At 40.5% G+C, this 103,389-nt stretch overlaps 5 protein-coding genes across 9 annotated transcripts; 3 read left to right on the top strand and 2 right to left on the bottom strand.

Moving 5' to 3' along the window:
* Positions 1 to 22,134: 22,134 nt before the first annotated feature.
* Positions 22,135 to 62,870, top strand: ESPL1 (extra spindle pole bodies like 1, separase). Of its 2 annotated transcripts, XM_051962028.1 has the most exons (30): positions 22,204 to 22,324; positions 22,650 to 23,708; positions 23,952 to 24,056; positions 24,221 to 24,341; positions 26,164 to 26,300; positions 41,183 to 41,376; positions 41,573 to 41,812; positions 42,061 to 42,205; positions 42,299 to 42,437; positions 42,849 to 42,988; positions 43,471 to 43,605; positions 43,982 to 44,101; positions 44,445 to 44,616; positions 44,876 to 45,004; positions 45,165 to 45,321; positions 45,697 to 45,806; positions 46,143 to 47,131; positions 47,715 to 48,060; positions 48,274 to 48,441; positions 48,708 to 48,921; positions 49,134 to 49,321; positions 51,518 to 51,645; positions 51,769 to 51,891; positions 57,787 to 57,942; positions 58,040 to 58,210; positions 58,335 to 58,439; positions 61,490 to 61,605; positions 61,759 to 61,842; positions 62,054 to 62,218; positions 62,556 to 62,870. In XM_051962028.1, exons 1-30 carry the CDS (start codon positions 22,244 to 22,246, stop codon positions 62,755 to 62,757), a joined length of 6,339 nt encoding a protein of 2,112 aa, XP_051817988.1. In that variant the 5' UTR covers positions 22,204 to 22,243; the 3' UTR covers positions 62,758 to 62,870. The 2 variants fall into 2 exon arrangements, with proteins under 2 accessions (XP_051817990.1, XP_051817988.1); XM_051962030.1 differs by lacking the exons at positions 51,769 to 51,891; positions 57,787 to 57,942; positions 58,040 to 58,210; ... (3 more) ...; positions 62,054 to 62,218; positions 62,556 to 62,870 and adding an exon at positions 50,476 to 50,594 and having other exon boundaries at positions 22,135 to 22,324; positions 51,518 to 51,605.
* Positions 62,871 to 63,936: 1,066 nt separating this feature from the next.
* Positions 63,937 to 73,480, top strand: PFDN5 (prefoldin subunit 5). Of its 2 annotated transcripts, XM_051962035.1 has the most exons (6): positions 63,937 to 64,052; positions 64,142 to 64,244; positions 64,588 to 64,619; positions 65,781 to 65,855; positions 65,945 to 66,050; positions 73,330 to 73,480. In XM_051962035.1, exons 1-6 carry the CDS (start codon positions 63,981 to 63,983, stop codon positions 73,407 to 73,409), a joined length of 468 nt encoding a protein of 155 aa, XP_051817995.1. In that variant the 5' UTR covers positions 63,937 to 63,980; the 3' UTR covers positions 73,410 to 73,480. The 2 variants fall into 2 exon arrangements, with proteins under 2 accessions (XP_051817995.1, XP_051817996.1); XM_051962036.1 differs by lacking the exons at positions 64,142 to 64,244; positions 64,588 to 64,619 and having other exon boundaries at positions 63,966 to 64,052.
* Positions 73,481 to 73,577: 97 nt separating this feature from the next.
* MYG1 (MYG1 exonuclease) lies at positions 73,578 to 77,553 on the top strand. Its single transcript, XM_051962034.1, has 7 exons — positions 73,578 to 74,024; positions 74,165 to 74,277; positions 74,376 to 74,535; positions 75,915 to 76,067; positions 76,168 to 76,290; positions 76,489 to 76,670; positions 77,344 to 77,553. The coding sequence occupies exons 1-7, from the start codon at positions 73,806 to 73,808 to the stop codon at positions 77,534 to 77,536; spliced, it is 1,143 nt and encodes a 380-aa protein (XP_051817994.1). The 5' UTR covers positions 73,578 to 73,805; the 3' UTR covers positions 77,537 to 77,553.
* A 78-nt stretch (positions 77,554 to 77,631) lies between these two features.
* On the bottom strand, positions 77,632 to 85,702 carry AAAS (aladin WD repeat nucleoporin). Of its 3 annotated transcripts, none has more exons than XM_051962031.1 (16): positions 85,449 to 85,702; positions 84,883 to 85,010; positions 84,153 to 84,208; positions 83,706 to 83,797; positions 83,445 to 83,491; positions 83,175 to 83,273; positions 82,658 to 82,801; positions 80,241 to 80,361; positions 79,217 to 79,341; positions 79,005 to 79,065; positions 78,771 to 78,861; positions 78,484 to 78,622; positions 78,340 to 78,407; positions 78,161 to 78,242; positions 77,981 to 78,065; positions 77,632 to 77,876 (listed from the first exon to the last, which is right to left on the bottom strand). In XM_051962031.1, the coding sequence occupies exons 1-16, from the start codon at positions 85,569 to 85,571 to the stop codon at positions 77,658 to 77,660; spliced, it is 1,680 nt and encodes a 559-aa protein (XP_051817991.1). In that variant the 5' UTR covers positions 85,572 to 85,702; the 3' UTR covers positions 77,632 to 77,657. The 3 variants fall into 3 exon arrangements, with proteins under 3 accessions (XP_051817991.1, XP_051817992.1, XP_051817993.1); XM_051962032.1 differs by having other exon boundaries at positions 78,484 to 78,577; XM_051962033.1 differs by lacking the exon at positions 85,449 to 85,702 and adding an exon at positions 85,245 to 85,378.
* An 8,204-nt stretch (positions 85,703 to 93,906) lies between these two features.
* On the bottom strand, positions 93,907 to 97,145 carry SP7 (Sp7 transcription factor). Its single transcript, XM_052001560.1, has one exon. It carries the CDS (start codon positions 96,444 to 96,446, stop codon positions 95,208 to 95,210), a length of 1,239 nt encoding a protein of 412 aa, XP_051857520.1. The 5' UTR covers positions 96,447 to 97,145; the 3' UTR covers positions 93,907 to 95,207.
* Between the last annotated feature and the right edge of the window lie 6,244 nt (positions 97,146 to 103,389).

The raw sequence follows: 103,389 nt of genomic DNA, 5'->3' as shown, positions 1-103,389 counted from the left end.
ATCAAATTGAGACTGGGCTATATCCAATTAAATTAATAATATCACTAGAATTGATACTATAATTTCTTTTTGAGTACATGATGGGCCCTCAAATCACCAAGTCTTTGAGGGGGACTAGAGGTGGAATTCTGAGTTGCCTACTTTGCTCTCCAAAGTCTTAGCAATAGAACTGGCCACCAGATCCCTGGGGTAGAGGAAGGGCCCCGCTATCTCTGTCAATAGCACTAATAAGCATCTGTGGGTATAGAAGAACTAAAAAAGAGTTTTCCATGTCAGAAATCCTTGGTATCATCAAAGCTTCAACATTAGAAATTGATGTTGCTTTATTAATGAAAACAACAACAAAGAAGATGCATTGCTGTCTGCTTTGCTTCATCACCCTAACAGCCCTAGCACAGGTCTCTGTCTTGCAGCTAAAAGGAGCAAGTTGGACTGGTTGGCATCAATCTTCTGATCCTATTATGTGTAAGTCATTGTGCTAGGTGATTATGATACAAAGATAAAAGTGGAAAAAGTTCCTACTCTTGATGAATTTATATTTTAATGGAGACAATATAAATATATAGACATAAACAAAATTTAAAAGTATATCTCATGACTGGAATATATTTCTCTGTCTCTTGGTATCTGTTTTCCTAAAAGACATCACAAATGTCACCTTTTACTTGAAAATTTCCTGTCTCACTAGCCTTCTCCCCATCTTGTATGTCCACAGGAAACAATTAAGTATCTATTTCAATTATCTCAGTGAGAAACAATGAGGACTTAGACCAGGGATGGGGCTATGTGAGTGGAAAGGAGACAGGTTTACAATAGATGTTGTATAGATAGAAATGACAAGATTTAGCAATTGATTTGGTAAGTGCTTTGAGGGAAACTCAAGCATTGATGACTCATGTATTTTGAACCTGAACAACTACAAGATGATAGTGCCCTCAACAGTAATGGAGAAGTTCAAAATGTAGAGTAATGGGGCACTGAGTTTGAGGTGTCATCAGGATATGTGGTTGAAAATGCTCAATAGGCATTTGGTAATTTAAAAAAGCAAAAACAAAACAGTTCATACTTTTCTTCTCTTTCCTATTTTTTTCTTTTTTAACATTTCTGTCACTTCCCAAAGACTTCTATCCAATAAGACTCTCTCTTGTAAAGTCTGATCAAGCAAAACAAATCAACATAGTGGCTGGAATTGCTTCCATTTTTCTGCTGAATACAGCTTGGAGACAAATCAATATGCTTGTATATTGATATTCCTAATTTTGAGTCTCTTGGTTTTTAGGTTTTTTAACTGGACAGAAAACTGTCTGACTTGGAACTTTTAGCTATCCTCGCAGAAACACCATTTGAACCAGAAAGAAAACTATAGGGAAGATGAACTGGGATCTCAGGAAATTTGGGTTTCCTATTTATACTCCAGTCTTTACAGTTTGAGCAGTTTTCAAGTTTTTCCTCCACTTCCTTCTCCCCATTTTCAAAATGGAGGTTTCTTTACAATATCTGTCACTTCATACCATTCATTTTGGTAATTTGGGGGCCCTTCATTTCCTCCTCTCTCACATATTGAACTCACATTGTGAACACATTAGAATAGTCAAACAAAATCAAGTAATATTTACAGCTGACAGTAAGGGTGACTTTCTGTACTTGTAGCTCTCAACTTCTCAAGAGAGAGGAAGTGCCTCCACCACCCCATTCTTCATTACAATTAATCTGAATTTATTTGCCTTCTAGTGTTTTTATTACATCATTTTTCACCATATGTATCATTCTGTTTTAATTTCTTTACTGTGAATCATTTATGATGGGGGTACCCCAATACTGTCCTGATTTGGGGAGGAATCATGAGGTGAAGCGCTTGAGAAACTTCTTGAAGGGGAGGAATTCTCCTTACACTCTGTGAAAGACCCACCCGAGAGAATCAAGATAAAGTGGTTTCATTCTGTTATATTGGTGGGACTAGTTGAGTCTAGAACCATTCCTACTAAGCTTGAACTTCAATGGTCTCATTTAGCTGGAGATCTAGATTTTTATGGATCTCTACTGAGCTGAAAATTGGCACAGTACAGCTCACAGTAAGCTGTCCCATTCTACTGGAACTCTAGACTTGGGGGCAATAATCTCCTTCAATTGAACCTTCTTGGCTTAACTGCCTGGGAGGACCCCTAGCCCACTGAGAAGATATTCTCTTTTTAGCTTTAATCCCTCTTTATCTCTCTCACCTACTTCTCTGTCAGGACCTGACAGAAGGTCCAAAGCAGCTTCCTCTAGTACAAGGACCCTGCCGGCTAAGAAGGCATTGTCTCTTCTCAGTGTCAGCCTCCATTTCCCTAATAGGACTTGGCAGAGCCACAGTAGGAACATACCAGGCTAAGGGACCTCTCCTTGACATAGCTGTCCGCGAGAACCCTCTGCCCGTTGAGAAGACACCCTTTTCTCAGCGTTAACTCCTCTTTATCTTCCTGCCAGGATTTTTCTACATCCCTTGTTTATCTTTCTGCCAGGACTTTTCTGCTAGACTTTTACTTTTCTGTCAGGACCTTGCCACTGAAGAAATTAGCCTCCTAGCAAAGACTGACTTCTCAGTGCCAATAAGCTTCTTTTTGCCAGTCTAACTTTTCAGGTTCATAAATTCTTTTACCAAGAACCTGCGCCAACCAGAAGGGGTTCCCACAACTCTGCCCTGCGCTGAACCTCATCAATTTCATATAAGGCTGTTTCCTACTAATCTTAATGGAGTTTTGTTTAATCTACAACCCATATGCCATACCTAGGACTCTTGATTTTTGATCTCCTAATTAGTGAGCATTCAAAATGTCTTGTGCCCACACTGGAAAATCTGCCTTCTAGAACATCTTCCTGTCATATGCTGCATGTTTCCTCTCCCTGCTGCCTCCAACTCTATACCTCTGGTTCTAAACTAGCAATTTATCAGTTATTTCAGACTCCTGATGACTCCGTTTGGGTTTTTTTTGGCAAAGATACTGGAATGGTTTGCCATTTTCTTAAATGAGAACATGGGGCAAACAAGATTAAATGACTTACAAAGCTAGTAAATGACCAAAACCAGATTTCAACTCAGAAAGAGGCAGGCCTGGCACTTTATCCACTGTGCCATCTAGTTGCCCCCAAATTAACAATACAATTCTTAGAAAGTATCTGTCAATCAATTGCCCTATGATTTCAGTCTCTATCCTTGTGGTTTTCCTAACCAAAGCCTCCCTTCTTGAACAATACTTCACTATATATATTTTCTTCTCCTTTTAGATTGGGATAAGAACTCATTATTTGGCAAAAACTTCCGGGAAAACTGAAAAGCAATAGGTCATAAATTAGGCATAGACTAACATCTCACACCATATAACAAGATAAATTCAAAATGGGTGGATGATTTAAACAAAAAGGGTGACACTAAGCAAATTAAAAGAGCAAGGAATAATTTAGTTGTCAGACCTATGGGAAGGAGAAAAATTCAATATCAAATGAGAGCATTGCAAAATGCAAAATAGATAATTCTGATTATATTACATGTAAGCTGGGAAACAATACATATAGCAAGAATTTTTAATAAAGCCCTTGTTTCTCAAATACATAGAGAATTGAGTCAAATTTATAAGAATATAAGCTGTTTCCCAGATCAAAGGATATGAGTAGGCAGTTTTCAGATGAAGAAATCAAAGCTATTTACAGGCATGAAGAAGTGCTTTGTATCACTGTTAGTGGTGTTGTGAAGTCATCCAACCATTTTGGAGGGCAATTTGGAACTATGCCCAAAGGCAACCAAATCTTTTGATCCATCCCAAAGAGATCATAAAAAAAGGAAAAGGATCTACATGTACAAAAATATTCATAGCGTTTGTGATGGCTATCAATTGAAGAATGAACAAGCTATGGTTTATGAATACAACTGTGCAATAAGAAATGATGAATAGGCAGATTTCAGAAAAAACTGAAAAGACTTGTATGAAATGATGGAAAATGAAATGAGCAGAATCAGGAAAATATTGTATACCAGTTTTAGCAACTCTGTGTGATACTCAATTGTGATTGACTCAAGTTTTCTCAGCAACACAATGATCTAAGACATGTACAAAAAACTCAGGAAAGAAAATGATATCCATACCCAGATAAAGAACTGATGGATTCAGAATACAGATTGAAGCATATTTTCCCACTTACTTTAATCTTTCTCATGTTTTTTTTCCCCTCTTGATTTGTTTTTTTTTTTTTTTTCACAACTGTGACTAATATGGACATATGTTTTACATGATAACATGTGTATGGTTGCTTGTTTGTTGTACTTTGTTCTCAAGGAGGACCAAAATAGCATCACTATGTTAGAATGGATTTACAGTGTGTCCAACTGTGGCTGGTCAGACCAATATGAGCTTGGAATGCTCTGCCATAGGTCAGACACAAATGGTCCCTATGAACATTTGGGGTGACTTCTCTAACTTTGCCCATCTCCTGTTTCCCTAAGCTAATTCAAGTTCACTTTGCTCATACAACTCAGTACTTTCTCTGATGGGGGCACGCCCTGCTGGGAGGTGCTGTGCCAGTGTCTCTCCTATCATACAATCAATTCTAAAGTTGAGAGATCTTGAGAGTGTCCTTGTATCATTTTTTCTGACCACCTTGTAAGCACTTGCCCTGTGTGAGTTCTCCATAAAATAATCTTTTTGGCAAGTCATTCATTTTTCTCCATTCTATTTTTCCCCATTTACTTTTGAGTTGAGCGACCTTGGCATTTGGCATTTGAACGTGGCCAGCCCAACAGACTTGTGCTCTCTGCAGTAGAGTTGGAATGCTTGGCAGTTTAGTTGGAGAAAGGACTTCAGTGTCTGGTATCTTATCCTGTCAGGAGTAGGGTGTATTCAGGGAAGGCTAGTATCTCTGGGGTAAGTGCTGTTCAGCCCTTTACAAGGCTGCTTTCCACTTTTGATATTCCCCTGATCCACCTAAATCTCATATGTGGCTCCGAGAAGCTGTAGTATGCACTATAATCACATCCCAGTAAACTGTTTCCGCAAGATGGGCCAAACCAGGTTGAGGGTAACCAAGAGGTCTCAAATTGTACAGTTAGTTATGCTACCCCAAACATGTAAAGACTTCTGGAGGAATGGGCAGATGAGAACAATTTGTTCTCTAATGGCTCAGGCCACAGAGTTTTCTCACTTGAAGCAGCAGTGGAATTCAGCAGCTCCTTGGGTAGCCTTTTAAGTTTCACACTGCTCACCTCCAGGTGTGAGGAAGGGAGGGAAGGAATAAAGTAAATAAAGTGAACAGCAGAGAACAAAAGAAAAATTTACAAGGAAGTAAAAATGAACACGCATAATTATAATTTCTTCTAAAAATATATATACTTTCTTGATTTAATAATTTGCTGTTATATATTTTGAATCCTCCTTGATTGGGCACATGACAATGTTCTCTTTTGTTTTGTATTCCTTTTTTTTTCTTTTTTCTTATTCTGTTTTTTTTAAATAAAATTAAATCTTAAGAAATCAAAGGGAAAAAAATCCTTGAATCTCCCTAAACTGGGTGGAAGTAAGAAAACATGGAAAGGTCTTGAAAATGTTTTTATAAAGGTGTTGATTTAAAAAGAGGGCAGATTGATGAGGTGAGGCAAAACATTAATGAGGAGGGAAAGGGTGAAAGGAGAAAGAAAAGTATAAATGGGGAAAAGTAGAATGGAGAAAAATGAAGTATTAGTTATCATAATTGGGATGAATTCTCACATAAAATGGAAGTAGATAATAGAGTGAATTCAAAGCTAGAAACCGACAATATGTTATTTACAAGAAACACATTTGAAATATAGAGCTACATACAGAGTAAAGGTAAAAGTCTGGAGAAGAATCTATTATGCTTCAACTGAAAAAAAAAAATTAGGGATAAGGATCCTGATCTCAGACCAAGCAAAAGAAAAAAACAGATCTAATTAAAAGAGATAAGGAAGGAAACTACATTTTGTTAAAGGGTACCATACAGAATGAAGTAACATCAATATTAAACATATAAGCATCCAAATTCTTAGGGAAGTTACGTGAGTTATAGGAAGAAACAGACAGCAAAACTATACCAGTAGGGGATCCCAACCTCCCTCTCTCAGAATTAGATGAATCTAACCACAGAATAAATAAGAAAGAAGTTAAGGAGGTGAATACAATTTTAGAAAAGTTAGTATGATAGACCACGAAAAAACTGAATGGGGAGAGAAAGGAATGAATTTTAGAGTCCATTTAGCCCAGACCCATATCTGAATTGGAATCCATATCTCCAATTGATTATCCAGCTTCTGTTTGAACATTTTCACTAAAGATAGCAAAAATTAACCTTGCAAAATTTTGTGTTCCAAATTTTTCTTCCTCCTTTCCCCTCACCTCCTTCCTTAGACAGCAAGTAATTCAATATATTCAACCACTTTATAAAGCTAACCCCAAACTGTATTTTAACATATCTTTTCCTTGTCCAATATTCCTATAAGTATTATCTCAAATCATCTTCAAGAGAGTATTGAGGAATTCTGCCATTTTGAATCTCTATCTTCTGAGTCTGTCTGTCTCTTTCCCCTTTCTATTACCCCCTCTAAATCAGAAATTTCTTGGATATATATTTTTCCAACAGGAGAAATTTAATGTTGTATAATTGTAAATCATCATTTTTAGTTGCTCATCCAAAATGGTTGGACTAATTCATAGCTTCATTAGAGTATACTCTGTTATTTAACTGTCTTTTCACTAAATCTCCAACAATCAGTACTTCCATCTCTCGTTATCCTTGTCAAATAGCTGAGGTGAAACCTCAGAATGGTTTTCATTTGCACTTCTCTTATTATTTGTGATTTGGAATTGACTTCTATGTGGTTGCCAATAGTTTGCAATTCTTCTGATTCAGTAGAATATTAGGTAGGCAACATGGATAGGAAGACTTGGGTTCAAATGCCTAACACAATGACTACCTATGTGACCCTGAACATGTCACTTAAACTGTATGGTTAAGTGGTTTCCTCAGCTGAAGATATTCCTTGTGAGACTGCGCAGAATGAGTCTAATTGAATCCTGCCTTAGACACTTAGTAATCGTGATACTGGGCAAGTCACTTAACCTGTCATGGCCTGATCTGTAAGATGAGGAGATTAGACTTGATCTCTAACATGCTTTCCATCTTTCATTGTATAAACCTGTAATCCTAATGCCCCTTGCCTATCATCCTGAATCATTTTACCTGTCTCACATGTACAAACACATACACGCATACCCTTCATACACATACACACACATATACACACACAAAAGAGGCATTTGATGCATGATTTTTCCTACCTGCTTCTCTTATCTTACTTGCATTAATTTTGTTTCTACAAAAAACTTTCAATTTCATATAATCAAATTTATTTTTCGTAATTGCTTCTAATTCTTCTTTGTCCATTTCTGTGAAAGGTGCCTCATCTGATTCTTTTGTAATTTTGTTATATGATTATTAATATTCACATCAAGTAAAATTTATTTTGGAATATCATGAAAGAGACTGTTCTGACCTTAATTTTCTTCAAAGTACTTTTTAAAATTCTTATGAAATAGGGAATTATATCTGAAAGTAATTTGGGGGGAAATTTGTCAAACATTGAGTTGTTTAGTTAAAATATTTCTGATTCTTGCTTTTCTTATTTGCTTTATTAATTTATTTTTTATTTTACAATCAGTACCAAATGGTTTGGGTGATAGTTACTTTATAACATATCTTAAAATCTGGAAGTACTATATTCTCCTTCACTTTTATCTGTTTTCTTCATTACCCTTGATAGTCTAAATTTTTTATTCCTTTTAAAAATTTTAATAATTTTTATTTTTCTAAATACATGCAAAGATAGTTTTCAGCATTAACCTTTGCAAAATCTTGTGTTCCAAAATTTTCTCCCTCTCCTTTCCTCTCCCCATTCCCCAAGACAACAAGCAATTCTATATAGGTTAAGCATGTGCAATTCTTCTAAACTTACTTCCATATTTATCATGCTGCACACACACAAAAAAATCAGATTAAAAGGGAAAAAACATGAGAAAGGGAAAAAAATCACAAGCAAACAAATAACAACAACAACAAAAAGGTGAAAATACTCTGCTTTGATTCACATTCAGTCTCCATAATTATCTAGATATGGGTGGTACTTTCCATCACAAATCTATTGGAATTGCCTTTTATCATCTAATTGTTCAAAAGAACCAAGTCCATCACAGTTGTAGATATTTTATTCCTAAAAATGGATTTTGTTCTTACTTGGTCTAGCCTGGAAAATATCCTTTTGGTAGTTTGAGTTATAAAACACTAAATCTATACATTAAGTTTAGTAGTATTGTCATTTTTCTTATATTAGCATAGCCTATGCCTGAGCACTAAATATTTCTCCAATTATTTGAGTTATACACTATTTCTTTTTATTTTTCCAAATACATGCAAAGATAGTTTTCAATATTTACCCTTACAAAACCTTCTGTTCCATATTTTTCTCTTTCCCTCCTTACCTCCATCCTCTCCTAGACAGCAAGTAATCCAATATAGGTTAGATTCTTCTGAACATATTTACACATTTATCATGCTGCACAAGACGTCAGATCAAAAAGAAAAAAAAATAGAAAAAACAAGCAAGCAAACAACAAAGGCAAAAATATTATGGTGTGATCCATATTCAGTCCCCACAGTCCTCTCTTTGGGTACAGATGGCTTTCTCCATTGCAAATTTATTGGAATTGGCCTGAATCACCTAATTGTTGAAAAGAGTCAGCTCCATCACAGTTGATCAAAACATAATCTTGTTGCTATGTATTATGTTCTTTTGCTTCTACTCTGCTCCCTCCAGGCTTTTTTGAAATTATCCTCCTGATCATTTCTTATAGAACAACAATATTCCATTATATTCATATGCCATAACTTATTCAGCCATTCCCCAACTGATGGACATCCACTCAGTTTCTAGTTCTTTGCCACTACAAAAAGGGTTGCCACAAACATTTTTTGCACTTGTGGTATGCTTTATTTCTTTAAGGAATCTCTTGTAAATTTATCTATGTAGAACACCCCAGCTTTTGGGCTAAGAACTCACTAACTGACAAAAACTGTTGGGAAAATTGGAAACTAGTGTGGCAGAAATTAGGCATTGACTCACACTTAACATCATATACCAATATAAGGTTAAAATGGGTTCATGCAAATGATGGACAGAAGCAGCTACACCCAAAGAAAGAACACTGGGAAACAAATGTGAACTATTTGCATTTTTGTTTTTCTTCCCGGGTTATTTTTACCTTTTGAATCCAATTCTCCCTGTGCAACAAGAGAACTGTTCGGTTCTGCAAACATATACTATATCTAGGATATATTGCAACATAGCTAACATATATAGGACTGCTTGCCATCTGAGGGAGGGGATGGAGGGAAGGAGGGGAAAAATCGGAACAGAAGCGAGTGCAAGGGATAATGTTGTAAAAAATTACCCTGGCATGGATTCTGTTAATATAAAGTTATTATAAAATAAAATAAAATATTTTTTAAAAAATGGGTTCATGATTTAAACATAAAGAGTGATATTATAAGCAAATTAGAAGAACAAAGTTTACGTCTCAGTTCTATGGAGAAGGAAGGAATTTGTGGCCAAAGAAGAACTGGCGTTCATTATTGAACACCAAATAGATAATTTTCATTATATTACACTAAAAAGCTTTTTGTACAAACAAAACTAATGCAGATAAGATTAGAAGGGAAGCAATAAATTGGGAAAACATTTTTACATTTAAAGATTCTGATAAAGGCCTCATTTTAAAAATACATAGAGAACTGATTCAAATTTATAAGAATTCAAGCCATTCTCCAATTGATAAATGGTTAAAGGATATGAACAGACAATTTTCAAACAAAGAAATTAAAATCATTTCTAGTCATATGAAAAGATGGCCTAAATCACCAGTGATCAGAGAAATGCAAATTAAAACAACTTTAAGATACACAACACATCTCTCAGATTGGCTAAGATGACAGGAAAAGATAATGACAAATGTTGGAGGGGACTTGGGAAAACTAGGAAACTAATACATTGTTGGTAGAACTGTGTGAATGGATCCAACCATTCTGGAGAGCAGTTTGGAACTATGCCCAAAGAGCTTTCAAACTGTACATGCCCTTTGACCTAGCAGTGTTACTACTGAGCTTATTTCCCAAAGAGATCTTAAAGGAGGGAAAGGGACCCATACGTGCAAAAATGTTTGTGGCAGCCTTTTTTGTAGTGGCTAGAAACTGAATAGATGCCATAATTGGAAAATGGTTGGGTAAATTGTGGTATATGAATGTTATGGAATATTATTGTTCTGTAAGAAATGACCAGCAGGATGAATACAGAGAGGCTTGGAGAGACTTACATGAACTGATGCTAAGTGAAATGAGCAGAACCAGGAGATCATTGTACATGGCAAATCAATATTATACAACGATCTGATGGATGTGACTCTTTTCAACAATGAGATGACTGAGGACAGTTCCAATGATCTTGTGATGAAGAGAGCCATCTACACCCAAAGACTGTGGGAACTGAATGTGGATCACAACATAACATTCTCATTCTTTTTGTTGTTGTTTGTTTGCATTTTGTTTTCTTATTCATTTTCTTTTCTTTTTGATCTGATCTTTCTTGTGCAGTAAGAGAATTGTACAAATATGTTTACATATATTGGAGTTAACATATTTTAACGTGTATAACATATACTGGATTACTTGCAATCTAGGTGAGGGAGTGGGGAAAAAGAGAGGAAAATTTGGAACACAAAGCTATGCCAGGATCAATGTTGAAAAATTATCTGTGTATATGGTTTGAAAATAAAAAGCTTTAATAATTAAAAAAATTATTTAAGTAGGTATTCAGTGCACTTTGCTATTTTATACGACTAATATTATTTTGAATAGGACTGACATCTGTCTTATTGCTTCTTAGATTTTGTTAATACTTTTAAAAACACAATTGATTTTTGTGAATTTTTTTTTAGGCTGTAACTTTACTGAAGTTATCGCCTCAAGTAGTTTCCTTAATAAAACCTTAGAAAGGAAAGAGAGTAAGCTCTTTATCTCATTTGAGCCTCATAGCAACTCTCTGAGGTAGATTCTGGGATCCTCATTTTACATTTGAGGAAACAGGTGAGGAGGAAAGAACATTAAAGAAAGACTGAAGTGGCAAGCCTGGAAGAAGGGTAATGCTACAAAGAATATGGAGAAACTGGGAACATAGGTAATTTGGAGAGGATGGTAATAATGGGATGATGTAGAGGTTAGAATCACACAACTAGTAAGTGTCTAAAAACTGATTTGAATCCAAGTCTTCCTGACTCCAAGACTATTATCTGATCTACTTCTCCACCTAGCTGTTTTTTAAGATATACTAAGTAAATTAAAAGATCACCAGCAAATAGAAATAGGTTTGTTTATATTTTTGCTTTATGTCTAATTTTCTTTCTCATCTTATTTCAATTGCTAGCATTTCTAGAACTACATCTAATAATATGGTGGAGGAAGGGGGCATGCTTGCTTTACTCTTGTATTTATAGGAAAGCTTCTACCCACACTTAACACCGTACACCAAGATAAGGTCATAATGGGTTCATGACCTAGGCATAAAGAATGAGATTATAAATAAATTGGAAGAGCATAGGATAGTTTACCTCTCAGACCTGTGGAAGAGGGAGGAATTTATGACCAAAGAAGAACTAGAGATCACTAGTGACCACAAAATAGAAAATTTTGATTATATCAAATTGAAAAGTTTTTGTACAAACAAAACAAATGCAGACAAGATTAGAAGGGAAACAATAAACTGGGAAAACATTTTTACAATCAAAGATTCTGATAAAGATTTCATTTCCAAAATATATAGAGAATTATATAAGAATTATATAAGATATATAAGAAATCAAACCATTCTCCAATTGATAAATGGTCAAAGGATATGAACAGACAATTCTCAGACGAAGAAATTGAAACTATTTATAGACACATGAAAATATGCTCCAAATCATTATTAATCAGAGAAATGCAAATGAAGACAACTCTGAGATACCACTACACACCTGTCAGATTGGCTAGAGTGACAGGGAAAGATAATGGGGAATGTTGGAGGGGATGTGGGAAAACAGGGACACTGATACATTGTTGGTGGAGTTGTGAACGAATCCAACCATTCTGGAGAGCAATTTGGAACTATGCTCAAAAAGTTATCAAACTGTGCATACCCTTTGATCCAGCAGTGTTTCTACTGGGCTTATACCCCAAAGAGATACTAAAGAAGGGAAAGGGACCTGTATGTGCCAAAATGTTTGTGGCAGCCCTGTTTGTAGTGGCTAGAAGCTGGAAAATGAATGGATGCCATCAATTGGAGAATGGTTGAGTAAATTGTGGTATATGAACGTTATGGAATATTATTGTTCTGTTAGGAATGACCAGCAGGATGAATACAGAGAGGCCTGGAGAGACTTACATGAACTGATGCTAAGTGAAATGAGCAGAACCAGGAGATCATTATATACTTCAACAACTATACCGTTTGAGGATGTATTCTGATGGAAGTGGATCTCTTCGATAAAGAGAGCTAATTCAGTTTTAATTGATCAAAGATGGGCAGAAGCAGCTACAGCCAAAGAAAGAACACTGGGAGATGAATATAAACTGCTTGTATTTGTGTTTTTCTTCCCGGATTAATTATACCTTCTGAATTCAATTCTCCCTGTGCAACAAGAAAACTGTTCGGTTCTGCACATGTATATTGTATCCAGGATACACTATAACCTATTCAACATGTAAAGGACTGCTTGCCATCTGGGGGAGGGAGTGGAGGGAGGGAGGGGAAAAATCGGAACAGAAGTGAATGCAAGGGATAATGTTGTAAAAAATTACCCTGGCATGAGTTCTATCAATAAAAAGTTATCAAAAAAAAAAAAAAAAAAAAAGGAAAGCTTCTAGTATTCCTTATTAGCTATAATGCTAATTTGGTTTTAGATAAATATTTCTCATATTTTTAAAAGATGTTTCTATGACAAGGCTTCTTAAATCTAGGGTCTATGACCAAAAAATTTGCTAACTATTTCAGAATAATTGTTCCTCACTGGGAAATGAATATAAACTGCTTGCATTTTTGTTTTTCTTCCCAGGTTATTTCTGCCTTCTGAATTCAATTCTCCCTGTGCAACAAGAAAACTGTTCGGTTCTGCACACATATATTGTATCTAGGATATACTGTAACCTATTCAACATGTAAAGGACTGCTTGCCATCTGGAGTAGGGGGTGGAGGGAGGGGGGGAAAAAATCGGAACAGAAGTGAATTCAAGGGATAATGCTATAAAAAATTACCCTGGCATGTGTTCTATCAATAAAAAGTTATTAAAAAAAAAAGAATAATTGTTCCTTTGTAGAATTTTGTAGAACAAAGGAACAAAATTCCTTTTAATTTTATATATTTTATGCATTTAGGAACATTATTCTGAAAAGTCCATAGGTGCCACTATACTGTAAAAGCAATTCATGATAAAAAAAAGTTAACAATCCCTATTCTGTGCTTATATTTTGTAGGATTTTGCAGAAGCATGAATTGATATTGTAATTTGTTAAAGGCTTTTTTTCACATCTACTGATATATTCATACAGGGGTCAATATTTTTGTTTTATTGTGATTAATTATATTGTTTTTAATAATGTTGAGCTGTCCTTACATCCCTAGTATAAATCCAACTCATTCATTTTGAGTTATGGTTTTTGAAAAATCTTTTTGTCAGAGTTTTATTTAAATTTTTGTGTTATTGATCATATTTTTCTACAATTCTCTTTATTTGCTTTACTTTTCCTTAGCTGAGGTATTACGCCGTATATATATTTTTAAAGAGTTTGGTATTTGTATAAGACTTTAAAACTAAATAGAGGTGTTCATATTTTATTCTAGAAGCAACAGAAAGCCATTAGAATTGATTGAATAGAGGAGTGATATGGTTAGATCTGCAGTTAAGGAAAATTACTTTGGCAGCAATGTATTAGAGTCTCTGAAGGCTCTGGAATCCCTAATCTAGTAACTGCCAGACTACATACTTCCCTCTTCACTATGTGGGTAATAGACAGTATATATGTCATCTTGTGGAAAAGTGGAGGAAGAAAGAAGTCAGCTAAAGTATGCCAGAAAAATCTTTGCAGCAGGAATAGATGGCTCCAGAATTAAGGGTGGTCTTTGTTGGAGTGTGCTTCTCTGTAGTGATTATTTAAGGGCCTAAAGTTTTCCATTGTGATTCATAGGGATGTTTGCTACCTTTGTCAGGGGGACGGTGGGGGGGAGTTAAAGAGATGGGATTCTTTTTTTGTTGTTCTGTGAATTCAGCTATAATTTCTCTATATGTAGCAAATAGTTCCTCTTTTGGGGGAGGGATTTTTAAAAGATTCTTGACCTCTTGTTCATCCAGATGAATAATATTATAATTTTTCTAGTTCTACAAAGTAACATTTTTCTAATTTGATTGACATTTCATTTAATCCAGAAATTAATTTAGGTAGTATTTTTCTTTGGATCATTTGGACAGTCTGCTCATAAACAATGCTCTCCAATTGCTTATCTGTCTTTATTTGCGTTGATTATTTTGTAATTTTATTTACATAATTCCTATGTGTGTCTTGTTTTATAATCTTTCAGATTTTTATATATTCTGTATTTATTTTTAGAACAATTTTTTCCTTCTCTTTCTAATAATGAGAGATTAGAGTAGCAAGTAGTAATGAGAATTGAGTAAATTACTCTGACTCATAGTTGTGACTCAACTCTGAAGCTAGTTCAGTTCCCTTTCTATGGATCTAGTTCAATTTCTGTCTTGGTAAAAAGCCTTATTGCATTGTTTGAACCTAGTTCTGACTGGCTGGAAAATGGACCTATTTAACTGCTGCTTTAAAGATCTTTAACTAAGGCCCTAAGTTACACTGACCAGAAATCCAGTCGAGTCTGAAGACTGATAGAGTTTCTCATAATTGTATATTTCAAGCAACCCTTGTGTCTTATGTAAAAACTGGCCCTAAAGTGGTCAATCAGTTATTGTTTCTATGTTCTTTTGATTGAATACAGACATCTGAGGAGAGTGGGACATCTGTTTTTCTGATTTCAGGGAATTGTATCTGTTTCACTCTTCCCTTTCCAACTTGGAAAATCCCTAATCTTTCTTCCTTTAAAAATCACATTACTTAATTTTGTATACTGGTTAATTGTTTTATTTTAATTAATAGATCTTATTTGATTGTTTTTATTACATAAAAACCTATCTCCCTCTGAATTCAGAGTCTAGTGCCAAAGCTGACAGGGTCTGGCCCTGATTGGTTAGACAATTGGTATACATTGTTTAATCAATTGATATGCTTGGAAGCTCCAATCTTTGATTTCTTTATTATTTCAGTCAATTCATCTGTCACAAAAGGTTTTGCTGCTGATATATAGAAAAAATGATATTTTAAGCTAGAAAGAAAGTGTTGTATCTAAGGCTAAATTTGATGCCTATGTTTATTGCATGAATTTTATTTGTTACATAATCTGGGCACTTTTGCCATGAACTCTCTGAAGCTTCTGAATGGCCATCAACATTCAGAGACCTGTTAATCTGCAGTTCCAATTCTCAAATTGTATATGGTTCAGGCTGTCTATTACAGTCTTCTATGGGGACTATCTCTTTCCTAGGAGCTGCTCCAACAGGAGTACAGAAAGGAGCTGCTTCCCCTTCAGACCTTCAATGGCAGGAGGCACTTTTTTGAGTTCTCTAATTCTCTGGTAGTTACAAATAGTTAATAGATTCATCATCTTCTGCATTTTGTAACAGGAAAGCAGATTCTTTTCAAGGTCTACTTAACTGAAGGTCTATCCTTGTATTCCAATGACTTTTTAAGAAATCTGACCAATTCCCCCAATGGTAATATATGGTTTTGTTGTATTGATAGACCATTCCCTGGACCTTTTTTTTTTTTTTTTAATTAAATTTTATGTTGGTGAGGATGCAGGAAAACTGGAACACTAATGAAATTGTTGGTGGAGTTGTAGAATGATACACTTTTTTTTTTTTAAATAACTTTTTATTGATAGAACCCATGCCAGGGTAATTTTTTACTCCCTTGCATTCACTTCTATTCCGATTTTTCCCCTCCCTCCCTCCACCCCCTCCCCCAGATGGCATGCAGTCCTTTACATGTTGAATAGGATACACTTCTGAAGAACAATTTGGAACTATGCCCAAAGGGCTGGGCTATTAAGCTGTGCATACTCTTTGATCCAGCAGTGTGCCTACTGGGTTTGTATCAGAGATTGTAAAAGTGGGAAAAGGACCCATTTGTGGGAAAATTTTGATAACAGCCTTTTTTGTAGTGGAAAGGAACTGGAAATTAAGTGGATGCCCATTGGTTGGGGAATGGCTGAATAAACTATAGTATATGAATGTAATGTAATATTATTATTCCATAAAAAATGATGAGCAGATTGAATTCAGAAAAGCCTGGAAAGACTTACATGAACTGATTAGTGAAGTGAGCAGAACCAAGAGATTAATTATTGTACATAGTAACAAGATTATGTGATGATCAACTGTGATGGACTTGACTCTTCAACAATGAGGTGAGGCAATTTCAATAGACTTGGGATGTAAAGAGCCATATGCATCCAGAGAGAGAACTATAGAGACAGAATGTGGGATCATAAATAGCATTTTCATCTTTTTTTTAGTTGTTTTTATTTCCTTGTTTTTTTTCTTTCTTGTGTTCTTTTCCTTTTTGATCTGATTTTGTGTGTGTGTGCAGCATGACATATATGGAAATAAATTCATTAAAATTTTTTTTCATTTCATAGCTTAAAATGTTTTCTATTTTTAAATTAAAGCTTTTAGTTTCAAAATATATACATGGATCATTTATAACATTCACCCCTACAAAGCTCTGCTTTCTAATTTTTTGGAAATAAATTCAGAAGAAAAATTATATTGGATTTAAATTATTTTGGATTGCTTGCTATCTTAGGAAGGGAGGTTTTGTGGGAAGGAAGAGAGAGAGAAAAATTTGGGTTTTACAGACGTGGATGTTGAAAACTATTGTTGCATGTATTTGAAAAATAAAATATTATTAAAAAAATTAAATTTCATTTTTTCAATGAACAAAAATCCTTATTATTATTTTTTAAACTCTCCCTCCCTCCATTGAAAAAGCAAAGAAAATCCCTTGTAATAATATGTTTAGTAAAACAAAGCAAATTTCCAGGCTGGTCATGCTCTCCACTCACAAAATTTTTTTTTACATATGTGTATGTATATATATATATACACTCCTCTACATATTTATGGATGTGAATAAGTAAGTGTGTGTGTGTGTGTGTGTGTGTGTGTGTGTGTGTGTACAAATGGCTAGATCAATTCACAGTTCCATTAGTACCAAGGTAATGTATCTCTTTTTCCGCAGCCATTTTCCTTCTGTGATCTTTCCTATCTGGTTTGGTCATGAACTCTGTCCCTTATCCATAGATCTGACAGGTAATTGCTTTTCCCTCTTAATTTGTTTACGATGTTGGGCCAGCCTGTTTTCCAGTTTTCCTGACAGTTTTTGGCAAACACTAAGTTCCTCCCTATGAATTTTGTTATTTTTTCCAGCACAATAAGGTAATTTTATGGTAGTCTGATAGCTGTGGCACTTTGTGGACTTTTCTGTAAAGAGGCAAATGTAAGTGTGATGGTTGGCTTTGCTTGGACTGCCCTAGTCTCAGCACTGTATGTAGCACCAGGATGGCCAACATCTCCAAGGTCTGGCATCTGCTGCTCTCTGGGGCGTTCCAAATACTGGGGGTGCCTTTTTTAAGGGAACCCTTCCATTATGCTGCTCCACCCCTTGCAGGCTATACCGTTATTTCTCTGATATTCCTGGGCAGTGAATTGTTGGCTTTGCTAGTACAGATGGGTGGGCAAGCCCCTTTTTGTCTATAGGCTGCTGACTTACTTTTTGTGCAGTTTCAGGGTAGATGATGTCACTTACAGCCTCTCATTGGATTTTTTGATCATTATTAAGTCCGGTGTGAAGTTCAGGGTTCTGTTGGATTAAATATATGGGAGCTAGACACTTTGTCTCCTGTTCAGGGGTCCATCTTGGCTAAAATTCTAATGAATTGCTTCTTGCAGGATTATCATAAGAATTAAATGAGATAACATAAATAATAATAAATAATAATAACATAAATAATTCCTTTTGATGAAGTTAAGATAGCAATACCTTGTTCAAAATAAACGTGACAAATTCACAATGGCCATTTTTTTTTCCCCAAAAGGAAGGTTTATTTAGGAGAAGAGTTTACAGACACAAAGAAGAGATAAAATAGACACCAGGAATGGCAAATATGAAAGAGTTGGGAGATTTCCGGGAAAGAAATCGGGAAATAATATTCAGTCCAAAACTTAAAATCGCTTAAAAAAATTGTTGTGACCCTTGTGTCATTAAGACTAAAAGGCAGAGAGAAAGGAAAAGAGAAGGGGAAGGGCGAAAGGAAGGAAGAAAGGAAGATAATTCTCGAAGTCCAGGAAATAATAAATCTAGAACTTAGAAGCAGCATTAATTCCAACGAAAAAGTTATTTAAAAAAAAAAAAAAAAAAAAAAAAAACTTCCTTCCCTTCTGTTGCCACTCAAGCCTCTTTTGCATTTTCCTACTCTGAGAAGAGACAGGGTTTGCAGAAGGGGAAGCAATAACCTGCCCCAAGAGTAGTGAAAGAGTTCCACGTCCCAAACTGCCTAAAGCATGCCCCACCCCGAAGCCCCCCAATCTTCTTGGGGCACGGAGGGCAAGACTTGTGATCACGTGCTCCGAATAGCGCTAGACGTGACAAGCTACGACTCACGGCACTCCTTGTCGGTCGCCTCTGAGTGACGATCCGCCCGCTGATTGGCCAGACTCTGATATTTGAATGAAGGGTTGGCGCGCGAAGAGAATGGTACAGTCTGGTAGTGTGAGCCTTTGCTTTCTCGTGGCTCCCTGACCGCGACCGAAGGCAAGTGGTGGGTGCTTTCCACCTCCCGGATCGTTGTCTTACCGTTGGGGGACGGGGTTGGTTGTCGGGGAGAGGCCTCGTTTGTTTTGCATGAGGCGGTGGCGAGCGGAGGGAGAGGCCGAGGTTTTGGCTTAAAGTGAAGGAGACCCAGGCCGGGTTGACTGATCCCGGGGGTGGATGGAGTAGCTGCTGGGTGGGGGAGGGGCGGCGGTGGTTGCTATGGGTTGGGGAAGGGGGCTCGGAAGTGGAATCTGCTGGTGTAGACAAGGCAGCTTCCAAGAGTCCTTTCCGATTTCATTCAGAAGTCGTTAAGGGGAAGATCCGCGGTCTATAATGACAGGAGTTTTTTTTGTTTTGTTTTATAGTAGTTTTTTTCCCCCAAACACATGCAAAGATAATTTTTAATATTCAGCTTTGCAAAACCTTGTGTTCCAAATTTTTCTTCCTTTCCCAGCCTCCTCCGATATAGGTTAAACATGTACAATTCTTCTAACCAGATTTCCATATCCATGACACCTTATTCTAATGAATAATTCCGTCAATAAAACATTGACATTAAGCCGGTGCCAGACCCTGGTAGACGGGAGGAAAGTTAAAATCCACAGCCTTGAAGGCAGCAGATTGGATATGTGAGAGGGTGGGAGGTGAGGAGTCAAGGATGACACCCAGATTCTAAGCTGGAGTCACTGGGGGGGGGGGTCCCCGAGCCTCATGTGAATAGGGAAGCTAGGAAGAAGGAAGGAATTTTAGAAAAAGATGTCTACGAGACCTCTCTTTGGAAATGTCTCCTTGGAGATGAGACTGAAGTCAGCAGAGAATTTGGAACTTGATAAGTAGAAATGAGAATTGAAACCATGGGAAGTGATGAGATCACCAAGGGAAATAGTATAGAATCAGGGAACAGCATACCTTTTTTGATAAAAAGACCAAATGGTTAATATGTATTTATGAGCCAAGAGGCAAAATTGAGGATACTATTTAAGTGCCTATATAACAAGAAAAAAATTTCCATGACTTTTTTACTAATGACATTAAACATATAATTAAAGTGGCTTACAGTTTTTTCCTATTGATGAGCAGAATGTTGCTTAATTGGAGTCCAAAGTGTTCCCTCATTAAAATTAATTGCAAATGTTCATCAGTTAAATGCTTATCTATAACGTGTTTCATCATTGAAAATATCTTTTCACATAGATAAGTATGCGGAATACTGATATCCATCTATTAGCATATGATTGTAATTGAGCCAAAAAACTGAAAGTCTTAAAACTAGTTTTTTCTGGACACATTTCTGCTATTGTAACACATTTAAGATTTAATAAATTTTCTTGACTAACAGATGAGCCACTTGGAAACTTACTTTGTGGCTTCCTTTTGGGTTTTAATATTTGTCAAGAAATTCTGCTTTCATTTGAAGTTTTCTTGTTTTTCTGACCATTGTTTTCTTATGAGTTGGGAATATTGTGTGATGAATGATTAGTCTGGTAATGTCAAAATATATATTCTTTTAGCACAGCTGTAGTGTTATTGGCAGCTAAATAAATGGTTTAGTGGATAGAATGCTGAGCCTAGAGTCAGGATTCCAAATGTAGCTTCAGACAATTAGTATATGTGTGATCCTGGGCAAGTCAATTAACTACTATATTTGCTTTAATCCACCAGAGAAATTAGTGGCAGATCACTCCATCTTTGCTAAGAAAACACCATGGATAGGCTATCTTTGGGGTCATGAAAAGTCATATATGACTGAATGATAACAAATGTTATGACATCATAAACATAATGCCTTGCCATCTAATTCAATATCAAAATAATCCACACTCCATTGTTCCTTAAAAGAGTGACATTTGAAGTCATAATTCTTAGCTCATAGCTCTTGCCTATTTTTTACTGTAAAAATTGAGAAAAGTTTTCTTCATGGGTAGAAAAAGGTAAAAGGAACTCTTGAGAACTATATTTCTGTTGTGAATATACATAAAAACTATATGTATAATTTGATTTTACCGATATAACATAAAAAAGGGAAGTAGAAATGGAAAGGGGATAGTGTCAGAAAAAGGGAAGAAGGGAGATAAAAAGAGGGAAACTACATGTGACAATGAGGCAAAGGAAACCTATCATATATGAGGGAACTTAGAGAGGGGGAGGAACATTGTGTGAATCTTACTCTCATCAGAGTTGGCTCAAAGAGGAAACAATTGACATATTTGTTTTACACAGATTCTTCTCTCACTTCATTAAAAAGTGGGAGAGGAAAAGGGAGAAGGAAAAAGAGTAATAAGGGAAGGGTACAAGAAAGGGGAAGGGATTCCAAGGGAGGAGGGAGGGATACTAAAGAGGGAGAGCTGCGCGACGTTAGTGGGACCAATAGGGAAGAAGGGAAGGAGGGCAAGAAAACAGAATACAGGACCTGGAGATACAAATTCTGTCTCATATACTTAGACAAATCGCTTAATCTTTACATTCCTTGTTTGTAAAATTGGGGGTATTAGCACATATCTGCTGCTGTTACAAATATTGAGATAATATTTGTAAACTTTATTGCACTTTATATTATTATACCTCTGTAAAGTAAATTTCCAAGTATTGTTGTCAAGTCCGTATGAGGAAACAAATTCTGAAGCATATGGACCATATGAGTCATATGGCCCTCTCGCTTAGCTTCTAGTTTGGAAGAAGAAAACAGCATAATTTACAGTGTAAGCAATTCACAAATAAGCTTAAATAAACATTGTTACTTTAGAGACAGATTTGTGATCCCCACGAGGACTTTGTCTACAACCCTTATCTGAATAAATAACTGAATTTTTGTGGTTGAGTCCAAATGAATTGATAACCAAATGAATGAAATTGATAACTCTCTGTGATTAACTTTTTTGTTGAATTTATTTAGGCCAGTCCCTGAAAGACTTGTCAGCAGGGCAGTATCTGCTAGAACTAGTGTCTGATTTGCGTATTCTTCAAAGTGAGTGAAGGTCGTACTTAATAGAAAAATGGATACTAGCAAAAAAAAAAAAATTAGTAAAATGATTTTATGTGCACTTTAAGTGGGGAAAGGCCATTGTCAATGAGAGAGTGATAAATAGGATGATGTGACTCTTTTTATATGCTTACTTAATATTGAGCTTATCCTTCCAACTAGTTGGACCTAGTTGAATTCTTTTTCTATTTTTGCAGTTCATATGGACCATGAGGAACTTTAAAGGAGCAGACTTCGGAAAATGGATGAGCAACCAAGAAGAGACGAAAGTTTTAATGGCTGAACTGAAGGTTAGGGAGCTGGCAGGCCAGGGTACTTTCTACCTTTTAAGAGACTGAACGGTTTCCAACCAACATTGAGCAGTGTTATCAAGTTAGAGAGGACCTGAGTAATAAATGAAATAGCAAGCTAAGGTCTTTTGGGAGTTAGTACAGAGTCCCAAGGGCTGTAGCCCACTTGATTAGCCCACTTGATTTTTAAAACCTTTTCCCTCCTTTTTGTTATGATTATAAAACAAAAGATAGACATTATTATGGAATAATCTTTATTTTTGGCCTCTTTTCTCTACCTCCTTCCTTCCTTTGGTAACCTGATTTACAAATTCTTTCTTTTCAGGAGTTCCTGTCCAGACCACTGGAAAGCCCCACAGGCCGTTCACTTGCAACAGAGCAGCGGCTGGCATGTGATGGCATTCTGAGGGCCTGCAACCAGCAAGTGGTGGCTGGGCTGACTTGTCCCGAGCATCTGAGCAGCTTGTTGGAGCTGGTGGAGATGGCCTGTGATGGCTACTTGACAGCAACCCCTCATCGCTCACCCCTCTACTTGGAACGGATCCTCTTTGTTCTATTGAGGAATATTAGTGCCCAGGTGGCCCCAAAAGCTGTTCATCGCCTGATCCAGTCATTGCATGCTTGTCTCGTGCAGCATGTGCCTGTGGCTACAAACCAGGACTATGAGGCAATCGCCCGAGGGGCCTTTTCTTTGCTTTGGAAGAGGGCAGACGGAGTTGAGGATCAATATTCGGCATTCTCTGTTCGCCTGTGGGCTCTTAGCTTCTTGGTTCTCCTAGAGGATGAAAGTACACCCTGTAAATTCCCCCATTTTTCTTCCCCAACGGCTTGTCAAGCTGAAGCTGCCTGCCGGCTCTTTGAAGCTAATGGTCATCCTTTGAGTGAGGCAGATGCCTGCTTCTTCAGTGAACAGCTCTCTACTCGTGTGATCAAAGTGCTGGTTGGTGAGGAAGCTGGCCCTTTGTGTGCTCTCTCCCCCCGCAGGGCCCTCTGCCTCCTAGAGCTCACCTTAGAACGTTGCCGGCGGCTCTGCCTGGGCCGCTGCTGTGATGAGGCCACCAGGGCTGTGCAGGAAGCCCAGGGTTACCTAGGAAACACAGACTTGGCCCCTAGCCTCCAGCTGTGCCTCCTTGGGGTAGAACTGCAGAGACTGCTGCCGGGAGCCCTCGGGGTGGTGGGTGAGCTGTTGCGCAAAGCTGCTGCTACCCTCGATTTTGGTGTGCAAGGCCCGTCATCTTCACTTAGGGCCCTTTCTGAGACTTCCCAGTTCATCTTCTCAGTCCTAGAGAATGATACCCTGAAAAAGTATGACTTGGACACCATCTTGGGCTTTTCTGCCTTCCTGGGCAAATACTGTCATCTCCTACGCCAGCTTCGGGACAGTGTAAGTGATGGATCAGGGGAGGGGTTGGTGAGGACCTATCTCAAGCTCCCTGCCAGCTGAGGCCTCCATCAGTCTGGAAACCTGCTCTCACCTTGACAGGCTTGCTGCCACCTCGAGAGATTCAGTGTTGGCAGTAGTCATGCTTTACCCCCAGCTGCCTCTCTTCTGGCTTTTTCTCCAGCTCAGGCCCTCACATACTTGCTTTCCTATTGACTAATTTTCTGCTCCTCCTTATCTTTGTAGCCTCCTGTAGATTGTCCCAAGCAGCAGCAAGTCTTGGCTCAGATGCATTTTCATGGATTCCAACTTTATACCAAGATGGTTTATGATTTCTTCAATGGTTCTAAGGTACTCTTGGTTGGTACAGCCGGGTTGTAGATATTTTCCTAAAAGTATTGCTTTGGTCTTGCTTAAAGGATCCAAATCCAATTTGATATTGTTGTTACAGTTATTTCTTTTAAGTGGTGGCAGGGGTTCCTGCCTTCTCTAATCTCATATCTCTTTTTCTTCAGATAACCGAGTTGACTGACCTAACACAGCTAGGAGAGAGTTGTCACTATGCTGTTGTCTGGATGCTCGAAGCTTTAGAGGGCCTAAAAGACCAAGAGCAGACAGAGTACCTTGGAATCACTGGTCAGTGCCTGGGTATTCTCTACTAGGGTGGTCATAAAAACTCTTAAGGGTATGTCCACATAGAAGCTTTCCTAGAAGGCTGGCCAAGCAATTGACACAATGGGCCACTGGCTTTGTCACTATGGAAGTTAAAGAAGTAACCATTTGCATTCCTGAATCTTACTGGCCAAGGAATAGAGAAAAAATGTTCATAATGTACAGCCATCTTTTCAGTTTTCCATGGTAATGGAAAAATATAATAAAGTTTAATAAAATATATTACATATAATTGAGAGTTCATATATTAGAAAATCCTACAGATGCAGGGAATAAAAATAGGATAAATATAGTGTTAATCTAGGAAAACTTTATGAAGGAAAGCCAATCTTATTTTTATAATAGCTTTTAATTTTTCAAAATACATGCAAAGATAGTTTTCAACATTTACTGTTGCAGAACCTTGTGTTCCATATTTTTCTCCCTACCTCCTCCCCTTTCCCTCCCCTATACAGCAAGTAATCCAATATAGATTAAACATGTGCAGTTCTTCTAATTTTCACATTTATCATACTGCACAAGATAAATCAAATCAAAAAGAAAAAAAAAAGAGAAAAAAAGGCCAAGCCAGCAAACAACAACAAAAATGGTGAAAATATTTTGTTGTGATCAATATTTAGTCTTCACAGTCCTCTCTCTGGATACAAAGGGCTCTCTCCCTCACAAGTCTATTGGAATTGGTCTGAAGCCCACCTCATTGTTGAAAAGAGCCAAGGCCATCAGAATTGCTCATCACATAATCTTGTTGCCATATACAATGTTCTCTGGGTTCTGCTCACTTCACTCAGCATAATGAAAGTCTCTCCAGACCTTTCTGAAATCATCCTGCTGATCTTTTCTTATAAAACAATGATATTCCATTACATTCATATATCATAATTCAGCCATTCTTCAACTGATGAGCATCTACTCGATTTTCAATTTCTAGCCACTACAAAGAGGGCTGCCACAAACATTTCCGCACATGTGGGTTCTTTTCCCTTCTTTAAGATCTCTTTGGGATATAGACCCAAGAAAAATATTGCTAGATCCGAAGATATGCAGTTTGATAGCCCTTTGGGCATAGTTCCAAATTACTCTCCAAGAATGGTTGGCTCCTTTCACAGTTCCACCAAAAATGTATTAGTGTCTCGCTTCCTTTTCAAAATTCATCATTATCTTTTCCTGTCATCTTAGCTAACCTGAGAGATATGTAATGGTATCTCAGAGTTGTCTTAATTTGTATTTCTTTAATCAATAGTGATTTAGAGCATTTTTTCATATGACTAGAAATGGCTTTAATTTCTTCTGAAAATTGTCTGTTCATATCATTTCATCATTTATCAATTAGAGAATTAAGTCAAATCTTTTTTTAAGGAAAATGATAGAAAGAGTTGTTAGCATGTGAAATAAATTGATGCTAGCTTGGCTAGCCTGTGCAATGGTCTGGAAAAAAGTTGTTTGTTTGCTCTTTAATGAGATCTGTGATTTTATTGGGGAAGATATTTCCCTATGAGAAATACTTTTCATCAGTGCAGTTTAGGCACCTGCAATTTAGTGTTAGGGTTTCCCACAATCTCTATGGGTGGGACTTGAGTCAAAAACTTTCTGATTTAGAGGTCAGTTTTTTCTCCATGTATCACACTGCTAATTTTATTTAGGGAAAAGCAAATTTGTGTTATTGGAATGGCCTGCCCAGGCCTAGATGTTGGAATTGTAATTTTATTTCCCCCATCATGGTTAGCAGTTGAGATAGTAGTGGGGAATGGGAATTGGACTTCTGATGTTCCTTTCTCTTGCTTGGCAGCCTGCTGTACCAGTCACTTGGCATATAGATTCTACAGCCAGAAGCTTTATGCGGAGGCCAGCTCTGTCACTGAGCCTTTCTGTCAGAAGATGGGATTGGCAAAGCCTGGAACATACTCTGGACTACCTCCAGAAAAGGTGAGGGACAATTGAACTTAGTAAATGATTGGGATTTTCTAGGCATCTAGCTAGTCTTCTCTCTTAAATGAGGCTGTATCATAGATGTGCCTAGTCTGTGCCTATTGGCTTAGGAGGACAGAGGCTTTCTCTACCTAGCCCAAGGCCTTTACATGATTATGGACCTGGACTCCTGGTTAATTTAATCACACCAGTCTTAAGTTTTGTTTTTCCTTTTATGTTTACCTGGTAATGTTGAACATGAAAACAGGAACTATGCCTTCCTCCTTTCCCCCCATTTTAATACATGATTTTTTTAAAAAAATTTTTTTATTATAGCTTTTTATTTACAAGTTATATGCATGGATAATTTTACAGCATTGACAATTGCCAAACCTTTTGTCCCAATTTTTCCCCTCCTTCCTCCCATCCCTTCCCCGCAATGGCAGGTTGACTAACACATGTTAAGTATGTTAAAAGTATAAATTAAATACAATATAATCATACATGTCCTAACACTTATTTTGCTGTACAAAAAGAATCAGACTTTGAAATAGTGTACTATTAGCCTATAAAGGAAATCAAAAATGCAGGTGGACAAAAATATAGGGATTGGGAATTCTATGTAATGGTTCATAGTCATCTCCCAGAGTTCTTTTGCTGGGTGTAGCTGGTTCAATTCATTACTGCTCTATTGGAGCTGATTTGGTTCATCTCATTGTTGAAGAGAGCCACATCCATCAGAATTGATCATCATATAGTATTATTGTTGAAGTATATAATGATCTCCTGGTCCTGCTCCTTTCATCAGCATCAGTTCATGTAAGTCTCTCCAGGCCTTTCTGAAATTCTCCTTTCTTACATTTCTGGTCATTTTTTACAGAACAATAATATTCCATAATATTCATATATCACAATTTATTCAGTCATTCTCCAATTGATGGGCATCCACTCAGTTTCCAGTTTCTGGCCATTACAAAAAGGGCTGCTACAAACATTCTTGCACATACAGGTCCCTTTCCCTTCTTTAGTATCTCTTTGGGATATAAGCCCAGTAGAAACACTGCTGGATCAAAGGGTATGCACAGTTTGATAACTTTTTGAGCATAGTTCCAAATTGCTTTTCAGAATGGCTGGGTGTAATACATGATTTTTTTAAACACATAATTTCTTATATATATCACCTAAGCCTTACTCCCCTATAAAAAAGAAGTTACACTAACTTGACCTGTTATTAGCAACCACTTCTGATAGAGCAAGCAACATTCTTCACCCATTCTTCTGACCACTCTGAGAAAATGGATGCCATCAAAAAATGGTCTTTGAAGTTGGTATACGTTTAATTTTCTTTGCTCAGCTTTCATCATTATATTACTTAATTTGATTCTTTTCATATTTCATTCTCCCCTTTTGTTTTTAGTTTTTGTTCTTTGTTTTTGTTTTTGTTTTTTTTTTTTGGTGAGGCATTTGTGTTAAGTGACTTGCCCAGATTCACACAGCTAATAAGTGTTCTCCATTTAATTGCCTCTTATTTTTAGTTTTCTAAGAAATAAGTATTTAACATGATCTTCCTATGACTTTAAATTAAATTAAATTAAAAACAAAAACAAAGACCTAAATGCATATCTATATAGTCCAGCAAAACAGATTTTCACATTAGTCATGTCCAAAGGTGTATTGTCTCTTTTTGCATATCACCTCTTATCAGGAGGAGACTGTTTCATCTCCATTCTTCTGGATTCATGGCTTATCATTATATTGGTCAGAGTTCTAAATTCTTTCAAACTTGTTTTTTGCCATAAATATATTTTTCTTGTAGTCCTAATCACTTCACTTTGTTTCAGTTCATAAAAATCTCCCCAGTTTTCTCTAAAATTGTCCCATTTCATTATTTTTTATGTCACTATTATATTCTATTATATCCTACTACATTCATATACCATAATATGTTTAGCCATTCCTTACAAGAGGAGACTCCCTTATTTTCCAGTTTTTGGCTACAAAAAAACTATTACATAAGTATTTTTGTACATCTAGATCCTTTTCCTCTTTCTATGATTTCTTTGGGATATAGGCTAGTACTGATATTTCTGGATCAAAGACTATGCACAATTAGGTAATTTTCTGGTATAGTTATCTGATAGTTGGGAGGTGATTTAGAGCATTTTTCACATGATTGTTGATAGCTTGGATTTTTTTCCTTTTAAGACTTAAGTGCTTCTGTCTTTTGATCAATTATTGAGGTGTGAATTACAAATTTGAATCAGTTCTTTTGCTTTTGTTTTTGTTTTTTGTTTGTTTTGGAGGCAGTCAGGATTAATTGACTTTCTCCCAGGATGACACATTTTGTAAGTATCTGAGGCTAGATTTGAGCTCATGAACTCCTCCTGACTCTTGGAAATGAGACGTTTAGTAGAGAAACTTTTTATAAAGTTTGTTTCCTAGTTAACAATTTTCCTCCTAATTTTTACTACATTAAATTTATTTATGCAAAAAATTTTTAATTTGTTATAATCAAAATTACCTTTTTTACCTTGTGTAATACTTTCCATCTTTTATTTGGTCATAAATTCTTCCCTATCCATAAATCTAAAAGGTAATTTCTTCCTTGCTTCTTTAATTTGTTTATGATGTGATCTTTTTTGATGAAGCTTATCTTGGTATGTTTTATGAGGTGCTGGTCTTAATTTAATTTCTGCCAGACTCTTTGTCTAGTTTTTCCAGAGTTTTTCTTAGAGAGTCCTACAGTAACTAGATTCTTTGGATTTGCTAAATACTATCCTACTGTTTGCTTCTGTATATGCCTAATGTGTTCCATTGATTAACTTTTTAAAACTAGTATTAAATTGTTTTAATGATTAGTACTTTGTAGGAGAGTTTGAGATTTGGTACTGACAGATTTCCTACCTTACCATGTTTTTTTCATTATTATCTTTGAGATTCCTTTTGTTCTTCCCTATGAATGTTATTGGAATTTTTTTTTTTTAAGCTCTGTAAAATCCTTTTGGTCTTTAAATTGTTACAGCACTAAATAAGTAAATTAATTTAGTTAGCCTTGGCATTTTATTATATTGGTTTCAACAATCATTGTTTCTCCACTTATTTAGGTCTGTCTCTATTTTTATAAAAAGTATTTTATACTTTTATTCATATAGTTCTTTGGTGAATCTTGGATGATACACTCTCAAGTTATTTATAGCTTCTTGCTATTTTGTTATATAGCTATAGCTATTTTGAATGGGATATCTCTTTTTCTCTCTTGAATGGGTATTGTTTGTTGTATAAAAGGAACACAAATTATTGTTGGAAACAAATTCCTGAACCCCAAACAAGGGCGCAGTAAATGAACGATTTTAAGATGAGTGAAGCGGTTTAAAGTTTTAATACACTCCTATAAGAAGTGGATGTTAAAACTCAAAATGAGCTGACATACAGTTTTCAGGAGCAAGAGCATACATAGCCTTTTAGTCATCTCTCTTCCATCTTCCCAATGACTAGGGAGGTAAGGTTAACATTTTTTTCCCCATTCTTTTACAACATACATCCCTTACTATGTTTCCCCTCTCCCACTCCCCCTCTGTTACATACATTGCATGACCATTGAAATGAGCCTTATCTCCTCCTGTGGAGAAGTTCATATTTATGAAACTAAATTTATTTTCAGTTTTTTTTTTTAACTGCCCAATTAGTTCTGTCCAGTTTTACCTAGTTTAAATTGGTTTCATAAACTCCATTGCTTCCCTCTTCTGAGCTACTTCAATTCCAGTGTTTCGATTTTCTTCTGCTATAGGAACATAACTGTTTATTGTTTCTCAAATTATTTACGTGGCTTTACCTTATATCCTGTAAATTTGCTTGTTAGTAATGATTTCAGTTAATTTTAATTGACTAAGGTTGTCTAAATATATCATTATTTGCAAAAAAACAAAAAACAAACCATAATTTTGTTTTCTCTTTATGCTTGTTTTCTTTTTCTTGTTTTATTACTATTTTAAATAGTAGTGCTAATAAGGGACATTTTTAAATCCCTGATCTTACTGGAAAGGCCTTCTAATTCTTCTCTATTATAAATAATGTTTGCTGTTGATTTTAGATAAATATCTTTTACTATATTGAGGAAAGGGCTATTTATTCCTGTGATTTTTTTTTTAGAATATTTAGTAGAGTTGAATTTTATCAAAAGCCTTTCCAATAACTATTGACATAATTTTATAGTTTTTATTTTATTGTCTTAGTTATTTTTATGGTCTATTATATTTATACTCTTTGCTTTGAACAAACCTTACATTCCTGGTGTAAGCCAACCTGGTAATAGTGTATAACCTTTCTGAGTAGTTGTAACCTACTTGTTAATATTTTATCTTAAGATTTTTCTATAAATGTTCTGTAGGGATATTAACCTGTTGGGTTTTCATTTTTTCTCTACTTTGTCTAGTTAGATATTAAGATCATATTTATATCATAGAAAGAGATTGGAACAGTACCTTCTTACTATCAAAACAGTATATTTTATTAGAATTAATTTTTTAAAAATATTTTATAGCATTCCCTTGTGAATCAGCCCATCTGATCTTGTATTTTTTTTTCCTTTGGGAATTCATTTATAGTTTGTTTAATTTCTTTTTCTGATAAATGGTTACTTAGTCTATTTATTTTACTAATTTGGTAATTTTATATTCTTGCAGGTATTCATTTATTTCCTCTAAGTTAGTTTTGTTAGCATTTAATTGAGCAAACTATGTCTTAATAATTTCCTTTATTTTCTCTTTTTAATTTTTGATATGGACAATTAAGCTCTCTTTAACCCAGGTTAGCTGACTGTTTATTAGTTTTAAAAAGTGTTTAAAGCAGTTCCTAATTTTGTAACATCAGTCTTTTTTGCATTAACTTTATTAAAATCTTTAATTTCCGTTATCTATATATTATTATTTAATGAGAGTTTTGATTTGTTATTGTTCAATTTTTTTTCAATTGGTTGCCCAATCCGCTGATTTGTTCTTTTTCTCTTTTGTTTATGAAGGCATTCAGAGATATGCATTTTCCTTTTTGAGCTACTTTAGTTATTCTGTGTCATTGTATCGGCAATTGTTTTAATAATTTGTTTTTGACCCATTCTTTAGAATAATGTCACTTAGGCTCTAATTATTTTTAAATATTTTCTTTAAGGGCCCTTTATTAAATATAATTTTAGTGCATTATGATCAATAATATGTATTTGTTATTCCTGCTTTTCAGTATATTTTGTTGAGGTCTTTGTTTTTGTAATGGTATCATGTATAGCAACGAAGTAATGTAAATTCTTTTCTATCCCCATTCAGTAAAATATAGAAATTTGTCATACTTAATTTTTCTAAAATTCAATGTAGGCCCTTCTTTCTTACTTAATTTTGGTTTATTAAAGTGGTATATTAAAGTCCTTCAAATCTTATCCATCAAAAGCTTGAGGCCCAAACCATTTGAAAAGTTTCGTTGTTGAAGTGTATAATGATCTCCTGGTTCTGCTCATTTCACTTAGCATCAGTTCATGTAAGTCTCTCCAAGCCTCTCTGTATTCATTCTGCTGGTCATTTCTTACAAAATAATAATACCTCATCTCTTCTGTTGATCTACCACTCTATTTCTTAGCTGGTACCAGATAGTTCTGATGATTACCACTTTATAATACATTTTGTGGTCTTATATAACTAGGTCAACCTCTTTCACATTTATTTGCATTAATTCACTTGATAGTCTTGATCTTTTGTTCTTCCAGATGAATTTCTTATTTTTGTAGCTCTATAAAATATCTTTTGATAGTTTGATTGGCATTACATTGAATAACTGAATTAACTTAGATAGAAGCATCATTTTTATCATGTTGGCTTGACCTACCCATAAGCAATTTCTGTTTTTCCAGTTGTTTGGATCTAACTTTATTTGTGTAAAAAGTGTTTTATAATAGTGTTTATATAGTTCCTGAGTTTGCCACGGCAAGTAGATTCCTAAGTATTTTGTATTGTATTGTTTACATTTATTTTAAATTTCTAGCTTTTGCTGTTGCTGGACTTTGTTGTAATATATAGAAATACTGATGATTCATATGGGTTTATTTTATATCTTGCAGCTTTGCTAAATTTGTTAATTAATTTCAATTAGGTTTTTAGTTGATTCTCTGGGATTCTCTAGGTACATTATTATGTACTGCAAACATATGCAAAAAATGATGGTTTTTTTGTATTTCAACATATTTAGCAAGTATTAGACTACCTGCTAGCTAGGGAAAGGGAGTTAGAGGGAAGGAAGAAAAAATTTAGAATAAAAGGTTATGCAACTGTCAGTGTTGGAAAAATTACTCGTGCATATGCTTTGTAAATAAAAAACTTTAATAATTAAAAAAAAGAAAGAAAATGATGTCTTTGTTTCCTCGTTACTTATTCTAATTCTGTGGGGTTTTTTACTTATTGATATTGTTGGCCTTTCTAGTACAATGTTGAATAATACTGGTGATAATAGATATTTTTGCTTCACCCGGATTATATTGAGGAAACTTCTAGCTTTATCCTCCTTATAGATAATGTTTGCTGATGGTATTAATAGGTACTACTTGTCATTTTAAAGAAAACTCCATTTATTCCTATACTTTTTAGTGTTTTTAATAAGAATAGGTATATTTTGTCAAAAACTTTTTCTTCATTTATTGAGATAATCATGTGGTTTCTATTGGTTTTGTTATTGATATGGTCAATTATGCTGATAATTTTCCTATTATTGAATCAATAGTTCTGATAGAAGTCCTTCTTGATTTTAGAGTATGATCTTCGTGATATATTACTGTAATCTCCTTGCTAATATATTTTTTTAAAATTTGTATCAATATTCATTAAGGAAATTAGCCTAAAGTTTTCTTTCTGGTTTAGGTCTCAGCATCATTTTTGTTTCAAAAAGGAATTTGGTAGGACTCCTTCTTCGTTTATTTTCCCAAATAGTTTACATAGAATTGGAATTATTTGTTCTTTAAATATTTGGTAGAATATAATTTGTGAATTCATCTGTCCCTGGGAATTTTTTTTTAAGGAATTTATTGATATCTTGTTTCATTTCTTTTCTAAGATAAGATTATATGAGTATTATATTTCCTCTTCTATTAATGTGGGCAATTTTTATTTTTCTAAATATTCATCTAATTCATTTAAAATGTCAGATTTATTGGCATACAGTTGAGCATAATATCTCCTAATCATTGCTTTAATTTCTTCATTGGTGAATTTACCATTTTCACTTTTGATACTGGTAATTTGGTTTTCTTTTTTTCTTTCTTTTTTTAAATCAAATTAGCCAATAGTTTATCTAATATATTGTTGTTATTGGATTTTTTTTTTCTTCCATAAAACCAACTTCTGCTTTTATTTATTAGTTCAGTGATTTTCTTACTCTCAAGTTTATTAATCTCTTTTGATTTTCAGGATTTTCAATTTGGTGTTTAATTGGAAATTTTTAATTTGTTCTTTGTCTAGTTTTCTTAGTTGTATGCCTAATTCATTGATCCTTTGTTTTGCTCTTAGTACTCTGGTTTCATTCCATAAATGTTGGTATGTTGTCTCAGTAGTGTCATTCTCTTTAATGAAATTATTGATTATTTCTATGATTTATTGTTTAATTCACTCATTCTTTAGGATTAGATTAGTTTCCAATTAATTTTTAATTTCTTTTCATAGGCCTTTATTAAATGTAATTTTTATCACATCATGAGCTGTAAAGGATAAGTTTAATATTTTTGCCTTTCTGTATTTAATGGTAAGGTTTTTATACTCTTAATACATTGTCACTTTTTGTGTAGGTATCATGTTCTACTGAGAAAAAGGTATATTACTTTCTTTTCCTATTCTTTTTTTTTTTTCAGAGATTTATCATATTCAACTTTTCTAAAATTCTTTTCATGTTCTTAATTTCTTTCTTGTTTATTTTGTAGTGACATTTATCTAGTCCTAAGAGGGAGAAGTTGAAGTTCCCTAACAAATAAGAGTTTTACTGTCTATTTACTCCTGTAACTTATTTAACTTCTTTAAAAGTTTGGATGTTATATCTTTTGGTACACATGTATTTAATATTGATTTTACTTTATCTTTTTTAGCAAGTATAAAAAAGTACTTTTTAGGAAGATGTAATTTCCTTCCTAATCTCTTTTAATTATATCTATTTTTATTTTTGCTTTATCTGATATCATGATTGCTATGCCTTTTTTAAAATTTCAGCAGAAACATAATATATTTTGCTCCAGCCTTTTATCTTTTATTCTGTCTTTCTGCTTCAAATGTGTTTCTTGTAAACATCATATTATTGGGTTCTAGTTTTTGATCCACTCTGCTGTCCATTTCTATTTTATGAGTGTTTATCTCATTTACATATGCAGTTATGATTACTAACTGTATACTTCCTTCTCTTCTGTTTTTCTCTTTATACTTCTCTTTCCTTTCTCGCTGTCCCTTTTAGTAGTATTTGGTTTCTGATTACCTTCTCCCTCAATTCTGCCCTCCCTGATATCAGTTTTCCCTCTTTTTTTTTCCCCTTTCCTTCTACTTTCTTAGAGGATAGATTGCTTATACCCAAATTTAAGAGGTTCATTCCCTTCATTGTAATAGATATTTGAGACTCTTCCTGTGAGCTAATTTACTTCATTCTGCTTCCCTTCCCTCTTTTCTTAGTACAGTCCTCTACCTCCTTAATTTTTTCTTTTAAATCATCCCATTAAAGTTTATTTATACCCTCACTCTCTATGGATACTCTCCCTAACTGACAAATAGTGATACAATTTTTTTTTCTCTTAAAAGTCAAATTGTATTTTATTTATTTTTTTTATTATAGCTTTTTATTCACAAGATATATACATAGGTAATTTTTCAGCATTGACCCTTGCCAAACCTTCTGTTCCAATTTTTCCCCTCATTCCCCCATCTCCTCCCCCAGATAGCAGGTTGACCAATACTTGTTAAATATGTTAAAGTATATGTTAAATACAATATATGTATACATATCCATACAGTTATTTTGCTGTGCAAGAAGAATTAGACTTTGAAATAAGGTAAAATTAACCTGAGAAGGAAATAAAAAATGCAAGTGGATAAAAACAAAGGGATTGGAAATGCTATGTAGTAGTTCACATTCATTTCCCAGAGTTCTTTTCCTGGGTGTAGCTGGTTCTATTCATTATTGAATGAATGGAACTGATTCAGTTTATCTCATTGATGAAGAAAGTTCAAGTGATACAATTCTTAAGAGTTACAAGTATCATCTTCCCTTGCAGGGGTGTAAACAGTTTAACATTCTTGAAAAACTTATGTTTTCTCTTTCCTATTTACCCTTTTGTTTCTCTTGAGTATTGTATTTGAAAATTGAATTTTCTGTTTAGTTCTGGTATTTTCATTATAAATGTTTGAAATTCCCCTGTTTGATTGCATGTGCATTTTTATGCTTGAAGAATTTTGTTCAGTTTTGTTGGATAGTTGATTTTTTGTTGTTATCTAAGCTCCTTTGCCTTCCAAAATATCTTAGTCTAAGTCTTTTTATCCTGTGTAATCCTGATATGACACCTTGAAATTTGATTTTTTTTTTTTTTTCCTGGCTGCTTGCAGTATTTTTTCCTTGACATGAAAGATCTGGAATTTAGTTATAATATTCCCGGGAATTTTTATTTTGAGATCTCTTTCCAGAGGTGATCAGTGGAATCCTTCAGTTAATATTTTACCCCCAGGTTCTACTAGATCAGGGCACACTTTTGTATGATTTTTTGAAAGAGGCTTTATTTATTTACTTATTTTTAGATCATGGCTTTCAAGTAGCCCAGTAATTCTTAAATTGTCTTAAATTCCTGTATCTAAAAACAAGGTCACTTGTTTTCCCATGAGATTTTTTACATTTTCTATTTTTTTCATTCTTTTGATTTTGTTTGGTTGATTTTTGATACCTCCTGAAGTCATTAGATTCTAATTTTTAAAGAATTATTTTCTTCAGGTAGCTTTTGTGCCTCCTTTTCCATTTGGTCAATTTTACTTTTTAAGAAGTTAAAGTGGATTTTTATATATCTTTTTTCTAATTTTTTTTGTGTGTGCTTTCTTTACCAAGCTGTTGACTCTTCATGATTCTCATTTCTCTTCCCAATTTTTCTTTTGCCTCTCTTATTTGATTTTTTTTCCCTTCGATCAAACTTGAGAAACAGAGTTGTCTTTGAAGCTTCATATATGGGTGTTTTGACATTGTTGTCCTCTTCTGATTTTGTATTTTGACTTTCCTAATCACCGTAATTGTTTTCTTTGGTCAAAGTTTGTTTTTTCTCACTTTCCAGTCTATTTTGTGACTTTTAAAGTTGAACTCTGTTGTTGGGGTTTAGGAGGTACTGCCTCAAGCTTCCTGGGTCAAGGCCAGTGACCAGTGGCCTGCTGCACCAGGGTCCCTGGGTCTGGCAGTTTACATGCTGCCCTAGATCTGCAGTATGGCAGCTCCTGCTGGCCTCAGCTGGTTCTCTGGGCATTGGTTGCTGAGCTGTGCTGGGGCTAGAGATCTTCTGCTGGCTTGCCTAGACAATACCTAAGCTGAACTGTGCTCATCTTTTACCTGAGGTAAACTTTTCTTTTTTGGGGGGAGGGAGGAAGTAGTTGTGTGCCCATGGTCACAAAACTAGTAAGTATTAAGTGTCGGAGGCCAGTTTTGAACTCAGGTCCTCCTGACTTAGGTAAGAAAAAATAACTAATGCAGTGACCAAGTTTATAGGCAACATTCTGTGTCCTAGGAATCCTCTGTCTCTATTGAGAAAGGAATTATTTTTTAATATGTTAGCTGAGGCCATTTATTGGTTGAAGGTTTTTTGTTTTGATTTTTTTAATTTATAAACTTAACAGTGATCAGCAAACACAAATATGTCAGAACACGGAATACAATAAAGTATAAAAGTGTGAGCTTCTATTACATACAATTTAGGTTTTTTAAGGTGATATTAAATTTAACAAGGGAGTTACAAAGTTGTCCCATTTATTTGTGCCCTCTTATGAACTTTTTCTTATATGTATTTTTAAAAAATTCCAACACTGATCCCACTTACTCTTTGCTTCTTAACTGAACAGAAGCCTGCCTGCATAATAAATATAGTAAAGCAAAACAACTAAATACATTAGCTGTGTCTGAATTAACGCCTCATTTGGTACCTTTAGTTCATTACTCTTTTTCTATATGATAAATAAGCCTTTCTTTCTTTCTTTTTTGTTTTAAAAGAAACAGGATTTATGAGGATTTTTTTTGTTAAACATGTACAATCCTTTTATACAAATTTACACATTTATCATGCTGCATAAGAAAAATCAGATCAAAAAGGAAAAAAATAAGAAAGAAAACAAAAAAGCAAGCAAACAACAACAAAAAAGGTGAAAACACTGTTGTGATACACATTCAGTCCTCCCTCTGGATGCAGATGGCTCTCTACATCACAAGTCCGCTGAAATTGGCCTAAATCACCTTATTGTTGAAAAGAGGCATCTCCATCAGAATTGATCATTGCATAGATTTATGACTTTTTTTTAAAGCACTATGGAAGGGAAGCTCGGGATTTATTTTTTTAATTGAATATTATGAATTTTACATGAACAAAAATTTTCCTTGTCTCCTCAAACTTCCCCATCCATTGAAAAAGAAAAAAAAAACTGTTTAACAAATTCCTTTATTGTATTTCTCTTTTTCCAGTGAGAAATATTTTCATATGTTTTCATCTTTGCTAGTTTTGCTGAATGTGAGTTGACACCCAGAGTTAATTTTTAAAGTTTTTCTTTTTAGAGATTTGGAGCACTTTAAAATAATATTGTTGTTAATAATTTACAATTCTTTTAAAAACTGTTTGTTTATATCTTTTGACCATATATCCATTGAGAAATAAATGACCCTTGAGTCAGATAATCTGTTAATTTTCTACCCCTTTTTTATTTCAGACTCTTTTTGGTGATATTTGATGGAAAATTTTTTTTCCTCAGTGCCTTTATTTTTTTTATTTTTTTTATTTTTTTGGTTATTGAACATATATTTTACTTCTTATGATAAGCTCTATCCCTTGCAAAAATATTTGTGGCAGCCTTTTTTGTAGTGGCAAACAAACTGGAAACTGAGTGGATGCCCATCAGTTGTAGAATAGCTGAACAAGTTATAATATATGAATGTTATGGAATATTATTGTTCTATAAGAAATGATCAGCAGTATGATTTTAGAGAGGCCTGGAGAGATGATGAAGTAATGCTAAGTGAAATGAGCAGAACGATCATTATATGCAACAGCAAGGTTATGTGATGATCAATTCTGATGGACATATCTCTCATCAACAATGAGGTGATTCAAACCAGTTCTAATAGTCTTGTGTTGAAGAAAGCCATCTGTACCCAGAGAGAGGACAGTGGGAATTCAATGTGGATTAAAACATAGTATTTTCACTCTTTTGTTGTTGTTTGTATGCATTTTGTTTTCTTTCTCATTTTTTTCTTTTTGATCTGATTTTTCTGGAGTAGCATGATATTTGTGGAACTATATAAAGAGGAATTGTACATGTTCAACATGTATTGGATCGCTTGCTGACTGGGAGAGGGGTAGGTAAAGGGAGGGGAAAAATTAGAACACAGGGTTTTGTAGAAATGAATGTTGAAAATTATCCATGTATATATTTTAAAAATAAAAGGCTTTAATTTAAAAAAAAGAGCAAAAGAGATGTATGTATAAGGAATTCTCTCTTGCCCATAGATTTCAAAGGTTATTCTTTCAATTGAAACCATGCCTTTTTTTTACATTTTCTCTTTCACTCATGCTCATGGTGGTAAGGCTCAAAGCATTCTGTCACATTTGTTGTACATAGTCTTCTACTGAGGATCTACTAAGAGTGAAAAATTGAGATTTAAAGGAAAGAGATGAAGTGCTCCCTTTACTTCTGAGGAGGCAGCGGTCTGAAGGGAATGACATCTTTTTAAAAAAACAAAACAAACTTATTTGCCTTTTGTTTTTACCTACATTTCCCATTGTTACCTATACCTATCCCTTTCAGATATATGGACATCCTTTGTTATAAAGAAGAAAAGAGAAGGTTCATTGAAACTAACCAACATGGCTGGATTCTTGGAGATGATAGTCTCATTCAGTCCTGGGACCAAACCATGGATCTATTTGATCCCAGTATATCTCTCCCTTTCAAATAAATTATTAAAAACCCTTTAATCTCTATCTTGCCTCAGTTTCTCCAGCATTACACAATGTTCCATAGTTCTCCCTCTCCCATCTTCTGAGAGATGGACCTCACTTCAGAAAATTGAGTTCATTTACAGCGAGCTCCTCTTTCCATCTTAAAACTCTTTGACATTGTGCCTACTTTCACTTCTCCCCATCAATTGATCCTTCTCTTTACCTCAATACCACGCCCTTCCATTTTCTCAGTAAGAATGCATATTCATATATACTGCCTCTCCTCTAACCCTAGATCCTGGTTCTTTTCCTACAACTTTCAAATATTTTGTCTCTCTCATCTTTTTAAAAACAAAAAAAAAAACCTCATTCAACTCTAGTATCTCCTTAAGACATCATCCTAAACAGAAAATTCAATCTACAAACAGAGATGTGGTTCAAGAGAACCACAGAAAAAAGTAAACAGGAAAATATACATATATGTCTAAAGGTTAAACTATTTACATACCTAGACAGGAAAACAATATCTGTAACTTTTGAGAACTGTATCTGTCATTGGAGCAGACAAAGGGGATCATCATATGGACTGAAGGTGTGGTGGTGAATGGTTCCTGATGTGATGACATCAAAAAAAAAAAAAAAAGACATTAAAGGGTGGGGAAAGTTCTGTACTGAAAAAGAGGAAAGGGGAGATATAATGGGACAAAAAAAAAAAAAAAAGAAAAAGAAACTAACCAATATGTCAAAAAAGCCTGATACACAGAATAAAATAGCCCATGATAACTTATTTAGGGGATAGTTTTGAACTGTTTCTTGAAGGAAATGACGATGAGGGGGGCATTCCTGGGGTGGACAATAAAAGGTTTATAAATCATCCCTGAAGTAAAAGGGAGAGAACTTTCTCTAGAGAGCAGAGATGCTAGGCTTCTAGTGAATTGAATATGAAAGGATTGTAAGTAAGTTTACCTGTAAGTTGTGGAGAACAGTTGGTTAGGAAAAAAAATTACTGACACTTTTTGTTGTTACATTGTGATTATTTCTGAAATTTATCTCAACCCACTTTCTCTACAACTCCCTCTCTGCAAGTCATCCCTTTAAAAAAAAAAAAAAAAAAGAGCAATAGGGAGGGTAAAGCATTTTTTTTAGCAATGAATACCTATGTCCCATTTTCACCCCCAACTCTCCATCTCCCCCATTGAGAAGAAGGGGAGATGTGTTTCCTCAACCCTTCCAGGTCACAGATTGGTGATTTATGGTGTTAGCTTTGTTTTCTTGTTCTTTTTCTTTACATTATCTTCATGCAAATTATTTTCCCGGTTCTGAGTACTTTACTGCTTCAGTTCAGATAAGTCTTTCCATGCTTTGTGTTGTGTGATATTCTTACTACTCTAGGATGTTAATGTAACTCATTTTATCCATTTCTCAATCTTTGAGTATTTTATCTCCATTCTTTAGAGACTCAATAAGACTCAAAAAAAGACTCAGTAACCTTCAACTTTAGTTAATCCCTTCTCTTGTCATCTTTGTTAAAAAATTTGGGAAGAGTAACTTTAGACTTGTTTTGCTTTGCATTTCTCTTATTATTAGTGATTTGGAGCAATTTTCTCAAAGCTTTTTGTTTATGGTTGAAAGTTAGTCCTTAGGTCCATCTGAAATGAAAATCTGAGACAAGCATGTCTCTTTAATGGCATCTCTTCTGTCTCCTTTCCTCTTCACCTCCTGACAGCTACACAAATGCTTCCGGCTACATGTAGAGAGCCTGAAGAGACTAGGCCGGTTAGCCCAGGGCTGCAAAATGGTGGTTCTATGGCTGATGGCGCTGCGGCCCCATACCGTGGAGCAGATGACGGAGCCCATCGGCTTCTGGGTCCGTGTCAAGATGGATGCTGCCAAAGCTGGTGACAAGGAGCTGCAGTTGAAGTGAGTTGAGGTTAGGATAAGGAAAACGTTTCTCTGGGGCTATTTGTGATCGCTGTGCCCATGAAAAATGAACTTGTGCCCATGGCTGCAGCCCCAATACGAAATGGAAAAGGATGCGATGCTGATTCCCTCCAGGGCAGGAAGTTGGAGGTTTCTGTTAGGGACAGGCCAGTCCTAAGTCCCTTTCTCCCTGTAGGACTCTTCGAGACAGCCTGACCGGATGGAGCCCAGAGGTCCTAACGCCCTTGCTGGTAGAAGAGTTGCGAGGATATAAGGCAGTACGGGCTGACACAGCACAAGAGCGCTTCAATATTATTTGTGACTTGCTGGAGCTGAGTACAGAAGAGACACCAGCTGGGGCCTGGGCCCGGGCCACCCACTTGGTAGAGCTTGCCCAAGTGCTGTGCTACTATGACTTTTCCCAGCATGCCGACTGGTGAGGTTAAATGATCAGGATGGGGGCTTTGGGGAAGGACTGTCCTTTCTTTCATACCTTTGATTCTTGTTGGTCCCCAAATAATCAGAGCCTATGCGCTATTTAATCTGAGCCTCATTGTGGAATGGTTAAGCTGCCTGCCCTGTGGAAGGTTCCTCAGTGGGCAGCTTCCCAGGACAGTTTACAGACTCCTCCAGAGTGGAGCCGTGGTACAATAACATGTCTCACTTCCCTGTCTTTACAAACAGTTCAGCCTTGGATGCAGTGCAGGAGGCCCTGAAGCTGCTGGAATCTGTGCAGCCTGAGAGCCAGGTTACCGACCAGTTTTTGGATGATAAAGCACAGGCTTTGCTGTGGCTCTATATCTGTACCCTGGAGGCCAAAATGCAGAAAGTGAGTAGGACTGCTCACTAGTCTGGTACGGATGAGCTACTTCCCTCACCCTTAGACCAGGCCTGTATCAGACCCTGTTTTTCTATTTCTCAGGGCATTGAGCAGGACTTGAGGACAAAGTTGCAGCCCAACTTGATAGAACTAGAAACCAATGACCTGAATTATGAGGATAAAATACAGAATGACCATTTTCTCTACAGTAGCCTTGCCTTCAATCTGGCTGCAGATACAGGTGAGGACATTAGGAGCATGGGAAGCTGGGGGAGAACACAGTGCTTTTTTAGAGAGCTGAGATCTGGCTGACAGGGTGAGGTGGTTTCATTTAATTACATATTGAAGAGGGGCAGCTCGGTGACATAGTAGACAGAGCACCAGGCCTGAAGTTAGGAGGATCTGAGTTCAGATTTCAGACACTTAACACTTCCTAGCTGTGTGACTCTGGGAAAGTCACTTAACCCCAACTGCCTCAGCAAAAAAAAAAAAAAGAACATAAGGGAAATTACATATTGAAGAATAGAGCACAGCTGAGAGGAGTAGAGGTGGCTGTATGGGGAAAGCCGGTTATTTTTTATAGCTTTTCTCTCAGAGTCCATATCTCACATGTGTTGAGGCTTACCTTAATGTTTTTTCTTTTGACTTTCAGCTCATTCTAAATGTTTAGATCAGGCATTAGCACTCTGGAAGAAGATGCTAACAAAAGGGCAGGTGCCCATGGTGAGATTTCTGCCACAGACCACTTCCTCCCTCCAGATCCTGGCTGCTCTCTGTCAGATGCTGGGCAAGGTATTGAAATAGATGGGGTTTGTGACACTTTGTAATCTTTTCAGAGCATTGTTTTTAGCACCCACCACCATAGACCTGGCATGGAATAGGCACTTGATAAATAATGGTTTTGAATGAGTGGCTCAGGCATGAAGTACCTTGTGTTGTTCTTCTGGATATAGCTTCCTTCCCAGGCAACTTAGAATCAAACACAGAAGGTCAGAGAAACTTGTGGTCTCCTTGATTCTCTCACATTCCAGATTATTTTCTGATCTGGGACCACCACTGGAAATCCTGAGAATTATGATGTTTGGTGTCATACTTCTTAGTACTTTTTTGTCCTTGTTAGTGGTCAGAGAACTGCTTTTTATGCAGCAGAATCTCAATCTGGCCCTGTCCCAGATGGTAGAATAAGACCCTTAAAAGGCTTTGGGGAACAGGTTGATGAAGGTTAGGGAAGGAGTTTGGTACCTAAGTTGATTGAACCATTCCTGGGTTCTTAGCCCCTACAGGCTCTAGAGGCATATTTGTTGCTACATACGCTCTCAGAAAATCTTAAGGACTACATTCGTGCAGCCAGTGCCTGTTGCCATATTACACGGATCCTTTTGACACTTGACTGTCCCAGCTATGCCCAGGTGAGTAATAGACTAGCACCAAGCCTGGTACCTGTGGGAGAGAATAACTAAAGTTTTATACCTCTTTCCAGATAGATAAAAAAAAATGGATCATTTACTTCCCCATAGATCTTTTTCTTACCCCTCATGATACTCAATAGAAATATGCTGTAAGGAGTTTGTCAAATGGGTAGAAGCAGGGAGAAGAAAAGTCTTTTTAAACTATAAAACTTGTTAAAACTTGTGACCTATATAATCTTTTAGCTGAATTTTATACATATCTTGCTTTTATAGATGCTTTTACGAATGATATTTGATTTAATAAATGATATTTGGATTAACCACTTGTTGTTTTTCCTTTTAGTATCAACTAAATATTCTCATATTGTACCTGTAGGTGTATTTGAAAGAGGCTGAGTCTAGTTTGCAGCTCAGTGATCATAGCAGTGATGGATACCTGCTCCTCTCCCAAACCTGTGCCTTACTTAGAAGTCAACTTTACTACATCCATAAAAAGGTACCTCATCATTTTTCTTTGTGGTAAAGGTATCTTTAGACTTGTCTGAATTGTAAGGTCTTTTTTGGAGATGATGATGGCTAGCTTGGAAGGGATAGTTTCCAGCCTTTTCTCCTATCTTACCAGGTAGGATAATCAAAGACCATTTACTCTTATGAGAAAACATGGGCTCTAGTACTCTAGCCATATGACTCAGTTACTTATCTCTCAGCCTCCATTTCTTAGAAGGCTATAACCCCTTTGAGAGAATAGAAGTGGAAATAGTATGGACTGTTTCCTGGTGGCAACTCTCCTGAGTGTTCATGTATGTTATTGTTTTTTCCCCTGTATTACCCTTACCCAGATGACCGAAGGCCTCTCTTTGCTGCTGTCTGTGTTGCGGGATTCAGCCCTTCAGAAGCCTTCTAAGGCCTGGTACTTGCTTCGGGTTCAGGCCTTGCAGTTGGTGGCTGTCTACCTTAGTCTCCCCTCAAGCAGCCTTTCTGTCCAACAATGGGAGCAACTTTATTCTCAAGGTACATGTATATGCAAGGGAAAGAGAACAAAGGCTCTCCCCTGCTCCAGAGGTACCTTGGGGAGCTGCTTTCCATGCAGAGTTCAAGGGAACCTGTTTATTTAAATGCCCAGTTCCTAAACCACCAAGACCATCTTTAATTTATCTTAGTTCTCTTCTCTGATTAGATCTATGAGTGTGGCTCGTCCAAGTCTGAACTTGGGAAGTTCTGATCATAATCTTTTTCTCCCTCCTTCTGCCACCATCTTTTCCATATGCAGGCTGGCAGACCTCTGAGATAGCTCTCATTGAATCCCACAAGCTCCTCCGAAGCATTATCATACTTCTGATGGGCAGAGACGTGCTCTCTCTTCAGCGGACTGCTGGGGAGACTGTCTTTCTTGACTATGGTAAGTCCACCCTTTCTCAGATTTGTCCAATAGATTCTAGGGGAAGAAGTCCTCTGAAGTTCAGAATACAGAGACTAGATAAAGATTGTGCCTGTTTTTGTCTTGAGGGGTATCTAAGCTGTAGTTGGTATACAGTGATGTCTTCCTATTCTTGATACAGGTGAGAACCTAATACAGAAGTGGCAAGTTCTTGCAGAGGTTCTGGGCTGCTCAGAAAAACTGGTCACCCTGTTAGGACGCTTGGGCACTGTGAGTGAAGCCAAGGCCTTCTGTCTGGAAGCTCTGAGGCTCACACTGAAGTTGCAGTGTCTACGTCAGTGAGTACTGGGGAGAGGGGGGGAAGGGAGGGAAGGCAGTAACTTCTAAATATTCCTTAGGATTGGATATGTTGGTCCTTGAGAATTTTTTTAGTTGGATTCCAAATGTCCAATTCTGTGTACTACTTAATACCCACAGTGCCCATTTTCTTCATTTCCAAGCTGTATTTGCTCTAAGGCTTTTGTGTGGAGAACGGAAGTTTCTTAGGGGATATTCGACTCAGCTGTCCTACTAGCCATTGTGAGCTCTTTTATAAAAGTAGCAAGAAGCTATGGATGTCATAGGAGAGAACTGGCGGGAATCATGGGGAAAAGAAAGGGTACAGCATAATTTTGAGTTTTTCCTTATACTACTCCCTCTCACTCTTGAAAAAGGTGTGCCCTGTTCCTGGTGCTAAAGGGAGAACTAGAACTAGCCCGAAATGATCTTGACCTCTGTCATTCAGATCTCGAGCAGGTGCTATTCCTGCTTCAGTCTGATACAGGTGAGTGACTGGCAATCTTAAATTGCAGAGAATAGTGAAAATGTGTGACAGGGCACAAACTGAGTCTTTTCTGAGCAGATTTATTCGTGGCTCCAAAGTATGAAAGAAAAAAAAAATGAAATTAGAGATAAGGAACAACTTTATAACTATAGTAGCTAAATACAGGAATAGGAGAACTAGGAAGGAAATGGATCACCTTAGTGAGCATAATAGAGATGATATCTGGGATGGTTTGAGATAATACTCCTTCCTTTCAGTTCAGTGATTTCATGTTTAATGGGATTTTAGAATTATCTCGTCCAACTTCTATCTGACTTACTTTCTTGATCTTGCCAGAGTTCGAAGGGATAACCCAGCCACGAGATAAGGCAAAAAAGATCCATCCCCAGAAAGGACAACAACAGACCCAAGTACTATCCTGTTCTGAGTTACTTGAAGAAGAACCCTTCCTGAAGGGCCCTGCTCTGCAGTTGGTGGCCACTGTGGATAAGGATCCTGGCCCCTCCGTATCCTCCCCTGTGCTGAAAACCAAACCTCAGCCTTGCCCTGCCTTCCTTTCCCATCTGTCTGCCTGCAGCTGTACACTCTGTACTGATCCTGCTCTATTAGCTGTCTGCCTCCGGTGGCTGCTAGCCTCTGCTGGTGTAGAATTTTCCTCAGGTAATCAGGCAAAGGGCCTGGAATTGTTACAGTCTGTGCTCAAGAGATGCCCAGAGGCCACAGACTGTCTGGCACAGGTTTTGCAGGCTACTCTGAGCCAAGAAGTCCCACCGTCACCTGCCCCAAGATTCCTAGAGGACCTCATTGCTCAAGCTTATACTCGATTGGCTCTGGAAGGCATAAATCATCCACCAACCAAGGGCCTATGGGGAATATTAGAGACTGGGTTGAATTTTGTTGCTTCTAGGACTCCCCATCTGGACCCCTGGCATGCCAGCCTACTTGTGGCAAAGGCCCTGGCATCAATATCCAATCTCAGCTGTTGTACCACTCAGCTTTTTGGGAACACCTGGCCTTGGCAACCCCCAGTGGGGTTATCCCAGACTTCTAAGATTTCTAAAAATCAGAGCCAGAAGCTTACGGGAGAAAAGAGCAAGCAGATGGTCTCGAATGACCCATCCCTTCACAGTATCTCCCTAGAGAGTCTGGATGAGAGGCTTCCAGCTGTACTGCGGCCGATAGGGAGACCTTGTACCCCAAAGCAGCCGGGGCCAGCTGGTCCCCACATGCCTTTCACCGTGTTTGATGAGGAGCTCTCTGTACAAAGCAAGCCTGAGCTAATGAAAGCACCAAGGGTCAGGTGCAGGGCCCAAACCCGCCTCAAGGTACAGTAGAAAAGTGGGGTTTAGGGTCTGGGATGCTGATCACAAGTTGAGTGTTTATTGTGTACAAGGTACATCATAAAACACAGTTGCTAACCTTAAGTATCAATATTTCCCATGAGTATTCCAGATAGGAAATTCTCCTAGTATTAACACACTGCTGTCTTTGGGCTTTCCTTTCCATTGTGGTTGTGGTTGTGGTTGTTGTTGAGTCACTTTCAATTGTGTCCACATTGTCATGATCCCATTTGCCGTTTTCTTTGCAAAGATTCTGGAGAGGTTTGTCATTTTCTTCTCCAGCTCATTATATAGATGGGGAACTGAACAGGGATAAGTGACTTGCCCAGGGTCACCCAGCTGGAAAGCATCTGTAGCCAGATTTGAATTCAAGAAGAGTCATCCACTGTGCAGCTACCCTACCCAAAAGTAAATGTCCTTGGTTTTTGGGACCCTGTTGAGCACAGTTCAGGTGGCTATGTGTGTGTAGGAACAATCATGGAATTCTTAAGCGCTCCTCCATTACAACACTGTCACAGTGCGCAAACTCTTGATATTTTTCTGTCTTTTCTTTTTTCCCCATATGTAGGTGAACTTTAGTGATGATGAAGACTCCATCCCCTCTGTGAGATTGGCTGAAAAGCCCAAGAGAGGAGGAGCAGCCTCTCGAGGCCGAGGCCGAGGCCGGGGTAGCAAGGTCTCAAAACTAAAGACAGATAACAAAGTTGCTCCAGCTGGGCTCAAGGATCAGTTTACTTCTGGCAGCCACAGCAGAAAGGCCACGGTAGAGGAACATATCCCTCAGAGAGCCCTTCGACGTCAGACAAAGTTGGATGTGGAGCTCATGCGGACCATTCGTGAAGAACACAAGACCGACCGGCTGGATGTGAGCTTTGAGGTTCTCCAGGATTCTGATGAGGAAGGCATGGTCTCAGGTGTGATGGAGGGAGCCCTTCACTACTGAGGGCATCTAAATAGTCAGAATCTGAGATTTTTCTGTGAAGGGGAATTCCAGATCATTAGGTTTGATGAGATGGCTGAAGGGGTGGTAGTTTGGGCCAGTGGGGAATAAAAATGAGGTCACTGTCCCAAGGTAGGAGGGTGGGCAGAGAGTGAAAGTGAGATCTCACAGGACTCTCACCACCTAGGTGGGCAGAAGTGGATGCCAATGTGGCATGAGATAGCCGAGGGAGAGTGTGAAGTGGTAAGACGAGATGCTGGCAAGGAAGTTCCATCTGTCTTGGCTCCAGAGAAGAGAGAAAGCCACAAACAACGTGGCACACGTTCCAGGCTTGTCTCTGCCCCTGCCACCTTTGGTGAGTGAAGGAGCCTCTCACGGCTTTACCTTACCTTGGGGAGTAAAAAGGCCTGGGGCTGGGTGGCTCCTACCCCCAGACATTCCTGCCATTGAAGGCAAAGTGCCAACTAGAGCGAGGACCCTGGAGGCAGATGAGACGAATGCCTTGTCTATTTTTGTTCTGTTTCCCGACTCAGCACAAGGGCTTAACTGAAGGAGGAAAGATGCTTAGATCAGTCAAAAAATGGTGAATTCACTCACAAAGAGTGATTTGCTCCCTTCTAGGCTTCTCTACCCTTGACTCTGTCTATGAGTCCCTAAGCACTGCCTTCCGCTGCGTCAGCCATTGCCCCCCCAGTGGGCTCCACTCTCAGCTGTGCCGCCTCCTGGCTTTGTGCATGGGATCCCGGGATCCCCACGCCACTGCCTTTTTTGTGACTGAGTCTGTTTCCATCACCTCTCGACATCAGTTGCTCACCAGCCTTCACCGGCAGCTGCAGTAAGTAACACTCTCTTGGCACTTTCTGGGATCTTTTTTGAGACTGTCTCTCTTTCTAAGATCTCTGTCTCTCTTTCCAAGATCTCTTTCTGATCTCATTTTTGTTGCCCCTGGGATTAGACTTTGGGTGTTCTGGATTTGAGAAATTTGGATCTGAAGTTGGAAGCTGTTTAACTTTTCCTTTACCTTTCTTCCTGATCTATTATTCATAGCAAAGCACAAAAGCAGCAAGCAGTAGATTTGACTGAGCAGTTCCAGGGGCTGAATCTTCAGGAAGAGCCAAGAAGTGTCCCCTTCAATCGCCTCCAGCACCTTTTTTCATTCAGGACTCCAAGACCTGGCTGCTTCCCTCAGCCTGAGAAGGAGAGTTTCCTAGAACTTCTGGCTCAAATTCCTAGTGGTATGATAGGGAGTGGTGTGTTTGGAATGGAACTCTTCTCTTCTGTCCCTTATTGAGTTACTGAAAATTTAGAGTGGGAGGCATTGTGACTGTTATCAGAGACTCTTTTTTTTTTTTTTTTTTTTTTTTTGTGAGAGGTGGAAGTTGGTGACAGACAACCAGACAGGGTCAGGGATGAGGAAGCATCTTTCAGGGCCACTGAGAAAATAGCATTTTCTCCATTGGAGCTAGTTGATTAGGAAAGTGATAATGAAAATAATTTAGAAACCATTGGATAATGAGATGTTTGAGCCATCATCAACATAAACATGCTAGTTAAATCTCTGGGAGCTGATGAGGTTACCAGAGGAGAGTACAAGATCAGCTCCATAGTTAGGGCCAGTTCTATATGTGATGATCCAGCAAAGGAAATTGGGAAGAGAACAGTCACATAGGTAGAAGCAAACTATGTGAAACAGTGTGGTAGAAAGCCTATCCAGGAGGAAAGGGTGGTCCCACATTATATGCAGCAGACAAAGAAGGACTGAGAAAAGATCAGAAGATCTGTTGATTAAGAAATCATTGGTAACTTGAAGAAAGTCGTTTTAGTGGAATGGTAAGTTTAGTAGCTAGATCTCAAAGAATTGGAAAAGTGGAGGCAGAGAGAGTAGGAAACTTATTCAATTAACTAGGGCTGAGAGAGAGAGAGACAAGATATACGATGATAGTTTGAGGGGATGGCAGGATCTATGGAATGACTTTTTTAATGGTCAGGAAGGCCTGAGTATATTTGAATGTATTAGGGAAGGAACTAGTACATAAGGACAGAGAGAATGATGAAACAGATAGGTTATTGAGAAAGACTAGAGGGATTGGCCTAAGCAAGGAGAAGAGCCACTTCTTTGTTAGACACTGCAGGAACAGAGGAACACATTGGAAAGTGATCTTTTGAGATAGAAGGGGATTACTGGGGATTTCACTGAACAAGAAGAGGTGGAAAGAATGAAAGCAAAAGGTCCAAGATGAAGGAGTTTTGTAATATTCTCTCTAAAATGTAATGTTCCCTGTTGAGGTTTTCTTGGGGTCTCTGGGAGCAGCCTTCGTTTCAGTTCAGTAATCACCACACAAGTAGCCAGAGGTTAAAGTCCAAATCTTTTTTATTGTCTCCTTCAAAGTCTTGTCTCCTTCACCTGGGACTCGGCTAGTTTTTCTGGAGGCCTATCTCTCTCCTTGGTTCAGAGAGCTTGAACTCCCGCCTGCCTTCTCTGGCTTCTGAATCTCCCCAAATCCAAAGGTTTGTGCTTCAGTCTCTAGCTACCACAAAAGTGGATGATGGAATGAATCTGTCTCAGCCTCTGAGAACTTCTAGTGCACTTGTCTCTTCTGGCCCTGAGAGCTTCTTGCTTATATGCTATACACTGAATATACACCAATCATATCACTAGGAAACTATTATTTGTTGTAGGATTAAATCAGTGCTAAATTAGATTTAACCATTATTTCCTCAATTCCACTTAGTATCTTGTTTCAAGTTCTGGCCTATCACATCTCCTTGTAGGATTAAATCAATCATACTGAACCATGCTAAATTAGATAACTATTGTCTCTATCAATTCCACTGACTTAGTACCTTGTAAGAATCCTTTGTTTCAAGTTCAGAATTCTGGCCTGTAATAGAGTTTGTCTATTAGGAAGCAGCGTTCAATGAAAAGTGAGACCAGAAGTGACTATGAACTGGATGTCATAGGATTGGAGCGAATGGCCATGAGAAACCAGGATAGAGTGCAGATATTAGGGACAGGGAGAAATTCAGGACAGGTCATGAGGACATTTTGAAGGAGAACAACTTTGGAACTGGGTCTGCTCCTCTTTAGAGGCTGGAGATGGGCTATGGCTGGGGCTGGGTTTGACTCCATCCTTTGGACCCTCTACCTCCTTTTCCTTTATTTGAGGCATTAATTTGCCAAATGCTGTAAAGGGTGTCTTCTAGAAGACAGTTTCTGTCATAAAGGACTTATTGTCAGATTGGGGAGATGATATTTTGACATATAAAAGATAACTAGCCATGTCGGAGTTGGGGGGGGGGAGGGAGAGGGGAATTGCCTTGATTCATAAAGGGAACCTTTATGAAGATGAAATATAAGCTGGGTCATAAATAAATTCTCTAGAGAGAATTCCCTAGTCACATACAATTGTGTGTATGTGCTTTTTGCTTAGGGGTGACAGTGTGTGTGCTGGCCTTAGTCAGCCTCCAGAATGGAACAGTGGGAGATACATTACTGTTGACACGTTTGGAAAAGAATACTCCCCCTGTCACTATCCAGATACCCACCGCCCAAACCAAGGTAAGTGCCAGAGCAACTGGAGGTTATAGCTAGAGAGGGATTGATATTGTATATTTTGGGTAGAGGTGGGGATGATGTGGAGAGAGGGGACAATGGGAGATGCTATTGTTTTGTCTTTAAAAGATGCCTCTGAGTTTGGCTTTGGGAGAGTTTGATGCGATCCAGAAGGAACAGAAAGAGAATAGCAGCTGTACAGAGAAGTCCAAGTGGTGGGCAACTCGGCTGAAACTGGATCGAAGGATGGAGGTACTTGGCTAGGGCAGGAGAAAGAGCCGTCACTGTTCTCTGTGATGTAGTATTTCAGTCTTTTCTTTGTGTCCTTTTCAATCAAAGGTACATTGCCAACTGAAGTCTCTTGTTGCAGTAAGCAGCCATAGTACAGGGAGAAGGAGCACTGTGCTTGAATTCCAGTCTCAGCATGTGCCTGTGTGACCAAAGACAAATCATTGAATCTCTCAGCCTCAGCTTCCTCATGGAGCTAATAATGTTCACATATCTCCCTATTGGGTTTTAAATAGATTTGTATTGATAATTTGTTTCATATTACTTGTATCTTTCTTGGTATTTCCCTCCCCCTTCACTGACAGTCATCTTCTAGAACAAAGACTTTTTTTTTTTTTTTTAAGAACAAGAGGGGGAAAACATCACGTAAAAACTCATTAATAGATTGAAAAAATATGTTATAAATAATGTGGCATACCCATGGATTCCCTATTTATGCAAAAGAGTAAAGGCCAGGAAAAATAGCTGCCAGTTGCCAAATTTATTCTTGGTAATTTCACAGCATCAATTTTCCTTTTTTTTTCTCTCAGTAATTTTTATTTTTCCAAATATGGTTTCCAACATTGATTTTTGTAAAGATTTTGAATTCCAAATTTTTCTTCCTCCTTCTCATACTTCTCTTCTCCCTGAGACAGCAAACAATCTGAAACAGGTTAAACATATACAATCTTTTAAACATATTTCTATATTTGTCATGTTGTACAAGAAAAATCAAACCAAAAAGGGGGGGAAAAAACATGAGAAAGAAAAAGTAAACAAACATACAGGCAAAAAAAAAAAAAAAAAAAAGGTGAAAATACATGCTTCAGTCCATTCAGTCTCCATAGTTCTCTCTCTAGATGTAGATGAGTATTTTCCATCCCAAGTATGTTGGAGTTATCTTGAATCACTGCATGGCTTAGAAGACCCAAGTCCATCACAGTTGATCACCACATAATCTTGTGGTTATGTACAATGTTTTCTTGGTTCTGCTCACTTCACTTAGCATTAGTTCATGTAAGTCCTTCTAGGCTTTTCTGAAATCAGCCTGCTCATCATTTCTGATAGAACAATAATGTTCCATGTGTGTGCATACCCTTTGATCCAGCAGTATCTCTACTGGGTCTATATCCCCAAGAGATTATAAAAAAGGAAAAAGGTCCTACATGTATAAAAATATTTGTAGTAGTCCTTTTTGTAGTGACAAAGAACTAGAAATTGAGTGAATGCCCCATCAGTAGGGGAATGACTGAATAAGTTATGGTATATGAATGGAATGAACTATTATTGTTCTATAAGAAATGGTCAGCGGGACGATTTCAGAAAAGCCTAGAAGGATTTACATGAACTGATGCTAAGTGAAATGAGCAGAACCAAGAGAACATTGTACATAGCCACAAGATTATGTGGTGATCAACTGTGATGGATTTAGCTCTTTTCAGCAAGGCAATTCCAATAGATTTATAATGGAAAGAGCCATTTGCATCCAGAAAGAGAACTATGGAAACTAAATGTAGGACCAAAGTATAGTATCTTCACCTCTTTTTTGGTTGTTGTTTGCTTGTATTTTCTTTCTCGTGTTTTGTTTTGTTTTGTTTTTAATATCTTGATCTGATTTTTCTTGCATAGCATGACAAATATGAAAATGTTTAAAAGAATTGCACATGTTTAAATATTGGATTGCTTGTTGTCTAGGGGAAGAAGGAAGAAAGTAGGGAGGGAGAAAAATTTGCAACACAAGATTTTGCAAAGGTGAATGTTGAAAACTATGTTTGCATATATTTGGAAAAATAAAAAGCTATCTTTTATTAAAAAAAAAAAAAGATACTGTACTGTATGCACAATTTTAGGGTCCTTTGGGCATAGTTTCAAATTAATCTCCAGAATGATTGGATCAGTAACTTCACCAACAGCACATTAGTATCCCAATTTTCCTACATCCCCTCCAATATTTATCATCTTTTCCTATCATCTTAACCAATTTCAAAAGTGTGAAGTAGCACCTCATAGTTGTTTTAATTTGCATTTCTCTAATCAATAGTGATTTTGAGCATTTTTTCATAAATCGCTTTTAATTTGTTCATCTGAAAATTATTCATATCTTTTGATTATTTATTGGTTGGGGAATGACTTATATTCTTATAATTTTGAGTCAGTCCTTTATATATTTTAGAAAATAAATCAGAAATACTGACTGTAAAAATTGTTCCCAAGCTAATCTTGCTGCATTGGTTTTACCACATTAATTTTTGTGATAGTTGTTTCCATTATTAAAATCCCTATCTATGTTGGTGTTGGTAGGGCTTTGCTTATTTCACTTTGTATGAGTTCATGTTGATCTTTCCATGTTTCTCTGGATTTTCCATGTATAGCCTAATAATATTCCATCACATTCATATAGCACAATTTATTTATCCATTTCCCACTTGATGGGAATCCACTTTTTCAATTCTTTGTTTCCCTAAAAACTTGCTGCTGTAAATATTTTAGTGTATGGAGAATTTTTTTTTTTTGGTCAAGAATTTACTTTGAAGATCAATGAATTGTTTTGTTTTGGTTTTTTTGTATTTTATTTTTTATTTTTAATACACATTGCTTTATGAATCATGTTGAGGGAGAAAAACCAGAGCAAAAGGGGAAAAAAAAAAAACATGAGAAAGAAAAAGTAAACAAACATACAGGCAAAAAAAAAAAAAAAAAAGGTGAAAATACATGCTTCAGTCCATTCAGTCTCCATAGTTCTCTCTCTAGATGTAGATGAGTATTTTCCATCCCAAGTATGTTGGAGTTATCTTGAATCACTGCATGGCTTAGAAGACCCAAGTCCATCACAGTTGATCACCACATAATCTTGTGGTTATGTACAATGTTTTCATGGTTCTGCTCACTTCACTTAGCATTAGTTCATGTAAGTCCTTCTAGGCTTTTCTGAAATCAGCCTGCTCATCATTTCTGATAGAACAATAATATTCCATGTGTGTGCATACCCTTTGATCCAGCAGTATCTCTACTGGGTCTATATCCCCAAGAGATTATAAAAAAGGAAAAAGGTCCTACATGTATAAAAATATTTGTAGTAGTCCTTTTTGTAGTGACAAAGAACTAGAAATTGAGTGAATGCCCCATCAGTAGGGGAATGACTGAATAAGTTATGGTATATGAATGGAATGAACTATTATTGTTCTATAAGAAATGGTCAGCGGGACGATTTCAGAAAAGCCTAGAAGGATTTACATGAACTGATGCTAAGTGAAATGAGTAGAACCAAGAGAACATTGTACATAGCCACAAGATTATGTGGTGATCAACTGTGATGGATTTAGCTCTTTTCAGCAAGGCAATTCCAATAGATTTATAATGGAAAGAGCCATTTGCATCCAGAAAGAGAACTATGGAAACTAAATGTAGGACCAAAGTATAGTATCTTCACCTCTTTTTTGGTTGTTGTTTGCTTGTATTTTCTTTCTCGTGTTTTGTTTTGTTTTGTTTTTTAATCTCTTGATCTGATTTTTCTTGCATAGCATGACAAATATGAAAATGTTTAAAAGAATTGCACATGTTTAAATATTGGATTGCTTGTTGTCTAGGGGAAGAAGGAAGAAAGTAGGGAGGGAGAAAAATTTGCAACACAAGATTTTGCAAAGGTGAATGTTGAAAACTATGTTTGCATATATTTGGAAAAATAAAAAGCTATCTTTTATTAAAAAAAAAAAAAAGATACTGTACTGTATGCACAATTTTAGGGTCCTTTGGGCATAGTTTCAAATTAATCTCCAGAATGATTGGATCAGTAACTTCACCAACAGCACATTAGTATCCCAATTTTCCTACATCCCCTCCAATATTTATCATCTTTTCCTATCATCTTAACCAATTTCAAAAGTGTGAAGTAGCACCTCATAGTTGTTTTAATTTGCATTTCTCTAATCAATAGTGATTTTGAGCATTTTTTCATAAATCGCTTTTAATTTGTTCATCTGAAAATTATTCATATCTTTTGATTATTTATTGGTTGGGGAATGACTTATATTCTTATAATTTTGAGTCAGTCCTTTATATATTTTAGAAAATAAATCAGAAATACTGACTGTAAAAATTGTTCCCAAGCTAATCTTGCTGCATTGGTTTTACCACATTAATTTTTGTGATAGTTGTTTCCATTATTAAAATCCCTATCTATGTTGGTGTTGGTAGGGCTTTGCTTATTTCACTTTGTATGAGTTCATGTTGATCTTTCCATGTTTCTCTGGATTTTCCATGTATAGCCTAATAATATTCCATCACATTCATATAGCACAATTTATTTATCCATTTCCCACTTGATGGGAATCCACTTTTTCAATTCTTTGTTTCCCTAAAAACTTGCTGCTGTAAATATTTTAGTGTATGGAGAATTTTTTTTTTTTTTGGTCAAGAATTTACTTTGAAGATCAATGAATTGTTTTGTTTTGGTTTTTTTGTATTTTATTTTTTATTTTTAATACACATTGCTTTATGAATCATGTTGAGGGAGAAAAACCAGAGCAAAAGGGGAAAAAAAAAAAACATGAGAAAGATAAAAAACAGAAAAAAAGAAATGAACATAGCATATGTTGAATTACATTCGATCTCCTTAGTTCTTTTCCTGGATGCAGATGGCATTTTCTGTCCAAAATCTATTGGGATTGCTTTGAATCCCTTGTACCACTGAGAAGAACCAAGTCTTTTGTAGTTGAGAAGAACAATGTATTGTTGGTTTTTTTTTTTAACTTTTTATTGATAGAACCCATGCCAGGGTAATTTTTTACTGCATTATCCCTTGCATTCACTTCTGTTCCGATTTTTCCCCTCCCTCCCTCCACCCTCTCCCCCAGATGGCAAGCAGTCCTTTACATGTTGAATAGGTTACAGTATATCCTAGATACAATATATGTGTGCAGAACCGGACAGTTTTCTTGTTGCACAGGGAGAATTGAATTCAGAGGGTATAAATAACCCCGGGAAGGAAAACAAAAATGCAAGCCGTTTATATTCATTTCCAAGTGAAGAACAATGTATTGTTTTTTTTTCTTTTTTCTCTTTTTTATTATAGCTTTATATATACAAAACATATGTATGTGTAATTTTTCAACATTGACCCTTGCAAAAACTTCTCTTTCAACTTTTCCCCTCCTTCCCTCCACCCCTTCCCTAGATGTCAGGTAGTTCCATACATGTTAAATATGTTAAAGTATATGTTAAATACAATATATGTATACATATTTATACAGTTATCTTGTTGCAGAAGATCAGATTTAGAAAGAAGGTAAAAATAACCTGAGAAGAAAAAACAAAAATCCAAGCAAACAGAGAAACTTACATGAACTGATGCTAAGTGAAATGAATAGAACCAGGAGATCATTATACGCTTCAACAACAATACTATATGATGATCAATTCTGATGGATGTGGCTCTCTTCTACTTTTTCTGTTATTGTTTGCTAAGAACAATGTATTGTTAACAGCCAATTAATTATTTTGTTCTTGGGGTTAAGGGACTTGTCCAAGGTCACACACCTAGTGAGTTAAATATTAGGTCCTCTGACTCCAATGCCAGTGCTCTATCCACTGTACCATCTAGCTACCCTTAATGAATTGTTAATATCTGACTGCGTATCTGACTGATAATATCTGACTAAGCAACCCTGTACTTAATATTTATATCATTCTTGTTTATTTTCCTTCAATTCTTATTAAGCTTCTCCTGAAGCTCCTGAATAAAAAAAGGGGGGAAATTTTTTTTCTCATCTACTACAATTAGGAGGAAGGATATGTGGGTCAAGTATCACAAAAAAAAATGTTCTCAGGGTTCTATCTCTGCAGTATAATTTATTATCTTCATCTCTCCTTACCCCCATTTAGGACCTCATCACTTCCCTAGAGAAACATGTACTAGGCTGTTGGAAGGTGATGCTGGTACCCTTCACTGGGAGTCCAAGCCTGACCCAAGAGGCTTCCTCTTTAAAGGACTCACTAGGGCAATGTGGCTGGAAGACTCCTGACCCTACCTTGCTGCAGGTGAATTAAGGAAAAAGGGGTTGGCTAAAAGCCCAGGTAGGGGAGAGGTCAGTCCCATACTTCCTTAAGTGAAACTATAACTGATTTTTTCCTGCAGGTGGTTTTGGGTGCTGCCCATACCCTTTCCCCTCAGGACGTTCAGGCATTAGCCAATGGTCTATGCCATGCCCATCCAGAAAAAGCTCAGGAGCTACTACAGGAGGCCATTGAACGTTGGAAAGGCCAGACTGGGGAAAGTAATGGACACCTAGTTCTGGTGTTGGATAAGGTGAGGGATAAGAAATCTGATAGACTTGCTGACTTCAGTCTGTGAGACTGTATTCTTATAAGAGAGTTCTTCCCTTTCAGCAAGGTCCAGATCAGAATAGTAACTTCTGTTTTCTTCTCCTTAGGACTTGCAGAAGCTGCCCTGGGAGAACATTCCCAGTCTTCGGGCACAGCCTGTCACTCGGCTGCCCTCACTCCGATTCCTGCTCAGCTACTCCCTTATCCGAGAGGTAGGAGCAGAGGGCAATTTGGGGAAAAACCTGAAAAAGGAGAGGCCATGTACTTGGGGGACAGTGAGAAAGGATCTGAGGCTTGAGGATGAGAGGAGTTTTAAGTACTCCTAAAGGTTTATCTGACTCAGAAGTTTTAATCATTAATAGATAGAAGTGTAGCTGCTAGGGTTCTACTATAGGCTTCACTTATCAGGCTTAGCAGAAAAGTCTCTAAGAACCTAAAGGAGTAGAGCTTCCAAACACAGGTAAGACCATCCAAAGGTCAGCAGTAGCCCCAGATTGATCAGTCTTATTATGTATTCTCCCTCTGATGGGCTATCTCCCTCCTGACTCAGTTTTGTTTTCTTTTCTAAGATTCAGGGCCTCCATCTGCTTGTCCTGTTTTCAAGCTACTTTGATTCCCTTTTTTTGTCCGCTTCTCTTCTGGATCTGACCTGCAGCTCCTCATTCTCCTGGTCTCCTTTTCCCAGATTTTCTCCAGATTTTGACAATTTAATAATAGCCCCACCTTGAAGTTATGGAGGACTTTATGGGTTCCTCCATACAATGCAGGCTAAAAAACATAATTTGGGCAGGAGTAGGAAAAAATATCTGGAAAAGAACTTCACCCCGAATTCCTACTTATCACTCAATATGTTAGGGATTGACCCTGTTAAAATCTGAAGATTGAGATATTGCAGAAATTGTTTGGTAGCCAGATTTGGCCACAGTTTCAATTGTCTATCTGTGTATCAAGTGGGTGGATCAGTATAGGTGAATATTGGAGAGCTCTGATTCTGCAGTGACTAAATCTGTTTAGGGCCTCTAACTTAGTGCCCATAAAAAAGGGGTCCTTATGGAAAATCACATTGCATGCTAAGAGTGCTGGACTTGGCTTCTGTGATGTCCCCATTGTGTTCAGTTATAAATTGTTTGAGTACTATGAAACCGAGAAGGGATTATGGTACCAAATGGAACCTTAAACTAGGGACCAGACCTATATACTTTCTTTGTCAGAAGCAAAATAAGTACTAGCTGGAAAAGTTCAAGTTCATTAGAAAAAATTGGAGTTGTGGTATAATACTATACCTAAGAAGGACCTACAAGATGATACCTGTACTTAATTTGCCCATAACTCCCTGATGGGTGAATATTCTGGTTAGTCATTGAGGCCTTGAGCCCTGACTTGGAATGATTTGTGGGGCTTAATTCCTTCATTTCTCAAAACTGATTTTCTTTTATATGTAGGAAGCCATCCCTTCTGCCTGAATCCAAGAATACAGTTATCTAAATATCAAAAATTTTCTTCCCTATCTTTATTGAACTAGATTATAATACCTTAGTGCAGCAATTTGGATCACTTCCTGTCTGCTGAGCATTTGCAGACTTTTAAACACTACAGCTAAATAGTATCATATGACATTGAGAATGAGAAATGGCTTCTGACCGTCAAGGCCATCATTGTGGTGGTGCTATCTGGAAGGTGCCAAGTAACCAGCCCTAAAGTTGTTCAGATTAATCACTGAAGTCTAGAAACACCCTCAAATAGCTAATAAATTAGGCATTTTATTTGGTAGTTTCCATGCTTTAAACTCACTCTCCAGTTGCCATAAACATTTAGTTAGCATTGTGTCAGGGTATTCACCCTTTTTGGAGTTAAAAGTTAAGTTCACGTGTCAGCTACTCAGCCCTTACTTAGAATTATTCCCTCAGGGTTGTGGACTTGCTCCATCCCAGTTTGAGTCTTGTCCTTGTCCTAATAGGTAACAGAGACCTTTCCTCACTTTCCTCAATTCTGGCTTCTCCCATGGCCTCTTGTTCACCTGTCATAACTGCTGGTGGTATTTCCAGTCTCTAGTCTTCTCACAAAGCTCATCTCCTACTTCTTAAATCTGAAGCTTACCCATTCTCGGACTGGCAGAACAAAGGCACCAATGAGATATTAGTATAATATTTGTGCTGCCATGTCTCCTGCCTCCGGGACATTTGAGTTTCTCTGTTTCCTCACTAAATTAGTTTGTTGTAACATTAGAAAACATTCAGTTTTCTATTGGGAACAGTCCATCCTACTCCAAATGCAACCCTTGTCTCCATTAATTCTTTGTTCCTTTAGGAGAATTAGAGGTAGTCTGGGCTGACTTTAAATCAAGTTTCCTTGAGTCAAGATTTAATTTATAAACATGCCAATTAATGTTCTAGTTAGTTCCTCCAGGTGGAGAGTCACAGATTCCACTTCCATTCAAGGACAGGGCTCCTGGAAACTAAGATTTAAATTAGAGACTTCCTTAAAGTTCAGATTGTAATTTTCAATCCACTACCTCACTTGTTTCATATCTACCCCATTTTCTGTCAACCCTGTCCAGCATTCTTCCTCCTGTCTCATATGAGTCCCCTCCACTTCCCCTTCCCCCCAAAAAAATGCTCTATTAGAAAGAAGATGATTTTATCAGCTGGGTCTGGCTTTCTTTGCTCCCTGGTTCTCTCCTAGTGATGTGGGGCAGAAACTTAGCTTTGAGTTGTTGGACTGTGATCCGATCACTTAAGTCCCAGTACACAAAATTGTGTGATGGGGCAGAATTTCAGGGATGCAAAATCATGATGTGCATGAAAGGAGGTGGAAATGGAACTAGATCTGCAGATATCCATTTCTTTTAACATTGTCACCCTCAGCTGCCTGCCTAATCTGGCTTAAGACCCCTTTACTTATTCTTGAATTTTTTCTCAGCCCATAGGTCTCATCATTTTGGTGATCCATTCTTTCCCACTCTTAATTTTTTCTTCACATTTGCCATGTCTGTCTGTTTTATCCTAAGAGTTGGGTTTTCCCTGGCTACTAGCCCCAGTGAAGGTTTCTGCTGCCCTCTGCTGTCACAACAGTACCTTTTTAGAGGATGTCAGTTCAAGATCATTCTATTAGCACCTGATCCCATATTGGATGGGGAATGGAATGGAAATATTTCTAGTATCTACCTAGAGTTGTGGCAAGACAACAGAATCATAACTTAAAATGTTAAGTTATTTGTTCTTGTCATTTGGAGGGATAATAAACATTCATCTTATTGATGCAGACCCAGGCTTCATCAGTATTGAATAGGGGAGTGAATCCACAAAATACCTTCTACATCTTGAACCCGCAGAACAATCTAGGAAGCACAGAGGATCGATTCCGAGACAGATTTTGCAGGTAGGATGGGGGAAGTACATAGAATGTCCAAGGGGCCACTTAGCAGGGATCCCTGACTTGGTGGGAAGGGCAGGGAAATGGGTTCTCTAATTTCACTCACCTTTTTGGTATTTATACTTTTTCTACATACTTATATTTTGTTCCTCTCTTCAGTGAGGCTGGCTGGAAGGGGCTGGTTGGTGAGGCCCCAAGCCAAGAACAGGTTCAGGCAGCCTTGACAGAGCATGATCTATATATGTGAGTATTTGGGATAGAACAAGGGCCCTGAAGGGATAAGAATGGGTTATGTTGCCCTTTCTTGTGGGGATCTCTTGAAAATTGAAGCTTCAGAACTTATTCACTGAGGAAAGTTCTGCAGAAAAGAATGGTTGGTGATATGGGCAATACAATGAAAAAGTAGTTTAAATAATAGAAACTTGGTCACAGGCTTATTCCACTTCTGCATCAGTTATGCAGGACATGGAGCTGGTGCCTCCTTCCTGGATGGGCAAGCAATTCAGCGGCTCAGCTGCCGAGCAGTAGCCTTATTGTTTGGGTGTAGCAGTGCTGCCCTCGCTGTACACGGGAACCTGGAAGGGGCTGGCATCGTTCTAAAGTACATGATTGCAGGCTGGTGAGTTTTAACTGGGGGGATTGAGTCTGGAGAAACAATTCTGCCCCAGCTCCCTCTTTGTCTCCCTCTTACCCCTCTTTTTTTCCCTTCTCTCCCGTCACATTTCCCCCACTCCCAAAGCTAGCTTTCCTAGCCTTTCTCACACACACTTTAGCTTTGAAATTCGGAGCTGTAACTGAGTTGATTCTTCCTTACTCCCATGCCCAGAGCTCTCCAATGACCCACCTTTCCTTTTGCTCCAATTCTGTCCTCAAATGAACTGGCAAGTGGGTTTTTCTATCTATAAATCTACCCCAGGCCTCTAAATTAACCTCTTTCTTTTCTTCTATTCTCCTAGCCCCCTGTTCTTGGGAAACCTGTGGGATGTGACAGACAGAGAAATAGACCGCTACACAGAAGCGCTGCTTCAGGGCTGGTTGGAGGCTGGCTCAGGAGCTCCCCTCCTCTCCTATATTATCCAGGCACGACAGGCTCCCAGACTCAAATACCTCATTGGTGCTGCACCAGTAGCTTATGGCTTGCCTGTCTCCCTCCAGTGATAATTAAGAAAAAAGTCTCTTTTATAGTCTTTACCTCTGGTTACTTTACCCGATTTTTTTTTCAATGTTTATATGTGTTTTTACTCATTTAATAAAGTTGTTATTTAAGCTTTGTCAGGTCTGGCTTATATGAAGAAATTGCTGAAAACATTTCTCTGCCCTTCAACTTGTACTTTTGATGGTGTTTTGATAAACTTGAGCTTTGTCCTGGACGTTTCTGTGACCTGTGGGTTCTCTTTGTGCCTTTTCTCTTCGTTTAACATAAAGGCCAACATTTAAGAGGAGAAAGTGAAGGGGGGAAGGGAGGCAGTGGCATCGGCTTTAGAGTCAAATGGGTCTAACTCTCCCAACAGAAAATGTTTCTGGGAAGGAATGAAGGGAAAAGCTGAGATGAGGGTGTGGGGGAGGGTCTGTGGCAGTTGAAGGAGCCTTTGGAAGGCCAGGCTGTTTCTCTGCCTCAGATGTCAAGAGTACCACAAAGTTGCCTTCAGAGTGGGTGGGCCACCTGGCAGCCACAGGCAATAGTAACCTTCACTTCCCGGATCGAGATACAATGTGCTTTCAGTCATCAAGTAAGGGGTTTCTGGCTGTGCTGGGCACTGTGGCTGGAGAAGCCCACAGAAGTGGGCTGTGCAAATCGCCGAGGAGGAAATCCTTTAAGAAAACCGTCCTCTTGGAGTCTTAGGGCATTGCCAGGGGGCTGGGAAGCTAGAGCTTGACCCTAATGTTACAGCCAGCACTCGAACCCAGGACTTCCTGGCTCGGTCAGTTCTGTCCATCGTGACCTCCCCTCCCCGCTCCGTTATACATCCCTGGGTGACTTGGTCCTTTGCCTGAGGCAGGCGGGGGATGCCCTCTCACGGAGAAGCGGGCCCGCTCCGAGCCCGTAACTTGGCTGGCCGCTCGCTGACTTAGACTATTTCTATCCCGCACGGTGCAGGGCTACATGCTGGATACATTGTAGCCGGGCTCGGGGCGGGGCGGCCCGCCTGCCGCGGAGGCCCCCGGGCCCGGCGCTTGGGCTTTCCCAGCCGCGGGGCCAGACCGGGAGCAGCGGAGGGACAAGCGCCCAGACACCGAAGCCCTCGGTGAAGGGCCGGCGTCCGGGGACCATAGAGAGGGTCGGCGGAGAGGGCGGCTATAAGGGCCATAGAGACGCACCGGGCGGGCGACTAGAGCGTTTCCCACGCTCGGCGTGCCCCGCCCTTGTCCAGCCTCCCAACATGGCGCAGTCGGTGAACATCACGGAGCTGTCGCTGCCGCAGCTGGAGCTGCTCAAGAACCAGCTGGACCAGGTGAGGCCGGGCCCCAGTCCCCAGCCCAGCCCAGCGCAGCCCCGCCATCTCGGCTGGCCCTCTCCTCATCCTTATTTCCCCCCTTACAGGAGGTGGAGTTTCTCTCCTCTTCCATCGCGCAGCTCAAGGTGGTGCAGACCAAGTACGTGGAGGCCAAGGAGTGTCTGAATGTGCTGAACAAGAACAACGAGGGTATGGGGGGAGGGGCAGCCTGGGGCGGGAGGGGATCGGGCTGAGGAGGAGAGAGGATTAGGCAGGCTCCGAGAAAGGGGAGCTCTAGGAGAGAAAGCTAGGGGTAGATAGAGCTTTGCGTTGCCACCCTTCACCTTAAATTTGATAAGTGGCTATTCAGACATCAATTTCTGTCTCCCCTCCTCGCACCTCAAAGGTCTTCAATTTCTTTTACATTTTAACTTCTGAATACCCTCCTTCCTTCTCTTTTCCTACCACCTCACTTTTGCTATCAGAGTCCTTTTTGGGTTTTGTCCGTAGACCTGATTGCCTCCCCAGATGTTTATCTCTGTTACCTTCACAGGGAAAGAATTGCTCGTCCCATTGACCAGTTCTGTATCCTTCCCACTGGGGACTGCTGTTTTCCTTCCCATTTAGAAAAAGATTTTCGTTTCTTGGGCAGAGTCCTTTCCATATTTGATGGAGAAAACACCTCCCTCATATGGCACGAGAAGATGTTCTCCAGTTATTCTGCCATTATCTAACCTTAGCCTTCCTCAGATTTTAAAATTCTAGTGGCCAGTGGGAAGGGAAAGAGTTAATTCTAACTCTGATTCAAATTTATGCTGGCCCATTGAGTGCTAGGATCCATGAACCAGACTGAGTGTAAGGATGTTTCCTGCTACCACAGGATTGGTACAGTTGACATCAAGCAATATACTTGCCTCTTAGGAGCTTGTTAGTAAAACAAAGTAAGTTATAAGCTATGTACAAGTCACAGAGAAATAGAGATGAGGAGAGGAAGAAGACATTTTTCTGTATTACTTTACAATTTTAGATCAACTATTCCTTTATGCCCCTACACTTCAATAGGCTATTCTGGGCGCTTATAAGAAGGATTATAGGGAAAAGGTCCTGTATTCTGAAATGTAATGGACTTCTTTAAATAGCATGACAGAAATAGCTACAGATAAATAGCTGCCTGGGATAATTTCATAGATAAGTATATGTGAATTAGGAGCCAAGTTGCTGGTGAGTTGAGAAAATGAGGTGGTCAGTCATGTCTGACTCCACATAACCCCATTAGAGGTTTTCTTGGCAAAGGCACTAGATTGGTTTGCCATTTCTTCAGTTCATTTTAAAGATAAAGAAACCAAAGCAAAAAGGGTCAAGTAACTTACCCAGGATCACACAGCTAGTATCTGAGACTAAATTTGAATTGGTGCTCTGTCTACTGTGCCACCTACTCACTTCCCATATGTTTGATAGGCTTGTGAAAAGTAATCCTTTATCAGTCTGTGATTGCTAATGGGATTAACATTTCCAGGGGAAAAAATGAATTGGCTTTTGATTGTAAGATAGTGGGGTTGGAATTATCAGTCACGGGGCATTTTCCCTATAGTTTCTGAAGGCTCTCTGTTCACAAAGAAACCCTTGAGAAAACATCTCTCTCTATTCAGAACCCTTGGTTTACTGTCATGTGGTTTCATGGTTTTTAAGTAGGGATTGAAGGTATCCCTGGCTGGGCTAGCCCTTTCCTTAATCCTTACCCCTCAGATGTATGTACCTGGGAAGCTACATGATGTGGAGCATGTTCTCATTGATGTAGGAACTGGCTACTATGTGGAGAAGGTAAGTTGGGTGAGATACAGCATTATTGACAGTGGGGATACCTCTTCCTGAGAGTCCTTGAGAGTCATTAACTTCTTCTCCTTTGGCAGTCAGCAGATGATGCTAAAGACTTCTTCAAGAGGAAGATTGACTTCCTCACTAAGCAGATGGAAAAAATTCAGCCAGCTCTGCAGGAAAAGCATGCCATGAAACAGGGTGAGGCCATGGGTTCTGGGTTTAAGTGCAGGAATTTTTTTTTTTTTTTTTTCCCATCTTGCTCTTATGACTGTCTTTCTCTGGGCATTATATGTGCTTGGGTGGGCAATTATCACATATCAAGTAACCCTCTGTGTGTAGAGTTGTCTTAGACTTTGTTGAGAGATTCAGAAAAAAGCAGAGATGTGCCTCTTCTAGGGTTTGTTCTAGTTTTACTGGAGGATAAAAAACATACCTCAAACTGTGCTTCATCAAATCTGCGTGCTCCCTCCAAATTGCCACTTTTTAATCATGTGCAGTTCTTGTCTTTGTTTTTCCATTTCTTCATAGCTTATCAACTAATGGGTTGGAAGCATTGTCTTGGTTCTTTTAATATTTCCAGAGTACTGTAGCAGTCTATCAGTCTGCTTCTTACTCTAAAGACTTCATTGGTAATCTGCAACACTCTATTTTTGCCTACACTTTGAGTTATTTGAATGTGGATTCTTTTGAGAATGTAGAGTTCCACGATTCACACATATAAACATCATCTGAAAACGATGCCAACAAAAAGAAAGACTTTTTTTGGCAGGGAGCAGTTTGGGACTACAGAAAGTACTGTTTATCTTCCCCATTACAATTCAACACACTCTTAAACTTTCTTTTCAATTCTGGACCAAACTCATTTGGACTATCTGCAATGCATTTTCAAGGTAGATACATAATGAGAGATTAATTCAGTGGACTGTCTGTGCAACTGCATGTTATAATTCGGGAAAATATTCATTCTTCATCTCCTTGTTTTTCCAGAGTGGTTTATCTCTTTTAGATACTTTTTTTGGTTGTTTCATTAGGGATCATTTTTGTATTCTGGGCTTTAGTGTCTTCAATACAATATCTTCTGTAAATGGGAGCCTCTGGAGAACCTCAAGATAATTGCATCTTGGTATTGGCAACCCTTGGAGAACATGTCTTTTATACCTCAGTTGATGTCATTATTCAGAGGACTTTTAATTAAGTTATGTCCATGACTATATCTGTCATGGAGTCTTGTATGATTTTAGTGTATGCATTCAGATGTTTTGTTAGAATAGAACTTTTAAAGCTGTGTTTTTCTTTTTAAAAAAATAATGGCTTTTTCTTTTCAAAATATGTGCAAAGATAGTTTTCAAAAACCTTGTGTTCCATATTTTTCTCCCTCCTTTCCCCACAGCCCCTCTCTTAAAGAGGAAGTAATCCAATGTATGTTAAATTTGTGCAATTCTATAAAAGAATTTTCATTATTATTATGCTGCACAAGAAACTCAGATCAAAAAGAAAAATGAGAAAAAAAGCAAGCAAACAACAAAAAAGTGAAAATACTATGTTGTGATCCATATGCAGTTCCTACAGTCCTTTTTCTGAATGCAGATGGCTCTCTGCATCACTTGACCATTGGAATTAGCCTGAATCACCTTGCTGAAAAAAGCTGAGTCTCCAACATTCATCATTATATTTTCCTGTCATCTTAGCCAATCTGAGAAGTGTATAGTGGTACCTCAGAATTGTCTTAATTTTAAAGTTGCAATTTTCTTTATAGCATCAAGTGCATTTTGTAAAATATTTTGTTTTTGCTTTTTCACATAGCTGTCATTTCCCCCTCTCTTGGTAGATTCTTCCTTTGTAAAGGAAGTATTAAACTTAGGAAAAATGAATCATCACATTGACCATGTCTGATGGTATATGGTTTTTGCTTCACCTCTCTATAGAAACAGAATTATCTTTGAGCATCAGTTCACTAGAGTCAAGACTGGTCATTGAGTTGAATTCTATTGTATTTAACTGTTTTTCTTCTTTATGTTAACATGTTCATGTGTGTGTTACTTTGGTTCTGTTTTGCTTTATATTCTTAATTCATATCTGAATTCTATATAATTGTTTCTTATGTTAGAATTCCATTAATGATAATTGCTAACATTTATATAATGCCTGTTGGGTGTCAGTCACTGTATTAAGGCTTTTATAATTATTATCTTATTTGACCCTTACAACAATACTTGGAGATAGGTGCTATTATTATTCTCATTTTACCTATGAGGAAATGGAGGCAAACAACTATTAAATGGCTTCCCCAGGGTAAGTGTCTGAACCTAGATTTGAACTTGAGTTTTGGGGTTAAGTGATTTGTCACTTAGCTATTAAGTTTTAAATGTCTGAGGCCAGATTTAAACTCAGGTTCTCCTGATCCAGGGCTGGTGCTTTATCTACTATATCATCTAGCTGCCCCTGTGTGTAGTTTTTGAAGATAAACTTATGCCCCAAGTTGGTATTACCCTTTGTTCCCATGTCTTCTTGTGCTTATATGCTGACATGGTTTCAAGACTCATCTGGCCTTTTCAGTTTGGGGACTATATTACATAAGTTAAAGCTTATCTAAAAAATGGTGACAGCTGAACATTGTTTTACTTGGATCTGTTTCGCATTTTTCAGAATCAACAGCTTGTTTGAACAGTTGGAAGCTGTTGTTCATAGGTGTTGCCTTTTCCTCTTCTCCCTCTATACTATCTTAGTGATATCATCAAATCCCATGAATTTAGCTGTGTCTCTGTACAGACAATTCTCCAAATTATATATCCAGGCAACAGTTCTTTTCTGTCAGTCTGCGACTGTCCAACCAAGTTGGTTATCTCTACCTGCATGTCTTATAGGTATCTCAAACTCAGCATGTCCAAAAACAGAACCCATTATCTTTTCCCCTAACTTACTCCTACTTCTAACTTCTCTTTTTAAGGCATTACTATCTTGATGATCTAGATTTGTAATCTAGTATTCATTTTCCATGGCACATAATAGACTCAGATGCTTATTGGTTGATTGATCCATGGCTCTTCACCTTTACTTGTCCCCTTACAGCTGCCAAGTCTTGTTGATACTTCTCTATGTCTCTCATCTTTATCTCTTTCTAGCTACAGATCACCCTATTTCAGACCTTCATTAACTTAGGAAAACTATTATAGGAGCCTTCCAATTGGTCCTCCTGTCTTATCTTTTTCTCTTAAAATTCATCTTTGTTATTTTAAGCTCTGAATTCAAACTCACCCTCCTTCACTTCCCTACCCATTGAGAACACATGACAAATAAAACCCATAAGTGTGTAGAGTCATACAAAACAAATTCTAGGCTTAGCCATTTGAGGGAGGAAGGAAGGAAGGAACCTTCAGTTTGCATTGAATCTCAGCTCTCTTATCTGTTGGTTAATAGCATGTTTTATCATGAATCCTTTGGAAATATGGATGGTCATTGTGTTTATGCAATTCAAAACTCAATGTTGGATGTTAATTCTTTCAAAGTTGATCATTTACAATGACTGTTAGTGTATATATATATACATATATCTATATATGTAGATCTACTAATTTTGCTCACTTCACTGTGCATTAGTTCATACAAGTTTTTCTAGATTTTTCTGAAACTATCGCCTTTATAATTTCTTAACAGCACAATAGAATTCCATCATATTCATAACTTGTTCAATCATTCCCAACTGATGAGCATCCTATCTACTATCTCATTCTTTGCCACCACAAAAGAGGTGCAATATTTTTGCATGTATTGTTCCTTTTTCTTTGTCTTGGATCTCTTTGGAATATGGCAATATCAGTGTCAAAAGGTACTCACAGTTTAATATATATTTTATCCCTGGCTCAAGTCTTTCCTCTCTCTAATCCAACCTTTACAGGATTGTTAAATTGATATTTCTAAAATATAAGTTTGACCACATCACTGTCCTGTTCAAGAAATTTTAGTGACTACTCAAACTTTTCTGATTGGCATTTAAAGCCCTTCACAAACTGGCTCCAACCTATCTTTCCAGACATATTACAATTTGCTGTCCTTAATACACAGATCTTAAGCAAATTGAACTACTTGCTTTTTCTTGTAAAAGACATTCCATCTTCCATCTCCATGACCTTGCAAAGGCTCTCCTCCCTGACTAGAACATTCTAGGCCTTTCCTGATTTTCCCAGTTATTGCCATCCTCAAATCATTTTGTATTTATTTTGCATATATCCCATATTTGCCAATCCATAAACATGTTATATTCCCCCAGCTAAATGCATGAATTGTCTTTTTTATTAGTATTCTCAGGGCCTAGTAATAATTGGTCCATAGAGACTCAATGGTGGTTGATATGTTAATTGACATCATGTTAAGTTGGGCAAAGGCATGGGTGATACATTAAGTATCAATATTCTCTTGAGCTATAATTTTTTTTTCTTTGGTGATATTCAGTGTTCACTAGCACTTATAACTCCTTTATTTTTATATGTTATATGTCATATGTTATAAGCTCTTAGTATGACAGGCACCAGGCTAAGTCCGGGAATACAAAGAAAGGCAAAAAGATGTTCTTAATTTCAAGAAGCTCACACTCTAATGGGGAAAATGACATGCAAAGTATTGTGCTTTTTAAAGTTATATATGGTAGAAGGTAATCTCAGAGGACAGGCACAAGAATTAACATATTTATCAAAGCTTTTATTGCCTTTACCTGATTAATTTGGAATGATGAGAGAGGTTACTTTGTGTTTATGCCAGAATTACAAGATACTTGTATGTTTTTTTGGTCCAAAAATGGTCCTAATTGAATAAACCTAGGATCTTTTTCCAGTGCAAAGATTGTAAGTGATTATTTTTTGTAAATTTATTGTGAATTTGGACATTTAAAAAAAAAGCATATCTAGATCAGTCTTTACTTTCAAAATTATCCTACTTATCCTTCCCTCAGAACTTTATGCATTAAAAAAAAAAAATCACAGTAGCCTCTTCCTTTGGACTTCATTATTCCTTCTCATTTAATTCTGATTGACAGAAAAGTAAGGTAAAAAGTCTTTTAAGAATAAACACTTTCACGTAAAAAGAATCCTGAAATGGCCATGTCCAAGAATGTATATGTTTTTGTACCTTGCGTCTCTGCAGACATGATAAGTTATAGAAATGATCCAAGTCTTTCAGAGTTATTTTTATTTACAACATTGCTGTCTGCGTAAAAGTTGTTCTTCTTGTTGGACTTACTTCACTTTGTTCATACATGTCATGTTCTTGCTGCCTTGTTACCTCTTGAAACTCCTTAGAACAATCATTCTACTACAGGTCCTTATTTTTAATATTGAACTCTCTCAATACTGTTAAGTTCTTCTCCATTAATCATAGAGTTCCCTACAATTGCTGAGATAAGTGTACCTTTCTAGGTTTCTCTGGACACTCTTGTCTTAGTATTTCAGAGTTTCTATTAAGCTCTGGTTTTTTCATCAGAAATTCTTGTGAGTCTTCTCTACCATTAAAGGTCTATTTTTTCCTTAGATTATATTCATCTTTGCAGGGCAAGTTAATCAGTTTTCTGGGAGTCCAATAATTTTTAAATTATCTCTACTTGTTTTTTGGTTTTGAACTAGCTTGTGGCATTGCATTTTTTTCTTATAGCTATCACAAGGTATAACTGATTTCTATTGCTTCTATTCTAGGTGGGTAAGATTTCTTTCTTTCTCAGTTTCTCAGAGCTAGTGCCTTCCCTCTCATTTAGCACGCATTCTCTGGTTTGTACCTGCTTGTCTGTTTGGGGCTTAGTCCAGTCTCTCTCCCATTGCACTTTTGGATGGTGTGGTTGGCCTGGTTTTCTTGAATTCCCACCTTCACTTCCACCTCAGAGTTAGGCCCCTTGGGTCCGTGAGGTTCATTGTTGTGACTTAAGGCTCTCTCTGGCATCTTAGGACAGAGGGGCAGGACCCTCAGGTGTCTGGGCCTGTACTACCCTGGCCTAAAGTAATTATGCTCTGAAGCATAGTGGGGAACCTCTAGCCTCTGCCACAAGCTGAAAGCCAAGTTCAGCAACCTCCAGCTACTTGATTCTCTATGTTGGTAATTTTGCATTGGGCCTCAAATGACATTATAGATTCCAATGGCCTTTGGCAGAAAAGTAAGTTCCCTACTTTTGCCCTAAAGCTACCACTCAGTTTAGTCTGCTCCCTAAGTAATAAACCTGCTTTCATCTTAAACCTTTTCCTTTTCTACTACTTTTATCTTTTTTTTTGCTCCCTCCATTTGATTTTACCCAACTCCCTATTTTTCAGTACTGGGTGAACACTCTCTTCTCTCTAGTTGAGGTAGGAGAGTAAGAATCTTCCTTTCCCCCATTTATTCTTCAAGTTCTCCCTTTACCTCCATCAGTTGGTAACCTCCCCTACTTCATTCATTTAATTACATTTACTAGCCAATCAAGATACCAGATCTCTGGAACATACTTTTCCTTTCATCAACAAAGTTCATTATTTGGCTCACAGTCTTTCTTCCTCAACTGCTGCCTTCAGTCTAAAGAATGTCATCATCTATACCGATTCTCCCTCAAATAAACAAACCTCTTTCCTTTGCTCTCATACCGGCCTTCATCCTCCCATCTGCCTCAACACCCACAATTGTTCCTTTTCCACGTGTTGGGACCCTGTCCTTGCCTTGCCTCTCAGGCCTTGCCATCCCAGCTCTGCTCTTTCTCCTCACTGTCAGGTTCCTGCAGGGATTCTCTGTGACTCCACTGCCTGCCTTCCTACCCTTTTCCCTAAAGCCCCTTACTGACCCTTACTGAGTTGCTGGTGCCTTCCCTCTCACTTAGCACGCACTCTCTGGTTTGTACCTGCTTGTCTGTTTCACTAGATCAGTGCAATTTTGTATCTTTGCTTTTCTTTGCGCTCCCAGGGGTGGGTATATAGCTTAGCACACAGTCGACTATGATATGTAAGTCATTCTATAGTAATAAATGCTTGCTGCCGGACTGCCTCGACCCCGAAGGTCTTTCACCAGGGCCTTCCTATCTGATATCCCCTTTCTTGATCTCTCCCCGGAAGCCTAAAGGCTGTGCTGTCACAAGACTCTCCACAGTCGTCTTGGGCAAAGTACTGGGAGTAGTTGGCTTCTTTCCACGGGTCCCAGACGCTATTGCTCTTGCTCCTCTCCTGTGCTCACTTAGATAGCGGGGACCCCGAGAATCGAGTTTTAAAACCTTTAGCACCCCTCCCTGTAATTCTTTGGGCTGGCCCGTTGATTTTGGGGGAACTCTTCTGTCGTCTTCAATCCCGGTCTGGGGGCACACGCTGGGGTGGAGACCGACTCCGGGGATGGGGATTGGCGAGTGCTCCAGAGTGCCTGCCCAGGCGCACGGGCGCGCTCTCGGACTCTCGCTTGAGACTCTAGTCAAGCGCTCGCACCCGAGCTCTATACGGCGCCTGACCTCTGATGCCAGTTCCTCTCTCTCTCTCTCCCTCTACAGCTATCATGGAGATGATGAGCCAGAAGATTCAGCAGCTCACTGCGCTGGGGGCGTCCCAGGCAGCCGCGGCCAAAGCCTGAGGGGGATAGGGATGGGGGAAGCCGAGAGCACCTGTACAGAGCCAATAAAAGTGCCCGCTGGGTCCCCCCTGTCCTCGTGTCGTTTTTCTTGTCCCGCTGTGACCCCGGGGAGGGTGAAAGATTGAGGTCAAGCCGCCGGGTCCCGGAAGTGACGCCGGGGCTGCACAGTCCGCCTCTGCGCTCGCCCGGCGCCTGTGGCTAGGGTGGAAGCGCGACGCGGGTGGTGTCCCTAGGGCCCCGGGTCGGGGATCTAGAGCAGGGGGTCAGACTCGGCTCCCGCGGCGGGGCCCTGGGTCGCGCTTCCACGCTCCACAGAGCTCGCCCGGGAACGGCTGCGGGGCGGAAGTGGCGGGAGCTCTTCCGGCCACTCTCGGGTTCCCGCCCCCCAAGTTCCGCATGGGTCACCTCTTCCTCCGCAGCCTCCTTTTCCTGGCGCTCCCCTCCACGCCTCTGCGAGCCTCTCGCCGGCTGGGCCTCGAGCCCGCCCCGTCCCCCAAGCGGCCCCGCGCTGAACCCATGGCGCCGGCTCGGCCCCGCATCGGGACCCACAACGGCACCTTCCATTGCGACGAAGCGTTGGCGTGCGCGTTGCTGAGGCTGCTGCCCGAGTACCGGGTACCGCGGCCGGCTGCCCCGCGCGGGGCCCGGGGGGCGGGTCGGGGCTCCTTTCCCCTCCTCCTTGCATGCGCGCGTGACCATGAGGCCTGAGCGTGCGCGCGCCTCACGCCCCTCCCCCCTTTCCTTTTTTTTCACAGGAGGCGGAGATCCTGCGCACCCGCGACCCGGCGCTGCTGGCCACCTGCGACGTTGTGGTGGATGTGGGTGGCGAATACGATCCGCAGAGGCACCGCTATGACCACCACCAGAGGTGCGGGCCCCCTTCGCCCCCGCGGCCTCGGGCCCGCATGGCCGCACTGCCCCACCGGCCCCCTAGAGCCCCGCCTTGCCTTGCCTTCCCTTCCCTAGGTCTTTCACCGAGTCCATGAGCTCCCTGCGGCCCGGGAAGCCGTGGCAGACGAAGCTGAGCAGCGCGGGACTGGTCTATCTGCACTTTGGCCAGAGGCTCCTGGCCCAGCTACTGGAGACTAGCATAGATGACCGAATTGTGGATACTCTCTATGACAAGGTGGGGAGCCCCGCGGGTGACCCACGGCGAGAGATGCCCGGGGCCTTTGGCCGGAGTCAGATGAGCTAGCATGAAAGGCGCCTTGCAAGAGGGCCTAAAAGTCGAGCTGCTTTAGGCATTTTTGCCGCATGGGAACGATACTGTCGTTATTCCTCTTGCTTCTGGCTGCGGTGAAGCAAGAGCACTGGGCCCGAAATCGGAAAAAGTGAAAACTAAGTATGGTCATCTCTCCTGTAGAAGGGAATCGAGAATGGTCAGGTTTTAGCCTTAAACTAATCTCACCGGTCTTCCCCACCCACATAAATCCACACTTTGCGGCACGTTGGAAATTACCAGCCCAAATCTGAGGAAGAATCCAGCCTGCCTCCTGCTTTTATATGGCCTTGAGCTAAGAAAGATTATTTACATTTTAAAATAAAATTCAAATGTATTTGAGAATGTAGAAACCCTTTCTTAGTCCTGAGCAGTAAGGAACCAAGTAACAGGATTTGGTGAGAAATGTGAAGCCAGAAAGCTTGAATTCTCCAGGAGCTTTGGGCATGACACTTCTCTAAGAAACTGTATTTTCCTCATCTATAAAATGGAAATAATGTACATGGAACACTTACCTCATGGTTATAGCTTGAGAAAACTGCCTTACTAAATATTTTGTTTGCCATATTGGTGCTGTTTTATCATTGGGGAAAATAAATATTGTAGTAAAAAAGAACAGCACATTTCTCCCCTTTTATGAACTCATTTTGGAAACACCAAATGTCTTGGTTTACCAATACTACATTCCCTTTTATATCAGAAATGAATGCTGATGGGCTCAGGGCCACACTCCAGAACCATGTTCCAGGCTTCAAATCTAGTGCCCTTTTTCACCATGTCATGTTGCTTAAGATGATTAGGAGAATTACAGTATTGTAACTCATGCTGGTAAGACATTTGAGTCTCATTTTTCACTTTTCAAAGCACTTTTGACATGGTACTGTATTTCTTCACCACAGTGTAAAAAAATAGAATAGTTATCTCCATTTTACTTGAAGCCAGGGAGTCCCAGAGAGGTGTGGAGCAGCTTGTACAAATGCAAGAAAGTCAGGACCAGTCTGCTATAAGAAGGGCTTTCTCCCAATTCTAAGCCAGCACATCTTAGACCTGTGGCCTCCAAAAAGATAATGAACATAGTCTGGGCTCCACCTTTCCTTAACTCTGATTGAGGGAAAGTCATCTACCTGCTCTAAGGCTCCAGGTTTCCTCATTTTTCAACCAGGGATAATTGCTGGAACAAAAAGGAGCTTGTGCCTTTGAAGCCATATCCCTGAAATGACACCAAGGAGAGACTTGCCTTCTTTCCCTAAGTGACCCAGACCCCAAATCTCTGTCCTTTCCAACAGATGTATGAATATTTTGTGGAGGAAGTAGATGCAGTGGACAATGGGATCTCCCAGTGGGAGGGAGGAAAGCCTCGTTATGCACTGACCACCACCTTGAGTGCTCGGGTTGCCCGGCTTAACCCTACCTGGAACCAGCCAAATCAGGACACAGAGGTAGGAAGAAGACATGAAGAGGTGGAGGGGCCTGAGAATAAGAGTTCTATTTTTTCTTACAAGGTTGGGAACTACATATTGACTTTTCTCCCATTCACAGGCAGGCTTTCATTGTGCTATGGACCTAGTACGAGAGGAGTTTGTACAAAGATTGGATTTCTATAAGCGAAGCTGGTTACCTGCCCGGGCCCTTGTGGAGGAAGCCCTGGCAAATCGATTCCAGGTAGGGAAGGGAGGAACAATTATTAAATGTCTAATGCATATCAATGCACATGTGCCAAGCCCATTACAAATATTTGAGATGGTAGAGGAACCCAGGTAGTTTATTTTATTTTTGTTTTAAGAGCAGTCACAACAATTACTATTGGCAGTAAGAGAATGAAATTTGACTCTATGCCTAACTCCAACTTTCTTCTCCAAGGTGGACCCAAGTGGAGAAATTATAGAGCTGTCTCAAGGTGGTTGTCCCTGGAAGGACCATTTGTTTGATCTTGAACCTGGGCTGACCCCTTTAGTGCCCATTGCATTTGTTCTCTACCCTGATCAGAATGGACAATGGCGGGTACAATGTGTACCAAAAGAAGTGCACTCCTTTGAAAGCAGGTAAGGTCCTAGATTGTCAGGTCCTTTTCCCAAGCCTTTGAGGCTCAAGTCCCCAGTCCCCAGTCCCCCTTTATTCAAAACTTTTGTAATGCCTTTTGTTGCCTTACAATCCCATTATAATCCCTTATCCTTTTTTTTGGTTTAGCTTATTTTTTTCAATTAACATTTATTTCTCTTCTCTCTCTACATATATCCCCCTGGCTGGGAGGGGGAAGGAAGACCAAACTTTTTTTTAACAAATGTGTATCAAGCAAAATAATTTTCCACATTGGCTTTGTCCAAAAATGTATATTGGTTTGTATGAAGTCCATCCCCTTTCTGCCAAGAGGTAGATAATATGCTCATCTTGGGTCTCCCGGAACCACAAGTTATTGGTTTTTGCAAGGTTCTTATGCCTTTACAATGTTGCTGGTGTATAAATTGTTCCGATTCTGTTTACTTGTCCCTGCTGCGGTTTATACAAATCTTCCTAGGTTTCTTTGAAACCATTCCCATTATCATTTCTTACTCCACCATAATGTTCCATCACAATCATAAACCATGACTGACTTGTTCACCTATTTCCTAGCTGGATACTGCCTCAGTTTCCAGTTCTACCCCTTCCATTCTTGGTTACCCCATTTGTCCTGCCCTCTCCCTTGTTCCATCTCTGGTGTGCTCTCTTTGCTTGCAGACTACCCCTGCCTGAGCAGTGGCAGGGCCTTCGGGATGAGGCCCTGGACCAGATTAGTGGGATTCCTGGCTGCATTTTTGTTCATGCCAATGGCTTTATCGGGGGGCACCGCACCAGAGAAGGTGCCCTGAGCATGGCCCGTGCCACTCTGGCCCAGCGCCTAACACCTCTGCCTTCTGCTGAATCTCAATAAAATTCTCAGCACAGTGATTGTGTTCTCTGTCTTTAATTTCCTCTCGTTCTCTAAAGTGCCCAGTCCCTACTTTGTTAAGAAAAACAGACCAGAAATGAAGGGAAATAAAGAGAATGTTTGTTTATTGAAGATGGCTGGTGGGAGAGTGGGACCAAGAAGTTCCTGAAGAGGGATCCCAGGGGCTAGAGATGGGGGCTGTCTCAGTAAACAGAGGCACATGGGTAGAGCCACCTCCCCCAGCAGGGGGCTCCTGAGTCCGGCACAGCATGGGACTAAATCGTGGGAACTGGGCATTGACAAAGTACAAGGGAATGTGGGCAATCCGGCCTGTGGACCAGCACTGTAGGGAAATCGCAAGAGGGAAGATGGAAGTATTGAACCCAGCCTCCAAAGCCCTCATCCCCACAGATCCCGTCTCCACCCATCAAGGTTTCCCCTTCTCACCACACTGAGCAGAGCTCCTTTGTTGAAGGATGGGTGAAAGGTGATCAGCTGGGCCCAGGCTCCTGGCTCCCCCTGCACAATACCACTGGGGGAGCAAGGCAGGTGAGAAGTGAGAAGGGCAGGAGGGAATAGAGACTGTGATGCTGCACTGGGGGTGGGGGGAGCTTAAGGGATCCTCACCAGGGAAGCAGTTCAAACACGGGACTATTTCGGGTTCGGAACAGCAGAATGACAGGCTTGCCATGTCGGACACGTGGGTTTGCTGCAAAAAGGGAGGCACGGATAGATAGAGAGTAAAGAACTTGGGGCAGGTTTGTGGGCTGAAACCGGGATGAGCTACCCCCCTCTCACCCCTTTACCTTTCATAAGCACAGCCAGACGTTCCCCACTAGGGTCCCAGACCATGGAATGAGCTTCTCCACCCAGCCTAGAGAACACAGTGAAAGGTGAGGGAAGAAGTCCTTCCCACCTTCTGCCCACCGTGGCCCATGGCCCTCACTCACCTTTCTTCCCCATTGGGTGTCTGTATTGTCGTCTCGGACAGATCTGCCACAATGGTAGCTGTCTTGGCACCTCCAACCTGCCCTTTCCCCTCCCCTATGGAAAGGGCACGTGATAAACCTTCTTCCAACCTCAGAGGCCCTGAAAGGAGGGAGGAGAGCCCAGGCCTCCCCTGGCCCATCCTTCAGGGGATGTGACTGTCCCTGTTCCCCTACCCTCCCAATCCCCAAAGGTTGGGCCTATTAAGAATGTTCTGGGCCCTCTGTTCTCCCTTGAAGACACTTCTTACTACTGTGTTCAGGGAAGGTCAAGGAGTAAATAAGCGGCTCTCCTAGGACTGTGAAGAGCAGGCGATTCCCATCTGGGCTCCAGCAGCCAGTCTGAAGTAGGACAAGGGATCGGGCGTTGGAGGAAGGATTGGAGCAGCCTCCAGGTGATCCCAGGGTGGGGAAGCCATGTCCCAGGCACCAGGGGATACGATGGGTGACTGGCCCATCCACTCCCAAGGGAAATCCCTCGGTACCTGACAACGGCCCGACAGGGTAGGCCACCTCTCGCAGGTCCACATTTGAGCTTCCCAAACTCTGCATCGGAGGGGGGAGGGTTTGTTAATGATCCCAGAAATTCCAAGATGTCCTATTTTACTCTGCCCGGAACATAGCCAATCTGTACTGCACCCCTGTGCTGGGCAGAGCCAGAGAAAAGCCTGTCTGCACACTCTGACCCCTCACTCACCGGAACACGGCAGAGGGAGTGGTGGCCAAGACTTTGCTACCATCGGGGGACCAAAGCAGATAGGTGACTCCACCTCCTCGGAACCAGGGAAGGGGAACACAAGTCTCAGTGGAGATGTCCCATACCTGGAAGCAAAGGAGAAGGTATTCCTGAGAAGAGGCTCAAGATCCCCAATTATGTCCCAAATGGTTTTGTTTGATTTTGAGGCAATTGGGATTAAGTGATTGCCCAAGGTCACAACAGCTTGTATATGTTAAATGTCCGAGACCAGATTTGTGTTCAGGTCCTCCCAAATCCAGAGCTGGTACTCTACTCATTGCACCACCCAGCTGCTCCTTCCTAAAGTGTTTTTATAGGTCCAGGAGAGCTGGGAACTAAAGGCTTGACAGGATTGTAGGGAATGAGTCTGGGCTAAGGACAGCTGCATAGCTGCAATAACCTGGCAGCTGACTGTCTTCCCCCAGGGCCTTCCCACTCAGATCCATCCTCTACCAGCCTGCCACAATGATGACCATATCCACCCTCTATCCAGTCAATGACAGGGGCTCCCTACTACTGCCAGATAAATATAAAATCTCCTCTTGGCTTCTCTAGCCCTACATAACCTGGCCCTTCCTGCCTTTACAATCCGAGGACGCTGGCCCCCTGCTGTTCAGATCTTTTTCCCTGGCTGTCCCTTCATGGCTGCAAGCTTCTGCCTCCTCCTTGCTTCCTGGCTTCCTCTGAGGCCTTTCCAAGTTCTCCTTAATGCTAATGCTGAGCTTCTCTCCAATTTATCCCACAGTACCTCGTCTCTCTACAGAAGTGCAGTGTCTCCCCCGACCCCTGCCCCTTAGATTGTGAACTCCTCGAGAACAAAAAATGTCTGACTGTATCTCCAGCACTCAGGGCTGTTTCTGACATGGAACAGGTATTTAATGAGTGCCTAGATCATAGAAAATAGAGCTCCAAACATTGTCTTGCTCTCATCAGGAAAAACGGTATTTCCAGAAGCAAAGGGACACGGGGTTGGGGGACAACTCACCAAGACAGCAGCATCTACAGGTGAGGCTGAAAGTAGTCGTCCTCCATTGGGGGACCAAGCCAAGCTGGTGACAGGGCTGTGTCCTGGGTGGGAAAGCACCTGGGCACAGCCTGAGGAGGGTCTGCAAGAGTGAGACATTGAAAAAAAAAAAAAAGAGTGAGACATTGAGAAAGTGACAAGGTAGCCCAGGGAAACCCAGGAGTTCAGCTTCCCAGCTTTTCCTGGGTTGAATCTCAGCCAAAACTTCTCATCCCTTGCAAGCCATCTATTATCACGAAAGGGCTAGGATGAAAACACCATGATCCAATCCCCTGAAGAAGGCAGGATGAAGAAGAGGCTCCCATGAGACCAAATGAGCTTCCCTAACTTTGAGGAAGAGTCTCCCTTCCCTGCTGAGGCAAGGGATCAAGGGGACACAAGAGTTCTCACTGTCAGGCTCAGATGAACAATACGGTAGTCAGTTTTGTGGACATGCTTTGGCTTTTTGTTATAAGGGATGGTTCCAGGGTAGGAAGTCACAGATGTTCAGAGATGGAAGGTGATGTAAAAACCAAAATAAGTCATTTTTTAAAAAGAAAAATGATTTGGAAATATTTCCTGACTTGTCAAGTTAGGAAATACTTGATTAATCTGCATCCAGAAAAATATCTAAGGAGACTGAATATAAATCAACACATACTATGTTCACTTCTTTTTTCTGGTTGTTTATCTCTCCCATGGTTTTTCCCTTTTGCTCTGATTTTTCTCTCCCTTTGCTTTATGAATCGATGTCTATTAAAAATATATAAACTTACTGGAACAACAACAAAAAAAGCAAATACTAGATTAATGAGGTCAAGGTTATTGTTATTATAGTCTTCAAGAAATTCTATTTCACCCATGAATAGAGGAGGGGCTACCTAGCCCTCATCTAAACAGTGGGATAGTTGAGAATCTCCTTTTCCTTCTTATAATGATAGCCAAAATTTATACAGCATTTATCATGTTGCTAGCTAGACATTCTGCTGAGCACTTTGCAATTATTATCTCATTTGATCCCCACAATGAGAGGTAGGTGCTATTATTTTTTCTTTTTTAAAACATGGCTTACATTTCTTTGACAAAGAGAAGATCTAACTCAGTTTCAATTGATCAATGATGGACAGAAGCAGCTACACCCAAAGAAAGAACACTGGGAAATGAATGTAAACTGTTTGCATTTTTGTTTTTCTTCCCAGGTTATTTTTACCTTCTGAATCCAATTCTTCCTGTGCAACAAGAGAACTGTTCAGTTCTGCACACATATATTCTATCTAGGATATACTGTGACATCTGGGGGAGGGGTGGAGAGAGGGAGGGGAAAAGTCAGAACAGGGGTTATGTTGTAAAAAATTACCCAGGCATGGGTTCTGTCAATAAAAAGTTATAATTATTAAAAATAAAACAAACCAAAAAAAAGCATGGCTTACAGTTCCAATGAGCATTAGAACTTGTAATGAAGAGAGCTATCTACACCGAAAGAGAGAGAGGACTGTAGGAACTGAGTGTGGATCACCACTTAGCATTTTCACTCCTTTTGTTGTTTGTTTGCATTTTGGTTTCTTTCTCATTTTTTTACTTTTTGATTTGATTTTTTTTCTTGTATAGATAATTGTATAAATATGAATCCAAATATTGGATTTAACATATTTTTAACATGTTTAATATATATTGGATTACTTGCCATCTAGGGTAGAAGGTGTGGGGAAAGGGTAAGAAAATTTGGAGCATAAGGTCTAGCAAGGATGAATGTTGAAAAATTATCCATGCCTATGTTTTGAAAATAAAAAGCTTTAATTAAAAAAAAAAAGCCCCAAATGGGGTAATGAAGGAAAAAAATGGTTTATTTTGGTTTTTACATCACTTCCATTTTTGAATATATTCCTTGACTTCCTACCATGGAACCATCCCTCATAACAAATTTTACAGATGAGGAAGCTGAGGGAAAAAGGGGCTTACCCAAGATCACAAAGCAATCAAGTATGTAAGGGGAGATTTGAACTCAGGCCTCCCAGACTGCAGGCCCAGTACTCCATCCACTGTATCACTTTGCTGCCTTTTAGGCATCATCTCAGCTCAGCGCCTGCGCGGACTGGGCAAAGATGCCTGATCCTTTTCTGCCAGCAGCTTCACTCGGTGACACCGCCTCTACCTTCTATTCTTTTCAAATCCCATTTCAGGATTTCATTCTTAATTTCAGGCTCCAGCTAGGAAGCTCCCCCACCAAATCCCTGATCCCCTCAGAGAGCCCAGATTGAAAAGGCTGGTTTTCTCTTCCTCCAGGATGATCTCCTTCCACTTCCCCATTCACAAAAGTCCTTAGGCTGCCCGGGGGGGGGGGCAAAAGAACCGTGGGGGAAGCTCAGGGCAGGATAGGGAAGAGCAGGGAAGGAATTTACCTGGTGGACAGAGAGTTGGGATCCAGGGTCCAGATGAGGATACAGCTTTGACAAGCCACAGCCAGCACCGAGGCACTGAGGGGCTTCCAGGCCAGGGCGGCCACATTTCGCTGTAGGCGGTGCTTGAGAGAGGGAACTATGGTGCTTTGAGGAGAAAAAAACAAAAAAAGGAGTGGGCCAGGGACAGGAGTAAAGGGAGGGGGAGACAAAAGGGGACTTTGAGTGGGGAAGAGGATCAGTCAGGGAAATAGGTCCAAGAGGGAAGAATACAGAGGGAAAGCTGCTAGAACAGGGGTCTGAGAAAAGGAAACATGGCAAACCTTTAGAGAAGCTCAGAAATTTCTCAGGTCTTGTCCCCCCAACACACATATACAATGGGGAACGCTTAAATTCTTAAAGGATTCTAGGGGGGGGAAGTCTAGGAGTCTTCTGGAGCCAGGGCCAGACAACAAGTCCTAGAAATCTCTGACCCCAGTCAGGAAACCTGGGCTTCCCTGCCCCACATGCTCACACATACCTGTTGGCATTGTATACCCGGATGGAGTCATCTAACAGCACCACCGCAAACTTGTTAGTGTGGGGATGCCAGGCAAAGACCCTCAGGCAGCAGCTGGACCTGGGGCATAAAGCCAGCATGAGCCAGAAGCACTCCTGCTCCCCCGACCAGCACAGGTTCTTTGCTCCCTTGGGGGAGGGGGATAGAGAAAAAGGAAGGAGTCCCACCCTGGCTCCCACCCCCCAGGCCAGAAGACTCCAAGCTGTGGGCTTGCCTCTAGGTGCCCCTCACCAGTTTGTGACCTGGGCAAACTCCGCAATCAGATCTTCACTCCGAAGCTAGAAGAGTGGAAAGGAACAAGGATGGCGAGCAGGGATAGAAGGACGCTACCCCCTTCCTGACATCCCCCTCACCCCTTGAGAGGAGCTCACCATTTTCTCTCTCAAAGGGAATGAAAGCCACCCTGCACAGGTCACGGTCACCAAGACCTTTCCTCCCCTCCCTTCCCCGCCCCAGTTTTCAAAGAGGGGGTGGAGAGGAGCACAAACTCACTGACAGATGGGGAAACAGGGATCCATGGAGGGAAGCGCCCCATCGACACAAAGCCAGGGCCCAGCTTGATGCCGTCTTCACCCACTTGAACACTGCGGGGCCGAAGGAGACAGCCATCACTGAACCATCCCAGGAGGACTTGTCATCCTTTTAGTCTGCGACTGGCCCTTTTCTGGGGTGATCTGAAGACATCCTCCATGGGATATTAAGTGGGAGTGACAGATAGCAATGAAGATGGGGGTGGGGGAAAAGAACACTAAGTTTTCAATGGAGAGCTGAGGTTCAGAGATAGGTGTGGGGAAAGGCCCTTGAAGTTTATGAGGAAAGCATCCTGTGGACCTAAATACATGCTATTCTTGTATATCATAGATAGATACATATCTATATATCGATCTTATCATTCTTCATTACAGAGGGGGGGAGGGGTAGCAGTAGAGAATGACTCACCTTCTTCCTCAGAGTTAGCCACTTCATTCAGCACACCGGAAACCCCCATGTCCCGCCTGCGGGGAACAGAGAGGCTGAGGCTGGGGCTGGGGCGCTCACCTTCCCTTGCCCTCTGCCTCCCCACACCTGCCTTTCAGGGCATCAAAAGTGGGTCATTTGCTCAAAAGTCTCTACATGTAAAGCACCATATGAGACACTGTAGGAAAACAGTGTAGACAAACAAAAGGCGGGCGCCGGACTGCCCCGGGCTGGAGAGCTGGGAAGGGAACACTCAGAATATTCTAAGGAGACTTGCCAAATACAAACAAGTACAAACGAATAGAATACAACAATGTTGAGCACAGTGCAGAGATAGATGGGGGGATGGAGGAGGTGGCAGAGGGAGACAAGGGTCTGGGGTAATTAAATGCAAATCCCAGGATTTCTACTTAGAAGGAACCCTTTATTCCAATTGCTCCATTTTACAAATGAGGAAACTGAGGCCTAGGATATGACAGGCGGGAAGTATTCACTTGAGCACGGCTCTTCCAACTCTGCAGGGCTCTTTCCAACGCTCTCAGAGGAACCAGAGCAAGAATAGAGAGAGACCCTTGATGCTCATCTTTCATAGGTTAGGGAATAAGGATGTGATCAATGGTTTAGACTAGGGGAGATCACAATGACACAACAATCTTCAAATAAAGGCGCTTCTACTCCCCCAGTGCCTGCTGATTCCTGCCCCTGCTCTCACCAGGCATTGATACATCTCTTCCAGATACTTTCACGGTGATGGATGAAAGCCGTTTTGGTGCCATGGTCCAGACGGCCAGGGGTCTTGAGGGGGTCTTTTGTTAGATGTAGAACAGGAAGGTTGATCCACTGCGGAGGCAAGGATTTAGCTTTTCTCCTCTTGTTCCTTTGGATTTATATGAACTTCCAAACTCCAAAATAATATCCATCCCTTCCTTTCTCCCTAACCTCCCTCAATAAAGGTACAGCACAGAACAACAGAAAGGGCACTACAACTCTTCACACAAAGAGAGATCAAATTAATCAGAAAAATATTAATTGCTCATGGGAAGGCCAGATCCACATGATAAAAATGACAATTACCTATTCAATGCCATACCAATTAAACTACCAAAGATTATTTTTTCTTCAGTAACATTGTATTTCTCCAAATACATGTAAAAATAGTTTTCAACATTTATTTTTGCAAGATTTTGTGTTTCAGATTTTTCTCTCCCCTTCCCCTCGAGACGGCAGGCAATTTGATGTAGGTTCCGGTCTCTCAGGCGTGTAAGCCTAGTAAATTACCTGACCCCGGAAGTCGGGGGGCGGGCTTTCATAGTTGTCACCGGTCACCAGCTCGTTGTTGTATTCGTAAAGCGTCACTTGGTCCCAGGGTGGTGACGGTGGGAACAACGAAAGGGAGCACATCCTGCAAGGCGGCTCGGCCAGGAGCTGGCCCGTCCCACTTTCCCGCGGGTCCCACGCGCGCTGGACTTGGAGACGAACCGCGGACGGGTCGCCGCGCGGGACAAACACCGCCGCCTCCACGCTCGACGGAAGTGGGCCTTGAGCGCGAAGCAGGGTGGGGGGGGATTTCCGGTTGCTTCTCGCGCTTCCCCTAGCGTCCTGCAGAGGAAGCTGCGTGAATACGTCAGCAAGGAGGGGGCTGCAGGTTATTGAAGGGTGAAACTTTGTCGGGGGGACAAAAAGGGGGGTGCTTCGGAGCCAGTTATCAGCCACTTCCTTTTGGACTATCCCCTTGTATTCTGTGGCTTTTAAATAAATTCTACTTAAAAAAAAATACCCAATTTAGTTCTCCAGGGTTTGAAAACTGAACCAGGAGGAAAATCCTGCATTTTGGGGAACATGACGCAGGCTTGAAGAGAAGCAAGAGGGATGGCCCGGCGCAGTGACGCACCAAACTTGTCAGATCTTTGATCTTGCCATCTTGCCGCAAATGTGCCATCTCCATGTTCAGAACTTTGAAATCCTCATATCTGATCATAATGAACTTTCCACCTCTCCCTCGCGTTTTCTCTCATCAAACCCTGTTCTTGGTCCTCCCACCGGACTTCCAGTCCCTCCAATCCTCAGTTCTCTCCTAGGCAATCACTCCTGTACTGGCCCATCTCTCTTCTCCCCATATGTTTGGGGAGGGTCCCCAAAGATCAAGGATAAGACCTGATTATTTGACAAAATCTGCTAGGAAAACTAGATTTTGTTCAGCACGAACACCATACGCCAAGTTGAGCTCCAAATGGAATGGATGGAGTTGTTTAGGGAGGACTAGGATCTCTAGTGTGAGGTTGAAGCCTTTTCATGGCTGCTCATCTCCCTTTGGTGTCAGCATCCCAATTCTCACCTGTGGCTCCAAGAAGATTTAGCATGCATAGTAGCCATACCTGGTAAAACCAACCTTGCAGGTTGAGAGTAACTTGATAGGTCTAAAACTCCTGAGTTTAGGAAGTGTTTATTCCAAGTAGGTGCAAACTTCCCCCAGGGGAATGGATGGATAAGAACAATTTGTTCAACATAAAGTTTATTTTACAATAGATTGTTTTCTTTGCATTTGAATAGGTTTAATTTTAATTTTTTTTGCCATCTTGGTCAAGATTTTGGATAGAGTAAAAAGAAAAATATATACAAGTAGTATATATATGTGGAAGAGTGGACTAACACTTTGTTGGAATTGTTTTGGAAATAAATGTAGCTGCAACTCACTGTTTTTATATTCTGCTATGCCAAAATTTAAAAAAAATACTCTCAAATACACAGAAACATAGTAAATATGTAAATCAAAAGTTCAATAAAAAGTTAAATCTTGATTTAAAAAAAAAAAAGAACAATTTGTTCCCTTCATGAAGGTGGCTGGAGCTTGGTCAGATACTGAAGATATCAAGGCATCCATTGCATCTCAGGCCATCATCAGTCCTATTGATTTTTGTTTTGCCACTGGGTGGACCTCCATGACTCTGGAAGAGAAAACGAAGTTGAGGACTCTTTGCTACTCTGCCTCACTTAAATCCAGTTCTAGAGCAAATCAAGACATCACCCTCATGATGTCATTGGTCCTCTTCTAAAAGGAATAAAAATAATAATAACAAACAACAAAATGTCATATCTAAAAGGAATAACAATAACAATAAAATGTCACATCATGCAAATTAGAAAAGCAAGAAAGAAATGAGCTTATGGCTTTATGAAAAGAAGAGTTCTTGGCCAAATGAGATAGAGAGGATCACAAAAATGAAATGTACAACTTTGAAAAGTTTTTGTATAAACCAAAGCAATATAATTGAAACTGAAAGGTAATAGGTAACAGAGGAAAATCTTTGCAATAATTTTCTCTGATAAAGGTTTCACTTCAGAGATATATAAGTAAATCAAATTTATATAAGAACAAGAATCATACCCCAGTAGAAAGAATCTTTCCTTTCACTTCCTCAATCCAATCCAATTGGCAAATCTTGGTAATTCTATCTCTAAAATATTCTGTTCAATCTGTTCTTTTCTCTGCACTCATAGCCAACACTCCAGTTCAGGACTTAGTCAGTACTCATATCAACTATAGTAGTAGACTCATTTTAAACTTTTTCTTATTTTAAAATATATTTATTGTTACCTTTTTCACATCATCTAAATACAATTCAGCAAAAAATATTCAATACATTAAAAAAAAATTGTAAAGCAAAGTTCCATACTTATAAACATTTCTGAAAAAGAAGTTAGAAGGGTGATGTCTTCTCATATATCTTCTTTGGATCATGCTTATTCTTCATTTTGGCAACATTAATTTTCAGTTGTTTTGTAGTTATTTTTTCCACTGTAGTCATTATGTATATCATTTTTCTACTTCTGCTTGCTTTGTTTTTCATCTGATCCTGTAAGTTCTTCACTGTTTTTCTATATTTCTCACATTCTTAGAATAATAGTCTGTGTAATAGTCTCTACTTCATCTCCTTAACTCCACTCTCTCCCCTTTCCAACCATCCTCCATACAACTGCCAAAATAATATTCCCAAAGCATTGTTCTGACTTTGACACTTCCTTACTTAAGAATTATAGCACCTCCCAGGGTTGTTGTGAGGATCAAATAATATACTAGTTGTAAAGTATTTAAGACAGTGTATGACACAGCATAAGCACTACAAAAATGTTAGCTGTAACAATAGACCTCTCACTTTATATTAATAGAACAATCCATAGACTTCTATTTAAAATGACTTTTTACATAATTTGAATTTGCCTAATTTGAATTTGAATTTGAATTTCCCCAGGATGGGGAAGAAGAAAGGAGGAAGAAAGAGGCCAAATGGTGAAAGGAAGGAACTAGCACCTGGTTCAAGGACCCGAAAAGTCAGGGGCCAGCCAGGTGGGGTTCTGGCCTGTGTCTAAAAGAAATATGCCATCTACAAAACTGTTTAAACCCTCCCAAAGTGAGAGCTCTTTCTCTTTGTGACTCATCTTAATTAACCCATTGGGACTTCTTTAAAAGATAGCCTTGGAAATGTATGATTTTGTGAATTCAGTGTTTAAATTTATAAATTTGTGTGTTTACTAATTTGTTCTTAATTTGTTCAACCCCTGCTTACTAGCTATGTGAGGATGATCAAATCACTTAACATTGCTTGCCTGAATTTCCTCATCTGTTAAATGAACTGGAGAAAGAAACAGCAAAACACTTCAGTGTCTTTGCCAAGAAAACCCCAACTGTGGGTCACAAAGAGTAGGCATGGTTGAAGCAACTGAACAAGGACAATTGAAGGAAAAATAAGATAATGAATCTGTTTGATAGGCCTGTGTAACCTTAATGGCTGAAGCCATAAAGAATGTCATATATTTAGAAAAATCTTCTGTCCCTATGACATATTTTTTCTCTATAAGTAGACTGGTCCGATCCTCCATCAGGGTTCAGGGGTTTTGTAAAAATTTCTCTTGGGAAAAGGGGTCAGAGTGGGAAAAAGTTTAAGAAACAGGGATTATCTCTGTGGTCTCCTCTAATGTTAGATTTGTATTCCTTTGTTGTTTCCCTTCTGTCTTAGTACTCCCTGCCTGGCCCAAGTTAAAATTTATAATGGACAAAGGAACGGACAGCTTGGGGCAGGGAGAATGCTGAACTAGCAAGTGGTCTAATCTGAGGGACATTTTGTTTCCAAAGTATCACCTGCCTCTTCCGACACCACCTACCTTGACATTTTCTACTTTAAGTTAGACAACCCAAGAGAAGAGTCAGGCAATTGTCTGCAGAAGGTAGGCCAGTACTGATGGGAAAAGAACTGTGTTAGAAGTTAAATGAGTCAGGTGAACTTGCTGGCTCTATGACCTTTGGCTAATCACTTCACTTTCACAGGAATTAGGGTTCAAAGGAATTTTAGAGATAATCTAGTCCAATCCCTTCATTTTATAATCAAGAAAAGTGAACCTCAGAGAAGTAAATTGATGTACCTACCCTTACCTACAGACGAACCTACCAATCTAATGTTATTTTCCAGATACCAGTTCCCTTGAGTAAAACCAGGGGGATCAGAAGATTTTAAGCTAACCCTTCAAGTCAGGACTTTCCTCCAGACTTTTACTATTAGCAGGAGTATTTATTGCCATAAACTGAAATTGTCACTTTGTGCATTGTAAGCAGGACATTGACAAACTGGAGCTCTTTCTCGAGCACAACCAGGATGATGAAAATACATGAAATCATAAATATTAGGGATGTTTAGAATGGAGAAGGAAAAGATCACAAAAATTGCTTCCGTTATTTGAAAAATTGTTATACAAGAGGTTCATCTTGTTTTGCTTAGCTACCCAGAGAAGAAATAAAGAGCAATGAGTGCAAGATATAGAGAAGCACACTTCTCTTTCAAATAGGGAAAAACTTCTTAACAAATATAGCTGGCTCCAGAGCTTTGGCCTAACCCTTTCAGAGCACTTCCCCCATCATAGAGGTCTGCAAGCATAGATTAGATGACCATTACAAGTAGGGGTTTAATTAAATGTCACCTGAGATCCTTTCCCACTCAGATTCTATGAAGACATCTCCAGTTTAGCTCTGAAGTGATGAGACCCAAGACAAGGAGTTCCAGGGAAACCTAGCAAGAGCAAACCCTACTGAGTATTAAGGTGGGGGATGCTGAGCACTATTTGAGTTTTGCTCAGGGTTCTTCAATAGAAAAATAGTCAAATAAAATGATTCAAGGTAGTTCTAATGAACTGTGATGGAAAGAGCCATCTCCATTCAGAGAGAGAACTATGGAGACTGAATGTGGATAAAAGCATAGCATTTTCACTTTGGGGGGATGTTTTTTTCCCCTTTTGATCAGATTTTTCTTGCATAGCATAACAAATATTGAAATATGTTTAGAAGACTTTTGCATATTTAACCTATGGTGGATTGTTTGCTGTCAAAGGAGGGGGAAAGGAAAGAAGGGAGAGAGAGAAAATTGAAACACAAGGTTTTGCAAAGGTGAATGTTAAAAATTATCTTTGCATGTATTTGGAAAAATAAAAAGCTATTATAAAAAAAGAATCAGACACTAATGAAAAATGACTGAACAACATTAAAAAATGGTCAAAGGATATAAACAGAAAGTTTTCAAAAAAAGAAATCAAAACTATCCTAGTCATATGAAAAAATACTCCAAATTTACGATTAATTATGAACTGAGCTTTATTAAAGTGTTTTATACCCATCAGGTTGGCAAATTGACAAAAAAAAAAAAAAAGAAAGTGATAAATATTGAAGGAACCATGGGAAAACAGGAACATTAATGCACTGTTTAGTGAAGGTATAAATTTATCCTGGAAAGCACTTTGGAGGTGTTCAAAGAAAATTATTAAACTATGCATTTCCTTTGACTCCGTGATACTACTATCAGGTCTATACCATTAAGATCAAAGAAAGAGGAAAAGGATCCATATGTACAAAAATATTTATCAGCTCTTTTTGTGATGGAAAAGAACTAGAAACTAAAGGGATATTTATCAGTTGGGGAATGACTGAACAAATTATGATACATAAATGGAAGAGAACTCAATCATGCCATAAGGAATGGTGAATAGTTTCAGAGAAATCTGGGAAGTTTACATGAACTTTGAACCAGGAGGATTTAGGATGAAGAGCTCATCTCCTGAAAGATGCATTCAGAGATGACACAGAATGAGATGTATTTTTGAACATGGTCAATGTGGGAATTTGTTTTGCCTGACTAAGTATATTTGCATAATCACACGTTCTAAAAGTTTTCTCTTCCTTTTTCCTTGGGGGGAAGAGGCTGGGAGTGGGAATGGGAAGGAAAGAAAACAAATACTAGTTAACTGGAAAAATTAATTATTATTTTAAAAAAAAATTTCCCTAGGCCCGCGGACCAATTTGTTTAATATATACAAGCCTAATGCATTTCCTAGTCCGTTCCACGAGGGGGCGAGGTTGTCCAGGCTAAATCGCTGGAGCGAAGAAACAAAGCGACTATCCAACGTTATCTCCACTCCAATCTCCCTAGGGAACTCGAGGGGAAACTGAGGCAGTGGGAGGGCAGGGACGGTTTCTGGAAAGGGATACCCTCCTGAGGGAGTCTTGGGGGAGTGGTAGAAAACCCCGTGGGCAACAGCCACGCGCCCTGGGTCTGTTTCCTGAGTCCATTGCTCAGCGCTCCACGCTCCTGGCCCGGTACCCAATTTCTTTGGCACATGCTTCGGACCCGCGCCCTCCGGGCCTATTTGTCCTGGCTTCGCGCCGTCTCCACTGGACTCGGCTTTTCATATCCTAGAAACCGGCAAAAAAAAATCTTCAACCGGAATGGAGGAAGATGAAAAGGCTGAGGAGGCAAGAGAAGGAAAACCTGCCACCGGCTGGAATAAGAAGGCCGGGGGTCTCGGGTGGTCTCCTAGTCTGGGGACGGGGGCGCTTGAAACGTTTGCCAGGGCCCTGTCTTTCTCCTTCCAGCACCTCCTTTCTGGGGTTCTAGGATTCTCCAGCTCCCCAAGGAGATCCGGGGCCTAGGGCACAGCTAACTGCGCAATCTTTTGCAAAGTCCCTTTGATGGAGAGCGCTCTGTCCCCAGACCGGGAGATTTACCGATGGAGTGCTCGGAGGAATAGGGACCCAAAGCAGGGAAGGAGTAGGTGAGGTGTGTGATCCAGATCTCCCCCCTCCCACACCAGCCATCTCCCTACCTTCCCTAGCTTCCCCGGCTTCCCCTCCCCCAGCAATGGGGACACAAGCCGCAGGACACGCCGAGCTGCCCGGGTTAAGCTTAGATCCCCCGGGAAGAGGAATTGGAGAGCTCCGCCCAGCTCAGCAGGGGAGCCCCGAGGGCTGGGGACCTCACAAAGCTCTATTGTGGCTCGGGGATCTCTGGAGCCACAGACCCGCTTTTGTTCCTTCGCGGCTGCTCCTCGGGTGTAGATGATTGCTAGGTCAGGGGCGGGGTGGGACTTGGGCAAAGTTAGACTAAGACCGGACCAGCCCACGCAGAGTCCGGCCTAGGCGGGTGGGGTCCAAGCAAGTCCCCTGCCGCTTTCATCCCTTGCACCTGAAGCCTCCCTCTCTCTGCAGTTCTCCGATAGCCGGATCCCAAAGGCAGGGCCCAAGGGTTAGGTCAATTGGAAGGGATTGGGTCTGGATAAAATCGAATACAAGAGAAAGTACCCACTTCTGCCCACGGATTCGAAGAGCACTGCTAAATTTAAAAAATCTAACCCGTAATGACGGGCTGGAGGCCGTATTTGCTATGCAAATAAATGCAGAATAGAATGCAATTAGAGATGTTTTCCAACTTGGAGAGAAATGTGGTTGCCTTTCCCTTTTGTTCCACACTTCTACCCCTGACCTCCACTCCACCAACCCAGATCTTCCCCCTTCCAACTGGACATCATATCAAATCAGATATTTATTAAATTAAAAAAAAAAACACGAAACAAACAAAAAAAAATAAAACCAAAACAAAAAACTCCACGAGGGCATGACCCTTCCCTCCCACGATCCCCTTTTCCCTCTCCTAGGTGAGGTCATCCTCCTTCCACCTGGAGCCACTAGGAGCTGGAGGGTGGGGTAAGGAGAAAAGAGATACAAAGGCACTGAGCGGCATTGAAAGTCATTGAAGGTGTACTCGGGAGCATCCGAAGTTCCAGGATAGGATGGGGTTGACAGTAAAAGTCAGGTTAATTAGAGGCATCTAATATCAGATTTGGGACTTTACCTTTCTAATTTTTTCCCCAACAACCTTTTCCCCTCTAATTCCCTCCTCTAATTTCCAAATACACAGTGCTTTAGATCGAATGGGCACTCGGGTATTATTTGTTGATTCATTGCTTTGATTGATTCTAGTCCCAGAGAAAGCCTCTCATTCACGCACACCTCCTTCTCCCAACCGCCATCTACTGTCCCTGACCTATCAGATTAGGCTACCTTTAGGTAATATTTCTAAAATGACCAATGAGGTTCTCTGTGAGACCACAGAGCCTAGGATGGGAGTAGGGGGTGAAAGGGAGCAGCGAGACCTGGATCTGGGATTCAGAGGAGCTGGAGAGTAAGAATTGGTGAATTCACACAACTACTTCCACCTCCGGACACACACACACACACACACACACACACACAGAGAGGACTGGATGTTTCACAGTTTCTGGCTGGGGCTGGGAAAACCCCTTTACCAGTGAAACCCCAATAACAGCATCCCTGATATCAGAGAAACCCCAATTGACAAAGACCTCATCAAACTCTTTTGAGTATGAAGATTCAGCTAACGACCCACCCTGTTAGCAGAAATTCCATAAAAAGAGAAATCCCATTCATTAAGAATAGACCACAATTACAGAGAAACCTCATAAATTGAGACTAAAGGAGATGTCATTAGCAAAGTCCCCACTGACTGAGATTGTTAGGGGGAAGAGAGAGAGAGAGAGACAGAGAGAGAGAAAGAGAGATCAATGTAGTCAACCCATCTGGAAGCAAAGACTTGCTACTGGGCTCTCCCTTAGCAGAGGCAGACCCCTACTTATCCCTGGTCTAGTACTGCCTGACCCGTCATCATAACTTAGATAAATAGAATTATTATTAATTATCACTATTCATTATTCTCCATTCACAGGGTGGGTTTAATATGCATAAACTTGGCAGCAGCTTCCCTCATTTTGGAGGTCACCCCACCGCTGGGATTGGTCCCCATCCCACTCCCTATTAGGCAATTAACCCCACCTCCTAGGTTTTTGCTCCTAAAGAGGGGCACCCAGAGGACAATAAATTATCATTATTATTGTTGTGTTTATAAAAGGGGGAAAAGTTGTGAAAGTGAAGCAATGAAGTAAAAGATTGGGAGAGTATAGGGAATAGCAAATGGAATTAAGGAGAAATGGGGGGGGGGAAGGGGAGGAACTTGAGTTGATAATGCCAGAGTTTTAAAGAAGTAAACACTTTAGAAACGTAGCAAATCAGAGATTAGAGGACCAAGCAGAAGCACCTAGCACAATACCACACTCATAGTAGGTGCCCAAATAGACATTAGCTGGATGAATTAATGAGAGGTTAGATGGAATGAATGGATCCCTGTTCAACCCCTGTAGAAGACTCAATTGATCATAGGCCCCTGGTTAATCTCCCACTGTAAGTGAATGTATGGAAATTCAGGTGGGAGACCAGAAGAAATTCAGGCTAGGGGAGAGCCACCGACTACAGTTTGGTAAGCTAGGATAAGGAATTGGGTGGGGATAATGCAGGGGAAAGAATGGGGCAATATTGGAAGGGAGGATAAAAGAAAGGACAGTGAGATCTGAGACAAATGGTGAGTTTGGAGGAATGAGGGAAAAACAAGGTTAAAATGAGGGAGAGGAAGAAAGAGTAAACTAGTTGGGAAGGACCACTTACAGAATATGTCAATACTAGGTGGAGTAGAGTGAGAGGAGGTGGAGGACAAATTAGGGGCTCGGGGACACATTGGGTCAGAGCTTGGGGAGTGTGGTGAGCAAATAAGGGAAAACAGAAGAGGTAGCAAGGGAAGTAAGGGACCAGCAATGGGGAAAGGGACTAAGGCAAGCTACAGAGTATGGGCAACTGGGTAGGGCCCTCTCGATTCAAATCTCCAGCAGACTGCTTTGCTCCGGGCTGCCTCCTGGGGCTTTCTCAGACGGTATGGGTGAAGCTGTTGGCCTAGGGGCCTGAGTGCCTTCCTCCTCTGCTCCCCGAACCTCCCCCAGTTCTTTGGGGCCGGAAGAAGGGGGTCCAGGACCGGGCTCGCCATGGGTGCGCTGATGTTTGCTCAGGTGATCACTTCGGGTGAATCTCTTTGAGCAAAGCAGGCAGGTGAATTTCTTCTCTCGGGTGTGAGTGCGGACGTGCCGTTCCAATTCATCTGATCGGGTGAACCTCTTGCCACAAAAAAGCCAGTTGCAGACAAAGGGCCTCTCTCCTGTGTGCCAGCGAAGGTGGGCCTTCAGGTGTGAAGCTTTCCCATAGACTTTGCCGCAGCCGGGAATATGGCAGCTGTGGATGGGCTTCTTCCTCAGCCCAGCAGCCGCTGCCCCCAACCGCTCTAGCTCTTGGCAGTTAGGGCAATCACATGTGGACCGCCCAGCCCCCCCACCCCCATAAGCCCCACTGCCTCCTGTACCTGCACCCCGAGAAGGCTTATTCCCACCACCTCCTTCTATCTGCCCCCCGTTGCCCACAGCCTTAGGTTTGTAAACATCCTGGGGCAGGACATGTTGGGGTCCAGGAGGGAGAAGATGGGGAGCTGGGTAGGGGGCAGGGTTGAGTGGAGCAAATTCAGAAGGGTAGCTGGGTAGCTGGGGGTTGAGTGGAGTTTGAGTTGGACCGGTGGAGAGCGTCCCTTGCAAGCCATCACTCTGGCTTTGCCCACCACCTAGCCAGTTGCCCCCCGGGTGCATGTCCCACCACGGGGTAGGTGTGTTGCCAGGGCCAGGGGAGATGCCCGCATGAATTCCTGCCTTATACCATGAGCCATAGGGGTGTGTCATGTCCAGGGAAGTGTAGACACTGGGTAGGCAGTCGGGAGAGCCATGCCCCTTGGGCACCAGTAGCCCAGGATCCTGGGTGCTTGTGGGTCCGGGGAAAGAGTGAGAGAAAGGGGTATAGTCATTGGTATAACCTGAAGCTGGGGCCGGAGGACTGGCTGTGGAGGAAAGGAGGCCATTAGTGCCTGCAAACGGAGCTGGATAAGCATCGCCCATGGTTTTGGAGGCAGAAAGTTCACTGCCCGAAGGGTACGACTTCTTTGCACCTGCTTTGCTTGCAGTAGCTGAGTCTGGGAGAGCACTGGAGCTGCCAAACTTGCTGCAGGCTGCAGTCAGCATTGCCAACGGGCTGGAGCCATAGTGTGCTTCCTCCTGTAGAGAGGAAGATGGCCATGAGTCAATGGACCCAGGACAGGAGCCAAGAGCAAGGCTGTACCTGAGCCCAAGTTCCACGCTTAGTGATCTCCTGCCTCCTCTCTCTACTCAAATCCACCCTCCTCTCAGCTGCCTGAAGGAGCTCCCTGAGGGCCAGGTCAGCCCATGTCCCACACCCACCACCCAGTCAATTTTACTGCCTTTCCTTGTACGTCCAAAATAAAATACAGATTCTTCTGGCTTCCAAAGATGGTCACAATGTTCTTTTTTAGTCTTTTTCCAGGTTACTCCCTTCTATAAATGCTCCAACAACCCTGATCTTCTTGCCGTTCCCTCACACATTATTCCTTCTCCTCACTCTGCTCTCCCTTCCCCCCTCAGCCTCCTAGCTTCCCTGGCTTTCTTCTAGTGTCACCAGAATCCCACCTGTGGCAGGAAGCCGTTCCCAGTCATGTCTCTTATCCCCCGGAGTGCCTGTCTTGTCCCTTTGACTATACATAGCTAGGATATACATGTTATTTACTTGATTTGAAAGTGAACCCTTTGAGGGAAAGGATGATATTTTTATCTTTTTATATCTCCAGCATCTAGCGCAGTGTCTACTACCCAGTAAGCACTTAATAAACGCTGTCTTCTCAAAGTTGAGTATACCCTTGTGGTCCCTATTTCCTATTCATTGCCTCCAAGACAACCATTTACTTCCCCTGGGGTCAGGACCTCCATGAGCTATCTCTTGGCAAAGTCTTGGGCCAGAGAAGAGGAAAAAAAAGGGGGGGGGAGTAGAAAGTGAAACATTGAGAATGAGCAGAAGTTACCACTGAGCCAAGACTGTGGCTGGAGCAAGAATTTCTTTCAAGACTGTAGGAGACACCCCTAGCTCCATAATGCCAGCTGGCACCCCAACTTTGGGTGGCTAAAAGGAGCAATGCAGGCTCAGATGACCGGATATCTTTGGGCCTCTAAGCTCAGAGCCAGCTCCACTTTGTCTAGGTTGTTCCCCAGTGCATACAGGGCTCCCTGTCCCAGCGTACCCATGGGTGGAACTTCTATTCTATTAGAAATGCCTAGTGCATCCTTAGGGCCTTCTATGACCAGTATTGCCAGATCAAGGAGAATCTACCTCAGCCTATAGCCTGGCAGAATTTGAGTTGAAAGACTTTGCTTCCTTTACTGAAAAGCATTAAGTATCCAATGCTGGATTCTTAATCTGGGGACCACAAGGAGAAATCCTTGAAGCATCCCATTCCATTACCAACATCCAGGATGCAATCACTACCATTCTGCCATCTTTGGCATTCCACCAAGAGACATCTATGAGAATGAGATGAATTGTCACCTGAGCTCCTATCTGCTTAGGCTTCTTGGGAGCTGGGGGTTAAAATACCAGGGTCCCGGCAGTCTTGCATGAATAGCACCCCGACTGAAGTTCTCCAAGAACCTAGAAGTCCAGCACTCACAAGCCCCCTCACCTGTTAGCTTCCAATAATAGATGTATGTGGGACAGCTTGGAGCTGAGGGTAGGGTGGGTTTAGTCACCTGCTGCCTTCTCCTGGTGCCCCTCCAACCCACTTTATTCAGAGACAAAGTGCCCACCTCCAGTTAGCATGGCCAAAGGTTCTGCTAACCCTTCTGGGTCACCCATTACAAAAGCCTTCATCTCCCTTCTGAGCCTGGCCACAGTAACCCAAACCCCACCCCAGCCCCCTCAAACTACTAACTTTCTAAAACTAGGTAGAGTATTTTAAATCTGGGCAGGGCAGGCCAGACTCTGGAAAAGGAGAAAGGAAAGAAAAGAGGGTAGGACTGAACAGCACAGTAATGCTGGAGGAAAAGGGACCAAAAGTACAGAGTAACTTTGAGGCAGAAACTAAGAAAGATAGAGACGCTATAAGAAATAGGGAGACCTTGGGGAATAAGAGAGAACAGGGAAAGGAAGTGAGACAGAAGTAAAAAAAAAAGGAAAGATTGAGAAAGAAAAAAAAGATCACTGGAGAGAGAGCATGCAAGAAATAAGGAAACAGGGTATTTAAAGCAGACATAAAAAGACAAAGCAAGAAGAAAATAAAGAGATTGAAGGGATAAACATGACAGTTAGGAAAAGAGCTGAAATGAAAGGGGATAAGACAGAGGAAAAGAAGGGAAAAGTGGGAGTGGGTTCCAAGAAAAAAGAGAAAAGAAGTGGAAGGCAGATTTCCCACCTAGGAGAAAGCTAACCCTGGTTCTGGGCCCCAGAACCCCCCTTCAGACCAGTCTCCCTCCCCATTTTCCTCCCCCCCCCCACCCTAGCCCTGCCCGGCTCCGTTGGTTTCTCTGCGGTCGGTTTATTTTTAAAAACGCCGACGCCGTCCCCCCCGCCCGGCCCTCTCACTGTGGCCACAGGGGCCTCAGCCAAGCCCTGGGACCCCACCCAGCTGTGGGGAGAGAGGGAGGAAGCAGGGACGGGGTGGGGGATGATCTGGGGCCGCTCGTGGACCCCAGACTCAGGGAGAGATGGTCCTTGAGGAGCCAGGGGAGTGTCAAGGTGGAGCCAGACAGGACATTGGGGTCCATTCCAGAGGCTGGATACTGGGGAGAAGGTGGGGCAGGATGCCCAAGTTCCATCCCTTTGTACCTGAATTTCCCTCTACAGAAATAGGCAATTCCCTTTCATTCATTTGGAGCCCCAAGCTCTGCTAAAGCTTAGGAGAGTCCCGCTTATTTCAGATCTATTTTGTTCAACCCCACTAACTCCCCTCTCTCCTTCCTAGAACACTTTAATATCTTCCTGGGATCCAAGAGTACAGATCTCCCCATATAATTCTTCTTCCCTTCAGCAGGCAACCCCCTTTTTTTCCCCCAGGGACTAAATTTTTTTATGGACTCTGAAACTATCTTGTCTACTCAGATTGTCCAGAGCCCTGAGATGGATGGGAGGAAGGAGAATCATCACAAATTGCTTCTTTTCCTTTCCTTTTCTTCCTTCATAAATAACTTCATTTTGACTTATCTTAGTTGAATTTGGGGAGATCATAGAATCTATAGATTTAGAGACAGAAAAGCAGCAATGATTAACTTCATGAATTTAGGCAAGTCATTTAACTTCTCCCAATCTCAGTTTCTTCATCTGCAAAATAGAAAGAAGGAGAAAAGAAAGGTTTGTGTGCAGTGACTATAATTCTAAGTTTTGTAACTGGGGCCAACACACAATGTGTGCCAGAGCCAAGATTTGAACTCGGGGTTCCTTTGATTCCAATTATAGCAGTCTTTGACATTGAACCAGTGGGAAGCAGAAAGGGGGTGTGGGTGTGTATGTCTATGTTGTATGGCCAGCACGGTATCCTTTATCCTATTCTTCCCAGATCCTCCTCTCTCTGTCTATAGCTTACCTTATACATAATATCTTAAAAAATATTGCCTCATAGGTGACCAATTTCAAGAATCCAAGCTTCCAGTTCCAAGGTCTCCATTATTTTTAGGCCTTTTCCATCCCCTAGTTCTCAATTCTCCAAAATCCCACTTCTTTCTTTCTTCTGCCCATCTCCCCTACTATATGTATGTTAGAAGTAAGGTGAGTAGTGATGAGAAGGGCTAAGGATCATTCCAAAAGCTAGGCCAGCCAAAAACGTATCAGTTCCAATAGGGAGTCCAAAATTCCCTTCTACCTTAAACTGCCTCCCACCTACCTCCCAAATTAAAAGGCTCCTTAGGTGAAAGAAATGAAGAATTGGGAAAGACTCCAATTAATAGAAAATAAAGAAATAGAAAAGAGAGTCAGTTTTTTATACATGTACCTCTGGTCCTGTTCTCTCTGCCCATCAGAGGCCATAGGGCCCCTGGTCGGTCCTTCCCCCAAGCACCCACGCCACGTCAACAGCCCTGACACCCAGAGATACCCTAAGGTACCTGAGTCCCTTCCTCCCCTATATACAACTCCTTACATAGCCCATGGCCAGGAAGGCCAGAGGATGGAGAGAGGATCTAATCATTTTCTCCCTCTCCCTTTCCAGGCTGGAAGAGGAATAGTGTTCTGAGGCACAGTATCACATCTACATATAGTGACAATCACAATTCTTTCTCCCCAGACCTACAAACATACCAACATCCCAGTGAATGGATGCGCAGCTGTAGCATATTTTCATACCCAAACACACACAAAATCCGTCTTTTAACATGCAAAATGATGGCAGTGCAGCCTTGGGCTTTTTCACCCCTGGTCTAGAGAGTCCGAAGGAGGGTTCCGATCCAAGTGACAGAAGACCCAGGAAACACCCAGGACCCCAGTGAGCCCTAATGTACCTTCCAATTATGATTTTCTAATTCTTAAGCCCGAGAAAGATACATAGAAATGGAGAGAGAGAGAGAGAGAAAGTGAACTTTTGCAGGGAACTTGGGACAAGGAAATGGGCCCTGAGTCTGAACTCTGGGATCCCACTGCCTCTCCGTACTCCCAGCCTCTCTCTGCATCTGCTCTAGTTTGTGGTTTCAGTCCTACATTTCCCTCCCCAGTCCTCATCATTTCAGAAGTTAAGGGTCCTAGACCCAGACCTCAGAGTGTCCTTGTTGCCTTCAGTTACAGGAGCTAGGGATGCTGGGGTCCTAGCCCAGAGGGGAAGTGGCCCAACCCATTCAGGAGCCACCCACTCCCAAAATAGAGCTAAGTTTGTCTTTGGCTGAAAGCTAAATATTTGCAAGCCGGGCAGGCAGCCCTAGACCCCATCCCTCCCCTTGAATTCCCTTTCTTCCCTAAGCTTAGGGTCCCCACCACCTCTGACACACACATGGCTAGGTCTGTCCCAGTCCTTAAACTCTCAGTCTTTTCATTCCACTCTTCCTAACCCCCGCCACCCTCAGGCTAGCATCCCAATATTCCAGCCCCCTCCCAGACAACCCCCTCCCCAACACAAACGAGACCCAGATGACGCTTGGGGCCAGAAGTCTCCACAGCCCCTTCCCCAGCTGTCCACTCCCTGCACTCTCTGGCCTCTGTCTTTTATTCCTTACATCTCACCTCCTGTAACCATAAGCATGTCATCTGATTTTTACTCATCTATATCTCTGTTCCATGAATCCTCATCTCTTCCTTCCATCTCTCACCTCTGAACTGATCCCTTCCCTTCTGTCTGTCCTAATACCTCCATACCCCCAGTACACCTTTCCTGCTCTGTCTTTCCATTTACATGTTGCTAACTCCCTTTCAAGCCTACCTCCTACCCACCCTGTCCACTCATCAGAGGAACTCAGCCCTGCCTCCAGAATCTTGGTCCCTGGATTGGGTATGACATAGGGGAAACTGAGGCCCAGTAAGCCCCAGGACATCTGGTCCTATTTCTGGGGGTGGAGGGGGGAAAGAATCAATTACCTCTAACAGAGAGGATGCCATCCTGGAAGTGGGTGCCAAAGAGTCAGGCAGATGAAGAGACTGAGATGGAGCCGGGGGATAGAGATCCAGAGAAAGAGAGAGAAAGAAAGGGGAGAGGGGAGAGGGAGGGAGAGAGGTTGACTGGGAGAGAAGAGATCTAAAGTTAGAAGGAACTGGGGGGGTTGGGTGGGGGGGCTGCTCTCTGTCTGTAGGGATCCACCCTCTAATTACAGCTTTCCCTTCGGAGAAGGCTCCCGATCCAATGAGGAGGGCGAGAGAGGGAGGCAGAGGGTCCAAATTTCCTGCTCCATTTGCTGAGCTCCCCAAAGAAGGGATCTCGGGGAGAATGGAAAAGGGGACCCTGGAGGAAGAGGAGCAAGGGAGAGGAGGGTCCCAGGGACAAAGTGATGCTAGGACCTCCTAACCTCAGGAGAGGAGCTCGGTAAAGGGAGGGGACTTTGGTGTCCTACCCCGACCTCACCTCCCAACTTCAAAGGTAACCACAGGAGGAGTCTTCTCCAGGGCCCTCTCAGTCTGGGTACCTGAGGTGTGCTGAGCTGGCTGAGCCGGGTCCCTCCTGTTCAGGGCTCTAGGACTGGGAATGGGAGTGCGGGGATGGCCTCTGGGCCTCAGGTGGGTGCCAGATCTTCTCTGCCTTCCGAGCTTGTGCTCACTCTGGATCCAGCCCCGGACCACTTCTCCGATTCCAGCTCCAATGTCCTGCTGCTGCTGCTGCTGCTGCTGCTGCTCCTGCTGCTGCTGCTGCTACTGAGGGAAGAAACAGGAGGGAGAAGGAACAAACCCCAAACCACTAATTAGAGATCCAGGGTGGGGGGGATGGGGGATTGGGGACGACACTCACACAGAGACTGGAACACACTGACACACACTGACAAACACAGGGAGGACACACACACACACACACACACACACACACACTGACAAAGGCACACAGCTTTACATACTCAGACATAGATTAAAAAAAAATTCAAATATATATGTTGACAAACACAGCCACAAATGGGTTTGGTGACACGATATACAAAAACACGAACAAGCGCACACCACCCAGATATCCCCCCGTCCGGCGCACATCTCCGGACACACGCGGACTCCCACACGCTTCTTTCCCCCTAAATCAGGAAGGCTGAGCCAGGGGGAGAGCGTGGGGGAGCCCTGTGCGCGCGTGCCCAGGCTGTGCTGTGGACAGGACCTGGAGGAGGAGAAGTGTTTGCTGTCCAGGTTCCAGGCGTCCCTGTCTGGAAAGGAACTTCGGGGAAGATCGTCAGACCCCCAGAACTTCTTTGCTAGGAACATCATTCATTCAGTCATTTATTCGCTCATCCAATAACTGTTTGCTGAGAGTCCAAGATGATGTGCAAGACACTAGTGAAACCCAATATGGAATAAAAGTCAGATGTGGGGAAGGAAGGGAGGAGGGTGGACCAAAGCTCGATCTACTTTGGACAGTGGGACCCAGACATCTGACCACCTAGACTCAATAAGATTTAAAATTTCCTAGGGAGAGGGGACAAGGTAGCTGGAACTTTCCTGGTTTCATTCCAACAA

The sequence above is a fragment of the Antechinus flavipes genome, chromosome 5 (assembly GCF_016432865.1).
Source record: "Antechinus flavipes isolate AdamAnt ecotype Samford, QLD, Australia chromosome 5, AdamAnt_v2, whole genome shotgun sequence".
Classification (NCBI taxonomy): domain Eukaryota; kingdom Metazoa; phylum Chordata; class Mammalia; order Dasyuromorphia; family Dasyuridae; genus Antechinus; species Antechinus flavipes.
This window is presented reverse-complemented; position numbering and strand designations above follow the sequence as displayed.

Coding starts and splice junctions, on each gene's coding strand:
- MYG1 (XM_051962034.1), top strand. CDS start 73,806: ATGGGTCACCTCTTCCTCCGCAGCCTCCTTTTCCTGGCGCTCCCCTCC. Junction 74,025..74,164: donor GGCTGCTGCCCGAGTACCGG/GTACCGCGGCCG, acceptor TTTTTTTCACAG/GAGGCGGAGATCCTGCGCAC. Junction 74,536..75,914: donor TGGATACTCTCTATGACAAG/GTGGGGAGCCCC, acceptor CCTTTCCAACAG/ATGTATGAATATTTTGTGGA.
- PFDN5 (XM_051962035.1), top strand. CDS start 63,981: ATGGCGCAGTCGGTGAACATCACGGAGCTGTCGCTGCCGCAGCTGGAG. Junction 64,053..64,141: donor TCAAGAACCAGCTGGACCAG/GTGAGGCCGGGC, acceptor CCCCCCTTACAG/GAGGTGGAGTTTCTCTCCTC. Junction 64,620..65,780: donor TCGTCCCATTGACCAGTTCT/GTATCCTTCCCA, acceptor CTTACCCCTCAG/ATGTATGTACCTGGGAAGCT.
- ESPL1 (XM_051962028.1), top strand. CDS start 22,244: ATGAGGAACTTTAAAGGAGCAGACTTCGGAAAATGGATGAGCAACCAA. Junction 49,322..51,517: donor TCTGGCTCAAATTCCTAGTG/GTATGATAGGGA, acceptor CTTTTTGCTTAG/GGGTGACAGTGTGTGTGCTG. Junction 58,440..61,489: donor GCTACTCCCTTATCCGAGAG/GTAGGAGCAGAG, acceptor TTATTGATGCAG/ACCCAGGCTTCATCAGTATT.
- AAAS (XM_051962031.1), bottom strand. CDS start 85,571: ATGTGCTCCCTTTCGTTGTTCCCACCGTCACCACCCTGGGACCAAGTG. Junction 78,862..79,004: donor CCCTGTCGGGCCGTTGTCAG/GTACCGAGGGAT, acceptor GTCCTACTTCAG/ACTGGCTGCTGGAGCCCAGA. Junction 78,408..78,483: donor ACACCCAATGGGGAAGAAAG/GTGAGTGAGGGC, acceptor TGTGTTCTCTAG/GCTGGGTGGAGAAGCTCATT.
- SP7 (XM_052001560.1), bottom strand. CDS start 96,446: ATGCTGACTGCAGCCTGCAGCAAGTTTGGCAGCTCCAGTGCTCTCCCA.